Source organism: Hippichthys cyanospilos, chromosome 5 (genome assembly GCF_059441005.1).
Source record: "Hippichthys cyanospilos isolate Australia breed blue-spotted pipefish chromosome 5, RoL_Hcya_1.0, whole genome shotgun sequence".
Classification (NCBI taxonomy): domain Eukaryota; kingdom Metazoa; phylum Chordata; class Actinopteri; order Syngnathiformes; family Syngnathidae; genus Hippichthys; species Hippichthys cyanospilos.
Genome location: NC_142373.1, coordinates 2,709,853 through 2,854,031, shown reverse-complemented (window position 1 = coordinate 2,854,031; position 144,179 = coordinate 2,709,853). Strand labels below are relative to the sequence as shown.

Genomic DNA, 144,179 nt, shown 5'->3' with positions numbered 1-144,179 from the left:
TGTATCGCCTCCAATATCCTCACAAAACCAGTCATTGTTGTATGGTGCATTGAACTTGAAATGGAAGTATTTCTATAGTAGACATATGAGATGTCCTACTAAATGAAAGATCAGTGAATGAACCTCAAGTCAAATGCCAAATGTAAGCGAATACAGAACTTGCTTCCTTTCGCTTCTCCTTAAAATAACCCTACAAAAATACGCTCTTCAGGTTCTACATTGCAACACTGGAAACATGCCGCCTGAAACACGCAGCACACTGACGCTCTCATTAAATATCGCATTATTCTTAGACACAGAAGCAAGAAGTCGTTTATATTCTGGTATGGTACAAACGTTTACGTGAAAGTAAATTGGAAGGAATTTAATCGTTAAAATTCCTTCACATTGTTACCCGCCGCCAGAAACACAAAGCAAAATGGTAGCCTGACTCCATATCCCATGATTCTTGAACATGGAAGCAGGAAGTAGTTTGATTCTGGTGTGATGTGTGTGGAAGTAAACATGAAGGAATTCAACAGTTAAACATTTTAATTGGTTTATCATATGATTTACTATGACAACTGTGTTACTGGCATAAACAGGGCCCAAGCAATTGGCTTTCAGACAAAAACAAAACAAAAAAAAAACAAAAAAAAAAACGTCCTTCGTTAATGTGGAATAAAACAATGGGGCTGATGAAATATAACTGGAACAGTCCTGGTGAAAACAAAATGGCTGGTCACCAGAGCCAACAGGCATAATAAGTTTATAAGTCTATTTCTTCTTCATTTGTTTAACTTTTAAACTCCAAGGTGGGTAGGAATTTCCTACACTATGACAAAATACACTGATTTAACAAAAATAAATAAATAAAATCAGCGGATGACTTAAAATGACCAAAAACAATAGACTGAAATGACACTGCTGGGTTGCTTTTTACCTTACAAACTGCCGCCTGCAGAATAGCGTCAAATCCGCCCTCGGGCGCATCCCGGTTGCGTGAGACCATTTGCTTCTGAACCTCCTCATTGAAGCGGTCCACTTTGTCCGTCAGCGACAAGATGTGGCGAAAGCCAAATGTCGGCACACAGTTTGGAAAGAGCTTGTACCTAGGCGGAAATGAACAAGAACAGAATTGCAATGAAAATAGAGTCATGCTGTGTCACTTCTATTTTTTAATCACCATATGGTCAAATTACTTTTATTTATCGACTGAAAGATCTCACTGTACTGTTTTGTGCATGGCAGACACACGCGTACACAATATAACCTACATGGCCAGTGATGCGCACTGGCTGCACACACTTTCAGCTCCAGGGCAGACAAACACGGCGGAAGTCCATACTCTGTCCTCTGCTGGCAAACAAGACCTTATTCACTGGGCATTATGAAATATGAAGAGCAAACCATGCATAATTCATCAAGATGGGAAAAGGAAAATTCTGGGGTTAGATTTGAGTCCATAAGCTATCCATTTTCAACAAAACCATTGTTCACAGATGCATTTATTGATGCATTTTAAGAAAGCACTGTGCAAAGGTACCCTATATACACTGACAAAACAATTAACGATTGTATTTTGCTCCCATTTATCATGAGTGAAACTATATACTCTCCTTTCATCTTTTAGCAGTACAACTCAAAACACATAGCCAAGATATGAAAGGAGCGGCTTCCGAACATTTTTGTGAGTGCCCTTGAGTGAACCGGCTAGGGCCCAAATGACAATTTGAACATCTCCGGAGAGCTGTGAAAATGGCTGCATAGTGACTCTACCCATCCAACATGTAGGAGCTTGAGAGGGGTGGCAAAAAAAAAAAAAAAGAGCAGGCAAAAATGCCCAAACATAGGTGTGCCCGTCCTGTGGCATCATATCCTACATGTCCCGAGCCTAAGCCTCACAAATAGGCATGAGCAAAGTATTGCACAAAGGTTATGAATACTTATGCTTGTGTAATTTCAATGGGATTGGGGCCATCATTTGTGTTGTGCAGAAGTAAAGGGTAATCCACAGGCAAAAGCCCTAAAGGACAACTATTAAAACGTCAGTTCAACTCATAAAACTCATGCAGAGCTGTGAAAATTCACATCATGGCAAGAAGAACCAATTGGCCAGCATTGCGGTAGGTAGGTAGGAAGGTAGGTAGATAGGAAGATAGGAAGATAGGAAAGTTAGATAGATAGATAGATAGATAGGAAGATAGGAAAGTTAGATAGATAGATAGATAGATAGATAGATAGATAGATAGATAGATAGATAGATAGATAGATAGATAGATAGATAGATAGATAGATAGATAGATAGATAGATAGATAGATAGATAGATAGATAGATAGATAGATAGATAGATAGATAGATAGATAGATAGATAGATAGATAGATAGATAGATAGATAGATAGATAGATAGGCTTTTAGATGTTTTCGATGTGTGATAAGAAAACGCATAAAAAACACTCAAGAGACTAAAATATTGCCTAGATTGTCAAATATATATATATATATATATATATATATATATATATACACACACACACACACACACACACACACACACACACACACACACACACACACATCAGTGGCGTTTCGCGAGTTTCGCCTTCTGTGATGTCAGACTCTCGAATAAATACCCCTCATGCGCACACATACGCATTACTGGGCCACACGCTATTTTCCGGGGCTTTTAAAACCTCTTTTTTATACATATATAGTCCTCAATTTCAAAACTACCTACCCATTGCACGGGTTCTCCTGATACTTGGGGGCTGTGTAGGAGAAGGGTGACATGTTTTTATCCACGAAGGAGCCAAAGCCTAGACGGAAGTTGCTGGTGAGCTTGCCCATCTCCTGGGCCAGTTTAGTGCCCAAGTTGCGGATGGTGTCCAGGTCATCTTTCATGGAAAGCGAGAGGTCCATCAGGTAGTAGAGGTCTACGGGGTAATCCTCCACCTGGCGCACCTGTAGCCCAAACCACGTTTGCTCTCCTGCATACCCAGTAAGAAATCAATCAGTAAGCAAGTTAACCCTTTAACTGTCTATTTGAGCTATTTTGCGGGTTAAAATTAACCCAACTGGATTCAGCATACCCCCCCCCCAAACAAAGAAACAAAAAAACAATCATTCATCATTCATTGTAAATGGATTTTCAATTGTTTGCCAAAAGGGTCTATGGTAAAAGTGTTCATATTCTGTCAAGGTCATTAAAACTTGTTCAGTTGATACTGATAACTTTAATTCAACATTACACTTTGTTATTGTATGAAATAACCTCAAACTTACATAAATGTGACGCTGCACCCAACATACAGCCAATATGATGAATATTAATATAGGGTAATATATTGCAATTTGAGAGTGACAGGCCATTATTATAGCATTTAAAAATACATGTTCTCACGTTTCTCAGCAGGAAATAGACTGTTGTTTTTCCCTTCTGCTTTTGAGCCAATGTGTGTGTGTGTGTGTGTGTGTGTTTGTTTTTTTGTTTTTTTTTAACAGTCAAATAATGTTTCAACAATCTGCTAAAGAATTATATTTGCTAACTTTGTGTGCATGAGTGTGCGGCGGTTATAAATATACAGTGTACCCCCGCCATACGAAATTAATCTGTTTAGGGATTGTGTATGTAAGGTGAAATCGTCGTATGGCAGGCAATGGAAACCTATGGTAATTAGCGAATACATGTACCCCAGGTGAAAACATCAAGATAGTAAGATGGTAAGATAATCGTAGAGTAAGTGCTACTTATATGTAATATACATGTATACAACTAAATAACATCATAAATAAAAAATAAATACAGTGATCCCCCCTACTTCGCGGTTAATGGGGACTGTCAACCCTTCGCGAAGTCTGAAACCCGCTAAGTAGGGTGTCAGTTCCTAGATTTCTATGTACGCCCCAATATAGCCGCAGTAACCATAAACAATTCCTTTTTTTTTTTGTATTTTTTGCCAATTTTATTTCCTTTCTCCTATTATTTAACATTACATTATCCTTATTAACATTATTGTACATTCATTAAATAACTAATATTACTTAATTTGTTGAGAATTTGTTCTCAGGACTGGTTATCTGCACCAAGACTCCGGTGAAAGAGTACGCAAGTCATCATGTTGAATTTCACATTTATTTTGGCTCATGTATGGTGTATCATGTAGTATCTGTTGAATAATAAATCAACAACAATGTTTAAGTCAGTCAACTAACATATAAACACTTGCCGAACTTTAATCTATGAATTTAGTGTATTTTTAGCCGACATTAGCGGGTTAGCAACAACTAACAACTACTAACTATAAAGTGCAACCTCTACACAAACGAACACATAAACAGAATAAACACTCATCGCTTACTAAACATAGGCAGTAGCGTGCGTTATCAACAAAAATGATAATAAACTATAAGTATGAGCTTACGTTGTCATTCACTACGTCACCGTAACGAGCCGAATGACGCACAGAGAATGTAAAACAGGAAACGGAAATACAACACGACCCGACAAATTAAAAGCATGCATTTCAAAATAAGATAAAAAACGTCACGAACTCTAACGCTTGAAGAATTCTTAACATAGTTCTTAACTAATATTACTTCGTTATTTGATTAATACAGTACGGTATAATGTACTTTTTTGCTTTTTTCAATTTTTGTACATTTTTGCACATTTTTAAATGATTTTTTTATTTTGAAATATTTTTTATTTTTCCTGGAAAAAAACACTAAGTACTGAGACCACGAAGTAGGAGGGATCACTGTAAAGGATGTATTTACCTTTGAGTGACGTGATGGCTTGTAATGGCCATATTTCCTAGCGAGGGTAGCCTAGCCTAGCCTCATTCATATTTTTTGATTATCTCCAGCTCGTTTCCATATTAGTCATCTTCTTCATACTTCTCTCTTTAACATCTCTAGCAATCTTGGGACCCATGGCTAAACAATTCAAGTTTGAATTAAACACTAAAATGCATCCTAAATACGATATTATAAGCCCTCACCTGAGATCAAAGCTTTAACATGCCGCCATTTTAAATTCGTGACGCCAACCAATAGCAGACCAGTATCTTGGGAGTCGTGACGCCGACAAGTAGCAAGCAGCTTTGAAGTGAGGGCGAAAGGCGTAAGGTGAAAAAAATGGCGTAAAGAGGGGACAACGAAACGTCGCGGTCCACGTTGTAAGGTAAAAAAAACGTAATGCAGGGACGTTGTAAATTGGGGGTCCCATGTACTATTGTTTTTTTAAGTTCGCCATTGGTAATAGAAAATGAAAAAAAAAAGCCAAACACATTTCCATTCTTTTTGTTTCCTAACTTGTTAAAGCACCAGTGTCAAACTCAAGGCCCGGGGGCGAAATCTGGCCCGCCACATCCTTTTATATTGAAGTTTCTGACTAAAATGTCTACTTGGAAACAGCAAGCATTTTTTTTTTGTTACCAATTCCCCTTTTGAAAAGTTTTCACTGGCCACAGATTTCAAAATTAGGTAAATGTGTGACGATTGCATTTAAAATTTATTTTACTTCATAGCCATAAAAGCCCTCCTACAGAAACTAGAAGTACAATTTGGCCCACAGTTGAAATGTCTTTGACACCCCTGTGTCAAAGGATTGGATATGACATTTGACACTTCACCTGGTCGTAAACTGAGTGAAATCCTCTGGGGTTTAATCTGAACCACATCCTGCTGGGTCAGGCCGGACCCCTTGGTGCTCAGAGGCATGTTCTGCTGCACCGTGATGCTGTTAGTTGGGTATTCGACAAAGCGGCTCTGGCAGCCCCTCTTGAGTAGGTTTTGAACAATGTCGCAGCGTGACGTGAGGGTCCGCCCCCTCCCAAAATCCTGTTTCAAACACAGAAGACAAAACTGTAAACTGTATCAATGATATTAAAAAAAAAACAAAAAGTGATAAATGATACCTCTTGTGCGCACCAGGCGCAACTGGGATGTATCAGCAGGCATTCTTCACATGAAGTTGCGCTGCCACTCATACACACATTAAGACCTGAAGGAGAGGTAGGGTAGTCAGTCATATAAATATATATATTGTTGATATCCCAATAACTAGTGAAGCAAATACACCAAATATATGAAATTAATATCTGCTCTTTTGCAGCGATATCAGCAAATAATGTTTAGTAAGATTACAACTGAGTAAACAGCATGAATGAAAATACACGTCTAGGCTGTGTCATTCGCATGTTCAGATTTGACCAACTGGACTGAGAGACATAGACTCACTCAGCATAGTTAGGGCTTGCAGTACTCATTGCTTCTCTTTTCAGGCAGAGAGGAGTAAAATTACCCAGGCAGAATAGACACATTTTTCAAGCAGTAACTATGGGATGAGATCTGATTTTTTTTGGTGTGTGTGTGTGTGGGGGGGGGGTGGCCCGTCAAGCCACTGTATTTTAGTCAAACAGCCAAATGTGAGAAAGCCAGACAATGCTTCAAAATAAAATGTGGGATATGTCATGTATGTAACGAACAGACTTTTATTTTGAGGTTCCTCCCAGAAGCAAGACAATGGTCAACTAGATCATTTTTACCATTTTACCAACATCATTTTATATATATATATATATATATATATATATATATATATATATATATATATATATATATATATATATATATATATATATATGTTTGAGACCTCTGGCCGACCCTCTGGAAGTGAATGGACAAAGCCCGTTCAATTAACGGCACTCGGACCAATCATCTCGCGAATTTGCGACCTCAAGGCAAGCTAGCTAGGCCTAATAGAAAGCAACTCATACGTGGGCTGTGATTGGATAAGCTCTCTATGGAGTCCGCCGGTGTCATTTTGCCACAAAATGGCATTAATTCGAACCCGGAAATTAGTGTGCTCCCGACACTTTTTTTTCTTTTAAACATACAATGGCAGGACAAGGAGAAGAGGTGGATGGATCTGGTCTTGGTAAGTATTCGTCTTATTATTATATAAACTACAAATATGTTTTGTTCAAGAATCAATTATGTCAGCGTACCTCTGGAAGTGTGCAGGAATGTGTGCAGCAGCAAGCAGCACACAGCAGCTCTCCACGCGCGTGTCGCCGGGCTCCACATGGCGTCACTCGTGTGTTTACAGTGCAATCACCCCCCTCCTCCTCCCACACACTACCCCAGATTCGTTGCTCGCAGCGGTCCTCTCACCCGACCCTCAGAACCTCTCAGGACCGGTTCCTGTCCAGCTGGTCGACTCTTTACACCTCATCGCGACGAGCCGTGAGCGTCAGCGACAGGTTGCCATTGTTGATCCGCTCCTCGGTTCACTTGCGACGCCTCGGGCAGCTCCTTTCCACGTCCCCGTCTGCTTTCAGCCGTGCAGGCGGCAGCCGAGCCGCTGCAAAGATTTCATGCCGAACCGATTCTTTAATCAAGCTGTAAACTGAAACAACAAGCCGTCCAATGATAACCAGAGCTGCACATCTCCAAACTTGACGGTTCAGATTTGATCTAGCTCTCCCTTGGTCAGCTTCCCAGCTGAGAGACTCCACCCATTAACCCTTTCCCAGTTGGATGATTTAACCCATAAACCGAGTAAACCCCACAGGCTAACTATCACAGTGCTGCCATCTGCTGGTAGTTTTGAGAGGCCATGTCTCTCGCCCTCTTTCGATGCACACATAGTGGCAATGGTAGTAGTGGTAGTAGTATTAGTATTGAATAAAATTATTGTCTGAAGGCGAAATCTGATTCACACCGTTGCGATTTCAAATTATTCCAATTAATCGTGTGACGACTACTTCTATTTTTCTCTTTCCAAATATTTATTCCCTGTTTTCCACGCCCAAAATCCCATTGATTTAACATTGGGTGATTTTACATTTCATATTTACTGCTTTCACATTTCACATTTTCAATATTTAGCTCATTCAACTCGCCTATCATTCCCATCATTCCAGTAATTTATACATTCCAATATTTCCCCATAATTCCATATTTTTCACCCTTTAATATTTGATGATTCATTTTCAATGGGAGGATTCCCCATTCATTCCCAATGGGAGCTTTAACATTTCACATTTTGAGCTTTCCCATTTGAGATTTTACATTCATAATATTTAACTCTTCGTAAATATTAATATTTCATAAATTAAGAATTCATAAATATTAACATTTTCCCGTAATTCCATATTTTTCACCTATAATAATTCATAATTCATTCCCAATGGCATATTTAACATTTCACATTTGAAGCTTTCCCATTTCACATACATCATTCAATTCATTCCTTTCACATTTTCATCATTACTAATATTCACACATTCCAATAATTCATTACTACTTTATTATTACTACACATAATTCCTCATTCATTCCCACTGTTCTGACCAAAACTTTGGAACCTTATTTCTTCGCTATTACTCATCCGATTTACACCGTTTCAACTTTAATTGATTCCCCCAATTTCTGCCATACCATGAATTCCATTTTCCTCTTCCCACAATTCAAAATATTCCCACAATTCCACTTTTTTTTTATGTTTTTCCCTTGTATCTTCTACATTATTTGACCTATTCAAACAGTTCCAACCTTGTAATATTCAAAATACTTCACAGATTCAAGCCATTCAAACGTTCCGCATCATTCCACAATTCAACGCCTCTCCCTTCAGCATTTTCACCTTCACACGCAATTTCTTCAGGAATTGCATTTCTAGTTTTTAAATCTGAAATTGTAGATTGTAGAGAATTATTTGTCACATGTACCATCATGCTAAACATTTCGGTCACATGTTTATAATCCCACTTCACAAGCAATATAAATGGAGGTTAGTTCTGAGATACTGGTGAAAATATGAATTTAATGAGTGTAAAAGTGTTTTTCTTCTTAATTAAAATGTGATTCACACACTCACACACTAAAATTGAAAAGCTAATACAATACAACCAATTGTTTTAAATACAAATCGAGACTGCTTATGAACATTCTTTAAATGCTAAATGTAGCCGTTGTCCACCCTCTACCTGAATTGTGACAAAGCCTGGACAAATTGAAAATGTGATGAGTAATTGAGTGCAGATGTAGCTTACGTTTCTATGAGAAGTTGCTAAATGTGAACAAAGCAGTAAAAGCAAACTTATTGTCTGTACAGCAAGGCTAAAAACACAAGACTGAAAATGTTCAAATGCCAGTGGTGGTTTATTTTATAAAATGTACAGTAAAAAAAAAAAAAAAGTCAAGTTATTTACAATATACATAACCATCACTGGGGAAAAACGAACAACAAACAACTGTGCAATAAATAAAAAGAAAACATCACAAAAACTGATTATGCTCTTGAATGGTCAGTCCTTGAACCAGGCACTCGCTACGGTCCTCCCAATTGGCAGGGCACAAGCTCGCCTCCATGGCACAGTGCGGCGGTACTGTAGTCTGCGTCCGTTTCGAGAGGACTGCACTGTGGCGGCTCGTGTTGTGTTTTGTTTTTTGTCTTGCTGGCCAGATTCTTGAAATGAGCGAGCACTTTGGTGCTCCCAAGTCTCCACATGGGCACCTTGTGCTGTGCAGCTGCGCTGGCCTCTGATTTTGGTGTGGATGTGTGGGTGCTGCACTCCTGGATCACCTTCCTGGTGTACTGGATCCGTTTTTTCTTTTTCTCAATGCTGGATGCCTATTGGTTGGGATAATCAACAAAGAAAAATCATTTTTGTTCATTTGCTGACATGACTTTGTTCATTTTGATTCATCGAACCTGTTATGCACTTCCTTCTTGTAATTGTTTTTTTAAAGCCAGTCAGTGAGACTAAAACCAATTGCTTTTGCACTATCATCTGTCCAAATTTGCAACTTGATATGAATTAAATAAAAATGTCTTCTACACTCCAAAATTGATGAAGAGCAATTTGAATGTTGCCAAGAAAGCATAGAAGAAAGCCATAGAAAGCGGTATCATTGACCTGAAAATTTCAGGAAGTTTTAAATGAACACTGGAGGGTAAATTCCAATAGCAGCTAAGTGCTGCTGGTCTGAAATTTGAACACTTTAAAATCTGAGGAAGTTGAACATCTCAACACATGAAATAGGGCAAAAAAAAAGGTTTTGGGCCTCGACCTCAAAACAACTTTTCCAATAAGTTCAAATTCATTTGGCTAGAAGTGTTAGATGTATACAAGATATTAGATATTATGTCATAAAGTTTAGGGTGTGTTTTTGGCACTTCATTTACACAGCCACCACTATTAGATTTCAATTAGTAGTGTATGTATCTCCAATAACATACATGATTAATACAGTATAACGACATTGGATTGAATGCTTTATGTGAATATTCATATTTTTATGGAAGCACTAAGTTAAAATGCGTACTGCATGGAATCCTTGTCCGAATCGAAAATCTAAGCAAATCAGGTAATGGAATCGGGAATTTCTGAACTAATGATGGAAATCTATCGATACCCAGACCTACTTGATAGCTTGTAACAGTCAAATCACACTTACTTCCTCGCTGGCATTGGACGAGCTCCCCAAGGTTTTCTCAATGCTGCAGCGGTGGTTGGCCAGTCGCACGCAATGGTCCTGGTAGCTGTGGTTCACGTCTGCCAAACATTTCTTCATCTCACAGGTATATCTGTGTTCGTTGTTGAAGTAGCTGTTTGCCATTTGGATAAGCAGTTTCATGCACTCTTCTGTTTCCTGTGGAAGAGTGACCAAGACAATTTTTAAATGTTTGGGGAAAAAAAATGGATGTTTATTGTAACACATATTGTGTTTGTTGAGAAATACACAGGAACATACCCTTGAAAAAAAAATCCAACATGGCAAAGGGGTGCTGGCAATTACATTATTTCTCAAATTCTTTTAGCTTGCATCAATAAGCTGAGATGAGTGTGATACCAACCCACCATGGCGATGATGTTGAGGTCCTCAAGATCCTTCAACAGATCCTGCCTGCAGTGTTGCCTGCCAGAGCCAGTGGAGCAGTGCGTGGACAGGTAAACCTCCCCTATGTCGCGAATACTCTCTAGCACCTAAAAAAACAAAACAAACAAGTGTGTGATGTTTTGGCTGGTATCATGAAACTTGAAATAAACGACTGATGTTTTCTAACGTGTTCACCTTTTTGGCACGACGTTCAAATGCCACATATTGCTGACACTGCACCAAACTCTGCATTCTTGTATTCCAGAGTTGGAGGGTGCGATTTTCTCTGTCCAGCAGGCCATCAAGTATATCTGTGAAAATAAAATAACACACACACACACACACACACACACACACACGTTATGGAAACGGAGATGACAAAAGACTGGCTCATGAATTTTGTACAGTTTAGAATGGCTGAGGATACGTATAACGATGTTTAAGTGAGAAACGGTTTGAGCATCGGTTTGAGATCCAACTTCCAGTCCATGTGAACCTTCAGCCTACTTTGATCTGATTAAACATGTTTTGGGTATGAAAATCTAAAAACGGCATAAACATAACAACATAAACAAAAAAGTACATGTCATCTATTACAGTAATACAGTCGGCCCCCGGTTTACGAACACCCTCTTTTACGAACATTTCGACTTACGAGCGTGGACCGCGGAGATTTTTGTCCCCCATTACGAACATTTCGACTTACGAGCGTGGACCGCGGAGTTTTTTGTCCCCCACTTACGCACCAACCTTCCGTCTTACGAACAATCCGACATGCCGGCCATTGTATTCGTACATTTATTTTCGCTTTGCTACGTCAACTAGAAGTTGACGCTCATCACAGCAACGTTGAACGCTATTGCTCTTACAATGTCAAGTCACTGTCTCAGTCACGGTGTCAGTCACGGACTCAGTCACGGTGATGCTATTGGCCGGCGTCACGTCAATCACAGAAATGCCGATACACTATTGGCCGAACGCCTTTATCTAGCTTGATGGCACAGCTGGTCGGGATGGAAGGAAGGAGAGAAAATGAGTGAAAAACGGAAGGAAGGAATGTTGTGAAGACTTTTCAAACTTTATCTGTTAGACATGGCTTCTAAAATTGCAAGTGGCGGTAAAGGAAGAAGTAAGAGGATGATGACAATAGAAACCAAGCAGGAGATAATAAAAAAATACGAAGGAGGCGCATGCATAGTTAACTTTGCTCATGAGTATGGACGGAACCGCTCGGCAATCTTCTAAGGGCAAGACTTTCCTTGCCGGGGTAAATGTCATTTTTCCTTTGTATATGTTATTTAATTTAACTGTACATTAGATTATGTTACTCATTTTTAATATGTGTATAAAGTCGTGATGTTTTTACCTAAGGTTTTTGCACGCGTAGCACGCATTCACTAATTAACATAGGTTTGGATTGCCCGTCATACGAGCAGTTCAAGTTACGAGCGTAGCCGCTGAACAGATTAAGTTCGTAAAACGGGGGCCCACTGTAGTTCAAATCTTTTGTGGTATTCAAAAAAACGCTGCCCAGTAATGGTTCACTTATACTTAACCTTTTAGCATAATGCATTTGCATATGAGCTTTAGGAAATGTTGGAAAACGTTTTAATTACGTTTGGGGTGGTCTCATTGAATCATTTTAGTACAGATGTTTGTGTGATTCCTACAGTTTTTATTTTAATTTAAACTGCATAACATGACAATGGTGCGCTATAGTATTACAAATACTTTTTACTCACTTTTGTCTTGTTTTTGGTAAACATTTAAAATTATTGTGACTTTTCAATGGCAAGTTGTGAAGCTGTTCAATAATTGATTAATGAAGTATAACTTTTTTTTCATAATAACACTCATTTGTGGTTAAAATTAATTTTGACTAAGTAATGTAATTACAGTATTTGTACCAACTGACCTCTGACTTGTTGCAGTGATGCTTTGCCCTGACACTGCATTTCTGCGTTGCCACTGTTCCTTTCCTTGTACATGAGGAATATAGCTGCGAGTCCCCTGGCCAGAGTGCATGCCTGAGTGACAAAAATGACAATTACTTCATGTTAAAGGTGTGCCATTTAAATCTTTTTGGGATTTTCCATGGTGTCATATGAACCTTGAGCAAGACTTCCTTCTGCTCCAGGTGTCTATTGATCCTGAAGGTCAAGTTCATCTCACTGTTGGGGTCAAGTTTGTCCACTCCTCCACAGCATTCCGCCTCCACCATACTTGAGTATCCTTGTTCCAGGGAATCCAAATGATGGCACACCTGCAAGAGAGACTTTCATTTTATTTTGGACTTCTTTATTTCTGCTTATCATGGAAAATGTCAATCTGATGGTATTTTTCTTTGTTTCTTAAACCAACGTTTCGAGATAAGCACATATCTTAAGACTAGCATTGCTTAACCATAGTCATCAAGGTAGGTTCATTTACTGACATGTAAACCTCGTACATTTAGTAAGTAAATTCGCAAATTTAGTCAGTGACAACTCATGCATTTCCTACTTTTTCTGAGGTCTCGTAGAAGACAACAAAAGCAAAGACCAGCTTGGGTTTGTCCTCTGTTTCATGTAGGGTCTGCACCCAGTCGGCACAGTCTCTCATGAAGTTGTCCATGTCGTGGTGACTGGTGGTGGTTTTGCAATTGCAGAACGTAGGCCTGACGCTCTAGTGGATCTTCTGTAGGTGGAAGGTGGACACACGAAGGTTGTCACAACATTAAAATTCTGATTTTGTGGCAGGATTATTGCAAAAATCACAATATTTTGTAGTCATAAAGTATTAGCGCTATTTTGACTTTCATTATATCTCACTTTTGCATTCAATCTTCAACAAATATCAAACAAATATCAATTACATATGTAATAAAGCGTGCTTGTACGGGACAAAATAATTAGCTCTTCCCACACTGACATTTGGCATACCTGAAGTAAAAAATGTACAAATGTAGCCTGTGCAACAATAAATTAATGGCAAATATTGATGAGCTGGAGGCCATTTTGTGGCCCACCATTCATTTTTTAGTGACCCATGGCACAAGCATCTATACTAGAAATATCTTTAGACTACAGCCTACCACTAGTAGCCCTACTAATATAATTTTCTAGATAAAGTAGCTCAGCAGGTAGGTAAGTAAAAAAAAATGCCTCGTAATGTTTAGCAAAATCCTTAACGTATCCGTTAAAAAATATTAGATTAACAGTATATTAATTTTGATTTTTTTTTGATTGATTGGTTTTGGTGTGTGTAACATTTTAAGAAAAAATGGCCTTGCACCTTTCTATATTTTGTAAAAGGCCTTCGGGGTAAAACGTTTAAACACTCATATGGTCTATGTAGGTTGCATGCAAACTAAACTTGAGTCTTTAACTGAAATTTTCGAGCATCGGTGGTACTGCTTTAAAAAATCAGAGCGCAAATTTAGCAGGGCCTGCATACGAGGTTTGGCAGGACGCGAAAACATGACAAAACTGAATTACAATTAATGTATTTGGAAGACTTTTGTATTCGTACTATTAAATGGAAACGCGCTTCTACCCTGTGGTGTTAAAACGCGAGAAACCGACAGCAGATTTTCAGGCGCCGACTACAAAACCCGAAAAAAAAAACCCCATCGCGCAACAAGAATATGGGAGACGTGAAAAATACTTAGCGCATAGTGGCTCCGAACAAGACAAACATTAATTGTTTAAAAACAAATCAAAATATCAAAACGTTTGCGAACATTTAGGGCCAACTACCCAGTATAGGAGTTTAACATTCAAATGTAAGTTTTAAACACCTAGTATTTCAAACTTGACAAAATTTAAAGACGAGCAGAAATTAATAATGGTGACGAACATATTTTGAAAGTTGCTTCGACATATTTTGAAAGTTAGTTTCAAAAACAATCACACAGTCCCAGCGACACATCCCTCTAATAAAATGTTTTACAATTTTTATTCTAGCTCACCGTCCGCTTTTCAAAGCTTGCAGCAGGTTTAAATCAATGGGGTTTTGAAGTGGAAAGCTTCTGCCTCAAGATGACATTCGTGTGTCCTCGCTCCTCCGCCACAGGATCGCACACTGAGCGAGTACTCTCGAAACGTTCATCATATCAGTTCATTTCAGTTGAACAAAGAGGTCATCGTGACGTCATACGCTCTTTGATCTCAAAAAGTTCAGCATCCTACCCTCCGACCCCACCCCCTCACTTCAAAGAAGTGAGTTCTCCCCTTGTTCGATGATTGCCTGGTAAATTCGCCAGTGGATAACAGCAAATCACTGTTCGTTAATTCATAAATACCTTTGTAATAAATATTAGGAAATGGAAGATAAATACATTCTACATGCTTTTGAAATGTTTGAATGTATTTGAACACGCCTCAAGGCTCGTGAGCATCGCGAGATGTCGAAATTCCCGTTAGCGACTAATCTCCCAACGCCGTAAACTTGTGCCATGCCACATCCTATAAATGGCGTTATAATTAACTTGCGGTGTGGGTCTGGGTGTTATCTAATTACTTTTTTATGTAGGGTCAAACTGAAGGAGTCGTATGAATTCATAAAGTAAAAGATAGAAATGTAACAAGAGTTGTAATGTCCGTTCTCGTTCTGGTATAGTAAAATGATCTCAGTGAGCTCGAGGTTAAATCAGGAGTGCTGTGATGCCGTACCGCAGCGTGCCAGCCCATTTAAACACTGGTCAGAGTCAACACCGCCGGTTACCTTTTACATAATGCTTTTCTGAGTTAGATTTATACAAACCCTTATAAATCACATACATGTGCTACTCTTCTTTAAAAGGAAAAAAAGAGAAGCTAAAACGTAAAAGCCTAACGTTAGGAGTAGATACAAACACAACTGTTATTTACTCCCAAAACTCGTTAGTTACAGCAAGTTGAAAAAAAGCCAGGTTCATATTTGTAATTGGTACCGTAGCGCCCCCTCGTGGCCTGGGAAACTTCCGTTTTGTGTGCGTGCCAACGCAGCAAAACTTAACGGTGTCTGATTGCAAGTCGCAAAACGGGGATACTTGCGGTATTTTGTACTGCAGCGTTCAGTTTGGCAATTATTTTGTGTGTGTGTGTGTGTGTGTGTGTGTTTAGTTTGCAGTAATCAGTTGTCTGTTTTCTTGGTTGCATTATTAATAGTCTGTTTATAAATGAGTAATTTCTGTTTTTCGCTGCGTTCTTTTGGTTGCAGCGTGTTTGCCTCTTTCGACCACCGTCGCCTCCTCCTGGTATGAATACCAAATTAGTTGATAAAGTTGGACAGATGCTATTGTCCATTCTGTGTCCTGGCCCCATTCTACCCTATCTTCCTTCTTTATTGAACAAATGCTCGTTATAAAATCAGGCTCTTCAAGTGCTTTACGAACAAATGAATACCTGAAAAGGTTTAGAGTAATGAAAGTGCCAAAATTCAATAAATAAATGTACCATTCGATAATTAAATCAAAGTGTAATTGAATAATGAAACGTTTCATTAATTAGTCGAATGGTTCATTAGTTAAATAAAAATTCAATTCATGACTGACTTATTTAATTAAAAAAACATGTATTTGATTAATGCCCCTTCTAATGTATTAATTAAACATGTTCAGGGTAACCAATCAGGTGTTGGGACATGCCCATCAAACTTTGATGAGTGAGGGTGACAGATTTTTTTAACCTTTTTTTTTTTTTAAACAAAATAATAAAATGACACAACATGGCAACAGTTTACCAGTCCTTATTACAATACAGCGTAACTGCCATGGGAACAGTATACATTGATTTTCAAATTGAAAAAAATATTCATGTACATTTTCAAAACAGGTAAACAACCAACAAATAAATATGGCAACAATGCAACATAAATGAAAAGAAAAAAAGAGCTAACAATGAAGCCATATCCCTGTTTAAGGCTTAAACAGATTATTACAAGGGGGAAAAAAAACCCTAATAAACAGTTCAATTTACTTAAAGTACTGTATATAAATTTGAGAGGTTCAGAAAATTGATGGATGGTGCAAAGGCAGTTGATTTTAGAATAAAAACTCTTAAAAACAATAACAATAAGGAAGTGCATAAAAGGTTTAGATGACTCAAAATGAACAAGCAATGGCAGCAAATGAACAGATACTCATGAGGCGATGACAGAGAAGGAGAGTGAAAGAAATAAAGGAGGGTAAAGATATAATAAAGATAATCTTTTGGGAGCGGAACAGCCGACCCTCCCTTATTTCTTTCACTCTCTTTCTCTGTCGTTGCCTCCTCTGAAATCATCACTCCTCGACATCTCCCTACCATCCAACGGTTGTTACAAGGTATCAATGCACAGAAAACTGTAACAAGTGATTTCATTTCATTTCATTTCATTTCATTTCATTTCCTTGTATGACTTTATTTGACAGACGATATCCGGTCTCTTTTTTCTAGAGCTGCTGCATATAACTGTGTTTGTAATATGTTTACATTCAAAGGTTGCACCACAGAATCCCAGGAGCAACAACTACACTACACAGAAGCAACATACTGTACTTCTGTGTTGTGTATTTGCCTATTCTCTCAGTTTGTAAGGAATGGAACATTCTGCCAGAAATTCTGCCAGTGCCTATAAACTAAGTAGCACAATAATGTGTATGAAAAATGCAAGTCTTGACGCCCAAAAAGAGGTCCAAACTTGTGGGGTCCACCACAAGTGCAAGAGGTCCCCACAAAGCGAGTTAAACCTTACCATGTTGCAACCGCCCAAAAACAAGCACACACGTGCGCGCGCACACACACTTAAAATCTTTAGAAATGAGTGGAACATTTTCTTATGAAATTAAAGGGAACTACAGTATCAGACAACAACAGTAGAAATACAGTAATTTGAAACCAAGACTCGTGTGGCTATGGAATAAGACTTCCACTAGAGGGTAGCACTGGCCCATGAAAACTAAATATGATTAAAGAGTCAGTGGGCGGTGTGTTTTCCTAACAAATCTGTTATGTCACCGTTTGGAATGAAAGTCTCTGTGGGACTAACGATAGCTGTCTGAACACAAAAATGTGGAATAAATAATGTGGGCACTCGTTTTGCTCCATTTATACAAGCAAATCCTACATTTCCCTGTTAGATTCAGGCTCTCCAAACGGACTTTACTGTGGGATGTGTGTGTTGACACAGCGAGAGCCTGAAGATTTAAAGCTTAAACCGCATTAATGCTGCAGTTTCTCATACTTGAATCAATAATCCACGAAGAAGCAGCCTGCAGTCATGGGGCGTGATGTATGTCCTCTTACGTGAAGGCCTAGCTCTGTGTGTCAAGTGCCCTGTAACAGTGTTTATATCGATCTGGAGTCTTGTTTACAATGCCAATGTTTGATATGTTCTGAGCCATCCATCATCATGTTTGGGTTGGTCAGCCATCAGTGTGTTAGTTCTACTTGGCCTATGCCCTGTGAGATCGGCAGTGGTCGAAAAGGAAGGAGGAGACCCTTAAACCAAAGAAAAGAGTTCACTTGTCATGCAAAGAATATGATTTTATGCCGGCGTCTATGACACCAACACATTAAATACAAAATGATCAGAATACATGTAGGGAGTGCTAAAAAAGAACCACCAGGGTTCTCCTACTAAATCAGAGACAATAATGGACTTCTCAGCTGTTTATTGAAGGCCAGGAGAATAGCTAAATAGAGAAAAACAATGAGCTCGCTGCAGTTTGGCAAGAACTCATGGTAAACAATCACGCACAGACTGGTCAACATGACACCTTTCCCACCAGGACTTTTCCTATTTATATATATATATATATATATATATATATATATATATATATATATATATATATATATATATATATATATATATATATATATATATATTAGCTTCACATTGCCTTTGTTAAATATGAATTAAGCAAGAAAATCCACCAGTTTTTATCCAACTCAGGGAGTGGAAATTTTGCTCAGGGCTCAGCTAATAAATGGTTCAACTGTCGGCTGAGTTTAGTCATGTGACATTCACAAGCGGAGCCATGAGTGGTTGTTGCCAAAGCCCTGAGCAAATGAGCTGTTATTTTCAGTAGACAGAGTGGAGAAATGGCCATCCTCATACACGAGATCAAAACAGTTGAATTTTAAAATTCATATTCCACAAATATCCATCATAATCTGCTGTTTTGACTGCTGGCATTGTATAGAACAGTGGTTCTCAAATGGGGGTACGAGTACCCCTGGGGGTAGTTGAAGGAACTCCAGGGGGTACTAGAGATAAAAAACAAACAAACAAACGAAAAAATACTTTAATAGTAATATTAAAGAAAATATAAGTTCATAAAACACATTTTATGTTCAGCTCAGAGTGGCTAATTTACCAATATATATATACACTCTTAAGCATTCTGCAACATGCTATGAAAGAGATTAACAAAAAAACAAACAAAAACAAACAAACAAACACAATTTTACCATTGGATGGTGTGCTGAGAAGATGGTTTTGTTTGGATTGAATTCTAGCTCAACAAAACAGCATGTTGCCAGCCATCTTGTCGTCACCACTCTGACTCATGTAAGTGAAATACTCATCCACTAGATGGCCCCATGCAGGGGTCAGAAGTGGCACGCTGGGCTTGTGAAGCCAAATTTGTAAAAAAAAAAAAAAAAAAAAAATAGGGGCCAAATTTGACCCCGTGGGTTCTCCAGGGTTAAAAATGCAGATTCTCTCTCATACTAGAATACTAGAATAGTTCGACCCAACTTGTAATGTGCCACTTCTTGTTGTTGATTATTTTTTTGTGGACAAATGTCTATTAATAATTTGACATCAACAGTCCAATTAGGTGTTACTGTTTTGTGTCCTATGATCTGAATTTGGAGTTTTCCATAACACGAAAATTTACAGTTGTTTAATAAGGCTGTCGGCTGTGTATTAACCTGACTTCTGCACGACACAAATGATGATCCTAACCCCAGGGATGAAGCAAGAAATTCCACAAGTTAACCCTGGTAAGGCACATGTGATGTGAAAACCATTTCAGGTGACTACCTCTTGAAGTAGTCAAGCGTGTGCAAAGCAATAATCAGAGCAAAGGATGTCTCTTTTGAATAAACAAGAATAAAACACATTTTTTCAAATATTAAATCTTTTTGTTAGGTACATAAATTTATGTGTTCATTTTTTATAGCGTTTTTATAGCGTGTATGTGTCAGAGTGTGTGCGTGTGCATGCTTGTATATGTAAAATTATGCACACTTTCAGAGTAGATACATTTTTTGTGTCTTTGTAGGTTTATAGTTGTCTGCCGTGAACGAATAGAATTGTTGACCAGTGGTCCCCAACCATCGTTCCGCGGTCCGGTACCGGTCCGTGGATCAACTGATACCAGGCCGCGTGGGCCGCGCTCGAAATAATGTTTTGGAATTGATTTAGTTTATCAGTTCATTCAGTTTTGCTTTGATTTGATTGATCTTTGATTTTTGGCGCTGCCTCTGGCCGCTGTTGATATTACATTTTGTAGTGAGAAGGATAGTGGGCTTTTGAAAGCAGTCAGTCGGTGACACATGTTGTTTTTGTCGGGGTGAAATCTGGCCCACGACTGGCTGTAAGTTGTACTTTCTTTGTAAGAATGTGGATGTATGATGATATGTCCAAAATTAGTTTGTTTGTTTTTTCCAACAACTCGTGATTGTGGATAACATGCTATAGCTAGCATTAGTTCTTATCTTCATCATGTTATATAGTGCTGCCCTGCATGCGTTTAGCTCGTTTGCATTTTCGTTTGTGCCAGGTATTTCCCTTGAAATTAATGTGTTTTTTTTTTAAATGATGTTTGTTTGTGTGTTTGTTAATACGGACTCACAACAGACAGACTGGAGAACTTTACTGATGGATGCACCTTTAAAGTACGGATGAAAGAGTGACATTTACAGGTTGGCTCTGCTTGAAAAAAAAATGACTTCTGATGATGGACAGGCACATTTTTGTAAATTGTCTACCCTTATTTATGCCTACTCAAGTGTTTAAAATGTGTGGTTAGTAAGTTTTTTAATACATTAAACACAGGTTCCTGCATTGAATCGATTTACAGTCCAATCCTAAATTCCTCTTTTCACTTTTTACCACAATCTACTGTAGACTTTTGGCACCTTTTCATGTGACCTATTGTAGTTCAGTGCTGGACCAAATAATAGCAACTCAATTGCCATTAGCCGCAGCTGCTCTTTGACTGCAGCGATAATCATAAAATCACGAAAGCATGCTAACAGACACTCTAAACAAGCATTTCACTCCCAAAAAGCCATTTTATGGCAACAACCAGTCAGGTCAAATACTAACTGCCAAGAATTTACCAACACAATTCCCTGTCAAACTGAATTATAGTATTCATAGGCGAATCCTGTGACCAAAACACCATGCACATATTACTCTCACGATGTTTCCTCGGGGGAGTGAAAGATAATCATTCACATAGAAAATGGATCTCAAAGAAAAGCATGTGACTCATGACAGCCAGGCCAAGCTTCCAGCAATAATGGAGGGGGGATAAAACCATAAAGCACACCAGCACAGAAAGCAGTGAAGCATAGCGTGTTTATTTGACCCAGTACACATAATAACAAACTCAGCTGTGTAAGGAACACAATGTGAGAAGGGGCGGAGCAACAGAAGCCTATACAAGTGTGATCTGTCCCTGTGCATCCTGCAATGTAGAGTTAGCTGAAACTCTGGCCTTTTACACACCTCATGAAAAAATCTGCTCATATAGTTCAACCTGCAGTGAGAGTTTACAGTTTTTTTTTTTTTGTTAAAAAAAAACAGTTGCAACAGAGGGTATATTAAAAAATACGGACTGCAGGCTTATAGCAAAAATATATACTTTATCTAAGTTTCATTGTTGCCCTCTTTCAAATAAAATACAGAAACATACAAATGTTCATCCAAAGACCCTGAAATGATATGTTGGTGGATGCACTCTTGGCTGACTTTTTACCATGCAAAGTCACCTTTATTGACATCTTTGAGAAGGTGTTTGAAAGATTATTATTGTTAGTATTATTTTAATTCCCCCCATGCAATCCACAATGCTTCCACCAAATCTGCGCATCAAGAGCTGGTTGACCACCGCGGAGATAACAATGTAAATACACACGCACGCACGCATACACCAATGCGCGTGCGCGCACGCACACACACTCAGAAATATATGAAAAAACAGCAACTTGGCGATTTGTAAAAAGGTCTTTGTGGGATAATTATGTACTTGCATATGCATCCCTTTTGAAATAGATGAGTGGTAATTAGTTCTAAATTTGAACATGACAGCACAGACTTGTACCAAGGTTCGCAGGCTCCAAAGAAGGTGGTAGCAGATACAATCTTACACGGATAGGACAGTAAAATAACACAACATTTACCAAAGAGTGCAGCCAATTCAACTAGCCTGTAATATTCTATTTTTAAAGTCCCAACAAGTGGCCATAAAAAGCCATATACACAGAAATGATTGTTAGTTCAAAATAGGTTGGTGGACAATTCTATGCAATTCACAGCCCTTTCACTCATGTTTTAACTCAGGTTCTAAACCATAAAAACAGGGAGCAACAAACTTTGAATAGGCAATTCTAAAACAGTGCTGCTTTAAGTAAGTCTTGTTAAATTTCAGATTCCTCTCAACTTTTTAAGAAAATCAGATTGTCACAAAAAAAAAATCTGCTCGTCAACCCACATGAGAAGGGTCGTCTTCTTTACGTGATGTTAGAGGTCTTGAGGCCTTGCATCTTTTTTTGCAAAGCAGGGCACTTGAGTTCGAGTTCATCAGTCTCACAACCCCGTCCAAGTTTGTCACATCATTTACCAGTGTCCATTGTTTCTGGCAGATCAATTATGATACTGTAAGTCAGGTAGAGAAAATCCATAAGGGCCCCTGCAAGCCACCTTGCAGGGGCACATCTGAATTCGAAAAGCGTCCATAGACTCAGGGAGTGTTTGAGAATTTTTGTGTTGGGGTTCAGTAGCTGCAACCATCAGCGAAGGGCAAGCCGGCAACACAATGATCCCCGCTGTCCAGTAGGTAAGGAGGGTTCTCCTCGTAATGGGTGAGGGGCATTGTATCGTCGTCAAGGCCCGGCACGCTGTCCAGGTCAGCCTTCAGGTTTGGCCTCTGGTTGTCAGGGAAGGCCATGGAGAAGAGGGCCTCGGGGTCACACACGAACTTGTACACGTACCGTTCTCCAGCCACCTGAGCAGCATAATTTGATAGAAAACGTTTGACTCCATCTTTATGAAACATACATTTCAACCCATTGTGGACACTTGGCACTGACAAAGTTGGAAGAAAAAGAAAGGGGGAACGTGCCTTTACCTTCTGCATGATGCCCTTCTCGTAGTAGTAACGTAGAGAGCGGCTCAGCTTGTCGTAGTTCATCGCTGGTCTGTTCTTCTGGATGCCCCATCGGCGAGCCACCTTAAGAAAAGGGTCCGTAGGTTACAAACCCACCTGTAATGCCATGAAAGGAAAAGCACCGCAGCTAAGCCGCATACATACCTCCTCGGGCTCAATCAGTTTGAACTCCATTCCCCGACCTGTCCAGGCTATGAAATGTCCATTTGCCGGGTCGTCCAGCAAAGTGACAAGGAACTGCCAGAGTTGCAAGGAGCCACGGCGCTGGTATGGGGGACCGTCTCGATAGATGGACGGCTCCTGCTTCACTTTACCTGAACGTGGGAGAAGAGGAAAAAAAAAGACAATAAATTGAGCCGGGCAGTTCTGCATTTCGCCGCCATCGCAGTGAGGTGAGACATTCCAGACAGATGGAGAGTGTGAAGCAAACCAACTATTCATTATACTTCATGCAAAGAGTAGAAGAATTCCGAAAATGTGGAAAAATAAAGCATGCCTGCCAGCCACCCAAAAAATTAAAAACTCACCTTCTAATCTTTCAGGGACAACGCAGGTATCGTCAAAATAGAGTTGAGGATCTCTGTCGAAGGCATAACCTGAAGTTGAAAAGGTTTATTATTAATTAAGTGCAACTAGCAAACATGCTACAATCAAAAATGCAGTGCATGGCTTGCATGGACTAGGACAGGGAAATAAATCAAAGTACACAATTAATTTGTAATTTTTTAATTGAGAATTTGAAAATTAGCCAAATCGTGAAATTGAGGTTTTGCACATGTGGCAGAATACAGGATGGAGCATTGCGTGTTTACAATAGAACAGACTATTTCTTTGTGGCATTTAAGCAAGCTATGCACGAGCTATGAATGTTAAGGGGATACGGAACAAATTTTGCCATTTTCGGCAATAAAAATAAAAACCTGTATTTTGTCTAATTAAATTGACAACCACTTTCAATGTCCAATTAATGCCTTTAAAAAGGCATTTTGTCATTTGCTATTGACTGAAAATACATTATGTGCTCAAGGGTCAGGTAACAACCAATCACGATGCAGCTTACTGACATCACATGGTCAAACCCAGAGAACAGTTGAGTTTTGAGTAATTGGTCGCTACCTGAGCCTTGAGCAACTGATTTCAATTTCAGGTTTCAGTTAGAGGAAAAATGTGTTGTTAAAAGTTTTACATTCGTGTGACAAACATTTTTACTACCTGAAATGGCTACATACCTTTAGTTTCCCTTTAAGTTTGTTGAAACTGATTCAAAAATTAGTATACTGTCCATTATTTTTGTCTGGGTATTTTACACAGGGTTTCTTTTTGTATTAATTGTTTTAATTAAAACTGTTTGAAATTGTATTTGTATAGAATGACGGGGGGCTATATCGCCCAGCCCTAACATGGACTACCCACTTCCCCATGACCGGTCACTTAAAATGCCGCTGACCTCTACTCGTTCACGCGTGCTGATCCCTCTACGGCTCAATAAGCCCTACACGGCTCAGGGGACACAAATACCTCACGGACGAGGCACTTCTATCTCACGAGAGAGAGAGGGGGAAAAAAAACAAAAAAACAACGACTTACTTTCGTGGTTATTTTGGTAGTAGCTCCCCGCTGTGCCAAAGGATGAATGACAGTTGGGCATCTCTGCAAAACAAAGACAGTGGCCGTATAATTTTAGACCCGAGACATCCCAGCCTTTGGTGTCATCTCATATGTGCACCACATCAAAATCCACCTCACAGCTGATAGCTATATTCGACTTTGTGTATAAAGATGCACAGCTTGAAATAGCATCTTTTGATTTGTGTGATTGGTTTCATGTTGATAAAGCATCAATAACGATGGATGAAGCATTGGCTGCTACCAGTCACATTAGACTGCAACTTCAACTGCTGCCCGCCTACGCACGCATATCTCAGAGTGGACTAAAGCCCAAATCTGGGTAGCAGCGCACAGCCCACTCTCGCCCTCGCACGCCCACCAGCCTTTAAACTGGATTAGTGCGGTGGCTGCTGCGTTAAATCTCAATGATAATCAAGTTACAAGCGGCCGTCCCCTTTGGGGTTTGGGCCTGGCTTCCGCTTGTCTCTGCTGCATACCAACCGCGATGCAATTGGTCATTATTCTGCGTCACATCAACTGATAAGATTGACAGAATTCAACGGCGAGTAAGCCTAGACTCCATCGGACGTCGGTGCGACAAAAAACAGATGCTAAATATCTTGTTGTACTTGGCCATAGAAAAATACGCAGTACGGTCCCTGCAAATATCCCCAACGTGGACATCCTCTGTCCTTCTCGAGATGATAGCCCTGTGTGACGTAGGTGTTTAAAGGCCATAAGAAGCTAAGCGGATTTGTCATTACATCACTGGCAGGCCAGCCGGTCATCCACTGTGCTGAAAAGGAGAGTATGTGACGTTGTTGGGGTTTTTCCTTCCTCAAATTTAGTGTGTTTCAGGAAAAGAGGATGTTCATGTCACAGAGCATAACAGCTGCATGCGTGGGCGTCAGAAGAACAACAGTCAGGCGCTTGTTTGATTTATACCATGTGACCAAACAGTGAATCTCTTTTATCGAGGCTCACAGGTTTCCTCAACCACCAAGAGGTGGGCCGACAACAATTTAGCTCCTTTTCGTCCCATGATGGAGACATTTTTGTGATCATCTCTTTGCACCTTGCAGGCCTCAAAGTCCTCTGGGGGCTTTGGCCTCAATCTATTCCAGGTAGGCTCAGTGAGGAGCTTCTTGTCACCTGGCTGGATGGCCCATTTACTTTTTGCCCTTAGAGGATTAGGCTGAGCTGAAAGACCCACTTTTACTTTACTGGCACGACCCAGGAGGAATGATCAGATTTAACTCAAATCGTGTGAGTGTGAAAGGGCGGTAGGGTACCTGTGCACCCAGGCTGCCATTACACGCTAAAACTTGCATACATGTGTCAGCAGCCTGAACAAACACGGCCAGGCGCATTCCTCACCCTAAGGTAGCTGTGGACTACCTGGCTCGAAGAGTGAATTATGAAGCGCCGCTCACCGGAATCGAAGCTGAAATCGCGGGGCTCCTGCTTGATGGCCATCGGGTGGAAAGCGGCCTGGCGCGTCGGTGCCGAAGGGCCCACGCTGGGAACGCCCTGCTCTGTGTATCTCGGGTCTATGAGTTCTTGTTTGAAGCCGTGTGGGGGTACAACCACCAGGGGTTCGGACATTTGCCGCTGGTACAATGGCCGGCCCTCGTGTGGCCGACTGTTGTTATTAGCCAGCTGGGGTAGGAAGTGGAGCCGCCCTTGATTCTCCGATGGGGGAAAAGGTAGAGATGGCTCGGACATCTGCCTCTGGAACCTAAAAACGGACAAAGAAAGAAACATCGTTACAAGGACGAGCAAGGCCAGCTCTTGGTGGCTGTTTTGATAATCTGAAAAACTTAATTTCTAGTTTATTAAGAGGGAATGTTAATTTTCAAGAAAAGAATAAATATACCGGCACTCGAGTCAGTCAGAGCCCTACGAACAAGGTGTATTGCGCAAGGATGTAACGAGAAGTGACTGTAAGATCTTGACAGGTTGTGATCAGATGAATTTGGGTGGATTTTTGGAGTGCTTTGGCTAACAGTGGCAAATTTACATTACAATTAACTGAAATACATATAGTAAATGAAACAACAACAACAAAGCGGAGCCGAGGCCTGATCATCAGTTGGTCAGTAGATTACTGGGAACTTCCTAGGTCTTTGTGGGAACTGTTTACCTGTGCTCTGGCGTAAAGTTATTGGCATCCTGGCCAATTAGTGTACACGGCACAGCGAATGGCGGGCTGTGGACTGAAAGCGTCGGCTGATTTTGCGAGCCTGCACTCGGTGTGAGGGGCTGTTGCTGCTGCAGGACATGCGCTGGCTGTGGTCCAGGGTTCAGGTTGGCTACATTGTTACGAGGGGGAGGGGTAGGCTCGTTGAGGTGGGATGCTCCATTGGTGCTCGTGGAACTGCACGGCGACACCGGCGTGGAGGGAGGGGTTAATGGTTTGAAACCAGGAGTAGACTTCCTGTCGCAGGCACTTTTTGTCAAACGGAAAGTGTTTATTAGAAAAGAGGTGTTATTATGGATCTCCAAATATCTGTAGACATCTTGTACCTGTAGCTGTAAAGGCACTTCTCTCCATAGGGCATGGGACTCCTTTCCTGGTGGCAGGGGGACAGATCATTGGAGGGAGTCAGCTCCCGTTTGATCTTGGTCGGTGGTGGTCCATGGAACATCACTGGACAGAAGCAGAGAAACAACAAAACCCACCGCATCAGAGAAAGTCCAGATACCTCCTACGTAATAGGAGCCATAGGGAGAAGTGCAACAGTTATCTTAATCCAATTTAGCACATCATGTGGACAATGCGTGTATGTATTGCCTCATCTGTCCAAAGCCACTTAGCATTTATTTATCGTCCATCTATGCCGCACTGTTTGTGTAGCTGGGATGATTTTAACTGCGCTAGATGCACAAATCCCATCAAACTTTGCATCTGATTCCTATTAGGACAGACTCAATCCCAATACTCATGAATCAGTGTGGCTGCAATCTAATGGCGGTGAATGATTTTCTTCCCTGACTGCTGTTGTAACCATTAGACCAGAAACACAGGCCTCTGCATACCGGCTGCAGTTACCAGGGTGGCGCATAATGGTAGGGAAGAAACTAGATCTCAGAGAGGAGAGGGCGTCAGATGACGAGGGCGTTGATGGACTGCGGCCGAGCAAACAACTAACATGCGGCCCCTTGTTGTTTGCACACTCTAAAGCCTAATTTTCCTTTGCACTCGAATGATGCAAAATGGTTGATGCCTCCGCGGTGGATATTTTTATGCCCCGATTACATTCTCTGTGGACTCATTTTTGCGACATTTGCCATTCTGTTGATTTCAAGAAAACAGGGAAGAAAACCAGAATAAAATTCTCTTGAGAACTTAGCGCAGTGGTTCTGAAATGGGGGTACATACATTCATGCGGCCACGAGACGGCGCTTCTGGGGGGTATGAGAGATTTTAACGTTGTTTAAGTAAGTTTCAGCAAATCTAATCTAATTCTTATTAGCACAGTGACAAGAGCAGTTTTTTTTTAAATGAAAAACAATCTAATTGGAACATGAAGCAACTAATTGCTAAATTGCATTACAGTGACTCCTTTGCAAAATGTTGTTTGCCTGTATTTTGTGATGCTTTATACAGATGCTCATTGTCATTAGTGAAGCAATTTTCTAGCAGAAAAAAAAACTAATAAAACAAATTATGTTTTCTGATATACAGTACCTTCTGGAGCTGCGGAACAAAATACATTTTGAGATACTGCTATAAATGTAGTTATAAAGTTAAATCAGACAGTGGTAGCACAGTACCCAGTTTTACTTTTTTTTCCCCATCCAAATATGTTTTGTGCCAGTTAGGGGTTACTTGGCCGTCATTTGGATGGGGGTGGGGGTGGGGGTGTGTGTGTGTGTGTGTGTGTGGGGTGGGGGGTCTGCCCTTGTATCTGTACCAAATGGTGTGAACCACTGGTTTACAAAGTTGAGATTTTTGCATTTCTTCTGTATAAGACATGTGATTCAGCAGTGCCGTCTCATTGTAATCGCCTATCTTGCAATCTGGCCTTGAATAGGTGCGAGAGAGAACGCCTGCAGCCTGGCAACTGCAGCCACCGTCAGCAACTCATCTCACGCTCACACTGACACAGAAGAAACAATCTCTCTACGAACAGTAACACAGCTATGAGTATTCCCATGCTGCACTTCTGATTCTAACATCATGCTACAAAACTGGGAAGCGGGACACTATCCCAAACTGATAGAAGTGCACTCCAGTCGCAACCAGGAGGCCACCTTTCAGGACCTACACGCGCACACACACACACACACACACACACATTTTTGGAAAGCAGGGTATGAGACCGCCCTATCCGCTGGAATCTGGTCCGCTCCGGCAGCGAGGCCCGAGTGCGGGAAAGTGTGAAATCAGATTAGGAGCTTGGCTCATGTGATGCCCCATGCCAATCGGCTGATTAAACTCAAAATGGTTGAGAGGGAGAGGCGGACAAGCGAGCGCACAAAGCCCAAAGCGGACTTCTGAGGACAAAGGATGACGTTTGTCCTTGACTGGATTAAGACATTTCAATAAATGATGGGTGACACCAACTTCAGGTCAGAGAATGCTTGTGGCAAATAGTCTTAGAGGGACTGCGTAAGATTTAGACGTTTTTTCATTACGGACAGCAGGAGGTGCTGCATTTACCATTGTCCGTAGCTATAACAGACATGGCAGCCTCCGTAGGAGTGCCACCCCCCATGTAATATCATTTCATGATAACTAGACCTACGATTACTGCATTTTTAAAACATACGGTTGGGTGTAAAGAATACATTTATTTTCAAGTTGTTGTTTTTTTAAGTCTAATCTTACACATTGTCCCTTTAAAGAATCATGCTCTGATGCACCCCTTCATCCAACTAAATAGCAGGTTGGGTAACATAAAGGAGAACTCACAGCTATCCGACTGGAAGTCTGGGACGAACTGCTCATCATCCGGCACCTGAGCTGTGAAGAGAAAGGACGGAAAAAAGTTTTTAAAAAATGGCTGAAGTGAGCATTAAAAAAACAAAAAAACAAAAAAAAACATTGCCATTTCTGAAAAAAAAAAACAAAAAAAACTTTTAGTCAGCAGATCGTCACACGTAGGACTTTGTTCGTCTTCCTCTTGTAGCAAAATACCAAGAAGTAGAACTAGTTCACACTCAAGTTAATTTTTCACCTCAAAACTCTGACTCAGCATTTAGCCATTAACAAAGCACCGGAGCACGAAGTGAAACCCACCTTCTGCGATCCAAATATCCTGAAGCTGACTGAGATCTTGGAAGAGTTCTGTCCATCAAATTAAAAAGATGTATCAGTAGTATTCTCTTAATTACTTGAAGACTTTATTACAACCTAGCCACACACCTTCCGTGTCCTGGGCGAGCTCAGTGTCCACAAATTTCCTCTTCCTGTCACTGAAGACCCTGCTGTGTTCCTGGACATGAGACTGTAATGGGGAGAGAAGATGGGGAAAGGCTACTTGAACAGCAGTCCAATGACATCTACGCACGGGCGCATCTGCCAGTCAAATAATGGACCGAGAGTCGTTCCACATATAATGCTTGTGACGTGCGCCGCTTACGTTGGGCGGGACCATGAACGGAACCTGCTGGTCGTAGAAGCCGTCCATGTTCGGTTTCCGGTTTCCAAGGGGGAGGGGGGGAGGGTTGTGCTTAAGGGATGCTGCTTGGCAGGTCACTGGAAGACAAAAAAGCAATACACACAACCATCATGTACTGTATGTGCGCTGCGTTCACCAAGCTGTAACAAACAAGCGGCTTTTTGAGATTTGAGCCGCGCCAGGCGAGAGGAAGTCACACAACGTAAACACGCATAATGCAGTTACATAAGTCGTGCTCATTGACCGAAATGGCAAATATTTCCCTGTATAATCAGTTTGCATATCTTGGGTAAAAGATCATGAAAGGATCTCATTGGTTAAGGAGGAAATGAGGCCAGCTCTTGAACAACGCATCACATATCACTATTGTGCACTTGAGCCAGTAAGGAAACACAAAAAGTTGTAGTTGTACAACAATAGGCAGCAACCGGCAGTGGCCTCCATTCTCACATCTCTCTGTGGACCTAGAGATATGACTCACTCTGCTATCTCTCGTTAATGGATGACAAATAAAGCATAGCTGAAGGCAATTACTGCAGACGCTGAGCAGATAGCACTTAGAACATGAGTCTGTGTGGGTGCGCGTGCGCGTGGCGCCAAGTTCACGTCGCGCAAGTTAACATTTTGACAGTTTAAAAAGCCCCGTCACAGATTTTTTATTTTTTTTTTTACCTGAAAAGATTCAGGTTGACTTGCAACTGAAATTACTTTTGAAATAGTACATCCAAATGTTTTGTCAAACGTTGTAGATGAAACAAACAGCTAACGATTGAGCTTTAAAAACAAAGCGAATGGTCACTGAACGCAGACACGTATTTTGTGCGACATCAACTGGCTTCAGTTAACTTTTGCGCTTCGGTATACAAGGGTGGTGGTGTACGGGGGGGGGGGGGGGTTACTCAACACCACCTTTTTACTCCTCCCCGCCCTTCCCCCCACCCTCCGTCATCTTGTTTTTCTCAATGAAGTGAAACTTGATACTCGATCCGCGTGGAAACGCGCAGGAGGAGGGGTGCCAATAGCCCCTCCATTCATAAAAAAAAAAACAAATCACAAACAATCCGCCACTGTCGATAAATCATAACAACGCCAATTATACAGCACACGCATGCTTTCGTTCTAAAATTGTGATCCATTTATCCGTGACGCACGTAAAGAAATGGTCGTGTAAAGTAAAGAGGTTTTTGGTAAAATGGCGTAGCGATCTTTCCCCCTCAAACATTTGGCTGTTTCGCGAAAACAAAATAACTCCCCCGCTGCCCAGCAAAGTAGATATGAATCTTACCTCGAATGGGTTTGTTTGTTCCCTCTTTGGCAGGAGAATACGGTAAATATGTCCAAACAAATGAAGGGGAAAAGACGAAAGAGTAGCAAGCCGTGTAATCAGACGCACGCTCGGATTGATGTACGCGTCTCCACTCACAAAACTTGACTGAGCTCTTCGTTCATGGTTGCGCTTGCTTTTCCCCTGGGCATGGACGTAACGCGGAGACGTGCACTGATTGGTAGGAAGGACGTGTTTGCTTGCCGACGCAGCCAATGAAGGCGCCCTAGCTGTTGAATAATGCGTGTGATAATGCTCAACCAATCGGAGCGCGGCACTGACCTATTTTTATGAATGGCTGGATTTCATTCACTTCGCCCCCCCAATCGTTGAAGGCAATGTTGATTTAAAGGACCCATGCCAGTGGGAATTTAGCCACTCAAGATGATCGGAGTACTAAACAAAAGTCTTACTACTTAATTTTATGCATTCGCCATGAGATGCTACGTTAGTAACCATTTAGTATTATGTGTTTGTCACATACAGTTGAAATAAATTCCACAAATCCAATTGTAAAACATGCAGTCTTTGATCAGAGTTAATAGAACAGAATCAGAATAAAATCTAGAATCCAAGCAGAATGCAAGTTAGATGCCCAAACAAATTGAATAGGTGTGCATGTGTGTGGAAACAAGATGCGTGTACAGAAAACCGCCACACCCACAGGAAGGTTAAAGGTCATGAAAAAAAAGTCATTATCAGCCCATGACACCAAATTAAGACACTCAGCTCTCGTGCATGCTTGAAAGCGTCTCTTTTTAATATCTATCTCAGCAGATGGTATAAAAGTAATAATCCATCAAATCCCTGCAGCCACGGTGAACAGATTATGGAAATGTGCTGAGGTCATAATAGTAAATCATGATACAAGCCCCTTTCATGAAGCCTGGCCCAGCCGTCTTTTTCCCACCTTTTTTCTGCTTTTTTTTAATTTGTATTTTTTATTCTTGTTTTTGTATAAACAGCGCCAAGATGGTATGGGGGACTAAATTGAAAAACAAAAACACATCCATTATGATAATCTTACAGTTTTGGGAGCCAGTGATAAACTAAAAGCTGTTTGTATATAACTAAATAAGAGGTCTTTATTTAAAACAAACTGTTATTGGTTTAATTCTACGTATGTATCAAAAGTGGGTGGCCGATGGTAGACTGGTCAGCACTTCTGCCTTGTAGTTCAGAAGATCGGGTTCAGTTCCTGCTCTCTGATCTCCTCCCATATTCCAAAAACATGCATCTCAGGTGTATTGGACATACTCAATTGTCGTAAGATGTGATTGTTAGTGTGACTGGTTGTTTGTCTCTGTGTCATGCGATTGGCTGGTAACCAGGGTGCACCTGCCCACAGCCCATAGTCAGATGGGATAGGCACCAGCAAACCTGCGACCTTTATGAGGATAAGTGGCTCTAGAAAATAGATGGATGTGAGAACAATATTTGTCACAGACGCCCAAGAAGCAAATAGGACATCAAAATGGAAAATTAGAAAGTCTTTATTCACAAACATTCAATGCAACCGCAGAGAATATCGGAACTCGAACTCTAGACTCGGAAACTATACTTGAAATCTGAACCTGGATAGATCAAGAAACAAAGTAGTCATACTCTGTCACAATAGTAAATATAGGATCTTATATGACAAAGGTGATAAATACATGATGACGAATGGTCATTAATACAAGAGCATAGCAACTCATCTCAACAGCATTAATGGCTTTTGCTGTTTTTATGGCTTTACACTGGCAGACTGCTCAGCTGTAAAATAGACTTTAAAATTTTGCTACTGGTCTATAAATAACAGAATATGTTACGGAAATGCTAATTAAATGTGAACCCAGCAGATATAGACTCGGGTCAATTAGTGGAGCAAACATGTTGAAGTAACATCTACATTTCTTGTTGAACACAAATAGAATTGCTTGCCAACACTTAACCCCACTTTCCTGAGTTGTGTGCTAAAGATGGTTATATTCTAGATGTTTTGTTCTGGCACTGATGCGGCATCACGTTCGGTCATGCCTCAGGTCAGCAGCTTGTCTCCCAGCGAGATGAGGATGTGTGCTTGTGTAGGTAAGAGTTTGGCCCAAAATAGCAGCTGTCAAATTCAATTGTGTGCATGCTAAGCGTGAAATAGCAGAGGACGTGTTTGCAAGCAGAAGCCCGCGGGGCCACTAGCGCACCTTTTTTTTCGGCATGGATGTGGTGGGTGCTTACTGGGAAACGTTCAGAGGGCGTGCGCATTGTGTTGCTCTGGCTTAAAATAAACGCAGCATATCTGCAGACTGCGCATTTTGCTGCGAGGTCAGGACAACTTCCTGGTCCCTCGAAAGGCTGACTAGTGCTTGTGTGGGTCAGTGTGACGCCAGCGCCCAAGTGTAACCTGGCCTACTCCTGGTCTTCACCTAGTCCAAGAACACACACATCGGAGCATTCACATACACTCCACACAAAAATAAAATATATTTCATCACAGTACGCTCTTAATAAATATCTGCTTTACATACCGCTAAATGCAAGAGAAATCATATAGATTTGTTGTCCAACCAGGAAGATACTGCCGGTGGTGGTTAGAGAAGAGTGGTTATTCAAAACTGAGGATCAAGGCTTGGATTTGAAGTAGATCTAAATGGGACTGGAGTATTTAACTTTTCTTTGGTGTGTATTTATGTCACTCATCAATAGTCGCTACCGCTGGTTGTTTACTTTCAATTTTTGCCTTTAGCATGCATGCTGTGATCTTGACATCTCTGATCTGTACAACGATGATAAAGGCATTCTGTATTCTACTGACAAGGTGCTTCTTTTTCCATCTAAAAAGAGTCACTCTTTGGATATTTGTGTCATAGTCCTAATCCTGTGATCTTTTTTTGCATGATGTTGCTGTTGAGTGAAAAACATGTAGTATGTCTAAGAGTATTGAATCACAAAACAGAAATTGTTTTGTTTTTCTATATTGCCATTATTTTTGGTTTCTTCTTCAGTTGATGCCATGGATTGGACTGATGAACATCGCACTTTCATTGTGGAAACGTTTATCAATACAAACAAATCTCTAACTGCAACACAACGAGCGTTCCGTTTGCACTTCAACCTTGGTAGACATGATCCCGTACCAGCTCGTAACACCATCTTGTTATGGGTTACCAGCTTCAGAGCTACTGGATCTGTATTCAAACGAAAATCAACCAGCCTACCTCACGCTGCCAAAACTCCAGAAAATTCGGCAGCGGTAAGAATGACATTAAATGTACTTTTCAAAAATAAAAACACTTTGTTGTTTCTTTACTTTATTTGTATTTTGTTAAACCTACAAACGTGTGAGATCATTTTGCCTGACCCTGGACATTTAACAAACATCAGTGATACGGTTGATACGGTTTTTATTCCCGTACTTCTCAAATGCCTGCCATGCATGTTTTTGGAATGTGTTAGGAAGCAGGAGTATCCAGAGAGAACTCACACAGGCCCGGGGACAACATGCAAACTAATCACAGAAAGGCCTGAGCCAACTGGATTTGAACTCCGAACTTTGAAATGTGAAGCGGACATGCTAACCATTCTTACACTAATCGGCCCATTTAAAACAAATACATGCAATTTTAAAGTATCATTTTAAAATAAAGTCAACTAAATCTGCAGATGCACATTTTCTTTGCATTTTACAAAACAAAACATACACACACATGTGTTTGGACAGCAAGACGCAGATGAACCAGTAGCATTTCCAACTTGGAGATGTCTGTCAAATGACAAGGTCCCCAATGATTGTATTTTTCATTTGTAAGTGTAGCCTTTGGGTGCAGCATATCCTCAGAGTGAGGGACAAGTTTTGACATGATGGCTATTAATAGCACTTTGCCAGATAATTCCTGCCTTGTTATCTTTTGCAGCCACGCTCAAGAAGCCTTGCCAAAGGCACACTTTTCTACTCCGTTGTGTAAGTCATGCTCTTCGTTTCTGATTTCCACATTTTCTCCCGCTGACTATTTCTTCGGAGTCACAGTCCAGAAAGCTACTCAACCGCAAACAATCACTCCAAAGAACCTCGTCTCGTTTAAAGCTTAAATGGTTTCTGTCCTGCAGCCTTTCACGTTAGCTCAAGTTAACATGCTAATTAGGACCATTAGAAAATAATCCTCCAGGGGAGGAGAATGTCCTGCACGTAACAATTATGAGATATGGATGGCTATTTATTACCAAGATGAAACTTTTTCAAAACAAACTGACTGAGGGGGTGGGGGCGCCCTGAGCTGGTTGCCAGCCATTTGCATGGCACAAAGAGACGAACATCCATTTGCGCACCAAATCACACCCAAGGACAATTTAATGTGTCCAATACACCTGCCAAGCATGTTTTTGGAATGTGGGAGGAAGCCAGAGCGCTCAGAAAGAACCCACACAGGCTCGGGGAGAACTTGCAAACTCCACACAGGAAGGCCTAAGCCAGCTGGAATTGGAACTCGGTGGACGTGCTTACCACAGTTTTTGCGCGGTTTAAACCAATAGCGCTCAAATGATAATGTTTTAATCTTTTATTGGACACACTCTGCTAACAATTCACTGCTTCACTGAACCTCCCTAAAATGAATACTTCTCAGGAAAAGAGACAAAATTGGATGTTCAGACTCAGCAAAACTGCAGAACTAAGTATGGAAGATATACCTCCCTCTCTTAGAGCCTTAGTACTTTCCTTGCTCAAATCCAACCACTAAAAAATTGAGATTCTGTTTATTGGTCCTGCTAGCAGCTAGACAGTAGCACCTGTTGAAAGACGCCACTTTAAATTTGGTAAAAGTTCTATTGCCAAAAGTGACCCATCACAAAGCTTGATGTTATGTTTGACTGAGTCTTTCAACTGTACGTGCGGAATATTTTCAACAATTTGCTCCGAAATAGGGCGCTTTATCCCTGAGTAACACAGAGACCATAGTTTGAAGAATTTTTTACATCTTTTCTTGACTAATTTATTATTATATTTTCTGGTCTTTCCACGTTGAGTATAAAAAGCTGGCAGTGAGTTGCAGCAAGACTTGATGTGGACCGCAATATTTGATCCTATTACTTCTATACCGGCACCGAAACAGATTTCCCGAAACGTGAAGACTTTATATTTTTTTCATAAAGTACTAAATATCTTCTGTAATGAAAATAAGTATTCATCCAGTATTAGTATAACATTTTGTCGTTCACTCACCACATGGTTTTGTTTGAACAAAGAGCCTATCACTAAATAGACGAGAACTCTCCGTGTAGCTAGAATGAGATGACCTTGACAGATAAATGAGTTCAACATGGACATATATGATTGTGTGGTCTTGTCCTCCCTTCTTGTAGTTGCTCCCTCGGAGTCCATAGCCTTAAGAAACTTCTTTTACTCTTGTCCCTGCACACTCTCTTACAAACCATTCGTGACTTGTGTCTTTAAAGCTTCAAATTAAAAAAAAAAAAAAAAAAAAAAAAAACTTGAAAAAGACAATTTGTTTTCTGGACTATTTTACTGATCTCGCCTGAATCATTACTCAACCAACTAAAACAGTTTTACTCTTTGCTTCTTTTTTGATTTTGACTTCGAGGCTCATCTTGATTTGCCAACAGATGTTTGCTAGCTAATCTAAGTTACATCACACCACCCACACTTTTATGTTGTGGGTTTTTCATGCTTTAAATGATGAAAAATATGATGTTCATGAAATAAACCAACTCATTTTGACACTTTTGTCTTTACCAGTTTTAAAATCTCTAAATGTATTTGGACTATTAAACGTCTACTACTGATTTTTGTGATATATCCATATCAAGATTGTCCATAAACTCCTAAATCCTCAGGGCTTAAAATAACCAAAATTAAAAGAAAATTCTGACCAAAGTTCCAAAGGTACAGATCAAATTTTGGGTCATTTCTGCCCACACTGAGTTGTGGATTTGACCAAGCACTTTAGATTAAATTTTGGATAGATTGAGAAAACTATCACCACACTCATTATTTAAAGTACCAAAACCAGATTATCAATATAGGTTTGGTTAAAAAAGAAATACTGTGTTACCAACATCTTCACAGATTAAGCATTTTATCCCGCTACAATTTTTTTCATGGGTTTAGTTTTTAAAAATGTTGTTAAAATGGTGTACATATGGAAAGGCCAGTATCCAACACTGCAAGCTGCAGTATTGATTTCCTAGGGATGGGGGAAGGTTTGCCCTTGACCCTCAACCAAACTGACCAGAGGGCAAAACAGAGGGATTGTTTTATTAGATTACATGTTCTAATAGGCCAACGCGTTGTGGTGTCATTATCTAGCACATCCTAACTGTAAATGTACGCGATTTGGTACAGTCATTCAAATAACGTAACCTCATGCCCATGAACAACCCTCGTCTTTCATTTTCTTTTTTTGGTCACTGTTTTAGATCATTTCAACATTTCTATAAGCTAAAATTAAATTAAAGCTATCATCCTTTTTCTGCATTTTTCCCAGTTCCTCACCAGAATTTAATAAGTTCTTTCTGTACCAATTTATTTTTGTTTGTTTGTACTTGTGTATTCTTGCAAACCGGAGGTGGGTAAATAAATGGACTCAGTATTGTTACTGTTAAACAATGTCACTCAAGTAAAAATAAAAAGCAGTCCTTCAAATCATTGCTTCATTTGACGCCAGCCGTTTTAGGGATTTTTTTTTCAATACCCATGTGGTGTTTGATAATTACACACATACTGAATCTACTAAAAATTAGCATTGACTCTCCCATCTACTTTCTGTTTTTCACATTCTTTTATGATCAGCAGTAGAAAAAAAAAGACAAAATGTAGAATTTTGTGTAATTTTTCTGAATGGACTCTCAATCTGTATTGCTCTAATATCTATAGGGCATTGCTGTCATCTACAGTTGGTTGTACACCCGTAAAGCTTATAAACTCTCCCAACCACTCATTCTCATCCCATACTCATAGTCATCCCATTGTCATCCCAACCATTTAACTGTCAACGGCAGCATATGTGTTTTTAGTGAAAACAAACAAACAAACAAACACTTCTCAGGTTGGGAAACTTCTGACTTATTTTCATAAATAATGCATGAATGTCAAACAGTGAAACTGTAGTATATCCATCCATCCGTCAGTCGGTTCGTCAGTCGGTTTGTCCGTCCCTCCGTCCGCCTGCCTGCCCGCCCATCCGTCCATCCGTTTACATTGTGGGTCAAATGGGCCCAAGTTTAAAAAAAAATGCTTTTTGAATCCATCCATCCATCCATCCATCCATCCATCCATCCATCCATCCATCCATCCATCCATCCATCCATCCATCCATCCATCCTTCCATCCATCCATCAGCTACCGCTTTATCTGGGGAGCGGGTCGCAGGGGCAGCAGCTTAAGCAGGCAAGCCCAGACTTCCCTCTCCCCAGCCACTTCATCCTGCTTCTCCAGGATGCCTCCTCGGCGTTACTAGGCCGACTGAGAAACATAGTCTCTTCAGCATGTCCTGGGTCGAACCCGGGGCCTCCTCTCAGTGGGACATGCCCAGAACGCCAGATGCCCGAGCCACCACAATTGGCTCCTCAACACAGAGGAGCGGCGGCTCGACACCAAGTCCCTCCTGGAGGATCAAGCTTCTCGCCCTATCTCTCAGGGAGAGCCCGAAAAACCTGCAGAGGAAACTCATTTTGGCCTCTTGGGTGTGGGATCTCGTCCTTTTGGTCATGACCCACAGCTCGTGACCATAGGTAAGTGTAGAAACGTCGATCATAATGTAACCAGGAAGCCTCGCCTTTCGGCCCAGCTCTCTCTTCACTACGACAGACCGACAGACACTGCACCGATCTACCTGTCGATCTCCCATTCCATCCTACCCTCACTCGTGAACAAGACCCCAAGATACATGAAATCCTCCACTTGGGGCAGAGAGGACTTTCCTCCCTTTTCCGACTGAGGACCATAGTGGAGGTGCTGATTTACATCCCAGCCACTTCACAATCGGCTGCAAACTGCTCTAGTGAGAGTTGGGGATCACGGCCTGAAGAAGCCAAAAGTACCACATCATCTGCAGAAAGCAGAGATAAAATGCTGATACCCCCAAACTGGATTCTGTCCATAAAGGTAATGAACAGAATCGGTGACTAAGGGCAGCGGAGTCCAGGCTGGCAAACAGCTACTACCCAGAGACCACTCCATCTACTCCATAATATTTTGCACTATCATCCTCATATGTACAGTTATAGATTCGTCCACGCCATCTACTCCATAATATGTTCAGAATGTGAGCTTATTCTTTTTTTAGTGCTTCATTTTCACTGCTCTTGTGGCCCTATTACTGTTTTTTTTATTGCCTACTTTATTATTATGTCTATTGCGTGGAATGAACGTCTGCTCAGCGAAGTGAACAGAATAAGAATTTTGTTGTGTAGTGGTAAATGGACTTTCACTTATATAGCGCTTTTCTACCTTGGGTACTCAAAGCTCTAACTAGTCATTTAGCTACTGATGCATCCGGAGACATTGGGGGTTCAGTGTCTTGCTCAAGGACACTTTGACATGGTCTTGCAGGACGGGGAATCGAACCCACAGCCTCTCAGCTGTGAGACGACCACTCTACCACCGAGCCATGCCGTATGTAGTGTTACTATGCATATGACAATAAAACTCTTGAATCTTGGAATTCATATAGTCCCAACAATATCATTTTAAATTTTGTCATAAAATGATATAAGGGAAATTCAGTCGCAAGAAATGATCTTTAATGAACTTTTTTTGGATATACGTGACAGAGCATCTCATTTTTTATCACATATTCAGCAAGACAGCCATTTGTAATGTCTGTTTCTCAAGTTCCGTGTGGGATTATTGAAGGCTGAAATGCCAATATTTTAGGCAGTTATAAATGACATGGCATGATGTTGAACGGTAGCTGTAGCTCACACGACTATTTCACATACTGCTTAGCATCACTTAGGTAAGCGAGTGAGCAAATGTTAATCTCAGAGGCAAACATTTTGCCATGTTTCATGTACCGTGTCAGCAAATTGTCACGTGATATTGTTTAATTTGAATAGTCGAATGGCTTCAACCTTAGTAGCTGTTATTTTCGAACGGTGAAAGTCATGTGACGCAAGTCACAGATGAGGCAAAAAAGACTAGCGATAATAAATACCTGTAGAAGTGCATTAAATACAAATACTGAGTAAAGTCACATTTCTTCCAACCAAAAATACTCAAGTTGGCATCAAACTGTGTGTTGTAATCATTATTTACTGTCATAATCATTATTTACGGACTTTATTTGTTAACTGAAAAAAAATCAAGCCTAGACATCTTTTTTTTTTCACTCTATTGTTGTTACAGCAGGCATGTGATTAGATGACAATACATGAAATGTCACAGGTGCTGTATGTACATTCAATGTGGTTATAGTGCTCTACAACATTGCTTGAGCAGTAACATGTGACACTTTTGTAAACACACAATTGTCGCTTCTTCACATACACACTCACAAGAACCACACTGTTTATGTACAGTTTCAGTGTTTTTGATTAGTCAAAGTGAACTCAGCGAGTTTTTAAAGGGAAAGTAGGGGGTGAAAGCGACAAAGCCCCACCCCTTAGCGCATTGTTATTGGTATCAGGCAGAGTATTTTGCAAACAGTGGACAGAGATGGTTATTCCCCTGAAGTTAATTTGCTTCTTTATACATACAACTAATGGATAGCAAATTCATTGATAATAGAGACCTTTTTCATTTTAAAAATTCAACAGTTAACATGTTCAGATTTTTGTAGTCCTCGGTGAGGTTGATTATATTTGTGTTGAATCAAAATGAAATATTTAAAAATATTTGGGTATTTTTTGCAAAACAACAAAAAGCATTTTTGCCCGTTTTCTGACATGTTTATGGACCAAACCAGTCACTAAATTTGCGCCGAATAGATCGGCCAGATCGTGATCGGACGATATTTACCATTTTATGCAAGATGGGTGCTATGATGACTTGATGATATATTATAGGAAGGTTTTGAGAGGCAACTTTATGCCTTTATTGGCACTAATGGGGCAGTTCATTGTATAAGGTTTGAAAAAAATGTTTGTGGTACCACCAGTTCCTTTTTTGCATAATTTACTGGGTGCTGTAACGTAATTTAAATACAATTTAGTAATTACGGTAAGTTGTAGCATTCATTGTTTCTGTCTCAATTTCTTTTTGTTTTACCTGACTAAACCTTCCGGTTTTGTCTGCTTAGTTCTTGAATACCTTCCAGAGGCCTTTAATATTTTCACATTCATTTCTAGCACTTTTGGGCCCAGCACAATTATTTAACTATGCCAAAAATTGGACTGTATACATCTTATATGCATATTTTTGTTGGTTGCCTATAAGCAGTATACATGTACAGTATATGCAGTACATAAAAACTGTAATTCCCCAAATATGACACACTTTTTTCCCAAAATGAAGGTCAAAAATATGTGTGCGTCCTATAAACGGTGACTTAAACGTCATTATTATTTTTATTTTTTTTTATTCGTCACCATTCAAGGAAGATTGATCCTTCAGCCACATAAGCTGAGTTTTAACTCATGGATGTGCGTTTTTATACTGGCCAAAATTTTATTTCAAATAATTACCATAATGGGACGAACTGGTGGGCAGAAGTCAGTTGGCTGTTAGCATCAGGTGCTTGTTGCAATTAACAGTAGCTCATCTGTGGCTGTTACGGCATTATTTTCAATGAAAGAAGTGTCAGACTAAACCAACGTTCAACTCCGTCCTTGTTCACACATTGGAATATTACTAAAAGTGAGAGGAAAAAGTTATGATGAGTCCAGCTGATTGAGTGACGAGTGCGCCGGTTAGAGAACACGGAAATCCATTTGACTTTTTATTAATTGCAATCTTTTGGGATATACAAACAATCATAAACTTGGCGAATTGTGGAAGCTGTCCAACCTCCGGTATTTATGGTAAAATGAATTCAAACTGCGTCATGAGGAAAAGGAAAAACAACAGCTTTGAGTGCATTCAACATTACACTGGTGAGGCCTTCACTGAGTGCTCATAATGTGGGAAATCTAAAATAAACGCGCAACAAATTTATAATTTATGGATATGAACACAAGAAAATATAAAGAGTTTACAAAAGATGAGACTCGTTTTGTTTTGCAACAGTTTTGACATTGTGCCAAAGTGTTGGTGCGCCTTATACACACTAACATCGAAAATTTCACCCCAAAATTAAGTTTGCGTCTTATACACAGGTGTGTATTTGGGAAATTACGGCAAGTTATTGAAAGAGACATATTCCCTCGTCTTTTGATCGGATTGAGGCTGGGCTATCGGTTATTTTGCAGCCAGGCTGACCCCAGAAATCCTGATCAAATAAGTATACCAGCATCCAAATTATAATTAGCTTTCTACATTTTTAGCACAATTTGGAAGAACATGGTGGAAATTAAAACACATTTATGAATTGTTTCTGCGACGAATTGCCTAAAATGATCATAAATATATTTTTAATATTGTGACAATTAGGAATGCTGTAAATAAAAGAGGCATGTGGCATGGGCATATTTGCAATGAGACACACTTCCTTTACATCTGATCATTCGTTTCATTTACAACTGTCCTGAATGTTCAAATTACTTTGGAAGATTGCTTGATGACATTTTGATTCATGATAATTCCTACATTAGAAGAAATGGTGTAGAATTCCAAACAGCTGTCCTGTACATAGTTACATCCGTGACTTCCCATCAGTCACACTTATAAACTTTGTAAGGGGAGATCATTTGATCATTCTGACATTTTAAAAATGTTTTAAAAGTGGATGTTAATTTGACTGAGGGGAAAACCTCTCAATGCACTGATGGCGGTGATCCACACAGGATATATTAAACACACTTGTATGCACAGTACATGTGATCTAGTCCTACATTCCCGATATATACAAATACTATGTCTCGTACAATTTGACACATTTTTGACATACTCATATTTTGACAGATATGACACACGCAGCAAGAGGTCACTGCTCATAATCAGGCTTCGTGTTTCGTGGGTGGTGAATTCTGCCCTTCCCGAAATAGCAGGATGCATTTAGAAAGGGGGGCCTGCAATTTTAGCTTTGGTACATAAAAACCCGCAGGAGTGTGGCTGTTAGTCCCCGAGAGGATGTACAGTAATTAGACTACTTCAATGTCAACTTTCAAATTTAAAGCCTTCTCATCAAAGTGGGTCTGAATGTACATTCAGCAGGATGCAAAAATCTTGACATGTTTGCTCCCATTCTGGGCGTCCTGCTGCCATCCAGCCCCTGACAAAAAGGGTCAATAATGGATGAAGCTGCTTCTCTCTGCGAATCCAGAGTTCATACAAGTCGCTGCTGATTTATTTATCACGTGTTTGACGCGTTTGACATTGTTCTGAGCAGGCCTCGTATGCTAACTTCCTGTTGTCGTCCTCGCAGCACTTCCTTTGCAGTGGTTTTTGGATTTGGAAGGCCTTTGGCATGCCTTGGCAGTTGAATGGATGGATCCAAGGGGAAGTTCTGCACCTGGTAGAGCTGCCTGTACAGTATGGTGTGTTGTGTGTTTTAGTTTTTATTTTATAGCGAGTCAACTCTGGATGCTTGCACGTGAGCGATTCTAGTCCCGACTGCGGGTGCGCTTCTTGAAAAAAAAGAAGGGTGTCTTCTGCGGGGGACCCAGCAACATGGGAACCTGGTTCTTGTGGGTGATTCTGATCTGGAAAATCAAAGAACATAATCAAGATCATATTTATGGCTTGTGTGTTTTAGATTTTCCAATATTGTCAACTTTGTTCAAAAGTACCACTGACTTGTACCCTTTTGATCCAAGAAAAGCAAGAAAAGTGTCTTTTGACCAAAAGGTATTGTATTGTGGTTACTGGTTCCGGCACACTGAAAGTGTGCCTCCTGGTACAGTGGTACTTCAACTTACGAAATTAATTTGTTCTGTAAGTTATTTAGTAAGTGAATCTTTCATAAGTAGAGCCGCTTTTTATGTGTAAATAGCCTAATCCGTTCCAAGCCCCCCAAAATGCCTTTAAATGAATATTTAATTTTATTATGAAAAAAAATACATATTAGAATTACATAAAAATTAAAAATTATCATGTAAAGAATAATAAAAAAAACACACACTTAACCTTTTTAAATGAATCATATTAATTGTAGATGTTGAATACAGTTCACTTGTTTGCCTTGGGATGGTGCTAATGTGTTGGTTATGAGTGCAGAGAGCGAGAGACACCTTTTTAGGATGTTAAGTTTGCACATTTTTAGTTTACATTTCTAGTGATTGAGGAATCATTTACAAGTACACAGGAGCATTAATATTTTTTTATTATTATTTTGAGTATGTAAATTTACTTTAGTTTGGGTTCATGCAAAGTGCTTCCTGTGTGATGTCACTTCTATAGGATTTCATTTCCACCTGTCACTAACGACAGGTGTTATTTGTGTTTATCAATCAGCTCCCTAAGTCACTCGGCTCTTGTGCTGGTGTATCTTGTTGTCAACGTTAGTTCCTGTTCATTTTGTTGGATTACTGATGTTGTTGCTGCAATTTACGTTTCTAAGATAGTCATGTGGCCTACTGTGAGTGTTTAGTCAGGCCCACCAATATGTTTTTTTAATCCAATGTCGAGTTTTGGCAGGAGAAAAATATTATTAATTGGATGATCAATTTCAAAACGTGGGATGAAAATGTGAGTAGTCAGAGATAATCCATTGAGACATGGGGAGAACATGCAAACTCCACACAAGAAGGCCAGAGCCAGAATTGAAAGTATGGCCTCTGCACTGTGAGACAGAGGTGCTGACAACGGTTCAGCAATGCCATACTCATTTTTAAAATTGTAATGAATAAAACCACACTCGGGGCGGCTCGGTGGGGCAGTGGTTTGCATGTCTGCCTCACAGTTAAGGGACACGAGTTCAATTCCAGCTTTCTTATGTGGAGTTTTCATGGTCTCCCCAAGCCCGTGAGGCACTGCGGCTTCCTGGACACACTTGTCCTTAGGTGTGATTGGGTGCGCGAATGGTTGGTTGTCTGTGTGTGCCCTGCTATTGGCTGGCAACCATTTCAGGGTGAAATGGTGCCTAATGCCCAAAGTCAACTGGGATAGGCACCAGCAAGCCTGCAACCTTTGTGATGATAAGCGGCTATGGACAATGGATGGATGGATGGAAAACACAATGTATTTCAAGCGGACAGCAGGGGTCAAAGGTAAATAAGTATATCATAAAAACAAAACAAAATAAAAAAAGAAAAAGAAAAACACATTTCAGTTTACAGAATGCATGTGTTGTGCAATTAGTGAATTCATAAAGTCACTAATTCTTCTGATGTGTACATGGCACTAGTAGTTGAATAGTCATAGTGTCAATCATAGTTAACACAATTATGCTTAATTTATGTTCAACAACGTAATTTATAATTCATAATTTTATAATTTATGATTTATAAGTCAAGCCCCGGTTTTTAGTTTCCAAGTGTGTTTTTTTTTTTTTTTTAGCTACTTTGTATTTGAACATTGGGGAATTTTTTATCTGTTCATTTTACCTTTTTTGGTATTTTTGAAAATATATCTCATTACTTTCCTCGCTTGCTCGCCTTGAAACCTAGCCATTGTTGTGAGTCAGCTGTCTCAAATCAAAACCCTAAAATTTGCGTTGACTCGGCTCACAATCTAATATAAAAGGGCTGAGGTGAAATGTAGTTATCATCAAAACTAAATGGCCCTCTGAAGATAAGATAAGAATAATAAACCCGAATTGCTCAATTTCTATATTGTGACACTGAGAGTAACGTGTTCCTCGCCATTGAGTACTTGCTCATTTAAAAATAAATAAATAAATGAATAAAATTACTCAGCACTCACATAATACAAGAAAACGATATGGCTCTTCCGCCCCCACGAAGACCCGCTGTGGTAACATGAAAAATGTTTGACTGCATGAGGGAATACACAAAATAGCTGATGTTCTTCATTTTTTTTTTTTTAATTCAAACAGCGGTGTCTGCCTGCGTGTGCTATTGGACGGCATGACCGCGGTGGACGTAAAAGTCTGGGGGTGTGCAGGGAAATGTGACAACAAGCACAAGAGGAAGCAAATGAGTCAAGGCTAAAATATACCAAAAAATGGAACAGAAGATCAAGGATGAGCACATACCTAGGATGATTTATGCCATTTATTATCCATCTAAGCACTTCCACAGTTGGTCCAGGTTTAAGCATAAGTGACGCTTCAAGGCCACTGATTTGCCAGCTAACATCCTTGAATTTTTTTCATACAGCGTCATAAATAAGGCTACAGATGGAACCGGTGTATTTCTCTATTTTTATAGGCAAAAGAAAGTCAAGACGTTCCTGATGTAAAAATATTAGGGGACAACGCTTTGATAGCAATACTCCAATGGCCAGCCATACACGCTTTAATAAGAACTGATGTACTTTGATAAGAAACAGTTTATCCAATCAGGGAGCATCTAATTCAATAGGTACGGTGGCTATAAAAGGTCTACATCTCCCCCACTCGAATGCCAGCTTTATGCGATATAAAAAATGAAAGTAAGATCAATAAAAGAACATTCGAAATTCAATTAAAATAAAGAGTTAGAAACCACATTTTAGGTATATATGGAGATTACCAAAGACATTTTAAATGTTGATTAAACCTTTAAGCGCTAAAGTAGCAAACTTGCGCCAAGCAACATTTAAGCAGTATGCCTTTACCGCTAACCATTATCAAGCTACAACCTTTTTGAATGGTGATATGAAAGTATGTGGAAAGAAAAAAAAACTATTCTCCTGTGGAAAACACCATTTTTCTTTTCAATTTCATTGCACAAGTTATACAGGACACAAGTTACATTTGTGACTGCAAGATTTGATTCAGCCTTGTCTCTATTTTCTATACCCCCCCAAAAAAAACAAACAAACTGGGAATTAATACAGGGTGTGTAGAATTTTTAAATCGATAGCATGTAATTGTTTGAAACTTTTGCATGACCAAAAAATGAAAGGCCCACCATCATGACATCACTAAAGTGATAAATAGACGTGATCTGCAACAATGTATCACATAAAAAGAATTATTGGATTTCATGATAAAAGTTTCTCTGGTTCCAAAATAGGAAAAGCTACATTTATATAATAGAGGTATAATCTAATGCACAGATGTCAAAATCAAGGCTCGGAGGTTAGATCCGGCCCGCAACATAATTTTATGTGGCTTGCAAAATGCCAATTATAACTTCTAGTTTCTGGCTAAAATACCAAATTTGCTAACTGTCCTCAACATTTACAAATTTTGGTGGAAACAACAAGCATTTTTTGGTACCTATACCCACCCCTTTTGAACAGCTTTTTTTACGGCCTCTTATTTCAAAATATGCAAATGTGTGACGATCAAAATTTATTTGACCACAGTCCTAAAAACCCTCCAACAGAAACTATAACTATGATAAAACTAACTAACTAACTAACTAACTAACTAACTAACTAACTAACTAACTAACTAACTAACTAACTAACGAACTAACTAACTAACTAACTAACTAACTGTGGCCCATGATAAAAATGAGTTTGACACCTCAAATCTAATGCTACTCATTGTCTTAGTTTTGGAGTACATGGTACTTTTTCCAAGACGAAAAAGTACAGGTACGATATCTCATAAAAGTGAGTACATCTCTTGCGATTTTGTAAATAATCCATTGTAGATTTCCATGGGACAACACTGACATGATACTTTACTACAACGTAAGGTAGTCAGTGTGTATAGCAAGAATATTGTTGTAAACTGTCTCCTCAAAAGGACCTAATCCACAGCTAGGCATGGGCCGATTACTGGTTTGACGGTTTACCCTGGTTTTAAAAAGTCAATTTCAATTATGGATGTACGATTATGGAAAATAATGTGCGGTTGCGTTTTGATTTGCGCTTTATTCCAAGGTCCGTTTTGCATGTCCTTTTTCCACCAAACTCAAGTCAAGCATGATTGCTCTCACCGTGCAAGGCGGCTGCATCCAGGGCTCGCCGTCAATCTGCATGGGCAGCCTGCGTGATGTCCTGTACATATGAAGGTGGAGAAGTTATGAGGGGATGCAAAACAAATTTCAAGGGGGTCAAATCAGAAGCAAAATTGGTAGATTTACATATCGGAGTGGTGTGGAGTGACGGTCAACTGAAAAAACCTTCCAAACACTGAGGAGCTACAGTAACATTTCTCCATGGGTAACAAAAGCTGCTCTTCTAGTTCTTCCGTTATTGTCTTTCTCCTACATATTCTAGATATTGCTGATGCTTACCCAAAGGTTTGTAAATGTAATAGTCTTCAGTTTTCATAACATCTGATATCTGATATTTATCTAAAAAGGTGGTTCGTGAAAGTTTGATTTTTTTAATGTAAAATACATTAAAAAAATATTATCTACGATATGACCAACATTACCAACAGAATACTGCAGGGTTAAATAGCAGTTCAAACATGAAATCAACAATTTGACAGCATTCTGTCTCCCATTGTTTAATTGATAGATTAATTTAGTGAACATTGCACACACTGCACATAAATACATAAATACAAAATCCTACACAAGAGTTAAGGCTTCACCAAACCTAACATGCATATTTTAGGAAGGTGGGAAGAAGCTGTCGTAGTGGGCTAACATGCAAACTCAGCTTTGGAAGGCAGCGACAAACTCAGAACCTTTCTACAATGAGAGAAGTTTATGAGCACACACTACACATGCAAAGGCATATTTGAACAGAAAAATTCAAAGAATATTCTTCTCTGTTTTTTTCCAACATAGTTTGGTCGAGGAACAGCCATGTAAAGCAGGATGAGACAAAATGTCTTCAGCTGCTAACTTATACAGCGAAAAAAGGAGAAAAACATGGTGGACATATATAATTGATAGTGTGCAGATATGCAATTGTTTGGAAACCCTCCAATGTGAAAGTAAAGAAATAAATATTACACTAAAGTAATGCATTTTTGATTAGGATCAATCCAGTTGGAGGTTAAAGGCGGAGGCGGGCGGTGCCGGGGACGAGGCATGAGATAGGTGAAGTGCAATGAAGAAGTAGGTCGACCCAGACACTGGAAACAAGGAGTAGTAGTAACCTGATGGTGACATTGGTGCACTGAGCCAGGCGGCGGCCCGCGCTCTTCAGCCCCGTGTAGATTTGACCCATCTCGATGGCCCCCTCCAGGCCCACCACCTCCAGAAGCTGGTCACTGAAGTCTGCACGCACGACACACACTATTACTTAACACATTTTCTTTATAGATCTAGAGTCACGACACACACTATTACTTAACACATTTTCTTTATAGATCTAGAGTGATAACGGTAATCATATCTCAATCTAGAATAATGCACAATACAGCATTCACAGGGCATTAAATCGATCACAGCTGGACTGGTTTACTTTTCTGGTTGCTCTTGATTGATTGTCCTGATAATGAAATGACCTGGATGAAAGAGAATCTCCATAGCAGGAATCACCAACCGTTTTGAAAGTGAGAGTTGCTTCTTTGGTACTGAGTAATAAGGAAGGTCTACCAGTTTGATACACTTCTGAAATTTTGAATATGATCATAGTCCTAATGTTATTGTTATACTGTAGGTTAGTGAATGTTAATCCTAGTGCTGGGTATTACTTTTTAAATGTGTACTGCGAAACAGCCAAGGTGTATTGCAATACATATTGCGATTGATGGGCAATGTTTGGAAAAAAAAAAAATCTATGACGTACATGTTAACAATGAATTAAATAAAAATTAAGGAAATTATTAGAATAGACAAATTCTATTTCTTTTTCAGAAGCCACACATCATTGACATCTATGAGCACACATTAAACATTCTTTAAAAACAAACAAACATTTTTTTTCAAGAATGCCCTTGACTGTGTTACTGGGAAACTGTTAGTTAAGAATACTGTTTCAGATGGCACTGATGTGGCACGAATACAGAGGTAGCTCTTTGCCATGTATGTCCCTTTGTGTCTCTCAACACTTTGTACTCTTCTTTTTCTGCCATTTTTGCCCTTACAAAACACATCTGTGATGTAACTTGGATTGTCACATATTGGTGAAAAAAAATATGAAAAAGAACCCAGAAGGAATCTATTCTTATAGTACAGTGAAACCTCAATATGGTCACCTTTGTACAATTTTTTAATGATTATTATTACGAAAATTACTTAGCACATAAAGGAAACAAAATAAAATAAAACTTGAAATATCATAATTCCCATTTGACTTGAATGCAACATGAGATTCTACTGCTTGTTAATACGGCTACTTGGATATTACAGTATTGGGATTCTCGGGAACACGTACAGCCAAACATCATATCACAATACGCGTACCGCAATACATCCTTTCATCCTTTTATGTGAAGAAACCGGTCATTTTCATGATTTCTCACAATAATTAAGAAACAGCTGTGGTAAGTATGTAAATCAAGAGTAATGTGTAATGTAAAGGTAATGTATGTATAATTGTTTGTCAAATTACCAGAAAATCACAAAAATCCTTTTCTGCAGGCATTCTGTACATCCCTTCAGATCAATGAATTCAAAGATCAGATTAACTACAGCATTGTTCCCTGTTCGGGTAAGTGTTCCAATCATTTATAGTATATATTAGAGAAATACATCAAACTGACCAAATTATCAAGATTAGAATGAAAAATAGTTGTTTGCATTTGGTTTTGAAACAACTTTCTTCAAAATTATGATAATTTTTCTACTTAGTAGCATGATCCTGACTGCCTTTGAATGATATATGCTGGATAATGTTTGTCACGGATTTTGACTACAACGGTCAGAATGAATTCCTGGTTTTGAAGTGATTTTCTACAAACTGTGAGAGATTAGATCAATAATCCTACTGATTTGGATTGATATCCAACAGTTCCGTGATTGAATTGAGAATGGAATGCTAAAAAAAAGTTGCACTTCTGATTCATTCTCTACTAGTGATATTTTTCATGACTCATTGTGTAAATCCAAATTTAGTTTCTTTGGTGATGTTTCATCAAACCCTTCAAGAACCCTAAGGTTTTCGTTGATGTCCAACCTATGATATTTTGAGGAGGAAGACAGACTGGCTCCACATCAGTGCTGTGCTTTAAAAAAAAAAAAAACTCTTCTATTAGAACTTCAAAATAAAAAAAATGGTGGTTTGTTCAACTTATGAGCAAGAACCGAGATGATACTTAAAGGGGCAAATGACTGAAATCATCTAGGACAAGAGCAGTAGGTGTCCTAATTAGATGCAAATGAGTATTATTATCAATGCAAAACATTTGCATATGTTATCATATACCAAATAGAAATACCTAACACAAACACTATACCATTATAACATGCTGAAGATGAAGACTAACATTAGCAAGCATGTTATCTACAGTCACAAATTGGGCCAACAAACGACCCAATTTGGGACATATTAGCATTAATGAAAACATTCCTATGAAGAAAACACAACCCACAGACACTTGGTCCAGATCTCACAAAGAGAAGGAACAACACTTGCGCACCAACAGCAACTGCTCCACACCGTCCTTCCCCCACCACAAAATGCACTGTCGACAGCAGCCAGAGGCAGTGCCAAAAAATAGACTAAGCCAAATAAGGAACAAATCTGTAACTGTTAAAAGCTAAACTCAGTTTCAAAACACCCAAATTATTTCATGGACCCCCTGCAGTCAGGCCCCAATTTGAGAACCACCGGTGAAAAGGATGTTGACACGTAAACTCAGGAACCTTTCAAAAAAACATTATCAGTTAAGAGAATTCATTGCTGCGTCTAAATATACAAGTAAAAAATCTTACCGTGCAAAGCCAAAGCCAAATAGTTACACTCAGAAATGCCACTGACTTCTCTGAGCCTGAGCTCATCTGAGATGTTATCGAATGAGTCCGATTTTTTTTCAGATTTTCTTTTTTCTTAGAAAGTTGCAATAGAGGTTTACAGTTTAAAGTTGTCATTTCACCAGTTTGCACTTACAAACCTTTATTATTGTCCCTAAAATAAATAAACAAATAAAAACAAAAAAAAACAACAAAAACAAAACAAAACTTGGGAGCACACTAATAAGATTCCACCAAGATATAAACGAAAAGAGAGCAGGTCACCACTGTATCATCATTGGAAATCTCTAATAGTGTTTGGAACTTGGCATAAGTGAAATTACGATAGTAATTAAGACCCTAAACAGTTGAGCAGTGGTCCTCACTTCCCTCATGCTTATTGAGTGTAGTTAAAAGGAAAATTGATTGAAGACCAAATAACAATTTATACTTAATTATGAATGACCAACTTTTCTTACTTTTTGACATCATCATTATTATTTTTCTTTTGTCTACCTAAATATAAACTGAGATTTTAGAGCTCTCTTTCACCTATCAGTGGTCACTGAGATGAAACGTTCAGAACCACAGAACACATATTTGTGTCAACCTGTTTTGTTCAAAAGTGATCAATTGGTAACACTGACTCTTTCAAGCTGTCAGTGACACAACGTGCAGTTATTTATTTCTATTCAACTGATTTTGAAAATTAATCCAACAACTGTCACCAAACAATATAGTGCATTCGAGTACTGCTAGCTAGCGGCTAATTAATGCGAGAGGCTGCGATAAATGCTGACATCAGGTGCCATACAATGCATCTTCAGCATAATTATGGTTTTCTTGTTTTTAGTGCCACAAATTTTAGAACAGCAGTGTTTATATCTGGAGTCGTGACTCCAGACTCACAAAGTCAGCAAGACTTTGCGTCCAGCAACAACTTCAAAATAAAAGCATGCTATGCTGTTCTTGTCGTATTTTTTGGTATGGTAAGGTTTTACTAACAACAGCCAGAACAAAACAGGCTAAGAATGTTTTTAGCGCTTATCCGAGATGGTGTCGAAAATGCTGCTCTAGACGCCTAGCTAGACCAACGTTTATTTTGAAAAACGGCATTTGGAACGGCGTTTGGAATCTACATCAGGCTTAAAAAGCGCTGGTCCTAAAGCATACAGCATACATGGCTATGATCTCATCCACTTGTCATCGGCATGGTGCCAGCAAAGCAAAGAAATATGGTGCGTGTTTGATACTCGAATTGGCCATGGACCCAAAGGGAAAAAAAGAAAGACTGCTTTCATTGCCAAGGCGGAAAGATTGCCTGCATGTTTGATTTGTAAGGAGAAGTTGTCAAATAACAAAACATCGAAAGAAGCTGTCCATTGATGTCCAAAAAGGGGCATAGACACATATTTAAGAACTAATGGGCTGCTTTTATGAAGGCATTTCTGATTTTTATCATTTTCTATTTGGAATGACACTTAAGGATATTATTGTGTCTTGTAGCTCGGGTACGAAGATGGCGTTCAAGTTTGTTGTTGGTTTTTTTTTTTTTACGATTCCTCAAAATAAAATAACAAAAACAGATGTTTATTATTGTATTTCTATAATTTCATTAGTGCAATGAAACATAATACATAAATATTTTAATGGGTGTTAAACTTAAAGCTTAATCATACAGCAGTCACACGGTGTGTCATTCCCTCCAGGATGCATGCACTGCAGGAAAAAATAAACATTTAATCATGAAGGCTCATTACAGAAGCCTACTTTGTCATTTCTGTGAGTAAGCTAATATAGCTATTATAGACAATTATGGCCTGCAAATAGTCACACAAATATTGGCAGAACATCCATCCATCCATTTTCTAGAGCCGTTTATCCTCACAAGGGTCCAATCCAATCCAATCCAACTTTATTTGGTAAGCCCTTTAAAACAGCCACAGCTGACCAAAGTGCTGTACAGAAAAACGCTAACCCAACCCTAAATCCTAACCTAACATAACCTAACCTAACCCTTGGAGCAATACTATATAACCCTAACACTAAAGGTTGGGGGAAGTTGACTTCAGGCACTACGTGGGGACACCCTGAACTGGTTGCCAGCCAATTGCAGGGCACACAGACCCAACCAACCTTTCACGCACCCAATCACATCTAAGGACAATTTAATATGTCCAATACACCTGCTATGCATGTTTTTGGAGTGTGGGAAAAAGCCAGAGTGCCCGGTGAGCAATACAACTCTGGCATATTTATGGCCCGAAACACAAACTTAAGAGTTTTACAAATGATTTGTGACATGAATTATGAACGATATATCTATTTCATTTGCACAGCCGGCGTGATAATTTGTGAGCTGCGACAGCGTAATCAACTCTCAGTGACAAACTTGTGACTTATTTCACTTTTTCACGTTAACTGTGCACACATGCAAAAAAGCCTTCTGTGCTTGCGGGGTTACAGTCCAAAGAGAATATAATCCATGTATTTTGTGCTGAGAGAAGGGCCTGCGGGTTCGCGCACAGACACGTCCAGACTGGCAGCCTGTTGTGACAGCAGTACAAACAACGTCAATAATTCCCTAACGTCGTTCGAGCTCATTGAGCTCATCCAGTCGTTGCCTTTGTGTGCTTAAATGCAAACAGGACATTGCTACATGTCTCGTTCATTGCTGCGTTGTAAATATTTACCTTTTTTAAGTAAATAGTTTAAAAACCTGTTCCTCAGTCTCACTTTTTTATGTCAATTTATTTTCTACAATCATACAGTATATTGTTAAACTCATAGGAACTGTACTACATAGTGATTTATTGTTTTGATTAAAATGGGGAAATTTAGTGGATTTTCTTTGGATTTTCTTGTTAATAAGCAGTTAATGACCAACCTTTTGTTTTTTTGCACAATAGAGGTCCAATGAAGTGAGTCAGTAAAGCAGCCCAGGAAAAACAATACATCAAGTTTTGTTCACTTCGTCTGACTAATGGATGATGAAATAGTTAAGTGTAAAAAAACTATAATGCAACAAATGCTCATACAATTGACCATTTAGTGTAACCTGTGTAATTAAATGGGACATAGCAGCACATGGAACATGAAATCATGCACAGCAAATCAAGATTTAAAGCTAACACTGCGAATGCATCACCAGCCAATGCAGAGAAAACATTCTTTGGAGCAACACTGTATAGCACTTTATGTAGCTATTTATTAACAAGTGGCAAAATGGCCCTCCTCTGGTGCTTCATTCAATTCATTTAGCACAAACAAATTTTTTTTCACTAAGTGGTGTTAAGTGTAGTAAGGCTGGATGGAAAATATTACCGTGAAGAAAATTTTGAAGTTGACTTCCTCCTTTAAAAACGCAATTAAATTACTGTAATTATCCAAATATAAAACACAATTTTTTCCCCCCAAAATTAAGGCCAAAAGTATGAATACGCATTTTTTTGTTTTATTTGACACCATTCGAGGAAGATTGATCTGTCAGCCTCATAAACTGCGTTTTGACGCAGAGATGTGCATTTTTATATCGGCAGTATTCTTACTTACAATAATTAATGGGACGAGCAAGAGGGCAGATGTCAGGTGGCTGTTAGCAGCAAGCGCCTGTTGCAGATAACAGCAGCTTGTGTTAGCTGAGATTGTTTAGGCCAGTGTTGGGAGTAATGTATTACAAAAGTAACGTAATTACTGTAATGCATTACTTTTTGCTGTAACGTGGTAATGTAACGCATTACACACAAAACATTAAAAATATTTTACTCGGTACAAATGACAGTAATGTGCGTTACAATGCATTAAAATATAAAATCTCCCCCAAAATCCTTCTAAATTGTTAATTTTAATTGAAGCAGTCGACAACGTGAATGCAGTTCATTAGGTTGCCTTGAGATAGCGCTGGTATATCGTTGGTATGCAGTGAACTTTGTTTAGATTGTTTTATTTACACTTTTCTATTTTACATTTACATCGATTTAGGCATCATTTCCAAGTCCACGGGAGTGCTAATATTTATTTTGAACACGTATGTTTACAGCGATTAATTTAAGGTCATTCCACTGGAGGTGTAATGAGCTATATTTAGAATGCAAAATCCACATTTCCAGGTATGTTGGTGAGAGTAATGTAAAAGTAATGCAATAGTAGTGTAATGCCTTAATAACCTAACTAATTACATTGGAATGCCAGTAATAACTAAAAAATAATGCATTGCAGTTTTGAAGTAACTTACCCAACACTTGTTATCGTGTTATTTTGAGAAAAAGAAACAAGCAGACTGAACCAACATCCAAGTCCATCCTTGACCACACACAGGAATATTACCAAAACGAAGAGAATCATTTAAAAGTTATGATGTCTCCAGCTGATTTAATAATGAGTGGCAAGCAGGCGAGTGCTTTAGTTTGGTATTGCATTTGACTCATTAACTCATTAACATTTGACTTATTGTGTTCTTTTGGCATATAGACACAATCATAAACTTGGTGAAACAGATGTTGCGCAACTTTGGTTAGTTATGGTAAAATGGACTCAAGCCATGTCACAGAGAGTATTTGTATTTGAGGATTTCCACCCTTTTGACTGGTACTATGTTTCAGAGTCTTTTTAAATGTAAATTTAATTTAATATTTTACCCTTTATTTTTTAAACAGGTGTCTGTAATCAAACCTGCAAAAGTGTGAGTTCTTCCCTCTTGAATATATCTGCATAGACCCGCAGGAATTTGAGTGCACAAAACAAACACAATATGCAAGAGTTGGCTGCCGTGTTTGAAATGTTTAACATTCATATACTATTGTTTGCTCATGTTGTGTTTATTATAATCCCCCCTCCCATCTTGAGTGCACGCCTACATGCACTTGCACTCCTCTGCTTCCTACCAGCGCCAAACATGGGCACACCGACCTGCCCTTGCCCCGTTGCGTTGAGGCACGATGGCAGAGTAGCCCCACTGCGCTCCGTGTTCTCACATTGGCTGCGCTTTGGAAGCGGCCATCAAACAGCGTCAGCGAGGTAGTGCTAAGAATAGACGAGAACAGCCTCTTACATAATGTCAGCATGCAGCAATGCATCCTGGGATGGGATGGCATTTGCTTTGCCAAGTCACTGAGAATTGGCTGGTCTTTCTTTTGTCTAAACCCAGACTAATGCCAGTGAATCGTTCTTTATACGAAACATATAGGGTATAATGTACTGCATTATACAGTGCATCCGGATAGTATTCACAGCGCTTTGGTTTTTCCACAGTCCTGTTACAGCATCATTCCAAACTGTAGTATCAATTTTTTGCCTAACATTTTTTCACACAACACCCAATTTATGTGAAAAATGTTTTTAATGACATTTTTATTATGAACAGTATTCACATTTCTTTAATTAAGCGTTCACAGCCTTTGCTTAATACTTTGTTGATCCACCTTAGGTAGCATTTAACTAATATTTGTTTTTAATATGATACCACAAGCTTAGAACACCTATCTTTAAGAGGTTCTGTCCATTAATCTTTGCAGTAATTCTTAAACACCTTCAGGTTGGATGGGAGACGGCTGTGCATTGACATTTTCATGTCTCTCCACAGATATTCAATCAGATTCAAGTCTGGGCTCTGGCTGGGCCCCTCCAGGACATTCACAGTGATTCTGTTGCCAATCCTTTTAGATATTGGCTGCGTGCTTTGGGTCGTTATCCTGCTGAAAAATGAATCTTTGCCCCAGTTTGAGGTCAGGAGCGTTCTGGAGCAGGTTTTCATCCGGGGTACTTCCATATATTGCTGCATTCATTTTTTCTCCCATCCTGTCTAGTATGCCAGTTCCTTCTGCTGAAAAACATCCCCATAGCGTGACACTGCCACCACCATTATTCACTAGAGGGATGGTATTGGCCTGGTGATGAGCGGTGCCTGGTTTCTTCTAAGCATGATGCCTGGCATTCACAGCAAAGAGGTCAATCTTTGTTTCATCAGACAACATAATTTTGTTTCTTGTGGTCTGAGAGTCATTCAGGTGCCTTCTAGATGATTTCAGATGGGCTGCCATGTTCCTCTTACTGAAGAGTGGGTTTGCACTATCAACATTATAGAGACAACTGTGTGCCTTTCCAAATCATTTTCAAATCATATCCAATCAACTGATTTTACTGGCAGACTCTTTAAAAACATCTCAAGGATGGAAAAAGGATGCACCTGAACTCAATTTCGAACTTCATGGCCAAGACTATGAATACTGTAAAGTATTCACTGTGAAGTAAATGTGATTTCATTGTTTTCTTAGATTTTACTTTTTTTTTTTTTTTAACAAATTAGAACATGTAAAAATAAAATAAACTTTTTTTTCAAATTGCCATAGTAAGGTTATTATTGTGCACAGAATGTTGCGATAAGAGATTAATTTATTGCAATTGGGAATGAGGCTACAAAATGACAAAATGTGGAAAAAAAGTGCTGTGAATTCTTTCTTTACAGATGCATTATATATGACATTTTTTTGCACTTTTAAGGGGTTAAACAAAAGTTTCATAAAAATTCTTAAAACCATGACGCTGGAACAACAACATTCAAGTAAGAGTTAATGCAAGCATGTCCAAACCCAGTCCTCGAGGGCCGCCTATCGGGCATGTTTTGGAGGTTTCTGTCTTCCCACCACACCTGATTCAAATGATCAGCTCATCAGCAAGCTCAGCTGAAGCCTGACAACAAACCTGATCATTTGAATCAGCTGCACTGAATGACGGAAACATCAAAATCATGCAGGATAGGTGGCCCTCGAGGACTGGGTTTGGACATGCCTGAGTTGATGTTTCAAATTAGGGTTTTAGGTTTGAGGGCAGATCCTTGTTTAGGATTTGAAACAAGGATTCAGGATAGAAATTAGGATTCCAAGCAGATTTAAAAATTCAGTTTATAGTGTCCTTTCAATCCAAGGTTGTAAACTGGAATTCGGCTTCAAATTAAGGTCCAAGTTTCAGGTCTTACTATAGCGTTTCAAATCTGGAACAAGCTATCAAGACAAGGCTTATAGCATGGTTGTCCAATTCTTGTCTTCAAGGACCACTACCCTGCATGTTTGAGATGTTTTCCTAATTCAGCGCAACTGATTAAAATGATCAAGATTGTTACTTGGCTTCTGCAGACCTTGCTGATTATTTGAGCATTTGAATCAGTTCTTTTGGAAGAAGGAAACATCTAAACCATGCAATAGTAACCCTTAAGGACTGGAATTGGACATTGCTTGTTTCAAATGAGCATTTTAAGCAAGGGCTAGTCTGAGTTTTAGGACAAACGATTAAGAAGTGGTGTTTACTGTATGTTCTTTTCAGTTTTTGAGTCCTGCTGGAGCAGTATATTGCAGAATGTTACCATTTTCTCCATGAGACAGGACAATCCTTTTGACTAAAAGACCGATGAACAAACTGAAAATTCTTCACTTTTGTTATAGATTAAATGCAGTGTTGGGCTCTGGGGGCAGCAAGGGCCTCTCTTCTTGCCTAAACATACTCAGGAAAACATGTTTATATCGTAACTATTTTTTTAAAAATAAAACTATTCCCACTGGTTTGTTCTTTACTATGTCTAAAGTAGAACATATTATATCAGCTTTTTTTTGCATTGCTTTCAATATTATGTATTTACCTGTATTTGAAAGTTGTGTACACATTTTTTATCCAATCATATTTCAGCTAGTTAGTGTTGTCAGGTTCTCTGGTGTCTGCTAGAGCCTTCTGAATGAAAAGAGAAAGCCCTCCTTGCTGTAATTGAATGAACAAAGGCTGTACAGTTTACAGCGCTTGGAACAATCATCTCGCAAGACTGCAACCTCAGGGCAGGCCCAAGTAGTAATCACTGTGTACAGGTACCTTGATTGGATAAGCTCTTCGGGGAGTCCAACAGTATCATTTTGCTGCAAAATACCATGAATTGAACCAGAATTTTTTTTGCATTTGTTCATTAGCCCCTTTCACACCACAGGAACTCTTCTGATGTACCATGGTAGTTTAAGTTCCCGGTTCTGTTCACACCAAAAAACATTCAGGGTCTGGAGAGGTCCACTAAGAGCACCTTCTGAGCACCTAGTTTCGACTAGGGTCTTTGGTAAGCTACCTGAGTAGCTCAAGGTGGGCGTGTTTTGCTAATGCTGGTTGGTTGGGGTGTGTTGTTTAGGTATTGGCAGCTGCCATTATGCTTCATTCTCACTGAGGCCAGTTTAATATTTTGAAATAATGGAAGGAGAAAAAAATTGATAGGTGAATGGGTGCACTGGAACAGACTCTACTGAGTAATTACAGAGAAGAGGACATGCCAATTTGCTTGGCGTCAGTGCAGATGGCTCTTTTCACTTCACTGTGTACTTTTAGCAGGCTTCCTGTCACAAAGCACTTGCTGGAAGTGGGAAAGTGCTCACTATCGTATGTCAATTTGTTAATATCAAGCTAACAGAGACGCATATAAATTAAAAAAAACAAACTGATTAGGCTCCATTCTCATGTAGTGTGTGGCAGCTTCTTTAGTTATCATCCTGCTTGTTTGTCATTCACCTTTTGAGTTAGCGCCACTTGTTAAACAGGAGGGGTAGTGCAGTTTCTCCCCCCTGCCTCACGTCATCAGTCCAATTTGAATAAGATACCCCCTCTGCTATCCCTCGGTATGAACGCAAACTCATGGGGAGCAGATCAGGAACATCCGACCTGGAACTCCCATGACTGGGAACTCAAGAGTTCCTGGACTGTTTGGTGTGAACGGGGCTATTGTTTCTTTTAACACAAGATGGAAGAAGGAGTAAATGAAGTGGATCTGCTTGCAGTTATATTTAGCACACAATTTTCATGACAAACCTAAAAAAAAGTATTTTGGACAGAGGTCGGCAGACTTGTTTGCTAGTTTGTCTGTCTGAGGGAAAAGGTTTTGTCCGTCATTTTTTTAAAGGCTACTGTGAATGTTTTTAGCCAAGTTTAACAGCTTCTGAGAGACACTGCAAATTACATTGCTGGGAATGCCTCTTGCTCGCATCCGATCAATTTGTTGTTTGGAGCCAAACTGGGTTGGTCAACTAGAATTGTTTCATGAAAGCAGCAAGACACAAATTATCGGCAGGACATTTAAAAAGTACCGCATTTTCCGCACTATAAGGCGCACTGTATTATAAGGCGCACCATCAATGAATGGCCGAGTTTCTAAAAATGCCATATATAAGGCGTATCGGATTATAAGGCGCACATAGAGTTGAAACTATAGTATTGGCTGGGGTTGAATTATGCATCCACTAGATAGAGTTGCGTAATCCACTGTGGAAAGTGGCAGCATATTGTCTACATACGAAAACTTCGCCACAAGTCTCCTAACCTCTTGATTGAGAGAGTACTAATTTTGCCGGCTTTGTTTTATCCCTACTCTCAAGCCCCCGCATGTTTTCTTTTTGCTAACCATGTTCCTATGGCTCCGCTCTCAATGTTTTGTCAAATTACTGGTGCTAATTTACTAAGTGGACAGCTCTTGAGGTATCATGTACAAAGTACACCTACCTATTATATTTTTGTTGTTTATATCTCTGACCAACGGAAAGTAACTGGTGAGTGTCAATCTTGTGTACGTATCGTCCATATTCAACCTGTCATCTGCTGCTGTCACATTCATATCTGCTGTAGAAGATACTAACAGCAGCAAGGGAACATTTTGCTCCAGACTTCTCTCCTCTGATCTTGCATTGTCGTGGTGAATTTTGGGAGAAAAAAACACCACTTTCAAGCTAAAAATGCATTGTAAAGCATTGCATTATTCTCATCTATGAGTAAAATATGACTATTTTTTGTGTGTAATATATTACACTACCGCGCTACAGCAAAAAGAAATGCATTACAGTAATTATATTACTTTTGTAATACATTACTCCCAACACTGAACATCACTAAAGGCCCAGGGTTGAAATGCGTGGTATGCCACTCGAGAAAGGTTTAATATAATACTTTTCTCATTAGAATGGCTACGGAGTGTACATCAAAGACAAAGACATCAATTTCTTGGAGGAATGAGTTCAGCATTTGTTGTGAATCATCTACATCCTACAGTATGTAACAAATTTAGCCCAACATATTTGTGTATTCAACCCACTGGTTGGTCTTGGGCTGGTCTGAGTGGTGGCAGATGGTCAAGAGGAACTACAGTAAATCACCTCTGAGGGAGGTAAAAATCGGCAGAAAGCATTTGGCTGTGCGACAAAGAACGCCATGTTACTATGATACTGTCCAAGGATAAAATGAGCATCATGGCAGCAAAATTTAGAAGCTAGACAACACTTGCATTTACAGTAATTCCCCAAATACAATATCCGAGTCCATCCTTGTTCACACAGGAGCATTGCCGTCATTTTCAATATGAAAGTGTTTCTTGCAGGAGAGCAAGTTGCAAACTGTGAGGCTGCTACAAGGTTTGGGCTCAGTGGCTAACGACCCTTGCATGCTTGAGTAGAGCCTGTAGCCAGTCAAACAGGATAACGAGGAGGTAGGGTTTACACTCAGCGCTCTCTATCTCTCACTCACTCACTCACTCACTCACTCACTCACTCACTCACTCACTCACTCACTCACTCACTCACTCACTCACTCACTCACTCACTCACTCGTATATAATTCAAGGATATAAATACAAGAAAATATGAAGAAATTAAAACGAAGAAATTTATTCTGTTTTCCTATAGTTTTTACATTGTCGCTAAGCTGTTGGTTTGTCCACCACAACGTAACACTGAGCCGCATTGGCTCGGTTAGCATACAACTATGAAATGTAGTACAGTAAATGAGTTTTACCTAATATGCCATTAAGTAGTTATTTTGGTGACTGAGGCTGTTTGACTTGATTAGATGGTCCTTTTCCCAGCTAACTGCAATGTTATTGCAAAGATTAATGAATGTGAAATGGATGGCACACTGTGTAAAATAAAAATGAAAAAAAACAACTAACTAACAAAACCTTAAAGGTTTTTGGTTGTATCTAATGGTACCACTCTAAACTCAGGTTTTTGTCACCGCTTCAGTTTAGATCAGCACTAGTCACTCATGTTCTCTCACCTGGAAGTATCTTGGCGGCGACATAAGTTGCTTTTATATTTTTATCTGACAACAAAACCATAGTTAGGTCACTTCCTCATTTGATATTGTTCTGTTGCATGTCACAATCACTTGGTGTTGGCCACAAACAGAAGGATCTGATTGAGAATAGTAAACTGGCTTCAAATGAACGCTTTGGTTAGAGGGAGGAGAAACCCTTCAGTAAGTTCTTCCCCTCTTTTATTTTCAGTAATTATCAGTATGTATAACGCACCTGAAGAGTTGCTGTGCGTTAAAGTGTCAGTGGAAGGTCACTTATTTTCTCAACAGCCACTCACAGCTCAGTGACTTCCTACAGGAAATATTTCTAGCCTCGCAAATCGGTCTGGGTGGGTGTACACTGGCAGCGGCATCAGGGTAATTATAGTCTGCTGTTTTTATTCTGTGAGAACAAAAACAATTTGTCGACTCTGGATGCGACAGACCTAAAATAGCCTTAGATGTGGCAGCTCCCAGAATGAGTGTTGTCAGCCGCTGTAGAAGAGAGCACACTGTTGAAGGGCCCATGACAAAGAAATAAATAAAAAATAAGTCTCTCTTCAGTATCATCGTTTTTTGTTGGACGTGACAATTAGCGCAGAAAATGTATACTGGCACTGTGCGTTTCTCAATAATAAAGTACAAAAACATTTATTTCAAATGAAAACAAAACCACAAAATGAAAACATGCTTTTTATTTATATGACAAGGGGAAAATCATATGAAAAAATTTTCATTGGGAATTGAAAATTTGGAGATCAATTTCCACATATGATTTTCTTCTGTTTGATATTTTGTCTCAATCTTAAGGCGTATGATTGTAAAGTTGAAAAAAACAACAAGCTCACACTCATACTGTCATTGAGGGCTGGGAAAAGAACCCATAGTGCTTGCAAGAAGTTTCACATTTCAAGAGTTTTCTTGTCATATGTAACACTACTGTACACAATGAAACTCTTATGCTGTTCACTTCCCTGAGCAGACTTACATTCTGCACAATAGAGCAAATAATAAAGTAGGCAATAAAAAAACAGTAATAAGGGCTTTGATAATGAAGCACTACTATAGGAAAAGACTCACATTCTGAACATGTTATGTAAAAAAAAAAAGGCTGCTCGGATTGCCTAAAGCCGGGGCTGCTGCGTCGTCCCGGCGTATGAGAAGAACTCTAAATGAAATGTTGTGATGGACTTTACCATTGTTAAGAAGTGCCACTCTACTGTAGCTGACAGTCGCGCGTGAGTGACGTATGTTCAGAATGACCAATAAGGCACAAATAAATAAAAAGAAGCATCTGCGGTGGGAGAGTGAAGTAGAGACGTCTGCTGCGGCGAGCGCCATCTTGTGACCATGTTTAATAAGTCAAGAGAACTAATCATAGTTTTTCTCACCCAAACGATCCGTAGTCATGAACTAAAAATCTGGTAATAGCTACATGACTTTCTTTGGAAAGCAACATAATTTGGCAGTTTGTTGTTATTAGCCTCATTAAGTCGCTAACTGCTTAGCTATGAGGATATTAAGTCAAACAGCCATCCAAAGATTAACTGCGGTAACGGTTATGTGAATTATGGGTGAAATAACTATATAATGACTCCTTAACTTTTATCCTACCCAATTTCTCTTTTGTCAACCAAAAAAAAAATGTTGATTGCTGTCATTCACATTTGATAACGCCAACTTTGTATACAGTCTATGTTCATCAGTTGGATGCAGGAAGTTGAGGAAATTTGAACTGGGCGCAGAAAGGAAGTAAACAAGGGAGGTAGAGATGGCACGCTGATAAACGGTGAGCAGGGAACGAACCATGGTGGAAAGTATGCACGTAGATCATTTTCCTGTCATTACTGTGTTCGTCTTTCTTCAGCCAAGTGACAAGATTGTTGTGGACATTTGCCTGACCTTTGAACTTTAGAGACAGATAGACTTGTGGTGGCCTGCAGATGTTCAAAGAAGTCATTACTTAAGTATAATCGCACAAAAAAGCGGTCCATTCCTTGTGCTTGGCAGAAGAAAAAAAAGAGACTGAAATCAATAACTTCAACACCTTTATGTTAAGTTCAGTACAATTCTACTCTAAGCCTGTGCATGTCTGTAATCATTGTAAACCATAAACTGTCCACTTTTTTGGGTGAGGCTAATCAGTTCTTGAATGTCTTTGAAGGTCATTGATGTTTTTACCTGAGCATCTCTGTCAGTTTTTGGCATGGCAAAGATTGTTAACCCAAGGCAAAAACGCTTGATTTCATACATACTATTGTATATATACATATTTTTGATACTCTATAAACAGTATACAGCTATATGCAGGAATTAAACAGGCTTTTTCAACAGACATATTTCCCCGTCTTGTGATTGGATCATTTATTGATTATTTTTAAATAGACGATCATGATTGGCCCCTAAAATCCTGATTGTGTAAAGTTTAGTCATCACTGTTTTCCACGGCTATGTGTTGTTAAAGAAGATAATAACAATGAAATGCAGTTCCAAATGTGTATTTGTAACATGAGGTTATTAAACATTTAAATAGTTTTTGCAGTCCTAACAATCCTTTGAGATAATCATGACCACACTGTGAGTGAGGCCGGCAAGCATGCGTTCCTTAATGAATTTCACGAAAGGATTTTTAAAGTTGGTATTAGCCTTCAGCGTCTTCAAATGTAACGATTGAAAATCCCAAATGAATAAATACTGTTGAATGATAAAATCCACATGTTTATTTAACAAGTGATCAAGGTCAGTTAAAATTAGTTATGTAGTTTTTGCATAGTCCTCCTAAGTACCATGCAAACGTTAATATTTTACATGATAGCACAAAGTCCAGATAGTTAATAGTTGTACAGATGAAAAAAAGTGTTTTTCTTAGTTTGCACTCGCTTCAGCATCAGCTCTCCATGACGCTGAACAGGTCATGCTGAGTGTATATTTCGAAAATACAGATCTTCTTTGATTGGTTGGCAACCAGTGTAGTAAGATGTTCCGTGCCCCCTTGTCCAAATTTTGATTGGTCAGAGTCCAGTTTATATATGAGCCTTATGAGGACAACCACTGTAACAAATAGAAGGATGTTTAGTTGACCGCTTGCTTTCCTGTACCATCTCATAGTTCTGACTCATACATTTTTAACAATTTAAAAGGTATCACTTTTGCTGGGCAAGATCGGTAGCTTAAAAGTGGATAATTTTTAAGAGATCAATGATAACATTTAGATGTTGTGGCGTACCATTCTATTCACATTATTGTTTGAGTTCTTCCTCAACCTGTGCCCCGGCCCTTCAATGTAATTTAGTTAAGTTCTTATACTAATTAGCTAACAGACAGCAAAGAAACACTAATCTCCCTTGAAGGCATGGCGTGACATCGCCTCCAGCAGAGTTAACTTGTCGTTTTAAACGTCAATACATTTCAAAATTACCTCAGTCGTTTCAGTAAATTTGCAGAGGAGATTATTCTCTTTGTCATCAATGAGCTAAGATATATTTTGGAGACACAATTGACACTATCATCACTCTACCTGAATTGTGTCTCAGCCGTGTGCAGGCATAGCACAACAAGATGAAAGCGGTGCAGACACGCACACGCCGCAGGCTTTTTGCAAAGCACTCCTGGTCGCTCTGGAAGATTACATTAAGTCCAGCAAATGGATATAAAAGCTTCACTTTACTGCACCAGACAATGCTTCTGCCATAAGCAATTAGGTGTTTGATAAAGGCACACATGCAAGCATATGCACACAGTCCTCCTACCACACGATGAGGAGCATTGACAGCAGGCGCTAATAAAATGAATTGCAACATGAATTCCAGCAGCGCTTTACTGTCCATTGCACCGTACACTAATATTCAAGAGGTGAGCCTTAAGGGTCAGCAAGACTGATTGACATTTACAACTTAAACACTCATGTGTGAAGTCATGAAATTGTATTTATTCATTTCCAGCACCATATAGAGATAATTATTTTTTTTTTTCTCTATAACTAGTTTGCCGCACATGATTAGGGCCTTTTTCCAAGCACCGATACAATGTACCATAACTTAAACTACCGTATTTTCCGCACTATAAGGCACACCCAAAAGCCTGATGTTTTTTTTAAAAAGCTGACGCTGTGCCTTATAATCCGGTGTGCCTTATATATGCATCAAATCATGTTCTGACTGCATAAAATATAGTTTATGCCTAAACAATCCAGTTCAATCCGATCTGCCTGAGGGTATTAAAGCCAACACGGCCCTGAGCAATTAATTAACTTGATTTTGAGGCCCAACACAATTTTTTTTTTTTTTTTGAGGACTTAAGAGTGTGTGGCCCCACACTCACGTTTGTTGTTTAAATTTCCCGGACTTTCGTTTACTCGTAACTTCTTTGTGCTCCATATCGTAACAGCGGGTCAAAAATATATAATGCACACAGAGGAAAAAATTAAAAAGACAGTGGTGCCAGTCTTCACCCGTGCTTGGCTCCAAACTTATACCGTTGCATGTTTGTAGTTTAAATTTCCCTGACTTCCGGTGATTCCTAACTTCTTTGTGCTCCATATCATAACAGTGGGTCAAAAATATATAATGCATGCTGAGGAAAAAATGAAAACGACAGCGGCGCCAGCCTTCACCCGCACTTGGCTCCAAACTCATACCGTTGCATGTTTGGCGTTTAAATTTCCCTGACTTTCGTTCATTCGTAACCTTTTTGTGCTCCATAAGGAAATAGCTGGTCAAAAAGATATAATGCATGCGGAGGGGAATATCAAAATAATTGCGGCGCAGTGTTCACAAGTGCATGGCTTGATCTGGATCTGTTCTGCGCTCTGCGGCTCCTGTTTAGAAGTTAAATAGCAATTACCAATAACGCATTCTCTGTTTTATCAGATTTTTTTTTATTAACAAATATTTCTTAGTATAATATCCATACAACACTTACTTATATTGTATGAATAAAGTTTATATTCTATTAATAAAGTTTGATGACTTTGCTGTTTTTAATAAATTCCTTTTAGTAAAGCACCATCTAGTGGCTGCATAACGCAACTCTATCTAGTAGATGCATAATGCAACCCCAACCAGTACTATGGTTTCAACTCTATGTGCGCCTTATAATCCGGTGCGCCTTATATATGGTGTTTTTTAGAAACTCGGTCGTTCATTTGATTAGGTATTCAGAGCAAGCCAAGTTTGACTCTCTTAAACATAAATAAACATAATTATTATTTCTGAATTATGTGCATGTGGCACAGTTGTGTGCTGTATTGATGGCTTATAATAGATTGACTAAATCAGATAAGTCCCAATGAGTTAGAGAATTACGTTTTTCTGGCATTCTATCACACGGTTTTGAGGCGGTAGGATTGAAAGTTGACAGGAGCTGCCGGGAATGGGATTGTGGTAGCAAAGAAAAAAAAAATCATTAAATGTACACATTATGTACCCTTATGGAAAGAAATCTGGGAGCAGTACGGGAGTATGAGTCATTTTGAATGAGAGAGTGGTTTTCAATGAGATGGTATAAGGGACAGGATTTTTTTATTCTGTGGATCAGGACGGAATTTTTTTTCTGTGGGAGTGAAATGGGGCAGGAGTGAAAATCCACTCCAGTGTCATCCTCTACACTGAGGACACAAATACCCAAATTAGGACCTGCTGCTGTGATATTCACATTTGAAGAAATGTGATAACATTGTATTGTTTATATGTTTTGGTAGTTTGGTCATTTTGTGATTTCCTATAAATGGGTAAATACTTTTGCAATAGATGAAGCCTATACCGGTATGTTATGTTTTGCTTTTTTTTTTTATTTTTGGGGGAAGATGTTTAAGAAAAAACCCTGGAACTGTTGAACCCTACATGTTGCTCTTTTTCTCTTTGGCTCTCTTTTTCTCATGGCCCATGAAACCGTGAGTTTTATTTATTTATTTATTTTTTTGCAAAAGCCACCAAAACAATATGCGTCACAGGCGTTGATGTAAATCTTTGTTGCTGATGCCTGGGTTAAACCGTTTGTGTTTGTGTTTTGTTTTTCAGATGTTAGTTTCTTTTTACTGTTATGTTCTGGGTTGGTATTGGGGTTTTCTCCCGTTCTGGGCTTTTTGGAGTTTTTGATTTCACGTTCTGGGCTCGTCAGTTAGGTTTTGTTCATGTTTTTGGTTAAGTTTGGTTTCGGGTTAGTGCAGTGTTTCTCAATAATAGTTTGCCAAGGCCCCCAAAGAAAGAGAAAACTTTTTGCCCCCCACTCGACGTGCTGGCTATACATATGATTATTATCCATAAAAAATGTAAAACTATACCTAAACCTATAATCTTTTTAACATTAACAAAAGAAAAAAAAAGCAATATAAATCAACTTTCAACATGTTAATTATTTTTACAGCGTTTATACAGGTTACAGCTTAGTCCAAAACAGAAAAAAATAATCAAGTGCATCCAAGTGCCTGAAATAAAAAAGATGCCAGTTCTTATGTTATTGCAATTACACTTCACATGACAAAAACAAAGCCTTTTCCCTAGGGTCATCCATGCCCCTACTGGCATAACCTCGCGTCCCCCCCAGCGGGGCCTGCTCCAATATTTAAGAAGCACTGAGTTAGTGTCTTAATATGATTGCATCCACCTGTCCTCGTCTACCTGTTTCTCTTGTGTCAGTCTATCAGGTCCCTGCTCCAATTGTTTCTTGCCAAGGTCTTCCTTGTTATCTTATCTCCTTTTAGTATATTTAGTTTCCTGTTTCCGTTCACTTCCTGTCAGGTTCTGATGTCGCTGTCACCTGTGTTTCCTCAAATCTGTTTGTCCAGTGTTTTGTTGTTTATTTCCAGTTTATTTCTGGGATTTTGATTGTCACTTTGTATGCTGTTTTTGTCCTTGTTTTTTTCACCCTTTTTGTATTAAATTATTATTTTTGAACGCATCCTGCCTCCCTGCATTTGGGTCCACACCTTCCTCACCCCACCATGCTGTATAAAGACATTTACACCTGTCTGTTTTACAGGTGGGCAATTTGTTGGTTGAGATGGACTGTAAACAATTTATAAAATGACAGACTAAGAGTGACAGAACAGTAGATTTGTTCCATCAGTTTGATCAGTCATTGTAATTGTCCCCACCCGTGTCACCTGTAACTGTTGGTTTGTCACTTCACCCAGTTAAATGTTACAGATTTCTGAAACACGTTTAACCCACCGTACACTTGCAAGAACTGAAATGTAAACAGTCTAAATTGGCAACAAGCAGACATACATGAACCCAGGTAATAACTGACTGAATACTAGAGCATTAGGATGCAGTTGCAATTATTAAGAGAGAAAGTGTTCTTAATGTATTGCACTGAACAACACTTTTTCTCAAGAATTAGCTGATCATGAGGTAAATATATGTGTTGCATTTCAAAGTCATGTTTTCATAAACGAAACTGTTTTATGCACAAATGAATTGCTGGAGGAGTGACGGAGCGATGATTACATAATGAAAAAATAGTGGCTTGAAAATGACGGAACAGGGGCAAGGCACCAAAAACGGATGGACCAGCAAATAAATGCCGACCTCTGGATTTTTATTTGATTGGTTTTCTGTCTAAATATTACCAATGGTTATTTTATTTACAAATACATTTACAATTGTGTTATAGTTAAGAATGTTAATCCAAACAGCCTGTACAATTCAAACAGATGATCACTTCTGGAAGCTGGAACAGTTGAAACAGTTTTTGATTTCCCATAGGAAATCAAAATCAGAACAAATTGGAAGTCAATCGATATTCCAGAATTGATTCCGTCTTCCTGTTTTTCATACTATGAGGTGTGGTAAATATCCTTTAATTTGGAAAAAAATCAGTGTGCTTTATAATCAGCTGCAAATTGTCTATGCATTTCAAATGGAAGTTGAATCAGATCTGACTCTAAACTTCTCAAAATAAACCTGTTCGTTGACACTGTCTTATAATCAGCATTATGGCCTGAAAAAATACAGTATTTTTCAGAGGTTACATAATTTAGTATGTTTATTATCGAAGTATGTAAATATTTTAAATTAATCAAGGAACTAAAATTGAAAACAATAACATTATAAATTCATTAACCAATAGTACCAAGCCCCATTAATATTAGCAAACAAAGTACTGCCATGTACACAACAGACAAAAGTAGCCTGTCCTTGTCCTCACAATGATAAAGGTTAAATTTGTACATTTGTTTAGCACTATGACCTGAGAACTCAGTGGAATTTAAACATCATTATCTACTTCAGTGTTTAAACAAGGTCAAAGCATGCGCTTCAGTGAAAGGCTAAGTAGAATACGAGGCTAGCAGAGTCGTGTTGGTACAGTACAGTATTGTATTTCTGGTTAGCCGGCGTGATGAGACAAGGACACAACTGAGAGTTAGTAATACTGTGTGTGTGTGTGTGTGTGTGTGTGTGTGTGTCTTTAAGAGGTTACTTTAAGGACCGTGTGGTGGAATCAGGTCAGCACTTAAAGCGCAGGCCAGGAAAGTTGGCAAACGCTCTCACGGTACTCACAACATTTGTGTGTGTGTGTGTGTGTGTGTGTGTGTGTGTGTGCGTGCGTGGGCGTGTGTGTGTGGGTGTGTACACACTTCAACATAAGTGTACTCAGCCCTATTTTCGTGCCCAGTGCAAGTCTAGCACATCTACCAGCACCTGTGCGACGAGTACCGTATTTCCCCATGCATAGTGTGAGCCGGTGTATTATGCGTACCACAGATTGTTAAAGTCAGACCACTTTAAAGTCCCTTGCAGATAAGAGAATAAATGGCAAATCATACGAACCGATTTGTACACTGTGTGTATGTGTTTAAGTCAATACTTAGGTATTAAACTTTCAACTTCAAAAAGGAGCTCAAAACTCTCCAAATGTAGCATTTGTCTAACTGATGACTGATTTCAGGGGGATTTTTATCTGTTCCCCTTTTAAAATTGATCCAAAAATGGGAGTGTGGCTCTGATAGATGCTTTTAGTTTATTGTAGGAAATGAAACTCAAGTTGCAATTAATTAGTTGAGTAAATGATTGACATTATTCACAACAGTGTGTACCATAGAAAGTTTCTACTTCTGCTCCTAAAAATGTAAGTTTATAGGGCTCAAACGGTTCCCATGACAAGCTCTCTAACTGTTCAAGCAAATTAATATTTACATTTTAAATCGTAAACCGGCATTCACTCGGCAAAGTATAAGACATAGAACCAATAGAACGGCGAGACATGGGATGGAGACAACAGTAGATGAGATTAGAAGATTGGTAAACAATATTGGCTGTGGTTATTATTAGTTCAGTGTAATTGTTTGACATTCGATGTTGTGCCATGCTATATGTTACACACAATGAGATGACCTATTTGATGATTGGTGACTAAGCCATCCTGGAAACGAAGATTGATGAAGAAATGCAGTTTCATCTCTATATACGTTGCAATGTGTCCAATTTAGGAAAAAAAAGATGCATAAAATAGTTTTAGCAGTTAGTATCACTCAAAATATGGTTGGTCAAAAGCAAGACTTGAAAATGGCAAAAAGTCATTGAGCCAAAAAAGGCAGTGATGGGCCCTGCAGGCAAGTAAGGGCTTCTCTGCTTAACTTAACATTCTCAGAAAAACACATTTATTCATCAATATATATTTGTAAATTATCTACGTATTCTGTTCTTCTTATTACATATATCCACTTTTTTCAGTTCTTCGAGTGTTATATATTATATTAAGGGTTTTCCATTTGAAAAGATGAAACTTTTTTTATCCAATCATATTTCATTTTAGATTATGTTGTCAGGTTCCATGAAATCTGCCAAAGTCTTCAGAATGGAACAAGACCGGACACGGACAAGACGCACCTTTCAGCATTAGCTTCCATGTCCAGAGAAAAAGACTTGCTGATATACCTTAAGTCAGGTATGGGAAAACTACGCCCTGGGGGCCATATGCGGCCCATTAGGCTTTTTAATCCGGCCCACCAAACTTGAAGAAATTATCAATCAGGAGACTGATGCTAATATCCTGAAGGATAGTAGAACTATCAGTACTTTAAAATAGTACCTGTCAGAATTTAAAAAAAACAAAACAAAAAAACCCACTTCATTTAGTTTATTTAATTTTCAGTTGTTGTAAGAGTCATTTTATTAAATAGTTAAATGCACGGGACTTGAATTCCTGTATTTTTATTGTTAACGTTCTATTGAAATATCGCACTTTTTTTTTTTCTATAATTTTGTTACTATTCATTTTTTATCTATCTATTATTTATATAATTGATTTGACTACTTTTCTATTATTTTTTCAATTTTTATATTCTATTATTTCTATTGCATTACGTTTAGTTGATGAGTTCAGCAGTTTAATAAAATATTTGATTTTATTTACAAAATCAAACAGTTTATAGAAATAATAGTGAAGTGTTGAATGTACTAAAATTAGGGTAGCCTATTTGTCAAATTTTAGAACACTTTGTGGCCCTCGATTCAAAAGGTTTGCCCACCCCTGCCTTGAATGCGCAGATAAATCGCGCAACAGAGCAGTTGAAGTCTTCTTGAGGAACAAAAGAATATCTTCTTGAGGAAAAGAAAAATTTAATACCTCGTATTTCAAATAACGAGATCCACGTTGGCGAGTACTAACATTTTATTAGTATTGCCAATCGGTTTTTGTATTGTTAATTACTTATGTAATTATTGGTAACAAAGTAAAATATCAAAAACACAAACAAATATTGATTAGAAATGTTCTGAAAAATAAATGTTGCTTGATTAGCCTATGTTAAGGGTGATGTCTTGATTATGTGTGGCTTCTCAAGCCCTGTCATATTGTTATGATCATGAGGCATATTCATTTAGGTAGGAATAAACATGATGTCGTTGAAAGCGTTGAAATGCACCACTGAGGGACTTGATACGTTGCACTTTTGTGTCATAATCGTCACAGTTACAGTTGACTTTACTGTACAAATATGGGCGTGTTATGATAATGGGGTTGATTGAGTGCTCTGAGCTTGGGGCTAATGGCTGCACACAAACAAAAAAAAACAGACTAAAATGAGTCACTCATGATGTTCTTCTGAGCGTAACCTTGCCATCTCCATGACAACAATGGCAACGCTGCAGTGCAGGGAAAGAGACTGCAGCGGCTTTACTTGTTCATCACACAGGACACTAAAATTTACTGACTTGGACTCACCTTGCACGCAAAATTTGAGCTCTTTGGGGTCGGTGACAGTGCTGCTTGGGATCCTGTCAGGAACCTTCTTGCTCATTCGGTTGTAGTTCCGTCGCCTTTTGGTCTCACCCCATAAGTTGGAGCCGCCGTGCATGCTGGGAATGTTGAGCACGGCGATGCCTTCCAATGAGGTGTTGCTCAGGTCCAATATGATGCCGTCGCACTGCGCCACAAAAAGGTAGCAGAAGTTAGAAATTAAATTTAAATAAATTCCCTCATTTTTAGGTGGCATATTGTACGTATAAAAGTAAATTATTCCACTGAGTGAAATGAAGCTCGGTCTTCCAATATTGGAGTCGTTGCAATCTGAAAATTACATTCTACTACTCTGCGAATGAACTTTGTAAATTGTGTAGGAAAAGTCACATATTAAAAACAAACACTTTCCTGGTTTCAAAAAATTCAAATTCAATACAATGTTTTTTGGGGAAAAAATATAACTTCTCAATAATTCTGTTTTTTAATTTCTTTAATTTTGTTAATTTCTTGAAAAAACTTCATGAAAAATCTCTTACATGAATAGATTATATTTCTATGAGATAGTTCTATGAAAAAAGAAAGAATTGTCACACCAACATGTGGTTCTTTGAGAAAAATTGAAAACATTTCGTGGAAACAAATTTTTAACAGATTCCTAAAATGTGAACTAAAGTTTAACCACGACAGCTTTTTTGTAATGATTAATTGCAGTTTTTCATATGACAACTTATTGCTGCAGAACATTTTTTGTGGCCTTTATGTAGTTTTTTTTGTATATAATAAACTTGGTAGTTATGATTTTCTTTAAGCTACCAGTTATCCAACACAGTAAGCCTTAAAGTATGTAAAGGTAAAGTATGTATTACACTGCAAACAACAAGCACAATAATCAATATATTGCTTCATGAATACCTCTGCATTGGCATTATTATCTTTACAAAGACAAAATGTGCGTTGCACCTTCCATATTATTATTCTTGTTGCATTTGGTAAGAGGTTAAGCTTTGAAAGTTTTTCTGTGAAAATAAATGGATGTCCTACTTTACTTCTCATTCCTACTTTACTTCTCCTCACTTACAGCATTGACTCACCTCAACCTCAATGCACTCATTGAGTTTCTTGCAGGTTGCTGAAATGGTCTCTGTAGTGCCGAACTCAAAGTACCACAGCTTATTCTTCATTCTAACCAGCAAAATAAAACATTTTCAATCAAGGACACATTGAAGGAAAAACTGCAGGCCTGACAACACATGAGGTCACATTTTGTTGTTGACATATTGAAGTTGTCCGCTGCTATGAACCATGTCAACAGAATCTCAGGACAGCTCAGGGTAATGTGACCCAGCGGGCAAAATTCCCCAACCAAACCTTAAACGCTGCATGAATCCAAACGTTTTGTCATTTGTTTCATCAAAAACTTCCAATACAATGTCCTCAGTGACCGTATTCACAAGGGTACTGCAGATACAACATTGCCTCAGGCGAAGCATGTTGTGAAACACTGCCGGTGGACATTATAAATCTGGGCAGATATCATCCGTCAGTCAAAGCAGCCAACAGGCCAGTCATAGTAGCACTGCCCAAAAGCACTCTGCAAACAGACATGTCCTGATGGGTGTGCTGTCATCCGTTTTTATATGAATTGGAACAAAACATGAATATTTTTAATCTAAGTGGTAGCAGTGTGCGTCTCCCCAATAACGGATGATACAATACCTATATAGAGCAGGCGTTCTCAAACTTTTTGGAGTCAGGGACCCCTTTTTGGAAAGCATGTTTTTTATTCAGGAACATATTAGATTTAACAACAAGTACATTTATTACTTTTCAGCCATACTGAAGTATACAAAATAAAAAAATCACATTGCACACTTCCTCGTAACAAAATGGATCAATTTCCCCAAAACAGGTTGCTGCCAGATATTTACTAACTAAATAATCAAGCTCTTTGATGATGATTGTATGGATTGCAAATTTCCAAATGAATACATTTTTGAAAGTATACTGTATTAAACTTGATTGAATTGATTACTTTATTGAAGAGTCATTAATACATTCACAATTTAAAATAAAATCTGCAGTCAGGCCTCGGACCCCCGGAGGTCCACGGACCCCATTTTGAGAACCATTGATATAGAGTACAGGGGTGTTAAAAATTTCATTTTGAAGTGAAACAATTTTATGTGAATCACTCAGATTCTTACCGAATTCGATACGGTACGACTCAGAGATGAAGTGATGCAATGACTTTCTTCTCATGTTAAAATATCAATGAACTTGTCAGTACAGCAAATGTGTCGTTGACCCAACTCAAACTGATTTATATGTGTTCAGTGGAATAAATCCCTGTCTCCGTCCACTTTGATAGTTAGCAGACACCACGACATATTCCACAATGCAAACCTTCATTCAAAATCAGGAACCAATCAAGACCGGAGATGTTGTAAGAACATCACACAACCGCTAAAATGACTGAAAATGAGAGTCCAGGTGACATACTTAGAGGTATGGAAGCATGTGACTGACCTGGTTGTTTGTTAGAATTCTAGAGGGTGAGAAAACGACTTAGAAATGGAGGAATTGTGAGCCATACAATACTGAAGAGCGGGGGAAGCAACACGTTTGTGCATTACTAAACTATCAATGACCACGTCGTAACCAACAGTGAACCACTATTCTAAAAATGACCAGGAAGGAAACTACAGCTATGTGAACCACTAAACTAATGATGGCCTAGCAATCGTAGCTCATATAACTGTAGCATACGTGTCACTGCGTGAGTTTAGGAATCCACGTCATTCCGATGCTTATGATTCCCCCGCCTGAGTCTGAAACATCTCGCCCTCCATTGCTCGCCAAGTGACATACTGTACATCTCATCAATTTTTAACACTACTTAACATGAAGGCATGTTTGGTACCACCTCATTGCCACAATATTCTGTAGAAGGCTATATTTTTTTTTAAAATGGTGTACTTTTTAATGTTATTTTATTTTCAATTCCAAGTGAATATGGTTGGATGTTCTACTACTGTCTAAAACCACACTTACATTACACAAGTACATTACACACACTCCATAAAACATCGTCAAAATGCTGATTTACTGACTTTTCAGGATTTTACTGAACATGAATACATTTTGTATGTACACTTTTAAGGCAGTTTCTGTAAACTGATCTGTTACACTCTTCATACTCTAATGTCCATCAAATTAATTAAATTGATTTGCCGTTATAAAAACCAATGATCTGAAAATGAGCTAAATTATGCAATGGAGGTTTGCACAAGTGACAATGCTGATGGATGGATGAACGGACGGACAGACAGGCGTGTGGATGGGCGATAGATAGATGGATGGATGGATGGATGGATGGATGGATGGATGGATGGATGGATGGATAGATAGATGGATAGATAGATAGATAGATAGATAGATAGATAGATAGATAGATAGATAGATAGATAGATAGATAGATAGATAGATAGATAGATAGATAGAATGAGCGAAAGCAATTTGCTTGCATCACAATAAAATGTTTGTTGGTATGTGTGGTTTTTGCCAAAAAGTGAGTTATTTTCATGCCTGTATCTTCCTAGTTAGCAAAAAAGTCAATTCATCTGCCAATCATGTGCATGGTGATTGAAGACACGTCATCAATATTCACTTAACACTTGTAGCACTTGCGAAATAAGTCCTGACATATTCCAGCTTTCAGGACATCTGCATTGTGATGCAACTCGGCACCAGCAGTGCATTTAACTGTGCGCATGCAACATTTTCGTCTGTCAAAGCACTCAATACTTGTTATTTTCCCCGAATTAAAAAAAGGATCATGATGATGTAGATTTTTAATGCCTAAAAACCTTTAAACAAATGGTTGTTAGGCTTATCACTTTGATTAAAATTTTAATTATGCAAACTGACAATTTTTTTTTTTTGGGGGGGGTGACAGTGTGACACACCTAGTCAGAGAAATTTCAATAGCTATTTCTTTTTATTTTATTTTTTTATCCGCAGCTACATTTCTAACCATCAACTCTTTGCTTCCAAAGCAAGCCATTATAGACCAAGCTGCTTCTACTCCCAGTTTCACTCACGTCAAGCTGATGTCATTCCCTTCATGTGAACGCTTAATTTGTCAGCCTAGTTAGCTTGTGTGAAAAGTCCCTGGCACCTGGGCTCACATAACACGCAGTCTCAGTTCTAACAGGCCCTTGGATGGCAAGGTGATGCTGAAGGTTGGGGGCGGTTGGTGTGTGTGTGTGTGTTTGCAAGAGAGAGAGAAGGAGAGAAAGAGAGAGAGAGAGACTTGAATGAAAAGACACAAGTTGGAGTGTATGTGAGTGGAAAATAGCACAAAAAAAGGCAGCCAGCTATGGGCCTCCTCACTGGGTCAAAGGCGATCGATCATCTTGTCACCCGCGGAGATTAAAAAAAAAACAACAACAACATCTTTTCAAGTCAAACGCCGAATGGGACGCAAAGTGCCAAATCATCCCCACAATGAAACAGTTGTCGCTGTCAATCAGCTGTCTGTAGCTCTGCGGAGGATCATTCACAGCCGAACAATAGCCTTCAGTGTTGGCTTACTGTAAATAGTGTTGATTAGCGTGTCGCTTAAGTGTCACTTTAGCACTCTTGCTGGGGCCTCAATGCGACAGCGGTCATAAGGAGCTCGCCTGTCTATCAAATAGTTTATTAGCATTACACTGCAAGATTACATCCTTTATTACTATTCTCGGGTATGGGAAAGCTTTTTCTCTGGGATTTTGAAAGCTTTGGATTGATTTGTCCTAGGTTATATTTAAAAGAAAAAAAAAACAAACTTATGCACACAAGCCAGAGGTCCCCAATGTCAGCGGTAAAAAAACACACTGAGCAAGCAGACCAATTACTATTTATTTTCCACAAGCAAAGTTGAGTTAGGAATTGTGTATGAATTTAGACTATGCTAGATGCAGTAGTTGTGTTGTAATCATACACATAAGATTGTAACGGCATTTTTAATTGTCCTTTTTAATTTTCAATTGGGATTAGACATTTACTCACCAACGATGTCAACTTCTAAAGAAAAAAGTCCTGCAATTTACAGACATCATTTCAAATGTTTATAATTTCATGGCCCAAAATGCCTCCATTCTTTTGCAACCTAAAAAGACATGGATTTATCAATTTCCGCATTAGAATGATCAGCAATGAAGAAACTAAACAAACACTCTTCAGTTAAACGCTAAAAACACACAAAACTACTACTATTTGAATTTTTAGGCTCATTACTGTTACTGAATGCTTAAAATTACACATTTCCAATCTGTTTTAATCATTTAGCAGTTAAAAACCTCTAAGTTGTGGGTTGGTCTCACCATAAAATTGAGGAAAATATTATCTAAATAGCACCGCGTCAGTCCAAAATATGCTAGGCCACAAGGCACCTGCCTCGTATGCTAGATGGCAAGTCCAACCTTAGCCGCACGCCATAAAAACATCTCACTAAAAAAATAAGAATAAGATCATTGTGTCAACAGCTAAAACAAGCACAAAACTGATGTATTCGATTTTATTACGAAGAGTTATCCTGTAATCCTTGCCTGAGTGCATGATATGAATGCTGCATCGAAGAACTGGGGTACCTCAATACAGGACGGCAATGATTATTATTATTAAAATATTCGGGCTTCAATTATTCACATTCAAAGAGTAAACAAGATGTTTCAATAATACTCTCATTCTTGCACTTCCGAGTCGAAGTAGTTGGAGACGGCTGAATTCATGCTATTATGCAAACAGGCCCTATTCCCACTGGGATGGCGGAACAAGCTTTTATACAGTACTTAACTGCCTTGTCAGCAGGGAGGAGCCAACAGGCCAAGCTTTGGAGCTTTGTAAAGAATGTGATGAGCCAACACTTGGACTTCAAAACTATGACTGGAATATATCATGTCTGTCAAAATTCACTTTAAAACGAAATCTTACAATTCCTATTGAATCACATTCAATTGTGTAAAGTGATGTGTATGGTGTGTCGAAGATCAAAATACAGATCCAGCTGCCAGCTTTTGATTTATGTTGATCGGCTCACATTTGGAATTAAAAGTGTGAGGTCAGCTGCTGCCCATACAATAAATACAAAACTACACAGTAAAATACTTCAAATGTTCATCTCTTCACCTGCTGTTGAACTTCTCCGGGTGCTTCTCCCTCATCAAATGAAAGCGATGGGCGATGGAGGCATCCTGTGAGGGAAAGAACATAAAACCAATTGTTGTTTGAACATTTTCTGTATGGTTTCAACATGATTCTGACTTTCAAAAATTTCTTTCATTTAATCTTTTTATTTAAAACAATAATTTTGACTTGGTACCAAAGATTACACAATATGTTTTCTTTAAACTCAATAACCTTTATGTTATTCTATTATTTTTTTACTCAATTGGATTCTTTTTCTACAATCTTCAGAGGGTTTGTAAAAGTTTTCTCCCAAAGCAATATAATATTTATCAGCAAATAATACTTTAGAGGCACAACAAATTACATAAATGTACAGCAGGAGTGCTCATTGTGTCTGTCGCTGGCGGTCCAATCGACCACCTAGCTTTTGTTGGTTGCCCAGATGACACCCCCCCCCAAAAAAAAAAAAAATAAAAATCACCTCAGCACACACACCTCAACAATCAAAATAAAAAGAACATCATCTGGGGAAAAAAAAAAAAAAAAAAAACGTCATCTGTCACGTAATTCTGTTGCGCCTTGAACTGACAGATTGGATTTCATTTCAGAACATCAGGTGTGAACATGATACCCAGAAAAACGCTGTGTTGTATAAGTCTGAGCCTGCTCACTCTGGTAGCCAAAGACTATCAAGTTAGTTGAGCTTTGTCGTGCCTATGCTTCCAGAAGGAACTTAAAACATACCAAGGCCGTTTGTAAAATACCTTACTAGTACCAATAGTACAGTTTATTTTGAAACATTGGTTGGCTTCCCAACAATATTTGGCTTTTACTGCGTGGTTTGATAGGCAGCGCATTGTCCCATACATCTCATAACACTTCAAAAGAAAAAAAAAAAAAAACGATCTTGTCCTATAACATGCTTACACCCCCTACTGTTAAAAGAGATGGAGGCAAAATGATTTGGGCACCCCAATATAGAGTACAAGATACATATTTGAAGTTATCTTCACTTTGCCTGATTTCACATTGTTCAACTGCATATACTGTATTGTTAGTATCATATAAATCAGTGGTTCTCAACGTGGGGTTTGCGGTGCATTTTGTCTATTTTGTGAAGGGAAAAGACGGTGTGGCTTCAGTTTGGAGCCGTTGCTGTCGGTGCACATGTGTTGTTCCCTCTCTTTGTGAGAGTTGGCCCACGTGTGTCTGTGAGTTGCTTTTTCTTTGTTGGAATGTTGTTATTTATGCTAATATGTTGGTCCAACTTGTGACTTTAGATAACATGCTAGATCTTTGGATGTTATATAGCGTTGGCTTGTATGTGTTTAGCTCGTTTGTGCTAGGTATTTGCTTTTGGTAAATGTTAGCATATGCAAATATGTTTGGTATATTTTCTTTTCTTTACAGTTTTACAATATAAATGAGTGAGAGCTGTACTACTGATACAACCAAATTAAAGAAGAGTTACACTCATTTGCTGTTTCCTGTTTTTCTACCTAGACCAGCGATTCTTAACCTGGGTTCGATCGAACCCTAGGGGTTTGGTTAGTCGGTCTCAGGGGTACGGTGGAGCCTCCGCCGCAGAGGTCCACCCCTCAGTCTAAAAAAATCATATTTGATGTTTTACTAAAGAAGGGTTCGGTGAATGAGCATATGAAACTGGTGGGGTTCAGTGCCTCCAACAAGGTTAAGAACCACTGACCTAGACAGAAGCCATTCAATCATCCGGGAAGGACAGAACTTTAGGTTATTAATAAAAAACAATATATGTTTATGTTGATTTTATTTGATATTAAATTGTGAAAGTATTCATGACTCTTCGATAAAGCAATCAATTCAACCAGTTTAATATATTTTTTTAAATGTAAGGCGACTTTGCACCTCACCTACTGCGCCCTCAGTGGATCGCAGATTTTTATTTATGTATTTATATTTGGGGGGTGGGAGGGGGCTTGTATTGCAGAGAGTCATGGTGCATGCCAGACAGACGAGATAACTTAAATTGCACTTGTCACGGGTGCTTCTGGACGTAGAACTACTGCAGTATATTTATTTACTTAAATCTTAAATTATCAAACCTTATACAGTAACTTTTATGTAATCCCTTCTCATCCCTTTGTCGGTAACATTTTGAGAACATTTAGTAACCTGACAACCTCTATTAGTCAGAAGAGGAAGCTATGGCCCATGATTCTTTGACAGCGTGTGGTGTGTATCATATGAAGAGATTTGCTCATGAGTGTGTGCTGTGTATCAAAGTGATATGCTTTAATTGGACAGCAGGTTGATCTTGTGCAGAGTCCCATTATTGTGGTAAAAGAACAGCAACAACGGCAGCAGTAGCCTCTATGCAATATGTGAAGTAAAACATTCAAAATTGGAAACCATATAAAATCTGGGTTATCCAAAGCGTTTGTGTTCCCACGCTTGTATATTATGACATCATCTGCTACTTTTTAGATTGTATTCTGGCTGCACAGAATGGTAAATTTCTAGACTGGCAAATAAAGAATTAAAAGAAACAAATGAAAAAAAACAATATTTATTAACCTTGATTATCAATAGAAAATATTTTACTGGTTTGGACAATGAAGAAAACTAATTCATCGGTTTTTCAAATTTGGATATGATTTTTCCCCATGTTATCTAGAGAATTTATAAAGTAGTACAAAGCTTATGCTTTAAGTGTTATGTTTCTCTTGTGATCAAAACCTTATGAATTTTATCCAATTGCAGCGAGATGCCACCTCGAGCAACGGCTTGACGGAGACTGATGTGCCGATCTGACGGCATCAGCAAATTTCATGTCTCAAAATAGAAGCGCCAGCGCCACTTTAATTGGCTGAGAACTTGAAACCCGCCGAGCGACGGGACATCACAGGCAATCTGATGGACTGAGAGGAACCATGACAAATGTGGAGCTTTTTTGCAGTGTCTCGTGTCGCGAGACACAGCAAGGTGATTGCAATGACAACAAAGAGGCACAAATGTGGAAAACATGGCAGGATTAGGGGATTGGGGAAGAGGCATAAAAAGACCTCGGGGTGTGCATGCAAGCACGGTTTTTCTAAATCAGTTGGGTCCGTTACCGTGCGAAGCTTTCCAAAACAAGACAGACTGTCACATCAGAAAATTTGAAACTATTTGCTATTGCCTCAAGTCATCATTGTTTTGATTCTAAAGTTGTGGAAACAGGAAGTGTAACTGTAAAGGACAAACCACATGACCTTATGGCCAAAAACATGTTCAACCTAGTTAACGGGCATGAGATTAGCAAGTCCCACACTGGGTGTAATGTGGCAATGATCCATTCCTGAAATAAGTGGTTTGCCTTCATGGCCAACAAGGCCATCTCTGACGACCTCCACAATATTAGAAGCATCCACTTACATTTACAACCTAAAATCTCAGAATCAATGTGATTGCAGCATAATAGTAGTGATCAGATATGTGTAGTAATTGCCACATTTACTCCACTGCTTTGAGCTACAATCCACTCGCCTATGTATTAACATTCCAGATAACATTTTGTGATATGACAGGACTTTAAAATAACCCTAGTATAGTTCAAAGGCCAGGATATATCAAGGAAAAGCTAGCAGCTGAGGGAAGCTCCAGCTCACCAGGAAACCTAGTGAGGAAACCTGATGTAGAAAATGGACGGATGGAAGCTATCAGGTGCAATGACAATGAGATGATTTATGTCCAAATAATTTGAGCAACCGTGTATTTTCAGAATGTGTACTACGATCACAGCCTATTCATTTAACCCATTGATAACAGTAGCTTACTCTTGAGTACAAATTTTGTCCAGTCTACCCACCTCTGGTAGTGGTACAAGGAGTCATTTTAAGTTGGGTATGTCCCACTGAAGACCCAGATACCAAATGCAAGACCTACCTTAGCTTAACATTGCCAAAAAAGTGTCAATCGTAAAGAAATGTCAAAAAACACTTTGCAAGTGAGTACAGACTTTCAACAATGCCTCCAGTTGCTGTTGGCAACAACTTTTTCGGTCCTAAATTGATTTAATATTACAATTTATTATTAGTCTCATTGAAATCTTTTTTTTAATGTTGTTGAAACAGAATGTGTTACATGTGTTTGCAAAAGGTACAAACAAACAGAAATTGTTGGAGACAAAAACATCTTCATGTGAGCTAGCATGCTTGAAATTAGCAACACTAGCGTCACACTGGGCGCCAGCTGGAAACAAAACATCCCAAAAACACTTAAATAGGATAAATGTGGCACGAATGCATTGACAGAATCGAGTTAACATCTGGACATGCTGGATCCTCACCCAAACGATATTAGAAACGTAGAGTTGCAGCACGGCACGGCATCAAATGTCTGACCCTTGGTTATTATTTGAATCAGTTGGTTCAATATATTAGCCCTGACTTGCTGTAACTAATACAGTTAAACAGACAAGCATTTTTTGCATTCCATCTTCCATTCCAGACCAAAATCAAAAGAGTTTTGTTCATTTAGTAAATTGTGTTGAACTTTTACGGTAGAGGGACCACTTACATAAAGTTTACTGGTCAAATTTTCTGATTAAGCAAGTAAACTTTCCACGGTAAAATAAATGCATATTAAATAATAAAATCTTACCTTTGACACATTGACGATTTAATGTTTTACCAAAAATGAGTTTTTTGGTACAGAGGTTTCTAACTATGAAGTGCAACATCTACTTAAAGGCTATAAATCAACAATGTAACATGGTTAAACGCTCCAAAAAGTTGAATATCCATAATACAGGTCCTTTGACTTTCTTTAAACTTTTAAACATGTATAAAATTGTTGAGTACTTTTGTACAAGGTGCCACCCTTCTGAAGGACAAAATTGACAAAAGCTGTTCAATCAACGAAAATGATCCAAGTCATCCACACATCTAAGCCTTTCTGTGGCTTCCTCCAGTCTCTCTCTGTATCTCTTCCAACCTACTGATGACATTCTTACACATTTTAAATCTTAGTGGATACTTCCAGAGTCTTGCTCCACCTCTTTTTAGTATTTCATGGGTTTTTGCCCCAAATTCAAGCTTTCAACATGTTCTCATAGGTTCGGTATCAGTAGTATGTTTCAGACCTGGGGCTTCAGTGAGTATTCAGAGGGAATCCATCTTTTCACAAGGCCATCACGTCACAACATAATGTACAAAATACATTATAAACTACTGTATAGCTAAATTCACACTCCAGGGTGTGTTATTAAAAAATTGACAGACAATTGACAGTAGACTCTCTCTCTCTCAAGCACTCCTCCTTCCCGCATGCGTGGAGCGCAGATTTTAGTTTTTGATGACGAGGCGGTAAAGGTCTTAGGTCTCAAACTCCAGTCTTTGAGCGCCGCAATAGTGCATGTTTTCGATGCATCTGTCATGAAGGCACCTGATTCAAATTAGCCATCTTCTTGGTATCATACCAAATGTAAACAGCTTGATGAAGAGGACTGTTTAAATATCAATTCTAGGTTCATTTAAAAATGTAACCTAAAAGACCCATTTTGGATCCCATTTTAGGTTTTAGGTGATAAACACAACTAACAAGTTATACATGGCAATCCCAAAATATGTAAAACGTTCCATGAGAATCTTTGCTGAGGTAGCGTGCAGACATATCCGCAAAAAACAAATCACTGTATGTGCAAGTGGATATGAGTGTCTGCATGCTTGTGTACGCGCGTGCATGCATTGGAGTATTGCTGGCATTCGCTGAAGGTCAGAGGAAGTATCAGTGACAGGAAGTCAGCAGCTGCCAAGTCCACGCCAGGTTATGAATAATGGACGGTAATGAATAACCATGCTGAGAGACACCTGACGACTTCAAGACCAGAAGAACTCTGCTCAAGAGCACTCAGGTCATACACGTGGCCCCACAACCCACTTCATATGGTAATTTTGTTGTTGCTGAAGTCTGTCTAGAGAAATACCAAACCAACCATGAGGAAATTATTTTCAATCCGCGATAAAGTACCAATTTAAAATTTTAGTTTTATAGGACAGAGATAGTCGCTATCAAATGATTTAGTTAATTGGTTGGACCATTAGCTGCTATCTAGGGTCAATTTAGTTTATTTGTCGGGGGAGCTAGCCACTCAGAATTTTGGCCCAGTGATTTTTTAGCAACTGCTGTAGTACTCTCAGATTTGAAAGGTGCCTCTTCCCAGCTGTCGTACGGAAATCATACCAGATGTGTTCTATGGGGTTTAAATCTGGACTCATTGCTGGCCACTTCAGACGTCCAACACATTGTTTTAAGCTGTTTTTTTTTTTTTAAGTTTGCACTGGGTCATTGTCCTTCCGTCAAGGCCCATGACATCGTATGGAGACCCATCTTTCTGATACTGAACCCTACATTGCACTCCAATATTATTGTTGACTCTACTGATTTCATGATGTCCTGCACACAGTTAAGGCATCTAGTACCAGAGGCAGCAAAGCAACCTCAAAATAATTAATAAGCATCCTACATGTTTAACCATATAGGGACCATATTCCTTTGCTTGATTTCATTTCATCCTTAGTGAGCAGAACAGAGATGTGTTTTACTAAAACAGTCCACTTTGAACTCATCATTCCACAGGAACATCTCCCAAAACGATTTTGGCTCCTCCAGGTAAGTGTCAGCAAACTCCAGACCCTTTTATACATATCTCTGGCAGTGGTGTCCTGGGTTTCCTACCATTGCATTCCTTCAATGATGATGAATAGTGTGGGTGACACTGATGTACCGTGTGTCTGCAGGTGACCTTGATTTTGTTTGTATGTAGATCGAGGTTCTTTATCCACCGTTTGTATAATCAGATATATGTGGTCGAACTTAATCACTTCAAGATTTTCTATGCTTTTTGGTTGAGTCACCTTTTCCCTGTTTTAACTGGCTGCAAGCGTGATTTGTAAATAGGGAAGAAAATAAAGGCAAAAAAAAAAAAAAGAAGATAATTGCTACAGTTTTTGCTCTCATCCAGAGTCTCGACACAGGGACCACGCATAATCTGGAAATATGTGTGCAACCAACAAAGACGTGTGAAATATAATGGTCGCTCTGATTTTAAGGTCACTGCCATCCTGCCAACATTTGATGAAGGTACGTAAGTGGCACACTTACATTAATGGCAGAATTCTTGTAGGTCAAAAAAACATGTAGGGACGACTTTTCAGATGGGAGAACATGCTACTTACAGTAGATTGCTGTTATCCACACAGTTGGATGTTTAGCTGCTAGCTAACGTATTTAGTCAATCAGGCAGCCAGAGTTAATTCACTACCCGTTCGACTAACTGCTAAATGTAATCTAGCTGCTTTTAAAATATTTGATTTGTGGGTTGATTAGCTCTTAATTCTAACTACTAAGTTGATTAGCACATCTTGGTTTTGCCGTAGCCTTCATGTCCTGCCTGTCAACCACTCTGAGTAAAACTTTAGGATGTTTTTGCATGGAGAACTTAAATTACGTGCTCATGTACGTGTCGTAAAAGGTGCAGCAAAGTCGAAACCATGTTGGCAAGCGATCAGACAAAGTGCTGTGGTAAACATTCGGAAATGGCAAGAAGCCCCCTGCCAAACACCCAACAGGAAGATCATTTTACAGCACATGCTCTTCTGACCTCAAGTGTAAGTATGTGCACACACATACACACAAAGTGCACATCACCCCAATAACTCATGCATGTTGCTTAAGGTTCAACTTCAAGTGTTAGCAATGATGATTTCTGACGAGTTTGCAAGAAAGAAATATGCTCTCTCTCTCTCTCTCTCTCTCTCTCTCTCTCTCTACGAGTTGTATAATTACAATTTGAATTCATATCAAGGAAATGTAATAAGTATGTCGACGTTAAAAAATGATTTGATATTTTTGCAGCTAAAAAAAAGATTGTCGAAATTGTAACCTGTACATGGAAAAATGATTGTAAAAAAATGAGTTGTAATTGTAGAAAAGAAAACTTAAAGGAACCGACATTAAAAGTCATCTTTTTGTAACTTTTAAACATGTTTCAATGTTGATTTCTCACCCTAGACACTCCTAAAGCCCTATTTTCCTTCATTGATGCATTTCTAAGCATTTTTTTACGTATCCTGCGCTCTCACACTGGTGCCACTTGTGCAGATGAAAACGGCTTGCAGTGCGCACAAGTGCGCTTGAAGTGAGCACGATAGGAACAATTCGCAACTCCCCTACACCTCCCGCACTACTTGTGTTGGAGAAAATAAACATTTCGTTTTGGTTCCGGAGCTTAGAGGGAGGAGGAGCGATTTTGCACCAAGTAAACAACAGTGTTTAATTTATTAGGTACACCGTTTTACTGTAGAAATGCTGAAGTGGCCAGAATGTGTGTTTGGGAGAACACAGCTGGACAATTAGCATCAGTAGTAAATAATTTATCCGCCAAGATGATGGATGGATGCATATTATGTGGCCCGCCGCCATTGAGCTACGTCATTAAGGGGGCAAGACAGCCACACGGTCTCTGCTAATGAGGCATTTTATTCCTGATTGGAAATATGGGTACCATAAAAGTTATGTGCCAAATGTAAATTAAATGCACGTATTACACTGTGTAAAACATAAACTATCATGTTATAGGCCATTTAAGTTGAAGCTGTTTAGTCATTGACTCAAAAATAACTTCCACTTCTCGTGGGTAAAACCATCATTTTGGACGTGTAAAAATGACAACTTGAAATGGAAGAGGATAAACCAATTTGACCCACTATAAAAAAGCATTTTCCCTACCCCACCTACCCCTTGTTAAATCACAAAGCAACTGTGACCAACCACAGTTATGTGAAAGCTGAGTTCAACTCAAACCTAATTGCCTCCACCTTTTTGTTGAATCAAGTTTGGCCACATAAATCAAATTTGGAGGACTTTTTGATGGTTTGAAACAGATTTTTTTTTCTCAACGTAATAACTAACAACATTGCAGGATTTACAACTCACACCAAATATGCACTGCTTGCATTGTGGGGCGGAGAGACTGGCTTTACAATGACCATCACAATCACGTTTTCTTCTTCAGGTTTCATATTTTAAACGTCATGTTTAATTTACATTTCATCCCAAATAAATGAACATGAAAGTGGAAATTTGTGGTGGTACGTCTACCATGTCACTGACTAATTTGTCTGACATACGTGCATGGGGTGTCATCACTTATTAAACATTGCATGAAGAGCCTTACATTGACGTGTGGTTACAACATTACATTATTTACATTAGAATAAATTACTACAACAAAGGCTTTTCCACACGTTCACACTTAATCCTGACTCGTTATTCTCTAAACTGGTGGAAAGGGGCATTCGCTAATGTCACCAAAATACTGAACGTTGTAGTGATACACATTGATTTAATGCACGAACGAAAGCATTAAAAGTGGAAATAGACAAAAAAAAAGAGAAACCGATCTGATAATTATTTACATTTGGATTATTGGCAGATGTTTGGACGACATCAGGGAAGAAAGAGCATGCATGTCACATAAATGTAGAGCTGTGTAGGTAGTCCACACGACAGTACGTGCATCTGGCTTCTGTTAGATGTCACATGTAAGAGCCACATCATGGTGTTTTCGACTTTTATCGGTCACTATTTCCATCTATCCAAATCTTTTATGAAATGACACTCGGGACGAGGAACTCTAGCTCACTCACAGGCAGCTTTCACAGAGACACGCTGGCTAGCTAGTCGGACAAAACCTCCTTGACAATGTCTCCTTGGCATCGTCTATCAATCCCTTATTTTCATATACTTTGATTATAATTTAACCTTTTGGCTGCTGGGAAATGTAAGCCAAGACCTTATGGTGGTAGTTTTTGTCAAAATCCAAAAACGGGCATCTCTGTGCCTCAATTTTTTGTTGTTGTCAAAATTCAAAACTAATCTCTTTGACAAATACCTGATTTTGTGAAAAACTTCACATCTATAATGTAAAACCTTGTTGCGGTTTGGCTTTAGCAGTTGAGTAAAAACCCCTGTTTTGTGTCATGAGTCCTGAGTGCATGCCTCTGCTATATAGAACACCGTATTTCAGATCAAGAGTGATTCTTGCGACAAGAATCAAGTCTGCCTTGCGACAAATATTTCAAGCTGATAACTAGCTAACTGTCTCATTAACAAGCGAATTAGCTGAATAGGCTGTTATGAAACTGCATTTACTACCTGTGCTTTTAATTCATTGTATCATCTTTGAAGTGAATAGTAGGATTTTCAAGGGGAGAAAAGTTTGGATTCACAGCGTGACAACGACAATAAAAAACAGGCAGTAGCACAATTTGCCATCGCCTTGGACAAGCCCTCCACATGCTTCACACCATGTAGCCAAGTTAGCGTCATGTACTGTAACTGTGGAAGCGCTCAGATTGCGCCTGATGTCACCATGGCACCCAAACCTTGAAGCACAAGATTAGCAAAGCAGATTGCAGGGCCTCTTATGGTGACGTGGTGGACTGAGTCACCGTGGCTGGTTTGCTCAGGTGTCCATTTAGGTGGCCATCTGTCGCCATTGCACTCGCTCGGCTTCACGATCTGTTACCCTGAGTTTCACATGGCTTCAGTATAGTCTATAGTCTATATAGTCTCTCTATTTTCATTGTCTCCAAAGGTATGCCCATATTTATTTTATTTGTCCATATTCATTGTTTGATTTGATGACTTTTTGACCCCCTCTAGTGATTTTATTTTTTTTAAAGCAACTAGATATACCGTATTTTCCACACTATATTGCACACCAGATTATAAGGCGCACCTTCAATGAATGGCCCATTTAGGTTGTTATTTTTTCATCCCCCAAAAATGAAAACTTGCAGTTCACGCACCGTATAAAGCGCAGCAGATTATGAGGCACACTGTCAGCTTTTGAGAAAATTGAAGGCTTTTGGGTGCATTTCATAGTGCGGAAAATACGGTAGGCTATATTAAAGTAATCAGTGTTCCCTGCTGGGTGCACAGCACGGGTGGATCGGAAATGAGGTCATTCAGCCACTTTGTTGCCTTTCCATATGTAGAGTGAGCTGGTGATGTTTCTTCTGATTCCATTCATTGTTTGATTCATTTGGACTATGCTCTCATGTCACATTGTTGGCATTTGTTCGAGCAAAACCATCTTCAGTCTGTAGACGGGACTACCCCTCGGTGCGATGATGTCACACATGTGACTTTTACACATGTGGGCTCAAACATGGTATCAAGCCAGTGAGCTGACTGCATTGCCATTGCATCATTCATGAAATATAGCTTTTTCAATTTCTTTTTCCAAGGCCCTTTCCTAATAATTTTACTGAAGTAATCAATGAAATCCTATTATTTGTACTTGTGCACATTCTTAAAAAAAATAAAAAAAAACATGTAGAGCGACTTATCTTGGCATTTCATACACTTCGTGAATTACCTTCATGCAAAGATTTACCAAATTAAAATGATTATGAAATTCTACAATATTATAAGTAAACTAACAACAATGTCCCACTAGTTTAGTGGATTGCGTTTGGTAATATATATTCAAGCATGAAATGAAAGTTAAAAATCAAATGAAATAGGAAAATCTGCAATCAGAAGACACAGTTCACACCAACAAGTGTGTTATGTGTTCAGTCTGGCAAGCATGCAGACATCAGCAGGAGTGCAGTTGTGTAACATCGCCACAGTGCATCCTCTTCTACCGGTGAACACGTTGTCCTCTTTTGGCATTTGTATCATATGTTGTTCTGTGATGAACTCGACATGCGATCACAGAGTTATTTTAATTTGCCCAGTTATTTATGACACTGGAGATGCACAGAATGTAATTAAAAAATAAGGAACAAAAAAAAAATCAAACAGATGGCTGGCTCTTAAAACTCCTCTGTTATGTTGATGACTCAGCTTAAAGTTGGGTTAAACATCACAAATACCCTTTGCTATAAATGTCGAAATGAAACGCATACAGTGGAAGGCAACCGTGATCTAACCATTTAGTCATCTAGTCAGCTATCTTGTTGATTAGCTATCTTACCAGCTAGTTAACTGCTATCAAGCATGAATTAGATTATATTGAAATATATATCCAATTCGTAATTGTGTGAGTTTTTCAGTTAGTTATTCGGGCTTGGCAGGTCGGTTAAGCAATAGCTGTTTTTGGAGTCCACAACTGGGGTTCATTTAAGTGAGAGTTGACCGCACAGCTGCTAGGTTGCCATAGTGATGCTTCACTGTTGACGTGTGGCAACACATATGCATTTGTCTATCCTAAAGACATGTGTGTGTGTGTGTGTGTCAAAGTGTGTGTGTGTGTGTGTGTGCTTGCATGCACATGTCTTGTATGCGTATATGCCTATTTGTTTGTGCGTCTGTCTGCATGTGTGTGTCAACTCCATAAAAAAACGTGATTGAATCCTTTGGATAGTAACTCCAATGGAACATGAGACGATAAGAAGATGAGTTGCTCGGTAACAGTAACCTGGCAACCAACTGAATCCACCAACGAAGTTGTCCTAAAGGGAACAGCGCTTTGAAGCATCTGAACTTCATTTTTGGTTAGAGACATGGACGCTTTAAGATTCCATGACCATAACATGCTGATGCCATAACACGATGTTACTTGTATCTCATTGTTTAGCTACAGTCAATTAAATGTTGACGTTAAAAAAATAAGGATCATGGGGAATGGACAGTATTTATAATTCACTCAGGTACCTGAAACATGAATGTGTATTTGACCAACATTGTACACTTACTATGGTATATGAATGCTCATCATCATTAATCATCATAAACAGAAACTGGCGAGAGGCAAGATATGAGCGGAAATGGTCTCCAGAAAATCACTGCAATAAATACGTTAGTGAAACGTTCTTACCACTCCAATAGAAAAGTAGTTGTTCACGATGTGGTAGGGTACAGGGTCACCCTTCTCTTCCTTATCATGGGGCACTATGTCAATGTTCCAACGATCCAGCACCACCTCAATACTGTGTTCAATGTCGCGTAGGAATTTTAGTAAGCTGCCCCCCTCGTACCCTGAAAGCATAGGAGCATATAATACAGAAGCAGAATGGAAAAGCACACATGTTTTGTGTGTGTGTGTGTGTGTGTGTGTGTGTGTGTGTGTGTGTGTGTGTGTGTGTGTGTGTGAAATAAAAGACCCCTGTTATGAAAAATTTCTGGCTGCAAATATGATTTCATTGTAGAGGAGTTCGTGCGTTTGACACTTACGTCTTCAGGGATGACCAACTCCCGACTTGAATAAATACCCCGCGGCTAGAGATATCATATAAGGACGCACATGTACGCATTACTGGGACTTGTATCACTCAATTGAGTGCAACACAGGCTATTTTCCGGTGCATTTAAACATCAATAAACCCGCATCAGCAATTAAAACTCACGTTTTGAAAACGTTTTGAATTAAGTTTGACAATATCACTGTACATGATACATTCAAAACTTAAAAATAAAAGGCAATTTAAAGTTACTAGTCCACGAAGTTTTATTAAGTCCACCAAGAGCTGGCAAGTTTTAACAAGATTGTTTGCTAAATTACAAATCACAGTTTAAAAACATAATTTTATTTCTTTACCATTAAAAATTAACAAATTAAAATTACAAAAACATGTTATAAAACATGTTTTATTTACGGTCCCTTGCAAAACAGCTATATTTGACGTGTATGTAAAACCTCCTCATAGGGAAACTCCACATAGTGAATAATCTCTTCATAGTGATGCTATTAGTCAGTCCCTTGACAGCATCTACCTCTATATTGTGAATATCTGAACTTATCGAAAATTGTGAAGTTGTAAAATTGGGCGCACTGTCGGGATTTCTTCCCTGCCTAGCCGCTCTCGCGCGCCGCGACTTTCTCTTGCATTTTCACTTCGTCCGCCATCCACTGCGCACGCGTTTCTCCGCTGGTCATCCCTCCGAAAATTCTAAGATGTCGGAATCTGCCGTGAAAAGTATGGATGCTAGATCTATAAGTCGGAAGCGAAAGCCTTTGTCGTTGGAGGAGAAGTGCGACATAATTCGGAAGTGTGCGAGTGGAGTGAAGCAGAATGCCATTGCAAAGGAGTACGATGCTTCGCCTGCTGCGATATGTGGCATTCTGAAGAAGAGAGAAGAGATAATGCGACTTGTGGAAGGCGGAAAGCTTAGTGGAAGCACAAAGCGCATGAAGCCTATAAAATTCAAGAGTGTCGACAAGGCAGTGCTGTTGTGGTTTCAGGAGATGCGAGCTAAAAACGTCGCCATCAGCGGACCTACGCTTCTGGCCAAGGCTGAGGCATTCGCTAAGCATTATGGAGACACTTCGTTCAAAGCAAGTCAAGGCTGGCTAGAGAAGTTCAAACTGCGACACGGCGTCGTCTGCAAGACTGTGTCGGGCGAAGCGGCTTCCGTCGATCCTACAATTGCTAACTCTTGGCTAACGACTGAGCTGCCGGTGCTGGTCGAGCGCTATGCACTGTACATTTATTTACATATTTATTAACATATTTATTTTTAAAAAAACGTATATAAACGTATATAAAATTATTTACATATTTATTAAAAAATTATTCACATATTTCATCAATGAATTCTGAACATTTTAGGAAAACCTCTATAAAGTGAATCTCTCTTCATAGTAAACTTCTCTCCTCGGACCCTTGAAGTTCACTATGTAGAGGTTCGACTGTATATATATATATATATATATATATATATATATATATATATATATATATTTATATATATGAGGGCCAACCAATGTGTGTATATGTATGTATATGTTTCCTACAATCCTTGAGTGAAAACTCATAATTCAAGCTAAGTTTTTTCCATTTAACTTCTTAATAGCCTTTTTTTTTCTAATGATACATAATGCACAATATAATCTTCGTGGCCATCATGTGAATGCATTTCACCATGTACCATATAGAATTTTGTATACAACATTTGCAGGCAGGAGTAACACTAATACTGTCTAGTCGGTACTGTTAAATATTAACTTTGTCAGTGTAGTATAGCACGTGGGGGTCTTACCTCCCCCCCAGCGGAGGCAGCGTGCCAGGTCGTTGCCTGTCCCCAGTGGCAAGATGGCCACTGGAGGGTGTCGGGTGAAGTTGGCCTTGTCTGCAGAAACATATTTCTATTGTCACATTTGCTCAATAACAACTGAACAGAAATGATAAAAGGACAGTCTGTTTTTTTTTCCTTTGAAACAGTTTCAAGGTTTTCAATGAGGCATTAATATTGTTCATGACAATCACATAGGTTTTCTATTATAAACATTTTTGTGACACCAGTGTGCATGATGCCGTCCATGGTTGAATTTTTGCCAAAATACATTATCATTGTGAGGCAAGAAATTCTGAGGGAAGAAATCAAGTTGGACGCTAATGCCAACAATGGACAGTTTTTCAATTAGAATAAATAATAGACCATGTTAATTGATGTCGTACAAATACCTATACAGTCTAGGATCCAACCAACGGTGCCGTCCCCACCGCACGCAAGCACTCGGAAATCAGGGACGTCATGAAAAAAGTTGAGCCTGAGAAGACATGCGTGACAACACGTGTTCCGTTAGCGTCACTGGCGTCAAGACTGCATTGATGAATTCGTATTAGTCCAAGTTGGCACACCCGTGAACAAAATTCTGAGCAGTGATGATAACGACACTCATGTTATGTAGGCGCTAAAATGTCGCTATGGTAGTGACTAGGGGTTAGAGGGTACAGTACTGAATATTCACATTGCATAAAACCAATTTCCAGTTGGAGGGAAAGTCAAGTCAAAATGTTTCTTTCCAGAAATATGTTTTATGAGCTCCCATGAGTCTAAATTTCAGCAGGGATTTTACCACTTGCTGTTGACAGTCTTAGGACGGGGATGCTGATGTACTTTGGTTTTGAATGTTTGTAAAATGTCAATGACTGTTGAGTCTTGTAGTTTAAATCAGAGGTCTTGTGAACTCAACAGCGAAAACAACAGAGAAAAGACAGATAAGGAGATACAATGGGACGAGGTTGAAAATTGGGAGTTGCAATCTGAGAGCATTGGCAAGTGTGGTGGTATTTTAAGCCCTGCAACTTTCTAAATTTATCACATTACGAGCAATTGCGTGGTAAATTAAGAAGCTTTGGACGCTTTAGATATTCTGTTCCTTGAATTATGTATAAGGAAAATGAAGCGATTGAAACACAATCAATGCAAATTATGTATTTTAGGAATAAAGACATTCAACCCTTAATAAATGTTTTTAATTTTTCACACAATAGTCTCAAGGAAAGGCTGACAATGGCTGGCATTAAATTAAGTTACTGAAAAATAAAGCTATTTATTTTGAATGCTTTTTGCATGTTTAAAGTGAAATATGATAGCTTTCCATTATATTACCCTCAATACCTAATCAATTCTGACAAAATCAGACAAATCCCATGGAAAGTAGACAGTAACATTTTCCATCTTGCTTTCCACTGGAATTTATCAGATTGTCCTAGAAATTATTTAGAGATCGTCCACTTTGAAATCCTCGGCATGTGATAAAGAGAGACTGTCCATCCACATATGCTTACTCCACCTTCACCACCATCTTCTGTGCTTCCTGTGACCACAGGGCACACATGTGACCTTCAAAGGGACCTTTCATGTGAATCGGGACAAAGGTGTCGATAGAGGCTTTCATCTCTGGCAGCTGCACGTGGCCAAAGACACCTTTCACTCAACCCAGCCATCTGGCACTCAGCGGACCATTAATGTCCGCATTAGTAAATCAGTATGCATATAGGATTAAAAAAAAAAAAAAATCAAATTTCATTTGATGTGTTTCCCAGTGAAATTCCTCCCGTTTGTATTTATTTCGAAATAGGTAAAAAAAAAAGTACGTTTATTTTATTTTTCACGATTAAAAAAAAGAAAGAAAATGTACAATTTTCCCAATTTATGAATGCTCAATATATATATTAAAAAAAACTAAAAATAAAGAAAAATGTGCAGAGTGTTATTTGATACAAAATATTTTTAATTTGGATTTCCTTGGAATAATGCATTGCATGAAATAAAACGTTTCCCTACAGCAAAATAAAAGCTTTCCTTTAGTTTTTGGATCGAAGCATTTTTTTGTCAATGGGAAGTTCCACAATGCATATCAAGCACTTTGCATTCTGGGAGACAGGCTAAGCCACACAATGAAGTCATTGAAAGGCTTGCAAATGTCATAAGTTGCCCGCTGGTACCACCCCCGGACATAAAAATTTCTATCTCTATTGCACTCTGTCCATGAGTCGCTGTTGAAAGGAATAATACAAAAATCCAAGGGAAATGCATGATAAATAATTATCCAAAATTGACAAGAGAGTGGACCCCCGGGTTACAGCGTCCCTGGCTTATGTTTTTTTCACGTTACGAAGTGGAAAACAACGTTTTTTCGTCCCCTCTATACGACATTTTTCCCGCTTTATAAGTAAATAAAATTTCATTGTTCCTTCATATATTTTTTATTAATGATGTTATTTAATTATATACATGTATATTATAAATAAGTAGCACTTACTATACCATTTTATTACTAATTTTTAATATGTATATACAATTTTTATGTTTTTACCTGGGGTTTTATATGCATTACGACGATTTTGCCTTAATGATCCCAACTCCGGAAGGGATTCATTTCGTATGGCGGGGGTCCAATGTATTTCCAATTTCCAATAGCAGTAAATGAGCCTGACATGGGCTGAATTTTACAACTGCAGGATGTACCTCTGAAAGTCGACATAGCTATGCAATATTTGAACACCCTGGTGTTTTTTTAGGGATGCTTTTCTTTTGTTATCACACCAATGACATTTAAAAACCCGAGTTGGGTCAAGATTGCCCCCAGGGGTTAATTGACTTGATAAACAATAGCAAAGCCTCTCTGAATTTTATTATTTGTTTTTACATTTTCTAACTGTAGTTCTTAATATGAAAAAAATGACAGGTAACTCAGTTATGAGCCCATATTCTATACTGTACATAACTGTACTGCAATGTACTGTACTGTGCTGCACTATACTATACTATACTATAGTAAACTATACTATACTATACTGTACTGTAAATGTGAATTTGAATTTACTGTAACATAGCAAATACCATACAACATACACATTCCTCTGTCAAACCCTGAAAAGATTGTGCTTTCTTGTTTTGTTTATGTTGCATCTTGTCATATCGATCCAGATGAAATTGAGATCTGTGGCGTTACTGGGATTCATAGCGCAGGCGTTGTAGGTTGAAGTTTGTGACAGTGAATCACTTCAATTGTAGATGTCACAGTGAAATGTCCATTAATCCACACAATTCTGATCGTCTGTTCTGCTTTGGGATTTTTATGAGCGGCAGTTTAAACCAAGCATGTGTTAGTCTGCCAAAACCAATCTTCCTTTCACCTCGCTGCCAGCTGAGCCTGTTGCTATGGCACTATGGCAACACTGCCTCCTTTGGGAGACAATTCAATTCTATAGACAACCGACATCTGTTGGATTGTGTACTTAACATTGTGGCTAGTGAATGTCTTTCAAATACTTTTAATGATCTAAAATCAATTATTATAACTGATCAAGGAGAGTGAGTTTTTTTGATAATTTATGTCATCACATCAATAGCATTTACCTGAGTGCTGGCCCACCTTGGTCCAAACTATGCACCTGCCGTGGGTTTAGAAGGTACCGGAACTTCCTGAGAACACTGAAGAAAGAAAAAGCAAACAATTATCAATAGCCAGTTCTCCAGTTGAATATTTATTGTGCATTATAAACAGTGATGGGAAGTAGTTTGTTTCTGTGCTTAAGTAAAATTTGCCTGTACTTTGTACTTTTTAAAGTGTCTTTTTCTGACGACTTTTTGCTTTTACTCAGTACATTTAAAACACAAATACCGTACTTTCTGCTTCCTAGTTTGAAAAAAAAGGGCTTGTTCCTTTTTTTTTTGACTGTGCTGAAACTTTGTTTCATTTAAATAATTTGATTCATTCTGTTTTACATTTACTAGATGAATAATAGTTGTATGCAGACGTTACATAGTCCATTAGTACCACCTTGTGGTCATTTATATGCCTGAGGGGCTACACATCTTCAGTTAGAAGATTGCTATAGCCTACTGTAGTACAGTTCACCGCCTCATTTGTGGAAAAGTCGGGAAAATATTTGTAAGTACATGTCAACATGCTTGTGTAACGTTTGTGTGTCAGAACGGTGATAGAGTGCGTCTGTTCAAGTTCGGTTCAGATTCGGTCCCTCTACACAGTAATAACAGTTGCTAAAGTGTTAGCTTGTTAAGTAGTATGTGTGTGTAAGAAGAGAGCTAACTCCCCAAGTGTTGCTAGATATGTTTCTTTAAGAATTTTTATAGTGTGTAATGTTGGAGTTTGCATTCTCCCGGCTTTCTTCCATAATCCAGAACCATGCATGGCATGTGTATTGGACACTCTAAATTGTCCTTAGCTGTGATTGGCTATGTGAAATGTTGTTCGTCACTGTGTGCCCTATGATTTGCTGGCAACCAGTTCCCCATCTACTCCCAGTGGACAACTAGAATAGGCACCAGCAAAGAGTTGACCCTAGTGAGGATTAACAGCTACAGATAATGAATGGATGGATGGATGGATGGATGGATGGATGGATGGATGGATGGATGGATGGATGGATGGATGGATTGATGGATGGATGTTTCACAGTGCGCAACTTTACACAAACGTATTTGCTTTGAATGGGACGATGTAATTTATTGGGATAATCGAGTCCCGAGATGGTTTTGTAAAGTAAAGTATAAAATGAGCTGAATTCCTACATGAATGAACAACTTGAAATGTTTTAGGATTAATTGTTATGTTGTTGTTTTTTTTTTTATTAATATTCAAAGAGATGTTATGCTTATAATATTTTGAACAGTATTAAAAAAATAATAATACATTTGAACTTGCTGTTAGAAAGTTATATAAATATTCACCATGGATTTATTTGTCCGGCACACTTGGGAATAGATTTTTTTCAATGCGGCCAGCAAGATCAAACGTGTAGGAAAAAAAAAATATATATATATATTTGAATTATGATCTTTGGATCACTAAAAAACTACTTTTTCCTTGTTAATATACTTTCAAGTACATTTCACAGCCTGTACTTGTACTTGAGTAGATTTTGTGATCAGCACTTTCACTTTTACTCAAGTCATTTTTTTTTACATAGTGTAGCTTTACTTTTACTCAAGTAAACAATCTGTGTACTTTGCCCATCACTCATAAAATACAAAATATGACAACAAAGACCCTGGACTGTTGAGCAACTGAGGTTAGACAGCAAGCAGGAATGGAAAAGTGAGCTAACTGACAAGAAGGCCTTTTTTGGATTTTGTGGATCTTACCAACATATTTCAGTGTATGCGTGTGTGTGTTTGTGTGTGTCTTTTTCAAGGTTTTAATGTCAATTGATATCGTATTATTTCACTATGACAGAGGGACATGTTAATCATGACAACATACAATCAAAATATATATTCTGCACCCAGTCACAAGTCGTGTTTGGAGAAAGCTAAAATGGTATTGATGCAAAAAAAAAAAAAAAAAAAAAAACAGGATTTTCAATAGGGGCAAAAATTAACAACTACAACAATGAAATGGTGGACAGCACAATGATCATCAATATGATCCATTTTTATTAAATCAATCTCTATCTCTGACCTTTTTGTTGGTATTTTTTGAATTTATTAATAATAGAAAACCAAGAAATCTCATTTACATAAGTATTCACAGCCTTTAGCTCAGAATTGAGCTCAGGTGCATTATTTTTCCACTGATTATCCTTGAGATTTTTCTACAGTTGAGAGTCCACCTGCGGTAGATTCAGTTGATTGGAAATGATTTGGAAAGGCATACACATTCGCAGAGTTGACTGTGCATGTCAGAGCACAAACACCAAGCACAAAGTCAAAGTAATGGTCTGTAAACCCGTAAGACAGGATTGTCCTGAGGCACAAATCTGGGGAAGGATACAGAAAGATTGAAGGTCCCAATGAGCACAGTTATTCTTCTTCCATTATTTATGAATAGAAGACAGTTGTAAACACCGGGACTCTTCCTTGAATCTAAAAGCGATCGAGGGAGAAGGGCCTTAGTCAGGTTGGTGACTAAGAACTCAGTGGTCACTCTGTTAGAGCTCCAGAGTTCCTCTTGGAGAGAGGGGAGCGAAATACAGTGGACCCTTGGGTTACAGCATCCCTGGCTTACGTTTTTTTCATGTTACGATGTGGAATACTGAGTTTTTTCGTCCCCTCTTTAAGGTATTTTCCCTGCTTTTCGACAAAACCAACTGTCATAACCCTAGGGGGTTGACTGTATTTGTGTTGTTTTGTCTCCATCTGCAGGCATCTTGAGGTAATTGCACTTATTTTCTGTTGCCGTCAATGCCTCCATGCAACGCGTCACTACATTGCTGGTCTGCTATTGGTTGGCGTATCCTCACGGAGATGCTGGTCTGCTATTGGTCAGCCTCATTCGCTTCAAAATGGCGGAATGGTAAAGCTTTGTTCTGTCGTGAGTGGTTACAAAACCTTATTTATAGTGCATTTTTACTGCTTCATTCAACCTTGAATGGGTTAGCCATGGGTCCCAAGATTGCTAGTGATGTTAAAGAGAGCAGTAAGAAGATGATATATATATTTATATGGAAACGAAGCTGGAGATAATCAAGAAATACAAAGCTAGCCTAGCCTAGGCTACCCTTGCTAGGGAATATGGGTATAACAAGCGCCACTCAAAGGTAAATAAAGGTATATATTTTTTTGTGATGATGTTTTACGATTGTCTACATGCATATTATATATACGTAGCATTTACTATACAATTTTTATTATGTATGTACAATTTTGATGGTTTTACCTGGGGTTCTAAACGCTATTTAATATAGGTTTGAATTGCCCACCATACGATGAATTTGCCTTACGAGCCCAACTGCGGAACGGATTAATCTCGTAACACGGGGGCCCACTGTACTACAAAGATTAAAGAACTGCCTCAGATAACTGTGCTAAGCGTGTGGCATCATGTTCAAAAAGTCTTGAGGCTGCAATTGCTGCCAAAGGTGGATCAACACAATATTAAGCAAAGGATATGAATACTTTATTATTTAAAGACTATCCTTTTCTATTATATTTTAAGAAAATCACAGTCATCATGGGGTATTGTGTGTATAAACTTGAGGTAGGAGATTAAATGAATAGTTTGGAATGAAGCTGTAAAATGACAAAATGTGGAAAATGTGAAAAGCTGTGAATACTTTCCGGATGCACTGTACATTGAGCTTTGCCCTCTCAAACTGTCCTCAAGATAATGAGCTCAGTCATATCCACATGCCAGTCTCCTGTGACCTTTGTGGGGTTACACAACGGATTGAGTGAACTTTGTGTGGTGAATGACATACGTCCACTCATGCGTGTTCTCTATGCCCACCCAAGCAATACAGTAAATACCGACTGATGCAACACAGTTACGTACAGAAAACAATTACTGTATGTAAATTATTGACTAGTAAGTGCACCTCTTAGTAAGCTTCTTAATGCAGAATTTACACAAGGTATGACAAGCATAAAAAAGCAATCTTACCGTTCCCCTTGTCTTCCACCGCTTTTGGGATTAACCAGCACAAGCAGAGGGTGAGTGCCTGGGAAGGGCGAGATCTGTAGACAGGAAGTCGAATCCATAACATCATTTTTTTTACCCTATAGGGCCGGTTTTGCGTTTGATTGGAAACTCGGCCTGAAAGGTGAATTACCTGCAGCGCTTGTCCGTCTCCAGGGGAGAATTTGAACATCTGGTTGATGTCGTCCGGACTGGTGCAGGGAGGCGACTCACCCTCGCCGCGTTTCACCACAGACTGGCGGTCCTTCAGACAAGACCGGTTCATATGAGACGAGTGGAATGATGTGAATCTTTAGATCTTAGAAAAAAAAAAATCATCTATCTGTCTTTTTCTACATCAGGCGTGTCAAACTAATTTTTATCGTGGGCCGAATTGTAGTTCTAGTTTGTGTCAGAGGGCCGGAAACGTGTGTTTGTCACACACATACGTAGTTTCGAAATCAGAGACTGGTAAAAACTTTTCAAAAGACAGATCAGGAACATAAAAATTGTGTGTGTGTGTGTGTGTGTGTGTGTGTGTGTGTGTGTGTGTGTGTGTGTGTGTGTGTGTGTGTGTGTGTGCGTGTGTGTGTGTGCGTGTGTGTGTGTGTGTGTGTGTGTTTTAGGCAACTTGCAAGTGCAGTATTTTAGCCAAAAATCTGAAGTCAAATCAAATCGTGATGTGACAGGCCGGATCTGGCCCCCGGGCATTGAGTTTGACACCTGTGTTCTACATCATCTATCTTCATTGTGGTCACTGGTGTGACTTTAGGGCACCAGCCAATCGCAGGACATCTGAGACAACAACCATTCTCACATCCCTGAAGACATTTTAGAATGAGAACGCATGACTGAGGTCACAACTTCTATCTCTGATTAGTTGTTTTTTGGTTTTTTTTCCTCAGCTACTATGGTTTCTGGAATATCAAATCAGAGGCACAATGAGCCCAGAGATGGCTGATTTTATTTTTTTCCAGAGAGCCGTAGACCCAAAACTGAATCAACTTGGAAATCTGAAATGAAGCCAGGTGCTTGCTGAACTGTATATCAGACACGACATGTTAAGAAGAGTGACAGCGTGACACTCCGACTGGCATGTGCACCTGCTGTTTACACGCAAAGGTGACACGCGTTCTTTTTCAAAAACAAATGAGCAATGCGTTGTCGATGGGATGAATCAGCAAATTCTATGGATCATCCCTTTTTTGGGTGTTTTTTTTTTTAATCGGGTTAGAAAATAACAGTAAAAAAAATCTAAGTACAGTGTCTTCCCAAATTATTGGCATTCTTGGTTAAGGTGTAGCAAAAGCCTTAAAAAGAGTTACATTTGTATTGCAGAAGCACATTTACATTAATGTACAGCAATTTCCATTGTAATGTGCTACATACAATATATAGTGTTGTATATGACTCACCAGAACAACAGGATAAATATAGGAAGGCAGCAAAGTATGGTCTCTCAAGGCTCCTCCGTCACACTCTGGCTTCACATGGGATGCACATTTGTTATGAAGCTATGGAGGAGAGTACAATACACATAAGCTAAGCAAAAGTGAAAACAGTGGACATCCAATCAGGTTTTTTTTTTTTTTTTTTAATGCATAGTACTTGTCCTCATAATCCTATCCCAGCTGACTTTGGGCAAGACCAGTCATTTGCCCGTCATTCGAAGAGGACATACAATCAAAGACATTCACATTTACACTTGTGGCCAATTAAGGGAACGTAATTAAGCTAACATACACATTTTGGAGGATGATGAATACAAGCATGCATGCAAGCTTAGAAACAACATACAGACATAAATAATACACAGTTTATTATGTATTGATACACTAAATACAAAAACTGTAAAGGTTAAGTACAACAAATATGTAATATCACTTGCGTATGACAAAAATCTTGAGAAAAGTGATGTGACATCATTTTCCGTCAGTTCTATAGCATATCATTGACGTATAAGCAAGTCAGTGAGGTCATCTAGTGGATGAAAGTAGTATTACATGTAAGCCCCGCACTGAACGTAGGCAAATTTGTTTGAGTGTGTTAGAAAGTCAGTGAGGTAATCTAGTGGATGAAAGTAGTATTACATGTAAGCCCCGCACTGAACGTAGGCAAATTTGTTTGAGTGTGTTAGATTGTTTCTTTGTTGTTCCGATGTTCCCTTTCAATAAATCCTGTATCATTGGAAAGACAATTTGATTCTCGTCCAAATTATACCATATTTGTAAGGAACGAGCATATGTAGGATCTGCTGAGCTGAGTACGGGTCAAAGGTAAAGAAACACCTTTAAATTCAAATGGTTTCAAACAATAATAAATTCAAGCTATTAACCTTAGAAAATGCACATCTATGAATTATAAATCATCCCATGTCACAAAACATCATCTAAATAAAGCTGGCTGCGAACGTCAGATCTGGTAAAATGTGCTTACCTAAAAGAATCTAAAATCTAGATTGAATAACAGTTTTAACTTGAGTAAATTATGCCAAGGGGCTACATTGAAGTGAATTGAGGCATTTCATTGGCACATTCCTCTGTAACGATACTGCCAAAGAATTATGTCAAAGTGACTTGAGGGATTTCATTTTGAACAGTGGGGTAACACTGCTGTAAAATCCATCTCTGCATTCACCCATTCATCCATCATTACTCACAGTGATTTGGCACCAAACACAGTGGAGGCCTGTCAGGCCTTGGTAACACTTGATGCTCCGGTGACATCGGTCACACTTGGTAGGGGAGTTGCCTTCCATCCACACGTGCTGCATAGCCTGCCAACACACACGCACGGGCACGCGCGTACACGTACAACAAAAAGTCAAATTTATCGCAGACTTTTTCATAATGTGTACAAACAAGAGGTATCAATGACCTTCCGGGTGGCAAAAAAGTCATTGACAACCGTTGATCTGAACCAAAAAGTGAGAGGTGAGTGACTATTGTAAATGATGGCAAGACATCGTAGCTATTTTGAAAGGGACTTACTAGGAACCAAATCTCCATTATTGTAGCATGTGGATGCCATTTTCTTGGAGGAATGTAAAAAACTGTTCTGTTCGTATTTTCTGTATCCACAAAAAAATCTAATCCAATCGAATCGCCATTCAACACATTTACTGTTTTCTCAATGTCTCAGTAAAATGACACTCTGTTGTCATATTTTGCACTTCCTACAGCAGTGGTACTCAAAGTGGGTTCCGCAGACCCCTTGGGGTCCTTGGCCTGACTGTAGGGGCCTGTGAAATAATTTGTTATAAATTTAAAAATCATAAAATATTTGTGTTCATTTTATTTTATATTAAATTGTCAATTTAGTCATGACTCATCAATAAAGCAATTAATTCAACCAGTTTAATGTATTTTTTTAAAAGGTAACTTTTAAAATTTGTCAAAATGTGTTTTGCTAAAGCAAAAGCGGCATTTTATTTTATAATGTTGTTTTTGACTAAATAAATGGCTTTGTTATAAGGAGGCGTGCAATTTGCAATTTTTATTTTCCAAACCTTAGTATGGCTTCAAAGTAGGAGGAAATTGACCCGCTTTGTTATAAGGAGGCGTGCAATTTGCAATTTTTATTTTCTAAACCTTAGTAGGGCTGAAAGGTAGGAGGAAATTGACCCGCTTTGTTATAAGGAGGCGTGCAATTTGCAATTTTTATTTTCTAAACCTTAGTATGGCTGAAAAGTAACAAATATATTTGCTGTCAAATCGAATCTGTGGGTGAATAAAAAGGGCACTTATGCTTGGTTTAAATTATGGGTTTTTTTGTTTTTGTTTTTTACTTTGTTCCCGCAAACATTTGCAATGGAGGTCCTTGGAAAATTTGCTTTCCTAAAACCGATTGAGAAACCCTGTCCTACGGTACATGGGTTTGTTTACTGGTGGTTCCACTGAAGAAAGCTCAGCCTCTTGCTACCCGGAATTAATGTACAGTATGTGTGACGTCATGGCAAAGAAGTCTAGCATCATTGTAAGAGTATTTGTATGTGCGCTCACGTTTGTGTGCCTGCGAGACTTGGCGTAGGTGCTGATGCAGGCGGCGATGTCTTTGGACACACAGCGCTCGTGCACCGTGTATTTGCATACTGTCCATAAAAAAACACACACACACACATATTTTAGTGACAACATACATGTAGGTTTTATGTTTGTTAACATGGTCGTGGCTACCCACTCACAGGAGCAGCAGAGGCCCTGCTTGCGCACACCCAGCAACATGGTGTGACAAAAGTTACAGTAGGCCGGTTTGTTGAAGTGCTTGAGGCGCCACACGTGCTGGCCGTCCTCCTGAACATTCTAGATGAAAAGATCAAAATGGTTTTTTTTGTTTGTTTTTTTTTTTACACGATAATGGCCAAAATAATAATCACGATTATTTTGGGCAACAATGAAGTCACGATTATTAACCATGATTATTCATCATGTTTGGTCAAACATGTATACTGCCCTTCTTTTAATATATAAACAAGGCTTCAAGGGTTGATACTTACAAATAATAATAATATTACACTAAAATAAATAAGAAAACAATAATTTAAAGAAATTCACCCAAGACATAGCAAAAACACAGTTACTTGCTCAGTGCAAACCAAAGAAAAAATGAAGCTTACTTAGAACCAAGCACATAATTTACTTATGCAAATTTGATCAATTAGCAGTCGGCATGTTATTTTCGGTCATTTCAAACCCAATTCATCCTAATTTTGGGTCTCAGTTGACAGCTCGCACTGTATATATTTGATATTGGGTGACAAACTCAACGACATTTCACAGTGGAAAATACTGTAATACAGTGAACCCTTACTACTTAGCGGTTCCACTATCCCGGATTTGCTACATCACGGATTTTGTTTCCATTATGCGGATTCACGACTTCTAGCGGCCCGGACGTTGAATTAAAGTCTAATCTGTACATGATCAAACAATGTTGAGTTTAGACTTGAAATACCATTTTATTATAAAAGAATGAAATAACCAACTTGGAAATACACAGTCTATGAAACATATTGGTATGGATTTAAACGTGTAAATCTGACAATTTATTGTTTGAAATGTATTTGCAAATGTGGACACGTCACTACATTTATCTTACTGTCCACCTCCCCCAAATTTTATTACTGGTAATCAGATGCACATGAATTGTGTTGGAATTAGTTTCATACTCTGGAACAGCTAACCTGAAAAAGATGAAGCCCTTTACACCTCACCCATGTGTATTTGAACAAAAATCCAAACTCAGGTTCAATAGGTTGAAGCCAGTTTTTTGTTGTTGTACATCAATCTTTTGATCTACCACAATATTACAGCGTATCTAAAAGAGCTTTGATTGAGGGGTTTTACTCAGAAATGTTAAACGATTAAAAAGAGATGAATTAGAGCAAATATTTACAGGTCTTAATTTATCTTTCAATTTCATTTAAATCGCTTGTTAGCTACTTTTGGTAGGTGGGGACAGGTAGGAATGCGTTACATATAAAAGATGATAACAATTCATGAAATTAATTGATTTCCATGGTGACTCAGATAATGCATGCTGTTGTCATATTTATGAATGAATTATCTACTAAATCCATCTGTGGAGCTAAGAATGTAATTGTCTGTGGCTCATTCAAATCCAACAAAATTACATTACACTACCTGCGCCACAACCTAGACCTGTTTTTAGCTGGTCTTAATTCTTGTCTACCTTCATTCACCACATTTTTAGGTGTGCTGGATCATGTAATAGACAATGCTCGTCTGCTGAAATAACCAGTCAAATACAACACAGTCTGCCGAATAGACAAACACGATGAAGCAGACTTGCCGCAGCAGGAAAATCAAGATGCACCAGTTTGCACGTATGTCTGTCCACAAAAACGTGCCCTAGATTTTGAAGACATTTTACATTTATGGCCAGTGAACTTAGAGAAATGAGAACACTAACCGTGTCCATGCCAAGGAGAACCAGTAATGGGATGGTGGTCAGGCCTCCTCTGATCCACTCTTCCAAGGTCACTGTGCCATCTCGGTCAAAGTCGATCTCCTCCATCATTTCTTTTAGAATCTACGGTACCAGAGGAAGAAGCACTGAGACCTTGTCTACACGTAACCTGAGCTTGCATATTCTCCCACCCTTGGTGTGTAAAAAATCCTCAACGACATCAGGCGCTTTTAGGAACTCCGAGCAGATCGCATCCAGCCCCCAGGCCTCGCCACTGAGGAGTTTTAACTACATCAGTGACTTCAACCCTAGTCGAGATCACCATATTTCTACCACAGAATGTTAATGGTGCCCTGCTTCCTTCTTCTGAGTTGTCAGATGTTGGACCAAAATTTCATCAAAGCTGTCCGTAAGTTGATCTTCATGGCATCACAGAACTCCTACCACAACTGAGAACTCCTACCACACAACCACTGCCTCCAGAGTCCCACAGGCCAAAAAGGCCCGTTAAGACTCCTTTTCCAGCTTGATGGCCTTCACTTCCGCTGGTGTCCACCGGCGGGTTCGGAGATTGCCGCCTTGACAGGCATAGACTACCTTACAGCCAGAGTTCCAACAATGGAGCCGCGGAACATGGTTCACTCGGGTTTAATGTCGCCCGCCTCCTTCGGGACGTGGGAGAATCGCCGTTGGAGGCGTTGAAACTCCTTACGACAGAAGGCTCTGTCAGAATTTCAGAGCAGTATCCAGAGAATATGGTAAATCTTTGGTCAGAGGTTTTAGTGATCTTCTTTTTTTATGAAAAAGAAAAAAAATAACAGGCACGTGAAGAATAGGGAAAACCGCAGATCACCTGTTTGCAAGAACCTCAGCTACATGTAGACTGTGCCTAAAACTCTGTCAAAAATATATTTACATATATGCATTCCTTGCCTACATTTTTACATTTTTCATGTGAAAGTTGCACAGATTTCCCTGTGTGACATTAAGAAATGTTAGATTTAATTTGATTCAAACCCAAAACGTCATTTTGTATGTTCTATGCAGCCCCACTGTATACGCTGTATTCTGATTAATATTGTCTTTGTCGAGTTCTGTATGAATTAAACAGCAATGTCTTTTTTAGCCATCTCAGGGGGCTGTCATTTGCCATTTGCTGATGCTGAAAACCATGCTCAATCATGGCTCAGCCTGCAAATGTCACATGACCAAACACAGAGGACATGTGATACACAAGTGCTCATTACAAGTACAGTACTCAGCAGACAGCAAGTGATAAAACTGCCTCCCTCGGAAATGCTTGAAAACAGATGGTAATTCATATTCCACAAACACAATAATAATCAGCATTCATCTTTAGATTAGTGGGGGCACACTGAATTATTATTGAACATTTTTGCCCGACTTTCCCTTAAAAACATTGCCCGTACAGTGGCAAAATGCTTGACATTCTAGGCCTGGCAAATTATGTTTGTTAAGCCTAAACATACAATTTGAATGACTTGGACCGTACTCCTCTAAGGAAGTTCCATTGGGTAACACACCTACTGGAGAGTTCATTAGGTACACTAGCAGAATCAACAACTCTGTACAGTAGGTATTTACTTTAAAGTGGCGATAAATCTGTGTTCTGTGCTGCTCACCGGCCGAAGTTCTGTCGAGTCCCACTCCAGATACTCCGCAACGTGGACCATTTGATTGATGATGCGGTCCAGCTCCTACCAAAGATCCCAAATAGGACAAAACAAAGCATTGTGCCACATGGATCACAACCTCTCACGTCCAAACATGATGTAAAGATGCTACGAATTCCATACGAGCGGCTATGTTCTGTTTATGCCTTGGAACCTGGCTAGCATTAAAACAGACTGACCATTACAAACGATCCTAATGTCAACACGCTGCGTGCCAACCAACTTCTATTCTTAGCAGAACGGATAAGGAGGATGGAAAGGAAAGACAACATTGGCGAAGGTGGCGGTAGAACTCACCGAACTGTCCAAGACCCCGTTGCCGTCAGTGTCGTACAGCCTGAACATGACTGGAAGAGCAACAGAGAGCTCATGTTTCCTTGGTGACATGGGATGTACAGTAGTTCAAAAAGTGGAATACTATACTCTTTAATGTGTGAATGAGTCAAGTGGGGCATTAGCATTAGCATCATGCCATGCTCAGTTGTACTGTATATAAAGCGAACCCTGCATCGTGACAGTTCATCATTCGCAAATGAGGAATGAGTCTCCATTATTTGCCGAAGAACTCACTTATTATCTGTCTTTCTGCTGAGGCCAAGACAATAAATGTATTACTGTGCCGCCATCTGTGGTGTCTCATGCCAAGGAGCTTTTTTTTTTTTTTTTTTTTTTTAACAATACATCTTTGTGTCAAGAAACTTTGTTAAATTGATTTGATGAGCTGCAGTGAGATAAAAGTAGTGCTGTGACACCATTGTTGCATCTAAAAACAATAATACAGCTTCTGGATATCAATCATGTGTTGACTGTGTCTATTGGTAGCAATATTTGGTTTACATGAGTGTGTGTGTTTGTGTGCGTGCATGCGTCTGTGTTTTAAGCCATACTCTTCACTCTAATACACATCCTTCCATCAGCAATGAAGTCCTGCTAATATATCACTACCGTTTTTAGAAAACTATGAAATACAATTTTCTTCATTATTGAAGTAATTTAAAGTAAGACTGGATGACAATGGAAAAAGTATAATCATAATTACTAATACTAAAAATGACTTATTCTACACTACTGAAATTGATCACAACCTCATGCCGAATTATCCTTAACGATTCATTTTGTTCAGAACACAATGACTTTACAAGATTCAACTCTTGCATTTTCTTACATTCACCTTACATTTTGATACATTGCATTTTTGTCTACATTGAAGCACTGACTGTGCATTAACCTTAATGCTTTAAGTGCCAAAGTAGCAATATTGCACCAAGCAAGTTTTAGAGTACCCCTATATTGCTATATCCCTTTATTCTTCCCTTATGATTATGTTTAAAACATACTGTTGGTTGTTAAGAACACCATTAATTGCAAGTTTTTGAAAGGTATAATGATTTAATTTATTCATTTTTTATTTAAAAACTGTCTAAATCTTACATAGTGTCACTTGAAAGGATTAACTCTTTATCATTATTATGTTATGTCGTATTATTTTTCACAATTCTTGAAACTTAAAGTGCTTACTGGGATTTCGTGCCGTGTCCATTTTTTTTATAGCTGCTTATCCTCACAAGGGTCACAGGCCAGCTGACTTCAGGCAGTAGATGGGGGACATCCTGGACTGGTTGTCAGCTAATTGCAGACGAACAACCATCCAGGACAATTCGGAGAATTTAAAGTGTCCAATTCACTTGCCATGCAGGTTTGATTTATAAACTGAAAGTGAAACAGCTTGCCATAACTATAGGACACACTTTTTTCTCAAACTGTTGGCCAAAAGTATGAGTGCATCCTATTAAATGGAAACTTAATGATTAGAATTTTTTATTCAACAACATTTGAGAAAGATTGCACCCGTCAACCACATAAACCGAGTTATGACATACAGACATACAGCATTTGTATATCGGACATCTTACTTATGGTTATAATGGTAACGGGACAAACGAGACAATCAGATGGCTTTTAGCAGCCAGTGCATTAGTCTCAGCGAACAAGCAGCTTGTGTTAGCTGGGATTATTATTGTTTCTGCAAAATTTTCAATAAAAGAAACAAGCACACCGAACCGGCGTCTGAGTTCATCCTTCGTCTGAGTTGAAACTTGATTAGTGTAAGAAACGGTTCCATAGTTTTAGTTACACTGGCTAGAACTACTCATTCTTAACTAGGCAGCACTGAGAAAGAAAAGGAATCTTGCACAAATCCCGGTACCCGTGTTTGCCACTCACACTCCAGCTTGTCCTCGGGCGTGCCACGTTCCAGCAGGGAAAGGTAGCAAACTATGTCCTTCAGGAAAACCACCTGCGGCACTGACTGGGGGGACCCCGTGAGGGGTGACGGGCTCCTCCGCAACGACAAATGTTTCTCCGAGCGGCTTCTCTCTGTTGGGGCACAGTTTATTTTGTTATCAATTAATATGTTTTCTGTTATAATTTCTTATGGCTCTTGTTTGCAATTTATATAACATGGATTTTTTTTTTTTTAGGTTTTAGTGTCTAAAAACATTCTAAACTTGATTAATGATAATAAAACACTATTACTACACATTAGAGACATAGTACACACTTACATGACATTGTCAATAAGCAGTTTGCTCTTATTTCTGTTTGATATAGAGCCAAATATCTAATCCAGTATAAATTGAACACCCACCAGGAGGATCAAACATAAAAATGTATTTGTTCAGATTAAATAGAATGTAAAGCAGTGTCAAACTCATTTTTATGGTGGGGCACATTCTACTTATAGTTTCTATCGGAGGGCTGTTTTGATTGTGAAGTCAAATAAATTAAAAATATGATCGTAACACATTTACACATTTTGAAATCAGAGGCTGATAAAACTGTTCAAAAGGGGTATTGGTAACAACAACAACAAACAGTAAAAATTAAAGATAACTTGCAAATTTGGTATTTTAGCTGTAAACTTGATGTCATAATTAGCATTTTGCTGGCAAAGTAAAATGATGTGGCGGCCCAGATCTGGCCCATTGTGTTTGACACCTGTGCATTATAACATGTCCAATTGTCCCTGTAAAATCGTGGATTTAAAGGGACACTGTGTAAGACCTACAGTTATATTTAAAATATACTGTTGGTCATTAATAACACATTTATTTGCACGTTTTTTAAATTTATAATAATTTAATTTATTCCCTTCTAGTGAAAAACGTTCTAAATCTTACACGTAAACGGGACACCCATTTAATAATAATAAAAAATACACCTCCATATGGTAAAAATTGTAACTTTTTCCCCGAATACAGTATTTACATATGCCGAGATCAATTCTCATAGAGAAAAAAAATGGCCTTCTTTCCCCTTAGCAAGTTAAAATTTAGATAACATTTGAATATTTTTTATAATTAGCATTTTGCAGGCCACGTATAATGATGTGGCAGGTCGGCTGTGTCCCCTGGGCCTTGAGTTTGACTTGAATTGTGGCCTACGTGCTTTGCTGCATCATTAGTGTTCAAATATTTGTTGATTAAAACATAAACACTTTTTAACCAAAACATTTACAGTAGATACTATGTGTTATTGTGTTTGGATATGTTTGTTAGCCTTCAGCTACATGGACTTCAGGCTAAGCGATATGTGCTTAGTTGAAATACACAAACTGTAATTGTCTCAATTTCATGTTCTGTGTGACATTAAATGTCAACTGGGTGTGGCAAGTAAAGTGTTTTGGCTGAATGAGTGATTATGGTTGATGACAATCACAGTGTTTCCCACAAGGCAGCTTCAAAGTTTGTCATACATTTCAATGCACAGCTGATTAAAACACAAATAATAATAGAACCTAGATTTAAAGGACACAGGTAGCTGTTTAAAAATGACTAAAATTCATAAGCTAAATTGCCTGGCTCACCTGGTGAGAGTTTTGGGGGTGAAACCGGTGACCTGGCTAACCCTGCATTTGGAGTTAGGGCGTTATTGCTGCTCTGGGAGGGCTTAACTTGGATGCATGGAGAGCGGTGGGGCCCCCCGGGCGTGTGGGCCCCTGTTCTTGACCTCTGCGAGGAGGAGCGGGACGAACAGGGGGAGGTTGTGGCCCCCGTGCTGCCGGCAATCTCTGGCGTGTGTCGACCCATCGCAGACAGGATGCTCTTACCATTCATGCCTTGGACACAAAAAGTAGGAGTCCATTAAAAACAGGTCAAATGTGACCTCTCGAATCGAATACAAACCCTGAGTATAAGAGCAACGATGTTCTCCATTAGAAAATGATTGGTTATCAGGTTAAAATTCCACCACCAATCACAGCTCAGGTTGTGAATGTCACGTGACTCCACAGAAAACATGTCAGCTGTGATTGGTCGGTACCTGAGATACTGCATTGACATTTATTCCCCTTTACCCTTTTTTGTTGTTTTTTTGCAAGTTCTTCTTGGAGATAATGAACAATATGGTGCAATGATATGTGGACATTCACTGAAAATTTTTAGGCATTCGTATTGAAAGGTTTCCTTGTTGCAAAAAACAAGAAAGAAACACAGGTTGGGTAGTTTGAACCCACCCAGCACCAGGCGTCTTCTGGACATTGAATTTTGGGCTGAATCTGGTCCATCCATTTTGGATTTAGCGGTTGGTTAGTCCAAAAATTGTCCTTGAAAACAAGGTTTTCCCTCCAAATGGGGTCTAAATTTAGGCCAAAAGTACGGGTAGTCGTTGATAATAGGGTTGTGTTCAGTACATTCAATGTGGTTCAATTGTAAAATTTATGTCTAAAAATAGTAATTCAAAATTTAGTTATGTTTAGCCCGTCCAATGCCATCCGTCCAGAAAGCCACTTCAAACTGATCCAAATTTACTACAAAATTTGTTGAAGTAAAGTCGAATCTAATAAATTCAATCCAATTTAGAGAAGTCTGTGTTTGTCAATGTATTAATACCCACTTTTATTAAGGATAATTTTGAGTTCCTGGTCAAAGAACTCATATTTTCAACTGCTTGAATATGACAGCTTTTCACCTTTACACACTAAAAATACAACTTTATCCAAAGAGGTCCTTTTTAACTGCTTGAAAATTGCGTCATTTCAACTTTCGCTTTTCAACCAGACTCAGATGTTTTGGGCGTACGTAAGTGACATCTTTTCAATGTATTTTCAAACATTTTTTGCTGGATGGGAAGCAAAAGAGCACACCACAATAATATAGCAAAGACACGTAACTCATAAAGGAAGCTGTTGAAGTTACAACACTTGGCTAAACAAATTTCACAAAATGGATTGCACAATGTTCAACCAAAAGATTCATATTAACACAAAAGCGGTAGCAGGTGGTGTTGGGTAGGAGGTGGGAGGGTACAGTCAGTCCGTCAAGGCAGGTCTGCTAGTACCTGTGATGGGGGCACAGGCCACCTCGGTGTGAATAGATATGCCAGCATCAATGGAACAGGACTCTTTGAGAAGGAAACACAATGAGTAGCAATAAAACAACATTGGTACAGGAATAATAAGGCTTGGTTCCATGCTGGGCCTTCTCTTTTACCTTGGTTACCTCAGTAAAAAACTGAAAAACACTAATGTTGCTTTTTATAAACAGCATTTCTATCATATCTTAATTGATCATTCTTCTTTACTCGAGAAGATGGAGATTAGTGAAGCTCTCAGTATTAATCTCTCCCTGGTTGTGTTATTTACAATTCACCAAACACCAGGGGGCAGTGCAGGCCGAAACAACGCTCCATCCAATTTCTCTCTCTCTCTTTGTCCTCATCAGGGTCAGGGTTAACTACAGATGATCCCAGTTGACCTTATACATTCACACTTTCATTCACATCTACAATGACATGCTAAAGAAAAACAGAGTATATGGAGAAAGTAAACCCTGACTGTGAGATGTCTTACGCCGGTTTACAAAGGGCATACCACAAACATAAAAACCACACTCCTATGGACAGTTTAGCCTTTAATTAACCCTGCATGCATGTTTTTATGCAGAAACTCAACAGAAGAAGGGTGAAGCTAGGATTCAAAATTAGTTCTGGAAAGCAGCCGCGCCAACCATTTGGGCACGGTGCTGTCACCTGAAACAATCACCCACATAAGAAATTGCCATAGATATTTATAATTTACATGCTTCGCTTCATCGCAAATCAATCAAATATTTACATAAGCAAGTCCATGATATGCTGCAACAAAAATACACAAAGCAAGTCGATTTTGTAAAAGCTATTCAAATAGGTTATGAATGTGTTAAATCTTGCATTAACTTGTGAAATCGTCTGTCATACAACCAAACCACTATAAATATGAAATGAAAGATTAAAACAAAATAAATCTTGGTTTAGCTTGATGCAAAAATTAATAATACCACAAGTGGGCTATTTGTCAGTACTGAAGAACCGTCATTGTAATCGTCAACACCCGTCTCACATGACACTAAAGGTAATGGTGTATCACGGAGTTAAATTTTCAAAATTTCTGAGAGACGTTTCAACAGCCATATATACAGCTACTATTTGGAGGGGGGGAGCCTTGCAAGGCTGGGAACTCAATGTCAATGCATTTCAAAGTCATGATTTTATGAACTGAAATGCAAACTGTTTATCATCTTGCTCAACACATTCATTGTACAGGCCTAAAGTTAAAAAAGATGTTTAGAATTAAGCGTTAGTATTATTTGGCTTTTTAAATATGATTTGAATGAATACGTTGCTTGCATATAGTTGAGCAAACCATTCTGGGATCCCTGGGAGATGACAGCATTCAAGTAACCAAAGGGTGCATTGAAAAGTGACAATGTCACTCTAATTGGGCCTTAGCAAGGATATGCAAGATAGAAGTTTTTAAACTATGAATATTATTTAAATACAAAGCTCAATAGTGTATTTAATAACTAATACTTATAATACTGGTATTAATACTTATAATAATCACTACGAAAAGTCAAATTGCAAATAACAGTCAGTGTGCTATCAAGCAATCATACGAAATCTATAAATCTTATAAAGAAAAAATATAACTGAAGCCCATTAACCCTGACTCAAATTCAAAATGTCAACCCGAGTTTTATTCTATATTTGCTGGTATCATTTTGTTAGTATTTAATTAGTGTGAAGCTGAATTTATTTATCCATCCATGAAGAAAATTACTCTTCCATTTTTCAATAAATGAGTCACAGACAAGTTTGAGCCTTTGTAAACCTTACATGTTTGTTTATGAAATGTTGAAAGAAACCTGTGGACACACATACAAACTCCACACAAGAACGTTGAAATTTGAACTCTGAACTTCAGGGGTGAAGCAGACTTGCAAACCACTCATCCACTGTGCCTCTGAATTCTTCACTTAATTATAGAGCTTCCAAATGAATTGCTATCAAGCCAAATGTTCTCATTGACCAGGTTAAGGGTTATAGTATGTTGTAAGGAGAATTAAGGAAATAAAACGAGGGGAGCTCACCCAGTAAGCTTGCTGCTGCTCGACAATGATCAGGAGAGGCTCCTCCTGTTTTGCTCTTGAAGGAGGTGAAGAGATGGCGACACAGCTCTTCTGGGATATCGTTCTCCAGGTAGGTAGCCATGAAGAGCTGGAAGCCCTCATAGTCGATAGGCTGCACCAAAAGGGAACAAATTAGTTGATGACAAACATATCACACTTAAAATCAATCTCTCACTCTCTATATATCTTTATATATGTATATCTATCTATCTATCTATCTATCTATCTATCTATATATATATATATATATATATATATATATATATATATATATATATATATATATATATATATATATATATATATATATATATATATATATATATATATATATATATATGAATGAATGGGTGATTGAAAGACAAAGGGCAATTGCTGCCAAATGAAGCTTCTGTAAAGGAAATACAGTATTAACCATGTTAAATATGCCCAATAACAGTAATAATGGACCCAAGTATTGGGATGCAATTCTTAGCTAATAATTAATCATAGATTGGACTTGACTTGATTTATCACCTTTGTGGAAGCTTCTTCTCTGTTCTGAGTGACAAAAGTATGATCTGTAATTTGAGTATTGAATGCTTATAGTGTGGAAGAACAAGCCAAAAGACAAACATGGGAATGGTCATTGAGTAGTATGCAAATTGGTTATCTCAAGAAAAGCGTTTACGTCGATTCACATGTATGAATAATGATACAGCAGTACAACTGGCAATGAAAAGCAGGTGGAATTGTTGCACTCATGAACAGATAAATATATTTAACACATACAGTAGATGTCAGATGAATAAGTATTTGCTGTCAGGGGGGTGCATAATCTTAAAACCACTTCACAACGCATTGTCAATTGTCGCATGTCGCCAGTTAAGTCTCCCCACTGCTGCCACACACTGCTATCGAGTGACGCACAGCAGCTTGTTGTGAATGTTGACACCCAATGTACATGCAACCCACTGACAGAGACACCACATCAAAACAGCATGCACCCTGACCACCATCTGGACGAAGTCTTACTTTGTCGAGAACATCTCGGTGCTGTTTAATGCGTGCACCCGTGAAAAGATATCCAGCAAGGAGGAAGAAGGAAGGAAGGACGAAAGGATTCAAGATGATGTCGGTTATGTTTATAAATCTCTTAAACCAACTTGCCCATTCAATACATCTTTCATATATACAAATTCCTAAAAAAAGTATAGGTGTTGTTGTGACATATTTAGGCTACAACGCATATCCTGAAGACCACATTTCAAAGAACTTAGATAGGGGTCCCGCTTCATGGGCTTCCTTATTTATTTTTTTTCACAAATAATAACTTGTGGTCTTTCACTCATTTAGAGCGTGTGTGATTCCACTGTCCAACTCGAGACGGTGGCACATTTCTTCAGGTTGAAATTTTGTAAATTTGAAAGCTTAAGAAAAAAACAGGAAGCATTTTAGCATAACGTGGTTTTGTTGAAAATTTTTGAATAGCATCCCTTGAAATCATGCTTTTTACCCCTACCTAAAGTGATGACTGTATTTTGATTACATAATGTTTATTTTTGGGCATTATTAATGATGTACAGTATAGCCCAAAGGTTTCCGCACACCTCCCCTTCACTTTCTTAAACTAATAATGGCCACTCATTTTTCTTTGATTATCTTATTGGTTCTTGCCATAATCTGAAATTTAACAGTTGTCTGATATGATAATCTACAATTTAAATAGTCACGAAAATATAGAAAACACACTAAATGAGAAGGTGTATCCAAATCTTTGGCCTGTGCTGTTTAGTGTGAGATAAGTTAAGTTAGTTTGTTTAGAAAAAGCAGGATTTTGTAACATAGAGGAATTGGTACATGATTTGAAATATTGCATAACTTGTACAATAAGTACAATATTTGTTTCTTTATTCATTGGTCCTGCTCTCTTAATTTCTTTTAGGAGTCATCATAAAGACCGTTGTATATCTCTGTGTGCCCTGCCATTAGCAGTCCAGGGTGTCCCGCGAACTACTGCCCCAAGAACAAGGTGAGGCAACAGCAAGCCAGCGACCCTAGAGAGGATAAGCGGCGATGAGAATGTATGGATGGATGGATTTTAAAGACCTTAAAAGAAGTTTGTGTGCCAAAAATTCTGTGTAAACATGACTTGAGAATAGTTTTAAACCGATGGTTTCTTTTTTAAAGATTTCCCTTATTACAGGGGTGATCGGGAGCATAACCTCTGCAATGTGACAGAGATTACAGAATTTATATTTTACAATTACGATGCTCTTTTTTTCTTTTAACCATTGGGATAATGTGTCCCTGCACTTCTGATAAAATAGCTGTGGGTGTAGGAATAAGATGAATGGGGTTCCCAGTGGTTCACTTGCTACTAGCAACTTTGCCATACAAAACAAGTCAGTGCTGAGCCCACTGCCAACAAGGTAGCTTGCGTTGTACACTTTCTCCTCAATTAACCATCTAGTAGTCTGGAAATATATTAATATGTGCTATATGGGTGTTACTATAGCTTACACTGATTACTGTATGCATGTATTATAGGCGTTTGGTGATCATTTTTACTTCTCTGGCACCTTTATATTATTATTATTATTATTATTATTATTATTATTATTATTATTATTATTATTATTATTATTATTAAGTATCAATGGGACCAAAAATCCTAGGGCCAGTAACCTAATCTATGGAAGTAGGATTTTTTTAAGTAATTTTTCAAGTATCCTAGACTTATAAACAAGTAATATATGCCATAAGTTTTCTTTTTCGACGGAAAAAAATGAATCAGTAGTGAAAGGGTGAAAAGAAAGTGTAGCAGAACAGAATTGTGGTGTTTTGGGGGGGACTGGAAAGCTTAAATGATATTTCAATTCATTTCAGTATCGCAAATTGAATCACGAGCTTGTTCACAGAACAAATGAAACCCATGAGGAAGGGCCCTGCAGTGTTTAATAAGCTTTAAAAGAAGGAGACCACATGGGTGGCCTATATTCTAATTAAATGTATTAGTGGGTGCTATGATCATGTCCATAAAAACATCAAGGGAGCCATCTGCTGCACACCAAAAAAGGTAAAGCGGATCACATAGTGCACCTTAGGATTTGGAATGGAAAAAAAAAGTGGTTGTGCAATGGGTTCGGACCCCCGTCACTCACGAAACATCCTCCCCAACTTGCCGCTGTTGGTTTAACCCCGCCAGCTCCCAAAGAGACCACCACCGGCACTCTTCTTTCCTTTTTTGGTCAAACCCACAAGCGGACTTTAATTTGCTGTGCATCGTGCGATAACTGCACACTACACACGCATACACAGCTGCTACAGTGAAAACTCAAGAAGCTGTGCTGACTTTTTTTCGTCACTAGATAGCTAGAATAGCAACGGGTTGCGGAAATTGTCTCTTTTTCACTTTTTGGGCTTGTGTGGTTTTGGGAAACATAAATCCAGATGGTATTTCCACCTCATCAGTGAGGGATCTCATTGCAGAGCAGTCTTTTTAATCCACTGGTTTTTGAGTGGTGAATTGTGCAACCGGCTAACTTGGATAACTATCCCATTATGCAAGGCGATGTCATGTTAGCTAACAAGTAGCAGCTTTTAATGTGCGGTATGATCTAGCTTTATTCATGAATACTGGCAGTACAAAGCATGTCTATTAGCAGCTTGACGGATAATTAGAAATCAATACATTGCAGTTCGGCTATTGCTGCATCACTCTTGTGGATTTTCATTTATGACCAAAACTTTTTCTATTGCAGGTTTTCATTGCTAGTTTTCTTGCAATTATCCTTTTTTTTTTAAACCAGGCCAGTCAAAAACAATATGAATTTTATTGATCAATAAAATTCATGTTTGCCATTTGTGACCGTATACATTGTAGAATTATCTCTTTAGGTCAGACCAGACAAAAAAATATATATCCCTTTTACGTATTTATTGTTTTAACAAAAGGAACGAACATAAAAGGGACATGAAGTTCAATATCTAACTTGCGGATTTTGGTGACTGCGGGTATTTTTGGGAACGTTATCCCGCAATAAATTACGGAATTGATAACGTGAACAATCACCAAGTCTGCTTATCATTGTCTTCTGTTATTTAAGTTTCTGTTTGTAGCTTGCTATGCGGCCCAAATAGCTTTGTGGTGCTAGTATTTAAATAATTCCCCCCTCTCTGTCTGCAACACCTTACCGGTACGTGATGGACATGTGACATTGTTGCCAAGGACAGCCATGACACATTTGCGTGGTTCATTTGCGGAGGGCACAATATATTTGATGGAGCTTGTCTGGGGCATTCAAAATGAAGGACAAAAGGGGTGCCGCCTGTCGAAATGATATGTATGCTTGCTGAGAAGATCAGTTGACCACATGGCAACCGAGATATCCATCCTGCTTTTATGGCGCGCAAATTAAAGCCTGTCTGCAATTGGGCAAACCTTTTTGGGGGTTCGCATTATTTAAGAAAAAAAAAAAAAACTCAATAGGGTTTGCATTATTTAAAAGAAAAAGACTCATTAATTTAAATGCCTACTTATGACACACAATTGACCTTGGAATAGCCAAGGCAGAATCTTCAATTTCACACTGAGAAAAGTATACAGTATTACAATATAAAACTACTAACCGATGGTGAGGTGTTTCATTTACTCAAAAAACAAAACAAAATACTTGATGTTTAATGATTGTTTTCCTGTGTTTACCGACTCCTTTTTGACTTAAAGGGACAAAGTGTAAGATTTAGATCATTTTTCATTAAAAAGGAGTAAATTAAATGATTGAAGAGCAAAGCGGAAATTGGACGGATGCGACTTTCAGCATTAGCGTCCATGTCAATAGAAAAGGATTTATTGTTGGAAATGAAAAGCACAGACACATTCTACAAGCAAGCCATTGAAGTCTTTCCGAGGAAAGAAAGAAGAATGGATTTTTTATTGAAATAAGTGGGTGTTGGAATAATTGTTAGTATGAACATATAGAATTGTAAATATAGTGATTATACATTTGCTACAAGATATAAATGCAGCCGTTTTGGTGAGTAAAGCATTTGATTTATGTTAATTTTTTTCATGATTAATATGTTTCCGTAATTTTATTTCGTTCATATTCAATTAGTGGTAAAGAAATAAAATTATGTTCTTATATTAAACTGCGAATTATAATTTAGTGTACAATCTTGTTAAAGGTTGCCTGCTCTTGGTGAACTTCATAAAAACATTATTATTTGTGGACAAATAATTTTAAATTATCATTAAATATTTTACGTTTTGGCAGTATCACGTATAATAATAAGTTTTAATTGCTGATTCCGTTTTTTTGATGTTTGAATGCCCCAGGAAATAGCCTGTGCAGCCCAGAATCACTGAAGGCCTAAGTTTGAAATGCACGGACCGCCACTGGTACTGTATATAAGAGAGAGAGGTGCACTGCAAAGCCTCCTTTTGTATGTTTGGCAGACTGTGCTGTGCTCATTCTGAAAATGTTGGCAATTTTGGACCATCTTAGACGGAGGTCTAAAATGTGACGCTTGAGACAACAATTTCATAAATAACAGTGGTATATGTCTATGATGTTGAAAGTTGAATGACTGTAATTCATTCTTTCTGTTGCCATAATGTAGATGGAACTGAGTACCCACTGAAAAGAATCTTAGAGTATCTTAAATGTCACTGGTACAGTATGACAGGTGGTGAGCTCATTTTGCTGCTATATTTGTAAAACATGCAACAGGCTGCATGATAGATCACTTGTAATGGTGCTGGGAAATAACGTGGGTGCGTGTACGCCATCTGCCTGACCAAGGCATCAGCCACAATGCATCAAAACATTTGTTGCCTCTACTTTTTGGAATCCGATCGAAGACGGCTCCATTGTAGCCCTTTCCTTGAAGGCAACCACAGTGGCTGCTACAGTGCCCCGATGACTCATTCGTGCACATGCACACCAAATGATGGATGATAAAAACCAAGGCCAAAGTCAGCCATTGTGGCGCCAGGTGAGCCCACATGGACGATGAGTCTGTCTGGCCCACATGGAGCCAAAGAGTGTGCTTGAGTCGTCCATCAAGGCAATGAAAGGCGGAAGAAAGAAAAGCAGAGATCATTTTAACAACAATCACCATGGTGAACTGCTCTGCATCACATCACCCAATAAATCTAATGTACAATTTTGTAACTGTCAAATAAAATTCAGTTGTGAATTAATTTTAAAAGTCCTATGCCCCTGTGAAGCAAACATTTATGTGTTGACTGAGGTAGAGAATGCACGTTCATGTGAAGGATTCATTCAATGTCGCAATTCTTCTAAAGTTGTTCTCAAGATATACTGAAACAACCATAATTCACAATTATTTGGCCATGGTGGAATAAGGGCTTTAGGACAGATAGTAAGTATTCTAAGACCTTCTTAATGTACCTAAGTCTGGTTTTCAAGTACAGTGGTGCTTCTACTTTCGAAATTAATTTGTTATGTAAGTAATTTCATAAGTAGGGTCGCTTTTTACATGTAAATAGTCTAATCTGTTCCAATTCCCCCCAAAATGCTACGAGACCATTTAAATGAATATTATCAAATATAAAAACACATCAAAAACGGTCATACATACATATTAGAATTATATTAGTGCATAATAATCAAAATATATCATGTAAAGAACAACTAAAAAAAGACAACCTCCTAAACCATTTAAATTAATCATATTAATTGTAGCAGATGACGATATGAAAGCAGTTCACTTGTTTGCCTTGCGATGGTTTTGGTGTGTTGGTGATGACTGCAGAGAGATAGACACCCTCTTAGGGTTTTTAATTTGTACCTTTTTATTTTACGATTCAAGTGAACCAGGATCATTTACAAGTCTACAAGAGCAATAATATACATATATATTTTAAGGGGGGCTATTTTGAGCATGTAAGATTACTTAAGTTTAGTTTGGGGTCAATGCGAAGTGCTTCCTGTGTGGTTTCATTGCTTAAGTGCTAACGATGTGCTAACAATGTGAACGTCAGACATGACAGCCCAAAGGGGTATGTTACATATGTGTTTTTATGTTAGGGTTAGGGTTTTACAGTGTAAATTGTTGGTGGGAAGTGTGGCTGAAAAAAGTAAAGATGAAAAGTGGAAAACAGTTAACATCAATGCAAAAAACCATTGTCTTGTTTGTGGGCAAGCCGGGAAATTATTAAATGATAAAAAATGCATCACAAACTGTAACTAAAACAGTAGACATCGCAGGTTGTGATACCATATTACTTTAAAGTCTTCTTGGCGCCAGCACTGGTGTCTTGTATCTCATCTTAAATGTCAAAAATGTCACCTTTTCGTTACTCGACACAATATTTTTATGCCGAGGCGTTTTGTAAGTTAATTTTTTTGTAACATGAGACGTTTGTAACTGAAGGTACCACTGTAGCTGCAATTTACTTGAATATTTATAGCTTTGATAAATTATTACTAATTTGACTTTGACATGACAAAAAAAAAATCACATATAGGGAGAGATGCAGTCAACTACTCTTGAAGTGACTCGTGCTGTGCAGGCACAAGAAATCTCATGGCGTTCTAACCTCACGTGATCCTGTTGCATGAGATCTTATCCCATGCCAAGTAAGAATCAAAAACAATTCAGCTGCTTTAAGAAACCGACATACATCTTTGTTAAACATCAGACATGTTCGGCATCACTGAATGTGTCCTAAATATTTTCAGAAACATTGAATAAATGTGGGTATTCAAAAAAGTATTTATTGAGGAATAAGTTACTGAGGAAGTTATTTTCTACCATTTTAATTTATATGTTTTTGTAAACATCTTCAAAAATTTAGTTAACATCATTAATTAACCAATGACGCAAATCCTTGTTAGCAATAAAGATGCCTTTATGCCTTGGATTTACTGAACGTGTTTTTCATTATCAACAAAAAAATCCAGCATGTATAGGCCTTTATAGGCCCTTCAAAAAGCACTCAATGGCTAAAAAAGTATTCACAACTGGGAACACACACCGATCGCACACAAATCAAATGCCCAATGCAATTTTGTGCCAAAGAAGAGAATGAAGATGACGATGTGTTCATACCTGCTCAGGGTTGTATTTGGAGAGCACTCCTTCGCCGTGAAACTCCTCAAGAACATCCTTTAACTTCTTTGTCGAATCTGTGGAGAAAATTAAGAAAAAAAAAACCTGTTAATTCAAGGCCCTACAAGCACGCTCCTTCAGTTTGGTTACATGTTTGTCCTCATAGAAAAAAAAAATTAGTGCTCCACCGCCTTGATTGAGCAGAAAAAAGAAACAACATGATCGTTTTCATATCTTTGGCATTCTGTTGTCTAATCAATCAAAAGGGTAAAGAGGAAAATAAATGTAGTAATACTATTTTCATGCAGCATATTTCTTGCCTTGGTGTAATTGGCTAATATGGGGCAATCTGTCTCATCCATGTGCCAGCCCTCAGTCCACCCTGTATTCTTCATCCGCATTCTTAGAATGACCAGGCAGCTGGCGGAAGTGCTTCCTGTCTCTTCTTCAGCCATGCTTGGAAGTTGCTTTGACTAGCAAAAGCGATGCCTTTAAGCTAATGAAAAGCATCATGTGCAAAGCAACCTATTGTTAATTTATCCATACCCTACATGTACACTGTGGCTCACACTTGTCCATTAGTGTTGTGGCGTGGCACTGGACATCACAGAACACAACTCCCATCACCTCCAACCGCAACAACCACAACCAATACTAGAACATGATCAGAATCTTACTTTGGCAACATTGTTAGTCAATGTTAAGCATTGCAAACACCGCAAGCCTGCTTACACATTGACTTTTTCATCATAAGATCACCATGAGAATAATGTATTGTTTTTCATTTTTCTTAATTAAAACTTAATTAATGTATTGTTTTCTATTAAAGCACGATGGCGAAGAACAAACAGTGTCGATGTCTGGTTATCACATCCACCTTTTGAACAGCGGCCACTTATCAGGCTTAGAATGGACTTCACTTCTGGCCAAAATATGATCAGAAACACTATACCAAAATTTAAAAAGTTGTTTTATTTACAACGGCGCTGCTTCCAATACATAGATGCTGTACATAGATGGAACTTAATTTGTGCTTCCTCAATTTCCTTGACTGCAGATTTCTTCTTTTCCTCCCTGCCCCTTTTGCCTGGTGTGGAGAGGGGTCTAGATGGTGAGAGACGAATTGAACGCTGACATGTGGACTTGCTCCGATTGACCGGTGCTCCTCTGAGGCGCTTTTGTTGGGATGGGCCTGATTATGAGGCGGATCTTACCCGATGGCATCTGCTGGTGTCATGGCATCTTGCACTGGACACTTACTGCTTAATATATAGTATAGTAGAACTGTAGACATGGATATTTTCTGCTGGAGCTGTTGGTGAAGCACTTGTGAGGGGCCGACACGTCTCCCGGGGCAGGACAGCATGGACTCTCACCTGTATTCCCTGCAAAGCATGGGGGCTGCGTGGACTCTCACCTGCACCCCCTACAAAGTATGGGAGTTGGTCTTTGTTTTCCTGACAAAGAAGATCACAGCATGGAAGCGCACCTACACCCCTCACTATCACAAACTGATTGTTTGCATTGTTGCCAAGACCTCTCCCCCAAATCCTTTAGGGCAGCAATGGCTTTTCTACCAAGGGCCATCCCAAATGAATAAATAGGGAGCAGAAAGGATCTGCAACAAGACCAGAAGGAGAGCTGAGAAGGTCAGGTTCCTGTCCGCTCTCCTTGCAAGAAAGAAAACCTTTTTGTCTTCCTCCTGTTTGTTGCATGTGGAGAAGGTCCAACAAAGTACTACATTAAGTAGTAAATGTTTCGTATGTGCTAGCGTACAGTTGGCTACTCATGATTAACCTTAGCCTCGTACTAATCACTAACTAAGATTCTCCTCTCCTCGTTTAATACAAAAAAAAATATGAAACAAGATAAGAAAGTGAAGTTAAATGCTCCCAGAATTCTGAATGATTTTAACAAATTCCTTAAAAGAGTTCATTTCAAACGAAATGCAGGAAAAGCACAACTTACCAGAGCACATATGCACAGAGGCCTAGCCTCTCAGCAAGCAGAAGCCTTGCTTATCAGAGCTCAATATGGGGGCCCATTTGATGGAAAACAACAAACGAGCAAGCAACTCATGAGATATGAGTGAGAGCCAGTTTCATGTGTAATTTTCTAAATTGTATTTTATGCTGCGAAATTGCTTAATTCATCACAAACCTCACCAGACCTGTCTTCTTAACCACATATTCGAGATATACGTCACCTTGTGGTGGAATGATGTTCCTCAAAATGCCATTAACAGGTTTATCAATTATGTATACATTTTATGTGGGTTATAGATTCATTTATGGTTTTATGCATAAACATCAATCTATGACAACAAATTAATTCAACTAATTGATTCGTTTTTGTTTTTGTTTTTTTACACAACCTTATTTGTTGCCTATGATCTCGAGTGAGTATGATACATTTTTTATTTCATTTTATGTATTTGTCAAGTTATTAGATAAATATTCCTTGAGAAATCCTTCAGATTAAGTCTGGTAATTTATCACTGAAGGCCGAAATGCTAAATATACGCCCTGTCAATGATGTAGACAGCATGAATTTACTATCTTTGGTAAGATGACTACCCTGTCTTCCTAATCAGACATCTATGCTCAGTAACCTTAGACAGTTAGTCCCTGAGAGAATGATGGATAGGCAACATGTAATAAAGCTTTATGTTTTCTGCACAAGGACAAGAAGAGGAATTCAGGCGCGTGCTTGTTTGACTAACAAATAGGCCACAAGGCCAGCAGGTGAAAATGCTATGTCCAATCCATTACGTGTTTGTGTAAACAGGTTTGCTTATTATTTAAATAAATAGACAAGGTAGACCAAACAAGAGTAGTGTACCAACTGGTGATATAAAAAAGTTGGTAAAATGCAGGCTGAACCATCGTGTGCTTTTGAACTTTCAGGACTCAGCAGCCTCCATTTTGTTCTGTTACTAGTACTTGGATAGACAGAAAAAAAAAGTCCGAAATCCAATGCGACACTCCGTTTGTGCAAACTGGACTGCTGTGACCACCAGCATTAATTTAAACATAACCTAAGGTAACGTCACTCAACCAGCTTAGTGAGCATGTCATATAGAAAGACCCCCCCCCCCCCCCCCCCCCCCCCCCCCCCTCCCCATCGGCCTTAGACTGAAACCTGTGAATTCTCCCCAGCAGCAGAGTTGTCAGAGGAAATGTTCTGTTCTGTTAGTCTGGAGTCTTCTAAGTTTTGGAGTTTGGTAAGGGTTGTTTTTTTGTGTTAACTTCGTTTTGTAATTTTTTTATCAAATCACTAATGATTTTTAGAATTAAAATAATTAAAAACAAGAAAAGTGTTGATTTACTGGCATACATCAAACAACAAACAACAGACAATTGAAAATCTTCACCTGACATGCGTAATTTCATTAACAACAACTTACAAAACATAATATTGCGGCAAGACTAAGACACCACGCATTGCTGTTCTAGTGTACTCTTCGCATGAAATGATTAGGACACTTTAACATCCGACATTTTCGTCACGGAAAACGAACAACACTTGGCACTTTGTTTTTTCATTTTCTGTCTGGGGCATGTCTAGTTTAGCGTGTTTGTGAATTTGGTAGACTGTGCTACGATTTCCTATGGTTGGGCTACTGCTTCCCCTGGGCCAGGGATCAGAAGTAATGAAGTACAGATGCTTCCTTATTGTACTTGTAAAATTTGCCTGTACTTTGTACTTTTTACTTTTACTCCCAGACAGACAGACTGTCTGTCTGTCTGTCACCGACAGAAAGCCATTTTGCGACGACCCAAAATAAACGGCGAATTAAGGATGTCTGAAGTGCATTTTTCATCCTCGTTGTAATCGTCATGATGTGAGATGTCCGTCAGACTGCCGTCAGCCTGTCACTGTCCCTTTTTGCCTACTTAATTTTATTTCAAATGACTTGTATGATTGCGAGCGATACTGTTGCATTATAGTGCTACTGCAATTAGTCTAATGTCAATGCAATAATGGTCAGTCAACAGCACCACCAAATGGTGGAGAACCATTCACAGCTGAGTGATTTACCAGCATTGTGTAAATTCAATACGGATCGTACTCGACTGATTTTACCAGAGATTAACACCCTTTTTAATTTCTGGGTTGAAAAAAAAAATCAAAAGTCATACTGTACACAATCTCACTGACATAAAGGTAAAAGTAATGTTTAGTATTAAGCGTTAAGAGATTTTTTGTGTTGTTTTGCCTTTTAAAAAGTTTTTACTTAAAGAAATGTCTTGCTGATAAAATAGGGCATTCGAGGATTAATGATGGCCGAGTGAGGGCTTTTTCAGGCACAATAAGGGCATCTAGTGTTCGTTTGCAATGCAGGCAGTCACTCTTTCAAGCAACCAATGGCTTGCACATGATTTGCATTTTGCCGTGGGACACGAAATGCAAGATTCACATTTTTTAAATTCCATAATTAAAGACAAATTTTTTTCTGCGTAAATTCAACCTCCACAATACTTTGTTTTACTTGTAGTGTATGGGATGGATGAAATTTAGACAAATGATAATGAAAACGTCTTCTAAAAATGCGAGCTAGACAGGTATAAGCTGACTTGCATCAAATGACAGCCATTTAAATCAGGTTAATGCCATCCAGTGAATGTGATTGCCAATTGTCTGGCGCATTTTTGATATTCATTGTGAGTGAAGAAAGTAAAACTGCAATAAAAAACAGAATGAAGACAGTCATAAAGAGTTGGCCCACTAAGTTTCGCGCTCTAGAGGTGACGATAGGATGGGCAAAATTACGACGGGCCGATTATGTCATTTTTTTCTGGCTTGAAAAAATGACAGACTGGCAATAACGTAAAGGGTGGTGGGGCTCTGAAGAATGATAAATGTCAGACCAGCAAAATAAGTTGCCCACCCTGACCATCCAGTATGGTGAAACAAAGCCTGGTTTACTTAAAGTGGACAAATGTTGGTGTGAATACACCATGCATATTTTTATGAACATCAAAGAAAAAATAGTTATCAAATAACCTAACGTGCTTGTTTTTGTAAACACCAAAAACAGCGCAGCCCATCGTAAAATCTTCAAAAACTTGACTCATTTTTCAGTTTTGTATACCACATGAATGACAACCACATTTTTTTCATACTAGAACACCACCAGAATAATGTTTTTTAAAACCACGCAGGCTTAGATAGATTGAAGTGTGTCACTTTTGTACTTACACTCACTGTACTGTTGCAGCTGGTTGAACTCAGCCGGGCTTAGGCACACCCAGCTCCCGTCTCCCATAATTCTTTAATTTGACGAGGTCAGGGGACGTATTCGGCAAGAGGGCAGTTCCACCAGTATCAGGCAGGATAGTCGATGGTTAATGTCAGATCAGAATCAGGATAGTGACTGAGGCTACAAGCTTTATCATCTCGTCCAAGAGGAGGAATCGGTCCTGACCTTCTAAATAGATTTAAAATTCCAAAATATAAATATCAAATGTCAACCAGGAGATATGATGAGGAGGACTAGAAGGATGTGTCAGGATGAGGTCAGGTCGTGCGTAACCTGTCTGATTGTCATTTTGGTGATGTTGTCATCGATGACTCAGCTGAAAAGGCCTCCATGTTCACACCTGCGCACAAACAAACATATTACATATTACAATGTACATTTTTATTAAGGTAGCAAGTCATCCTAGTAAGCTCCTGTATGTTAGGGTTAGGTCTTCCCCAGAAGCGCAATAATATCCGAGCAGCCATATTAATGAGCAGTAAAATCTCATATTAAAACTATATATATATATATATATATATATATATATATATATATATATATATATATATATATATATATATATATATATATATATATATATATATATATATATATATAAAGAGAGAGAGAGAGAGAGAGCACAGCAACAAATAATGTGATTTTTCAGTGAAGAGTTGAAGAGAACTCAAATATGCCATACGCTACATGTTCCTCTCAGTGAAGCGCTTGCACTCACGGAAATGCATACGATGTTGTGAGTGCGTGTGCATGTGTACAGGGGGCCTCCCCCCCGGTGCAGAGAGGGATTCTGTTTTGCTCAGCAGGTTGCTGGGCAACCATGACGTCACTGCAGTGCAAAGAGAAACACCACAACGGAAACAGACGAATGCATGAAGGACACTTGACTTACAATCAGAGATCTCTATCTGCTTTCATTATAATACATTGTCATCCTACTCTCCTCCAGTCTCAACATTAAGTGCATTCATATTATCTGATGACATCCAACACAAGATTCTCTCATGATTACAAAGCCCAATTTTGACCATGAGTTTAATAAAATATTGGATGGGGTTGTTTGGCTGGGCAGTACTGCGCTCTACTACATGGAACATAATTTACAGCACGAGGAGAAGCACCTAAAGCAGAGACCTGTATTTACTCTATGGTTTTGTGTTCAATGTATAATGTTTTTTCTCTGTTGTCATAGTTAATTCTGCTCAATGTATGTTTAAGCAGTCGTTAACATCTGCCATAACATTTGCTAATTTGCTTTAGCCTGACTATGGCATTATAACATTGAATTCTCAAAATGGCAGACTTTCTATTAAATTTATGTGTATTTTAAAGTTTAAATGTGTTTCAAACAGGGCTCAAGATTACCCCTAAATGATGAGACCAGAATTTTCCCTCTACCTTTACAAGCAGCTGTGCGACTAGTAAATTAGTATTTTTTAATTGTACTATTCTTTCTTTTTGATGCTGACAAATATCACGTATTGATGCCAGAAAGTAGCCTTGTGATAATCTGTGAGACAGTAATATGTCCAATGTTACACAAACTCTTCCAATTCATGCATGCGGACGTCTTTGATTGAGACATTAATACGACACGGTAGAGACAATAAAATGATCCAGAACACCTCAATATACTGTAAGTTCTTATCCTCAACCGAAACGCCAAGACTTCATGCTTGACCTTTCCGGGAAGCATTGGGTCTGCATGCAAACGCTCCTTGCTAGATCAACCCACTGATCAGAAGATGACAATTTGGTCACAGAGTTTTAACAGTGAGACAGGTTGTAAACGACTGTCCTCTCTGTGGTTTTCCTAATGGAAATGAATGGCTGAAATCCACCAGGCTGCACAAGACACACTCGGCTGGCTTGCCAACCATGACGTTCAACCATCATTTCTACTTCACCTCACCGTCATATGACAAAAAAAGAAAAAGAAGTTTCAAATGCTAAACCGAAGGAGTGCGTAATACTGTAGTACATTCAGTGAAGTGTGGGTGTGGTATACTGCACTAGAATTTAGACTTCCACATAGCTTAACAAATTTGTTATTGCGTCCAGTACCAATCCAAAGATTATTAAATTTTTAAAATCAAATGATCTCAAACACATGAAAAAAATCAAACTATCAACTCTTGAAAAAAAACACAAATGTGATTACCGAAAGTCATTCCACAGGTTACGGCGTCCCTGGCTTTTCACGTTCCGAAGAGGTATGCAAAGTTTTTTCATCCCCTCTTAATGGTATTTTCCACCTCTTTACAACATGACCTGTGGGGTTGGCTGTGTTTTTATTGTTTTACCTCCCTCTTCAGACATTTTTTGGTAATTGGTCTTATTTTCTGCTCGCGTCAAACTGCCTGTGCTGCAACGCCTCCCTAAGATGTTGCTCTGCTATTGGTCGCCGTCACGGTGTCACTAAGAAGCCGATACGTTAAAGCAGGGATCACCAACCTTTTTGAAAACGAGAGGTACTGCTTTGGCACTAAGTAATATGAAGGGCTACCAGTTTATGTGAAGACCCTTATCATGTTAATGATTTCTCACAAAAATTAAGAAACAGTCATACAAAATGTCTAAAATTAAGTATAATATGTAATGTATATGTCATATATACATAATTGTAAAATTCCTAGAAAATCGCAATATCACTTCTAAACAATTTACAGAACAGGTCTGCGGGCTACTAATGTGATACTTGGGGGATACTCGTTGGTGACCCCTGTGCTAAAGATTTAATCTCGTGTGCGTGCTTATGATATCATATTGCATTTTAGTGCCTCATTCAAACTTTAATTGGTTAGCCATGGGTCCCAAGATTGCTAATGATGTTAAAGGTAGAAGTAAGAAGATGATTAGTATGGAAATGAAGGTGGAGATAATCGAGGATACAGTATGAAGAAAAATTTCATTTTGACTTTCTATATTTTTTGTTTATGATATTATTTAATTGTATACAAACATACATATTCTACATAAGTAGCACCTACAATCCTATTTTGTTACCAATTTTTAATATGTATATACAAATTTTGATGTATTTACCGGGGGTTTTATATGCATTAGCTAATTACCATAGGTTTCTATTTCCTGCCATACGATCATTTGGCGGTACTTTGTACTTTGAAGAATTTAAATGAGACATCTCTATTTTGATCAACATTTTTCAACCAAATAATTCTGTCATTATTTCTTTTATGATTTTTACTATTAATCTATAATCCAGGACATTTTTTTTTTTAAATAAAGGAATAAAAAACACTGAACTGGAGGGTGTTTCCTGATTTTTGACTGGTACTGTACATTTGGTAAACGTTAAAGAAAAGTTTTTTCACTAAGTTAAACTGACATAACATGTGGCTAATACTTTCCAACCTGGAATTAATTTCAGTTCACAGCTGTATATTTTGGAGAGTAAGTAGCTTGATTTATTTTTAGTTTTTTACCTGTTAACTCTTTCAGTGCCAGGCCGTATCTGAAAAAGCAATATTTTGGACGCTAATATTTTTTAGTATCATCTGAAACATCCCAACAGTCTTTCCATTCGAAAAAACATGATCAAAAACAGTGAAAATGTGTTTTTAATGTCAAAATAACAAAACTAATTAAATAAATAATTTGCATATGTATATAACTCTGTGTATGTATATAACTATATTACAACAGTGCTTGATTAGCTTAGTATTAAGAGGAGTGCTGGCCCCAAGTGTCATCTATCCAATCACTTAAAAAAAGAAAAAACAGTTGATAAAAATTCTTGTAACTGGTACACAATCTAAATATTTTACATGACAAAAATTCTCATCCATGTCATTAAAAGAGTTATTCCACAGATGTCAAACACAAGGCCCGGGGGCCAGATCCGGCCCGCCACATCATTTTATGTGGCCCGCAAAATGCAGATTTGACTTCAAGTTTTGGGCAAAAATACCAATCAACATTTTTCAACCAAATAATTTTGTCATTATTTAAATATGACCATGAAAATACCAATCTTGCAAGTTGTCTTTAACTTTTACAAATTGTTTCGGGAAAAAAAAAATCTTAATTTATTTAGTTTTGATTCCCAATCTCTCTTTTGATCAGTTTTTTGCCAGCCTCTGATTTCAAAACTAGGTACGTGTGTTACAAACACATTTCAAATTTATTTCACTTCAGTCAAACCGGCCTTCTGACAGAAACTATAACTACAATGCGATAAAAATGAGTTTGACACCCCTGTCGTAATGTGATTGTGGTCAATTGAATTTGAAAGTGTGAGCCCATTTAGACCAATGATTCTCAATTCTCTGTCACTTGCTTATCATCATTATTGCAAAGTCGCAACCCCCCTTTTTAAAAATTAGGAGCAATAAAGCATTTTTGCTTTTCATATATAGTATTACATTCAGTTTCTAGGACTCCGCCAATGGTGCCCTTTGTCACAGATTCTGTTCATTACCTTTATGGACAGTGTTGAGTGAAGTGTTGAGGGGGTGCGGTTTGGGTGTCCCAGCATTGCATCCCCGCTATTTGTGGGCGATGTGGTGCTGTTGGCTTCCTCAGGTCGTGACCTCCAACTGTCATAGTCGACTGTTCACAGTCGAGTGTGAGGAGGCTGGGATGAAGCCCTCTCCGGGTCGGAGATGAGGTCCCGCCCCAAGTGGAGGAGTTCAACTCTCTTGGGTTCTTGCTCACGAGTGAGGGAAATCAATAGGTGATTGGTTCAGCATCTGCTGTAATGTGGACTCTGTGGTACCGGTCTGTTGTGGTAAAGAAAGAGCTGAGATGAAAGGCAAAGCTCTCTATTTACCAGTCGATCTACGTTCCTGCCCTCACATATGGTCACGAGCTGTGGGTCGTGAACAAAAGATCGAGATCCTGGATACAAGCGGGCAAAACGATTTTCGTCCGCAGGGTTTCCAGGCTCTCCCTTAGAGATAGGATGAGGCTCGGTCATCCGGGAGAGACTGGGTGTCGAGTCGCTGCTCCTCCGCGTTGAGAGACACCGGTTGAGGTGGTTCGGGCATCTGGTTAGGATGTCATGTAGGGATTGTCCCACCGGGAGGAGGCCCCGTGGACGACCCAGGACACGCTGGAGGGACTATGTCTCTCGGCTGGGCTGGGAACGCCTAGTACCCATTGGATAATCAGAAGATAATGGATGGATGTAGTATTACATTTGTCAACAGAAAATCTCAAATTAGTTTGATGCGAAAACAAAAAGCATTTTGTCAATATGACATCTTCTAGCCAAAGGCTGAGCTGCATTGTATTTGTTCATAGAGTAGGAAGTGACTAGAGCAGAAATGATTAACATTTCCTGACACTCACCCAATGTTATTTTTGAAAAAAAAAAATCAATATAAATACATGGCATTTTTTACCTGTCCACGACCTACCCAAAATTGGTCTGGAACCCACTTATGTGTTACATCTTGCCAGTTGAGAATCACTGATTTAGAAAATATGAGAAGAAAAATATTCATAAGACAGGGGTAGGGGTTATGCCTTTTGGTAAGATCTAAAATAACTCCTCAAACATTAACTTCAGTTATTCTCCATGTACTTTTTTTATGGTTTCTATCAGCACAGTTGCCATGGTGCTTGCATGTGACTTTGTTAAACTTACTCGTGCCTATGACTGCACTTCATGTCGTATACCCACACAGGCCGCCTTTGTCAAGTAAAATGTCAATTGAGTCGCTGCAAGGCACACAAAGAGCATCTGCTAATACAGGAGATGTTTGTGGCGATAATGGCAAGCTGGAGGGATGCTCGCTGACAGGCGCTCGCGCAGGAAGTACGACAATGATGTTGTTGTTTTTTTGGGTTCCACAGGATGTGTCTGACGACCCTGTCCTGGTGAGTCCAGAGTCGAACCTCTTGACAGGAAGTGCACTAGACCCGATAGATACAGCAGTTTCGGCGCTGTCATTGTAGACATGCCTATTAGAGGAAGTTGTACGTCTTTTGTGAAAATGCGATTACTATGCGGACACTTTTGTTTTCCTTTCTTTTTCTCATTGGCAAACACAAGTCACTCATAGAGTTTATACTGTGTTTGCCAAATTTGGACCTCATGGAAAGACCTCACAAAAAATGTATCTTTCTTCATCTATCTATTGCAGCTACATTTTGCCGCAAGTAGAGCAATTGCTTGCTCTTCCGTTGGATGGCAATAAACCTTTTTGTGATAATTTCCTTTTGTGGCTCCCACCAAATGACTACACTTCCATTGTCTGGCTTCTGCTTACACTTAAAATGTCAGAACATAGTAAAGTACAGCTTTAACTGTATTAGCAATTACTATGGCTCCAGGCCATAGTAATTGCTAATACAGTGGTAGGGTTACACTGGTAAATTGGCTCATTAGTACATGAAGAAGAAAAATTTAAATTGTGTTTAAGCCTATATTCACACACACACACACACACACACACACACACATATATATATATATATATATATATATATATATATATATATATATATATATATATATATATATATATATATATATATATATATATATATATATATATATATATATATATATATATATATATTCAGGCAGTAGGCGGGGCACACCCTGAACTGGTTGCCAGCCAATCGCAGGGCACAGAGACGAACAATCATTCACGCACCCAATCACACCTAAGGACAAACATGACCAATTCACCTGCCATGCATGTTTTTGGAGTGTGGGAGGAAGCTGGAGTGCCGGGAGGGAACCCACGAGGGCTCGGGGAGAACATGCATACTCCACACAGGATGGCCACCCCTTTAAAATGATACATAATACTTATGCAATACCTCAAGAATTGATAAATTTGAGGCTTACTAAATTTGAAATCATTTAAACTTGAAATCATTGCCTTAAAAAATAATGCATCAAAAGCCCAATTTTATTTTTACTTCTAGGTAAATAGTGTTGGGATCCTCATTTCAATGTTGCAAAGATACAACACCAGCCTGAAGCCAATTGAAGATTTCTCACATGCATTTTTTTTTTTCATAGCTGGATGGTATTATTATACAACTCATGATGTTCAACAATTCATTCAACAACTCATTCTCCTTATATGTTCCTGCCCTACAAGTTTAGAAGACAGTTTCATTATTATTTGTCTAAATTTCATCTGTCCCATACACTACAAGTAAAACAAAGTATTGCTGAGGTTAAATGTACTAAATTTCTTTTATTAGTGAATTTAATAAATGTATATCTGGCCATGAGCCAATCAGAGAAAAGTGCAAATTGAGTGCATGTCATTGGTTGTTTGAAAGAGTAACCTAATCACATCCCAGATTCCTCTATTAACAAGATATTGCATCATGTAAAACATTAAAAACGCAAAATAATGTCATAACACTTCTCAACATTACTTTTTTCTTTAGGTCGGTGAAATTGTGTACAGTATGAGTTTTGGTTGAAACGAGGACTAAAAAAGGGACCAACTACAAATATCAATCAATCAATCAATCAAATTTTATTCAAATAAATATCTAGTAAAGTCAGCTGTAACTCAACTTTGAATGTCAAGCAATAACTTGGACCATTCTGGTTTAACTCACAAAGTTGTATATATATATATATATATATATATATATATATATATATATATATATATATATATATATATATATATATATATATATATATATATATATATATATATATATATATATATATACTTGATCATGCTGTAAACTGACTGTTGTCACATTGATTGTAGACTGATTACAGCTTTAACTTTGATAATGCAGGACCATAGCAGATAATCATACAAGTCAGTTGAACTATGATTAAAAAGGCAAAAAATAAAACGTTCAATGGTCAGTCACATTGCTGAAGAAGTGCCCAAACTCTGCAAAAGTGATTTATCATTGAAATTATAATTAAATACACTTGTCCCCCCCAAAAAAAGAAAATGCTTTGATGAACTGTTTTTGTTTGTTTGTTTGTTTGTTTATTTGTTTGTTTGCAGTCAACGTTATACAACTGAAACTCTTTAAGCACTACTACTGGGTTGCATGCATTTTGTGGCAGTGATGATGATGGACTACATTGAGAGGGGAATAAACATTACAGTATTTACATTATTTATATCAGGAGTTCTCAAGCTTTTTGGAGTCAGGGACCCCTTTACGGAACTTGTTTTAACAACTTGCTTTAAACGCATTGAATTCAAAGTAGAAATAGACTCATTACGGAAAGAGATTGAGAAATTGGTGATTAGCTCGATTTTGTAAGGAGAAGTGGTTTGGATGATGGCTTACATTTGCCAGTGTCCAGATCCCATGACGACAACATTGTAAACAAGCCTTACAAAGGCAGACTTCTGTTTGATTTTGTGCCGGAGGGTAACAGCATTTATATAAAGAAATGACGTTTGAGGCAAGGATCTTCCACTTATTTGTTGACAGCTTTACTGGGATGTGTTAGCGAGCTAGTTTGATAAGAACACATTAGCAATGAGGCCCATCCTCTACAAATCCCTTACACTTTGATTACAATTTCAACCTTTTGGCTACCGGTAAATGAAGTCAGAGACTATATGGAGGTTATTTGTAGAGAAATTTGTAGAGAATATTTTTCGTCCCCGTGATCTAAATGTGTCATTTACGCAAAGCTTCATCTGGCAACTGGAGGACCTTTTTTGCAAAAGTGGGTCACCAAGGACAACAGTAAACTCAATGCGCCACACGCTCACAAACTGAACCACGTCGAATCAAACGGCTGAAATTAACTGAATCAAATTGTTCCACTTGGAAATGTGATCTAAGTCACACACACAATGAATGAGGTAGCATCATATATTAAGAATTCTTTGAAAATTACATTTATTAGCTAAAAAAATTCAATGAGTCAGGCCATCGTTTCCTCATACTTTCAAGTACATTTGCTATTTGTTTAATTTTATGAGTATGTTTCTTTGTTATTGACATAAAACTGAATTAGATGTTTTTAAGTTTTATACTTTCTGTTTTACATTGTCAATTTAATTTTGGATTTTTTTTTGTTTTCATTTTCATTTATCATTCATTTATACCCTAAATGTTACTATTTCATAATCTATATGCATTTGTTGTAACCTAGTGAGAATACGTGGTTTGTTGAATGAATGAAAGAGTGTATTTGTAAGCCTTGGTGTTTGTCTGTGGTTGTGACATGTGAGGTACCTTTTATTCATTGAACTCATCCTATTTTTAGTTTACATGTGCTAATAGCCGATGTTAACGCTTGGGTGTTCGGGGATTTTTCACTAACCTTTTTGTAACCCAAACATCGGGTCAAACATCATCAAATGTACATGTATATTTACTTTCAACCCCTCAAGATGTTCAGTGGTATCAGTCCTATCCATACACATGTATGTTCATACACACACACACACACACACACACACACACACACATATATATATATATATATATATATATATATATATATATATATATATATATATATATATATATATATATATATATATATATATATATATATATATATATATATATATACATTTTAAGGCTGTTTCATTTTTTAAGAATTTTCATTTTGTGACGAAAAAAAACTAACAGCTATTAAATCCTTCAGATTCAGCAGATGAGAGAGAATATGCAAATATAATATCATGTTTTGAAATAAAACGCTTCCCTGTACCAGAATAAAAGCTTTCCTGCAACATTGAGCTCTTGGATCGAAGCCTTTTGTCAACGTCAAATCCCATAATGCATAGCAAGAACTTTGCAGCCTGTTACTCAATGAAGTCACTGGAAGGCTGGCAAATGGTATAAGTTGTCCGGTCGCGTCTCCCGGTGGGTTTGGGGTCTCAACACAAAAGTTTCCATTGCACCCTGTTTCTGAATTGCAGTCGAAAGGATTGCTGTATATAATGATAAACCATTGGGTTTTCATATTGTCCAAAAGTAACAATATTTCCATTGTTTAATGGCAGTAAATGATCCCGAAATGGGGTAATTTTGACACCTATAAGGTGTACCTCTCAACCTACCGTTTGAAATCATTTTGAAGGGACGGCAGCGTGGCATATTGAAAGTCGTCATGTTTTGAACAACCTATGCAATATTTTAGTCTGCTAGTGTTTTTTGTATGATTTTCCCTTGATATCACACATTCAAAAACAACTAAAAGCCCAAGATGGGTAAAAATTTCCCCCTGGGGTTAAAAAAAGTATCTATTTCTTCTATTCATGATAAAGCGCTAATTTGATTTCAATTTTGCATGATTAGAGTAACAATAATGATATGCTCTCCAGCCTTTTGAAAGTGATCAAATAAAAGCTTTTATGGACTGTGATATCTGAAACGGTAGACGCCAACCACTCTATGATGTTCATAACACGCCCAAGTGGATGCTTTGGAATCAATAAACATCTCATGCTGCTGCACAAGATGTCGTTAGGCATGCTGTCAGCTGCCTCATGTTGGAGCGTCACTCAACAAGACAAACTGGAAGAAATCAATAACTAGACAATATAAACTAAATTTCAACTAGTTTGACATTTGTTGGGGTTTAAAAAGAAATGAAAATGTATAAAAATGTCTTGAGTGCATAATTATGTATTTGACCTGCTTCTCATTTACATCTGCTGTGTGCTGTTCCTGAGCCACCTTCATCAGCCATCATACTGGTATACGATAGCCCCCTATCATCCATTCTACCACAGTACCTCCCTCTACGTCATTTACCCTGTGCAAGGTGACTGTAAACAGGAGTCTACCCCAGCTGACTTTAGACAAAAGGCAGAGACCCCAGGCGACATATAGAGACAACCATTCACTCTCACATCGTTTCTGAGTGGGAGCTAGACCCATGTTGTCTTCACTAAATTCACCTACTATAAACGATGAGTAATCATATGTATACAATCAAAGATGATCATATCCTATGTATTATTGTTGTTGTTTAATTCTATTCAGTCACATTCAAATCTAGGGACAGGGCTAGACTGGCACCAAAAAAAAAAATCAGCCATAGTATTTTGATTTAGACAGACCTGCACACGTGTGCACGTAAAACCATGACAGCTATGACAAACAATTGTTTCTCAGCCATGCTGTTGGCTTGCAATGGTGAGGTAATAATAAATATAACTGACACTGACGATAAGATTCAAACATCGATTCTAAAGACAGATTCTTATCAAATTTATCTTCAGGTATGATTCTTGACCTCCTGGGGGACTATAGAGAAAAATAATGATTACATAGCACATCATGTGCCCCAAAATAAGCTGGCCCTTCAGGCATCTGCCCAGTCCTGCCAATGTGTAACATTTGTCATTTTCAGGTATATAGCTACCATTATTTTAGAGTTCCTGAAGAAAACGCAAACTCCATAAATGCGGAAAGATTCAAACCCAGAGCCACTCAACTGTGATTTAGGGGTGCTAAACTTTACTCCACAATGCTGCCAATAGTAATAATACCAATCTACACAAATATCTTTGGGCCACTGTACAATTTAGATTTGCATGTAAAAATGTAAAATGCAAATCGCATTGTATGAGTCACACGTCAAATGTTGAACACACCTGTCTTAAGCATTATGGCAGAAGCACAAAGTGTATTTGGAGGTTCGAGATGTTGATGAGAAGACAACACAGCAGGAGCGTCAGCCAAAAGTCCTTTCCTACCTGATTTCCTTTGCCCTTCACAGGAAGAAGCCCCACTTAACATCCCAGATCAGCACCAGCTAAAGTGTGAGACCGGTCCCGAGATTTCAAGCCTACAGAGTTGTTTCCATGCAGGGCAGAACATCCTTCACCTCATCCTCCTCCACTCTGAATGCAAGAAGACTTTTTTTTTTCCCTCTCGCTGAAGCCCAGCCCCTTTCTCTCTCTCTCTCTCTCTCTCTCTCTTTCTCTCTCTCTCTCTCGCTCTCTCTCTCTCGTTCTCGTGTTCTCGCTCACTGTTGTGTGCTTCTCGCTGTCTTCCCTCTTTCTGTTTCCGCTCACGTTTAGTACCTCATTGGCTTGTTTGCTTGTTAGTAACTTCTTTTTTTGCAAGCGTTTGCCCATTACATAGGTTTGGCGGAAATGCATTCACACATTGATGGAAATGAG

At 38.6% G+C, this 144,179-nt stretch overlaps 4 protein-coding genes across 6 annotated transcripts in view; all 4 read right to left on the bottom strand.

Annotated features, from left to right (window-relative positions):
* The window catches only part of LOC148423162 (integrin beta-5-like), a 47,318-nt gene extending 39,838 nt beyond the window's left edge, over positions 1–7,480 (bottom strand). The window contains exons 1-5 of the mRNA XM_088415038.1: positions 6,992–7,480; positions 5,900–5,985; positions 5,615–5,822; positions 2,719–2,968; positions 923–1,091 (exon numbers count right to left, since the gene is read on the bottom strand). Coding sequence (XP_088271164.1) covers positions 923–1,091; positions 2,719–2,968; positions 5,615–5,822; positions 5,900–5,985; positions 6,992–7,070 — 792 coding nt within the window. The 5' untranslated portion in view covers positions 7,071–7,480. The remainder of the gene's footprint in view (positions 1–922; positions 1,092–2,718; positions 2,969–5,614; positions 5,823–5,899; positions 5,986–6,991) is intronic.
* Positions 7,481–9,130: 1,650 nt separating this feature from the next.
* On the bottom strand, positions 9,131–15,031 carry LOC148423161 (triple functional domain protein-like). Its single transcript, XM_088415039.1, has 8 exons — positions 14,821–15,031; positions 13,374–13,547; positions 12,982–13,134; positions 12,787–12,898; positions 11,067–11,182; positions 10,853–10,978; positions 10,449–10,643; positions 9,131–9,621 (listed from the first exon to the last, which is right to left on the bottom strand). The coding sequence occupies exons 2-8, from the start codon at positions 13,482–13,484 to the stop codon at positions 9,319–9,321; spliced, it is 1,116 nt and encodes a 371-aa protein (XP_088271165.1). The 5' UTR covers positions 13,485–13,547; positions 14,821–15,031; the 3' UTR covers positions 9,131–9,318.
* A 6,362-nt stretch (positions 15,032–21,393) lies between these two features.
* Positions 21,394–31,894, bottom strand: LOC148423160 (ETS translocation variant 5-like). Of its 2 annotated transcripts, none has more exons than XM_088415665.1 (13): positions 31,741–31,894; positions 30,417–30,532; positions 30,200–30,281; positions 30,074–30,121; positions 29,747–29,797; positions 27,355–27,478; positions 26,972–27,277; positions 26,262–26,566; positions 24,808–24,870; positions 23,748–23,816; positions 23,365–23,534; positions 23,176–23,283; positions 21,394–23,058 (listed from the first exon to the last, which is right to left on the bottom strand). In XM_088415665.1, the coding sequence occupies exons 2-13, from the start codon at positions 30,462–30,464 to the stop codon at positions 22,828–22,830; spliced, it is 1,605 nt and encodes a 534-aa protein (XP_088271791.1). In that variant the 5' UTR covers positions 30,465–30,532; positions 31,741–31,894; the 3' UTR covers positions 21,394–22,827. The 2 variants fall into 2 exon arrangements, with proteins under 2 accessions (XP_088271791.1, XP_088271793.1); XM_088415667.1 differs by having other exon boundaries at positions 23,182–23,283.
* An 8,694-nt stretch (positions 31,895–40,588) lies between these two features.
* On the bottom strand, positions 40,589–143,888 carry LOC148423159 (diacylglycerol kinase beta-like). Of its 2 annotated transcripts, XM_088415652.1 has the most exons (27): positions 143,751–143,888; positions 132,045–132,445; positions 126,843–126,919; positions 119,796–119,816; positions 118,743–118,893; positions 116,674–116,736; positions 115,202–115,453; positions 113,560–113,712; positions 111,634–111,683; positions 111,286–111,360; positions 109,646–109,765; positions 107,898–108,015; positions 107,716–107,804; positions 106,374–106,490; positions 105,130–105,228; positions 103,869–103,979; positions 103,700–103,773; positions 99,715–99,789; positions 96,528–96,613; positions 96,103–96,192; positions 93,941–94,101; positions 81,091–81,155; positions 76,011–76,101; positions 74,902–75,103; positions 49,920–50,040; positions 48,802–48,862; positions 40,589–44,508 (listed from the first exon to the last, which is right to left on the bottom strand). In XM_088415652.1, exons 2-27 carry the CDS (start codon positions 132,109–132,111, stop codon positions 44,410–44,412), a joined length of 2,688 nt encoding a protein of 895 aa, XP_088271778.1. In that variant the 5' UTR covers positions 132,112–132,445; positions 143,751–143,888; the 3' UTR covers positions 40,589–44,409. The 2 variants fall into 2 exon arrangements, with proteins under 2 accessions (XP_088271778.1, XP_088271779.1); XM_088415653.1 differs by lacking the exon at positions 116,674–116,736.
* Between the last annotated feature and the right edge of the window lie 291 nt (positions 143,889–144,179).

Coding starts and splice junctions, on each gene's coding strand:
- LOC148423159 (XM_088415652.1), bottom strand. CDS start 132,111: ATGGGAGACGGGAGCTGGGTGTGCCTAAGCCCGGCTGAGTTCAACCAG. Junction 111,684..113,559: donor GCCCGAGGACAAGCTGGAGT/GTGAGTGGCAAA, acceptor TTGCTCTTCCAG/TCATGTTCAGGCTGTACGAC. Junction 103,980..105,129: donor ATATTTATCCTGTTGTTCTG/GTGAGTCATATA, acceptor TCTTGTCTGAAG/GACCGCCAGTCTGTGGTGAA.
- LOC148423161 (XM_088415039.1), bottom strand. CDS start 13,484: ATGGACAACTTCATGAGAGACTGTGCCGACTGGGTGCAGACCCTACAT. Junction 11,183..12,786: donor ATCACTGCAACAAGTCAGAG/GTCAGTTGGTAC, acceptor TTATTTTCACAG/ATATACTTGATGGCCTGCTG. Junction 9,622..10,448: donor CGTCCAATGCCAGCGAGGAA/GTAAGTGTGATT, acceptor CCCAACCAATAG/GCATCCAGCATTGAGAAAAA.
- LOC148423160 (XM_088415665.1), bottom strand. CDS start 30,464: ATGGACGGCTTCTACGACCAGCAGGTTCCGTTCATGGTCCCGCCCAAC. Junction 27,278..27,354: donor AAGTGCCTTTACAGCTACAG/GTACAAGATGTC, acceptor TTTGACAAAAAG/TGCCTGCGACAGGAAGTCTA. Junction 23,535..23,747: donor TGTCCCTGAAAGATTAGAAG/GTGAGTTTTTAA, acceptor TCCCACGTTCAG/GTAAAGTGAAGCAGGAGCCG.